This window comes from Sander lucioperca, chromosome 18 (assembly GCF_008315115.2).
Source record: "Sander lucioperca isolate FBNREF2018 chromosome 18, SLUC_FBN_1.2, whole genome shotgun sequence".
Lineage (NCBI taxonomy): Eukaryota > Metazoa > Chordata > Actinopteri > Perciformes > Percidae > Sander > Sander lucioperca.
In genome coordinates, this window is record NC_050190.1 from 24,326,453 (window position 1) to 24,441,882 (window position 115,430).

At 40.7% G+C, this 115,430-nt stretch overlaps 4 protein-coding genes across 9 annotated transcripts; 2 read left to right on the plus strand and 2 right to left on the minus strand.

Annotated features, from left to right (window-relative positions):
- The first annotated feature begins 1,226 nt into the window (after window positions 1-1,226).
- Window positions 1,227-88,102, plus strand: syne1b (spectrin repeat containing, nuclear envelope 1b). 2 transcript variants are annotated; one of them, XM_035994759.1, is made up of 149 exons: window positions 1,227-1,242; window positions 2,570-2,867; window positions 10,659-10,720; window positions 13,342-13,437; window positions 14,535-14,618; window positions 15,549-15,641; window positions 15,961-16,139; window positions 16,310-16,506; window positions 17,192-17,301; window positions 17,700-17,750; window positions 17,918-17,950; window positions 18,204-18,311; window positions 18,422-18,559; window positions 18,993-19,157; window positions 19,298-19,410; window positions 19,620-19,788; window positions 19,888-19,984; window positions 20,107-20,127; window positions 20,453-20,655; window positions 20,814-20,978; window positions 21,096-21,248; window positions 21,351-21,494; window positions 22,078-22,245; window positions 22,435-22,593; window positions 22,683-22,847; window positions 23,096-23,230; window positions 24,030-24,188; window positions 24,679-24,887; window positions 25,787-25,895; window positions 26,087-26,251; window positions 26,559-26,726; window positions 26,881-27,057; window positions 28,388-28,528; window positions 28,635-28,795; window positions 29,167-29,317; window positions 29,678-29,905; window positions 29,992-30,090; window positions 30,262-30,449; window positions 30,634-30,757; window positions 30,887-31,053; window positions 31,557-31,710; window positions 31,852-32,477; window positions 32,691-32,870; window positions 33,344-33,494; window positions 33,635-33,793; window positions 34,258-34,440; window positions 34,599-34,700; window positions 34,871-35,074; window positions 35,303-35,510; window positions 35,927-36,039; window positions 36,232-36,437; window positions 36,521-36,670; window positions 37,193-37,484; window positions 37,638-37,810; window positions 37,944-38,253; window positions 38,507-38,671; window positions 38,912-39,268; window positions 39,400-39,536; window positions 39,708-39,885; window positions 41,418-41,600; window positions 41,728-41,871; window positions 42,401-42,556; window positions 42,899-43,063; window positions 43,161-43,333; window positions 43,551-43,704; window positions 43,896-44,039; window positions 44,439-44,603; window positions 44,686-45,003; window positions 45,246-45,401; window positions 45,707-45,877; window positions 46,092-46,418; window positions 46,517-46,669; window positions 46,842-47,009; window positions 47,166-47,342; window positions 47,481-47,627; window positions 47,724-47,849; window positions 48,293-48,469; window positions 48,772-49,037; window positions 49,393-51,553; window positions 51,789-52,126; window positions 52,748-52,892; window positions 52,988-53,206; window positions 53,297-53,565; window positions 53,761-53,926; window positions 54,068-54,223; window positions 54,345-54,497; window positions 54,637-54,819; window positions 54,973-55,110; window positions 55,408-55,593; window positions 55,748-55,870; window positions 55,992-56,174; window positions 56,481-56,624; window positions 57,204-57,380; window positions 57,636-57,776; window positions 58,127-58,240; window positions 58,352-58,513; window positions 59,687-59,881; window positions 60,024-60,200; window positions 61,164-61,355; window positions 61,815-61,946; window positions 62,277-62,377; window positions 62,510-62,663; window positions 62,749-62,877; window positions 62,986-63,141; window positions 63,418-63,627; window positions 63,770-63,871; window positions 64,069-64,188; window positions 64,272-64,472; window positions 64,628-64,801; window positions 65,158-65,289; window positions 65,567-65,763; window positions 65,999-66,131; window positions 66,635-66,817; window positions 67,004-67,153; window positions 67,505-67,681; window positions 67,853-68,008; window positions 68,127-68,282; window positions 68,441-68,611; window positions 68,836-68,969; window positions 69,096-69,300; window positions 69,646-69,828; window positions 69,948-70,094; window positions 70,188-70,342; window positions 70,604-70,751; window positions 70,836-70,930; window positions 71,094-71,328; window positions 71,903-72,097; window positions 72,350-72,475; window positions 72,700-72,855; window positions 73,648-73,806; window positions 74,025-74,191; window positions 74,357-74,519; window positions 74,965-75,152; window positions 75,256-75,406; window positions 75,510-75,692; window positions 75,903-76,040; window positions 76,513-76,704; window positions 76,852-77,179; window positions 78,238-78,306; window positions 79,132-79,259; window positions 79,619-79,745; window positions 79,921-80,132; window positions 80,578-80,778; window positions 80,910-81,038; window positions 81,914-82,126; window positions 82,420-82,512; window positions 83,469-83,527; window positions 85,386-86,804; window positions 87,362-88,102. In XM_035994759.1, the coding sequence occupies exons 2-148, from the start codon at window positions 2,801-2,803 to the stop codon at window positions 85,627-85,629; spliced, it is 26,418 nt and encodes an 8,805-aa protein (XP_035850652.1). In that variant the 5' UTR covers window positions 1,227-1,242; window positions 2,570-2,800; the 3' UTR covers window positions 85,630-86,804; window positions 87,362-88,102. The 2 variants fall into 2 exon arrangements, with proteins under 2 accessions (XP_035850652.1, XP_035850653.1); XM_035994760.1 differs by lacking the exons at window positions 1,227-1,242; window positions 17,918-17,950; window positions 87,362-88,102 and having other exon boundaries at window positions 2,801-2,867; window positions 85,386-85,629.
- On the minus strand, window positions 86,668-90,625 carry ccdc170 (coiled-coil domain containing 170). Its single transcript, XM_031310200.2, has 8 exons — window positions 90,392-90,625; window positions 90,053-90,226; window positions 89,399-89,701; window positions 88,483-88,683; window positions 88,220-88,393; window positions 87,732-87,971; window positions 87,269-87,472; window positions 86,668-86,972 (listed from the first exon to the last, which is right to left on the minus strand). Exons 1-8 carry the CDS (start codon window positions 90,416-90,418, stop codon window positions 86,694-86,696), a joined length of 1,602 nt encoding a protein of 533 aa, XP_031166060.1. The 5' UTR covers window positions 90,419-90,625; the 3' UTR covers window positions 86,668-86,693.
- A 999-nt stretch (window positions 90,626-91,624) lies between these two features.
- Window positions 91,625-99,107, plus strand: rmnd1 (required for meiotic nuclear division 1 homolog). Of its 4 annotated transcripts, none has more exons than XM_031310215.2 (12): window positions 91,625-91,812; window positions 92,209-92,670; window positions 92,775-92,880; window positions 92,990-93,065; window positions 93,216-93,255; window positions 93,373-93,473; window positions 93,608-93,714; window positions 93,835-93,899; window positions 94,040-94,116; window positions 95,156-95,276; window positions 95,401-95,517; window positions 98,552-99,107. In XM_031310215.2, the coding sequence occupies exons 2-12, from the start codon at window positions 92,236-92,238 to the stop codon at window positions 98,582-98,584; spliced, it is 1,278 nt and encodes a 425-aa protein (XP_031166075.1). In that variant the 5' UTR covers window positions 91,625-91,812; window positions 92,209-92,235; the 3' UTR covers window positions 98,585-99,107. The 4 variants fall into 4 exon arrangements, with proteins under 4 accessions (XP_031166075.1, XP_031166076.1, XP_035850657.1 ...); XM_031310216.2 differs by having other exon boundaries at window positions 91,635-92,025; XM_035994764.1 differs by having other exon boundaries at window positions 91,635-91,812; window positions 92,191-92,670.
- A 1,998-nt stretch (window positions 99,108-101,105) lies between these two features.
- Window positions 101,106-114,481, minus strand: akap12a (A kinase (PRKA) anchor protein 12a). 2 transcript variants are annotated; one of them, XM_035994762.1, is made up of 7 exons: window positions 114,183-114,481; window positions 112,052-112,148; window positions 106,930-110,317; window positions 103,295-104,532; window positions 102,988-103,198; window positions 101,519-102,843; window positions 101,106-101,374 (listed from the first exon to the last, which is right to left on the minus strand). In XM_035994762.1, the coding sequence occupies exons 1-6, from the start codon at window positions 114,288-114,290 to the stop codon at window positions 101,547-101,549; spliced, it is 6,339 nt and encodes a 2,112-aa protein (XP_035850655.1). In that variant the 5' UTR covers window positions 114,291-114,481; the 3' UTR covers window positions 101,106-101,374; window positions 101,519-101,546. The 2 variants fall into 2 exon arrangements, with proteins under 2 accessions (XP_035850655.1, XP_035850654.1); XM_035994761.1 differs by having other exon boundaries at window positions 101,519-103,198.
- Window positions 114,482-115,430: the final 949 nt, after the last annotated feature.

Below are 115,430 nucleotides of genomic sequence, written 5' to 3' on the forward strand. Positions count from 1 at the left end.
AGGTCTGGAATGAGTTCATGCTTCTACTGCTTGCCCTGAATTCCTGCTTTTCCTCAAATATTGCAAATTTTTGTGTTGCTTATATGAAGATTTTCCATCCAGAGTTCTTTGGCAGTTGGAGGGCAGATTTTGTTTTGCTTTGTATCTTTATAATTTTATTATTTTCTAAACACCGACGATCAGGGCCATGCAATGATCAAAAGTATACAAATTAAATAAGAACTATGCAATAAATATCACAATTTTATACCTTTTCTCAGAATCTTCATACTCATAATTACATACATAATTTTAAAATCTTGAATAAATAACATCAAAACTATTTTCTTTTTTGGTAAATGATTGTATTTTGCAATATGGCTCACTAGAAATTTAGAAATTCCTGACCTTTTGCTAAAACATACTAACATTTAGAGTTATAAAAATGACCCTTTATTAATGACTTAACGAATTGAGTGTGGTGCAGATGGTCTGCAGCCCCTATCTCCCCCTATCCCTTTACATTGAAGGGTCCTCCTGATTAATTAAAGAGCTGGATAAAAAGACAAGTGTCATGCTGCAGGAGGATGTCCCACAACCAGACAACCCAAAACCTGTTATAAGACTTGTTAAAAACTGCATGGAACCCTTTTTATGTGGCCCCAATTATCTTCTGGTAACATCGACAGCATCCTTTAATAATTGAATTCATATCACACTGTCTGTTAAGGTCACTATAAACTAACTGTGAACTAAGTGCCATAAACAAACATTGGGAGAGGGAGAGAGGGATACCCGGAATTCCTCTCTGTGTTCACCCAAAGAATGAGCCCTTTTGTCCATAAAAATTAGGAGGACCGGAACTAGACCACACATTCCCGACCCCTCCTCCTCCAGTCGGTGCAGTTTGCTGCCAGCAGCGTGCCGCTCTTTATTCTTGTGGTTACAAACTTCACTTCACGCCACCCTCTTTCATTTTCACCGTTACCATTGGCAACAAGGCAACACACACAGGCACGCACTTCCTCTGTAAAGTTATCATGATCTGCAGTCCTGAAAGCGGTAAGATGACACATGGCAGATGCAATTTAATTGATAGTGTTATTTGTTAGCCTGGTGGTTGTTAGGGTCCTGTTCACCGAAATGTTAGCTACTATTTCACTTGTTAGTTTCAGTTAGTTCTTCTTTGAGTTTGTGGTGTTTTAGTAACTTCCTCTCGTGTTAAAACTGGCGCTAATGACGTACACCATTCAAATAGCTACAGTAAGTTATACATATATATCTACTTTGTTTCATAAGTTCTAATTAAGTGTTAAATAACTTTATGATAACATGATATGTGCAACAACAGGCATGTAATGAAACTGTTGGAGGCAAACGTTTGTGCTGGCTACTTCAAGACTTCTTTGGGCTCATTCAAACATTTTCTCACTCGACAATTTAACTTCCTTTTTTGATTGATGTCCTAAAAGTGCTTGTGGGTTTATAGGTTGGCAGTTTGCAGGCCACGACGAAATATTAACTCTTTATTTTAACATTTCTATACACACTAGTCACTAACCATTTAACTTGTATAAAGTTAAATTATATATATATATATATATATATATATATATATATATATATATATATATATATATATATATATATATATATATAGTCTAATACATGGTTGTCCAATTACTTGCCTGTTAATGATAACTTTGTGGTTTTGTATTGCTTATCTTTGTTATCTTTGTGTAGCTCTTTCTGTATTTAGATTCGTTACTTCCTGAACATTTCTTACTGGCACTTCTTGAGAGCTAATGATAGCCAATTCAATCAAATGCCTTGTGTGTGTCAGAATACTTGCATTTTAGCACCAATTAAGTTTATTATGAATCTCACTTTTCATGTAAGCAATACATTGATTGACAGGTAATAATATCTTAAATATTGTGTTTGAAAACATAATAGGATCAGACATTTGGATAATTTTACAGGCCTTTTTCACAATGGATATATATATATATATATATACTATTAGCATCTGTTTTAAGCCATGACAATGTGACTTTGAGCCAGCATGCACAATACCAGGACCCTGAACCTGAAGAAGTTTTAGCCATCATTGTGTACTGTATATTTTGTGGTACATTGATTAGTTCTTGTGATATCATGTGACAAAACTTACTTAAATACATGGGAAACTCACTGAAAACTGTCTACAGGGATATGCAAACAATATGGAGGGTAACAAAAAGTTGTCGTAAAATAAAAAAACAAAAACAAAATTGCAACCAAGAGGTAAAAACAACAACATTAAAAACAATGAAAACTTGAAAAAAAAGCATGATAGTGGTAATGTTTCAATGATTTATGTAAACTGTGAGACACTTATCACTTCTATGCTACAAAAGTGGAGTTACCTAGGGTGGTCTTAAGGCATTCAACATGAACATGTGCTTAAAAGAAAGTTAAACAGTTTATTTGGTCCCAAAAGGAGGCCTATAAACATTTGATAAGTTTAGAAACGGTAAGCAGTGTAGTAAAATAATTGCTTGACAATAGGTGTGGCCTCAGTTGAAACCCTCTGACTTTTCTTTTGCAGCCATTGAATGGAAGAAGTGCTTCTATTGGACAGTAAACCTACTGTCCCTGCATGAAACCTGAGATTCAATTGGACCTGGTCCTGCAGTGAAATTAGAAAGAGAGAGAGAGAGAGAGAGAGAAGGAGAGCGAGGGAGGGGCAGAGGGGATGTCCCACTCAGGACGGTTGTGAAGGATCTTCTGCCGTCAGCATCAGTGACCCAACTTGTCATTACAGCTGTGGCGAGACGACATGGCATCTCCAAGGCACTTCGGTCGACCGTCTGTGGACATCGCGAATGTGATGCAAAAACTGCAGGGTAAGTGTCATTCTTTTGCTCAGCTGGCTTACGGACAAAACACTCTCCTCCTGCACTGCTGCACAGTAATATTGTGCTGATTCAATGCCTGGGCTGCGTGCCCTTCTGAAGTTTTCCAGCTTCTGCAAGGCAGGATGCTCACATACACACACACACACACACACACACACACACACACACACACACACACACACACACACATACATGCATGCCTCCACACCCACACCACACACTCATTTACTTACATAGGAGCATTTAGGCATAGAGTTAGAAGCATATTTTTTAAAATTAAACTATTTTACCTTATTGCTTACTAAGATTGATTCTCCGTGTACCTCATTTTTCTTGTCTCTCTGAATTCTGCGTGGCTGGTAAAGACATAAACAGTAATGGAATGTGCAAAAATTGCAATATATAGTATCATTTTGAATACTTAAAAGTGATAAGTTACAGTCCTACATTGTGTAACTGGCCTGTTCTCGAGCACTTCTAGCCTTTAAAAAGCATAATAGAATCACACATTTGGGTAAGTTGATTTAAAGTGCACATGGTCTTTTTTGTAACCAGTTTTATGTTTTCCAATAGCACATAATCTTATTTGGAATAATAAGAAAATTCATTCTTGTGATATCTTGTGACCAAACTACAAAAAGACATACTACATTGTTGGCCAACCTAGATCGGGTAATTAAGAACTTATTTAAAGAAAACATGATTTGTTTTATTCTGTTAATATTGTGAAACTCCTGATCTCGACGCAGCTTTTGATCAGTTTGTCTTCACATCTTTAAATCAGATTTTCTGTAGAGATTAGTACGCCAAATGTGTCATATCACATGTGTTAACATCATGTCATTATTCAAGCATCAGCGTGACCTTGTCGCAAGTAAAAAGAACTTAATGCTTTTTGGACACATTCTTTTTTCAAGGAATAAGCTAATCTTTAGTTTGATCCCTTCTGAGAAAGTTTTTATTCAAGACTTACATTAAAAGTTATCTCCTTCATTTAATTCTTTGAGGCAGGCCAGAGATAATCAGAAACATTGAGTCACAACAACTGTGGTTTCATGAATGCACAGACAATGAACTGAACAAGACTAAAACCTGACACCCTTTCTGCCCTTGGTAAGAGAATAGATCGATAGTAGGAGTCTCTTTTTGTTGGTGCCCCCCTTTATTACAGAGCATCAGGCCACTGCCATCACTAAACAAGTCTGGTCGATGCTGGCATCCACCTCCGCTCAGTGTAGATGTATTTCTGGAAGTACAGTTTACCAACAAATTTGACACATTATACCTTGTTACCATAGCGACTGTTATGAAACATTTGTCTGTGGTTGTCCAATGGTGCCCAGTTCCTGCTGTAGAGAGACTTGGTTTCCTGTGTATTGCACAGCTATTTACATACACTTGATATCAGTAGATATTCTAAGCACAATGAGGGTGAAATGTGTCATGACAAAGAGCATCTGCCATTTGGGTGTTATTCAGTTGTTTCACAAATGTTGAGGCCCGTGTACTGACTCAGACATGCCCTGGAATGAAGGGCTAAATAACTTATAAAGCATCTTTAAGTCTCTCTAAGTAGATCTTTTCTCTTGTTAATGCTGTATAGTGTAAGGGATAGACACAAACTACACCTCTTCTTAGCTGCTGCTGAAAAAAAAGAACAGATTTCAAAATGATTTAAAAAAAGAAATAATAGAAACACAGAGAGATGCAATTGCTAAATGTATCTTTCTGACCTATCAAAATCAGAAAAATCAAGTAGCTTTTATACTGAATGGGGGAGAAATTCACCTGAACAGTGCACAAATGGCATAATCTGCAATGCAAAGTGCGTGTGTCATGACAGGAAGTGGAATTTGGTGTCAAGTCACATCTGGAAGACATTATTGTGCCAGTGGTTTAAGGTGCTCTGTAGATGGCAGGCGGCAAGGTAGTCTGGGCTTTTCTGCTGTTAATCAAACGCAGCTTCCTGTCATGGGTGGATCAATTATTGACACCAGCTAATCTGAAGTCTTGTGAATGCATCTTGCTAGTGTTGATTGTATTAGTCCACATTATTTAATAAAACAGATTTGTGAAGAAACCTCCTAAACGTATGAACAACCAATCAACCAAAGCAAAAATACTTGTTGCTGTGCCACCATGCCATCGTAATATTCGTCTGTTTGATTTCAGCACCATTATAAGACCACAGTGTAGCAAAACCTTGCGGCCTTAAATGCCCTCAGGGTACAATTGATGTCTAGTAGTTGCCTGGTGGCGTGTGCGTGACAAGCGGGTTGCTCTCATTATGCCTGGTTTCTGTGGGTTTCACTCTAGTTGAGAGACTGTGTGTCAAACAGGATATGAAGAAACACAGCTAGTATAGGGTTTGCGGTAACATCTCATACATGTAGTGTGGTGAATCACCTACCTGATCACATACTGACAGATAAAAGCCTATTAATGTAGAATATCTCTTTAATGGTTACATTTTTAAATGTTTCTCTCATTTCCATTAAAGGTGCTGTAGGTAGTAGATTATGAAGATCCAGGACTTAGCCAAAAAATGTGAACATCGACAACTTCTCAGTCCCTCCCCTCCTTATAGCAAGAACTTAAGTCAAAGTGTATAGAAAGTTATGGACTGTCAATATACCACACCGCAAAAGCCCAAACGGTCTCCTAAGCCCCTCCCCCCACAAGGGAGAATGAATGCGTGTGCATGAGCAGTGATTGACACGCAGTTAGACCCCCCCCCCCCCCCACCTGGCCCTGATTGGTGCATCTGAACAGGGAGCTGTGGATTTTTACAAATCACACTACAGGCTGTAGGTGGTGTCAGAGGAGCCGGATGTTGCACGTTTAAATATGAAATGTTAAGTAGTTTTTAGCCTCTTTGCTTCCTGCGATAAATAATCAAGTGACACAACATTAAGGGAAAAACATGGGGCTGCAACAAACAATTATATTCTCAATTAATGGATAATTTTGTTTAAGCTAGAGAATGTCAAAAAATAGTGATAAAATGCCCATCACATCTCTTTCGGATCCAAGGTGATATCTTCAAATGTTTTGTTTAGCTTGAGCAACAGTCCAAAACCCAAAAACATTGAGTTTACAATGAGACACAGGGAATCCTCACAAGAAACTGGAGCCAGTAAATGTTTGGCTTTTTTGCTTAAATAATGACTGAAACTATGAATCAATCATCAAAAAAGCTGCCCGTTAATTTTCTGTCTATCAACCAAAATGCCTCCTTACTCTGCACATGCAGCCAGTAACACACGATTACAGCTGTGTTGTAAAAGGTCACAAGCTAAAACATAGTGGTAGAGCACACCCATTGTTAGAAATGCGTTCACTAAGGGGGCGGAGTAGTTACATCATGGTTGGAGTAAAAGCAAGTAAAAGAAAGACAAGCATGAATGGTGTCAGCTGTAAGAGATGCTTCTACTCTACAGTGTCAGCAACAGCTGCCAGGGTCAGACAGCCATCACACTGATATGATCTCATGAACAGAGAGCCTAATTCCCTCTCAACACTGAGCCAAGCTGCCTCATACTGTTCTGAATACTAATTGTTGCAGAAGGATAGTGGTTTCAACATTTATTTTTGTTTTTATTTATTGGATTACAGTATTACAGTCATGTTGTTTTGAAGACCAGGAAACCTTTCATAAGTAAACGCTCAGTGTCAAGCAACACCGGATAGACCGCTACAGAATAGTTTTTTTGTCCTGCCTGATTGTTGTTGGCCTGTCAGAGCTAAAGTAAGGCTGCTCTCAACTAAATGGAACAACAACAGGGTGAGTGGGCTTTTACAGTGCTCCCAGGTGACCAACACAGGCCAATGAAGCCAAGCACATACAGTACAGTATTGCCAAAGCTATCATCTGTCCTAAGATCACCTTAAGTAATCCATTACTCATGTGGATTGCAGATGCTTTAGTGGTTTGATGCTCTATGTGGTTTGTCGCTGGAGCTATCCACTTTTAATTGCCACTTAGCCACTAGTACTACATCAGGCCTAATTAAATCAGTTGACTAAGACATTATGACTCAATGATGGGGAGCTGTTTTACATAAGGATTTCATGCTTGTCAGAGTTAGTATATCCAGGCCTGACCTCCATACGTACACCTTATTACACAAACTCAGACTCTGGACAGCTCCTTAATAGCTGGATGGATTTCAGACTAAGCAGCTGGAATATCAGGACAACTTCAAGTTATCATTTACAAGTTTGTTTTTTTATTTCATGTGTTATTTTTCTTCCTTTTTATTTCCTCAAAAGTGTTTTTAGGGCTGGGATTTGAACCTAACTACTTCAAAACTGTTAAAAAGTTGGCATCTAATATTTTGTCAGATTTGTAATCATGTTTACTTATTTTTAAATCAGATAGATCCCAGCCAAAAAATGTCTAGGTCCAACTCTTGTTTCTGATGCTTTTAACCACTTCTTGTGGCCTTCCTCAGTGGATTGAAATGATCATCTTTGAAAAAAAGAAAGTTGAACCTTGTGTTGTGAATTTGTCAAAACAACTTTTTCCAAGGTTTAAGAATAAACCTTCAAGCTCAAGATTGTACCGATTTTTGACTATTTTATTTAGGCACAGTACAGCTGCTTGTGTTTAGACAACATTCAACATTTGGGAACTTTGGCTTATAAAATAGTTTTGTAGAAAAAAACGGGTTTATATATCAAAAAAAGTAAGGTATCAAAAAACATATTGTTTCAGTATCAGGAGCAAAATGCAGGTTTTGGCACTAGTAATGAAATATTTCAAATGATATGTAGCCCTAGTTGCCTCTGGTGGAAACAAAAACACATGAGTTCCTTTGCAGCAGGATTTTCCTGGGTTGGACCTATGTGGCATGAGGTGTTTAGAATAGCAAAGTAAAAGCTTTAGTTAAAAGGTTATAGGTTAACTCACTATTTACCATCCACTGTTCTGCTTTTGGGACTTCAGCACTCTTTTTAGGACTGTTTTAAAGTGAACATGAACATGTTATAAACGTATCAGTAGAGTAGACTTGACGTAGACGTTATTATTGGTCATTTTCAAAGAAAACACCCTGGCATAAAAATAGTACAGATACAATTCACTGTGGATTATACTACGCCCTAAATATATGTTGTTTCCAGGTGGTTGGGTGTTGAAGGGTTTAAAAATGCTCTAAAAATATGAAAATGGTTTTGATTACAATTAATTACAGGGTTAATCTTTTTTTATTTTAACCTTTTTGGTGTGGGACTTAGCTGCTCATAAATTGCTATGCATTAATTGCAGTGTCTCAACAAACTCATTGTTCTCATTGTACGCAGCTGTCAACATCATTTAAATGGTGCTACTTTTAACCTTGTGCTGTTTTGACGTAAAAGGGAGAGAAAAAAATCCATTTTCACCCAAATAGCTTTTCTGGGACAGTTCCACTAGCAGTCTATAGAGCAGTAATAATAGAATCACAAGCTCAGGCCTATTTTTAGTATATCAGAGAAGCTTTTAGTATGCTGGTGGTCTTGAAAGAAAAAAGGGATTTTTCTGCAGGAGAAGATAAGCTATCAAGTACCATACTTATTCACTGTTGTGTGTTATATTCAAAAGAGTGGAGTAGTAGTGCGGTAGAAAAAGACTTGTGGTCAAAGCTGAAGTGGTTCTGCTGGGTCTTACAGGACAAAAATGTTCATGCTTTAGAGCTTTTACATGATACTGTGTGTGCACTGGGAATCCCGGGGTGGGTGTGTCTGCTTTGTCATCACAATAGCATTGACACGGAGAGAGAGAGAGAGAGCAAGAGAGAGAGCAGGTGGTGGATGTCGTTCACCAGCCTCAGCATTAATTATTAAGATTTGTTGCACCATGGTGAGCTTTGTGCAGCAGTCTTTTAATTTTGTTCTGGTCTATTTAATCAATAGGCCTACAGGGACTTCATCTGATTTTACAGACAAAATAAGAATAAAAAAAGCAAATTTGAAAGGTACATTTTTACAATTCCTTGGACATTGAAATGCTTTTTTTTTAACTGAGTCAATCTCATAGAAGATTAGACAAATCTTATAGGCAAACACAGGGCCATACACACACATACAGACACGCATAAATCAGGATAATGACATCACCGACTCCCACATGCTGATTGGTGGAGCCATGCTTCTAACTGATCTCTCTCCAGCCTCAGACGGTATGATGATACAGCGAGGCAGTGCAGCGGGGGCTGTGCACAGCCACACAGGCATGGCTCCTCTGGATGGGAAAAGCACAGGAAGATGGCAGGATGTGATTGTAAATGACCCGATCCATTAGAGTTTTCTTCTCCATCTGTGCGTGTGTGTGTGTGTGTGTATGTCTGTGTGGGAGAGTGTCAAGGAGGAGGGGACGTTTTCATCACAGCCTACAGCAGCTCTTTTGCTTTCACCAGGGAAACCAGGCAGCCAGATCTGTTTTGCTTCCTGCTGGAAAGAAAAGGGAAAGGACAGGACAGTGTGTTGTGTGCCAGTTTCTCCACAGTGGATCTTATTTTCACACATACATACAGTACATGTACGCTGGAACTCATGAAAGGCAAAAGGAGAGACTTGGAGAGTGGGGTGTAGAATGGCTCACTATAAGGATGTATCTGTCAGAAAGACTTCTTTAAATCTGGTGACCGGATTTTTTCAGTATCTACGTGGTAAGTAGGGCAACAGCACCCTTCACCTCTCATCTGTGTGCACATACGCAGCTAATCTGGGATATAACTGGAGAAATAACAGATGCTAATGGTTTGTAGGTGAATATATGCTACATGAACTAGTTACAGTGTCATGCTGCACAAACAGCTGTATGTGTGTTGCATCTGTGTGTGTTTGTGTGTATCTGTATGTGTGTGCTATGCTTCAGTGGGCATCCCCTGTGCATCAGTGATGAAGCATTAGCCTGTGGGTTAACTCAATGCCTTTGCTCCCTGTATAGTGTTCACATTGCTTCCTTGAACACGTGACCATTGTCTATATCTCTAAGGGTGGATGTTTAAAAATGGCCACTCTGTGCAGTGTGCAGCACTAGCCTACTGCCATGCGTGACAGGGTGTTAGACATCAGTCCTTGACGCAACAACAGCACTTCTATGGCAAAGAAATCAGTCGTTTTGTTATACATGCTGCATAATGCATTAAGCATTGTGACTGAATAAATTAATAGACCACAAAAGAGGCTGGGGGGTGACCAAAACAGTCACACATTTTATTACTGAACACAGGGGGCTTGGGGGATGTGTTGGCAGAAATTTCCTCCCCACTCATTCTCTAATCCCCTTGTATGACCTCTTTTTGAAAGCACTTCACAGGAGCATTGATTATACTAGCACCGGCAAGCTTGTGTTATTCACTTGCACAAATGTGTTTGGTGCAGGGTGCTGTAATGCTACTCCACATCCCAGAAGCAGTGTAAAATGATGTACTATGAGTCTGGATAAAGTCGGATTCTGGCTCGGGGAGTCCTGCAAAGGCTATAACTGACAAAAGTTATACTGTAGTTAGGGGATTTATATTTAATGCATTTTATGATTCTGTGGTAGCTATAAACCCAACCATATCCATATCTAGAATCAATTAGCAGCCACTTCTTTGCAAGAACAAATATGGAATCTCTGATCATAAAGTCCTACTGACTTGAGTGTATTCTCCCCATTTGGTTGTGTATCCTCTACATTACGAATATCCCCAGCTCCTTTAGTCTGATGTATGGGCTTAACAGTCAACCGCCATGAGCATTTGGCGTCTTATCGTGTATTGACATGCCCTCTGTGCCTTTCATTTTCAGACGAGCAGGAGGCAGTGCAGAAGAGAACCTTCACAAAATGGATCAACTCTCATTTAGCAAAGGTAAGTGTGAATTTCCATCCATGCTCGCCGCTGCTTACGCACTACGTGGCTATCATAAATCACTTGACAGGGGCTGGAGATTGAAGGATTTTATAAGCTCATCATGTAAAACAAATTGTCAAATATAGTTTGGAAGTGGTCCTATGACTATTTTAATGAGAGAGGCTTATGATGCTTTATTGCTTGTCGTTATCATGTAGCTTTTCTTTGGCCTGTGGTATTTGAGGCTACTGAGCCATTACGCCTGTGGAGGGAATCGACTGCAAGATGTGCTTTGCCATGCAACAATTATGACATCTATTACCCTGCACAAGATAATTGAATTTATCCAGTTAACTGTAAATAATGACACAGGTTATTTCTTAAACATTTAAGATCAAATCATGTTTATAATGACAGTTTGCTAGATCTAATGATGGGGAGGGAACACCCACTACAGTATAGCTATGATTCTTCTGTTTCCCTGAGAGGAGAACCATTGAAATGGTCATGCAGCGTGTTGCTTTGCTGGAACGATGAAACTTACATACCTGAGCTCAGAGAGGCATCTTCACAGTGCCAAACTGCAGTTCTGCTTTAAAGAAGCCCACAAGGGGCATTTATACTTGAGCTCAAAACTAGTGGAGTGTGTTTATGTGGACATATGGGAAGTATAATGGAATTATTGAGAAACTGGTGTGTGGGGTATGTGTTTGTTGTGTATTAGGTGTTTGTGTGTCCCCGCTGTGTATGATTGTGTAGGTATGTGTGTGGGTGTTTTGTTATTCGTGAGTGTGTGTATTTGTGGACAGGATTGGCTGGGATAGTGATGCAGTGTACAGATGGAGAACAAGAGGCTGAGGACAGTTCCCCGTAGGCAGTCGTCTGCTTCTAAGGTTCATGCGTGTAAATTACAACAATGAAACATGCTGATATGCTGTATCACATCACACTGTGACCCTAAAATAACAAACTGTGTTAGAGTATGCACACTAAAGTTTGGAATTCAGAATTAGTACTGAGTTATTTTTTCGTGTGAGTGTAATCACTGCAGACACAGCAAAGTGTTCAACTAGTCATACACCGCTAACAGGGATTTAAGTCTGAAACCCGGCAAAGAGATTTAGTTTAGAGGGTTTTTTGTTGAGTCTGATCTTCCCACATTAGTTCAAAGCTTGGCTTCTAAAACTTTGAAAGAATCTCAGTTATGTGGTGGGCCAACGCAGAGACGCTTTGTTGGTCTATTCTTCATTATTCATGCACTGCGCTCAAGCTCACTCACTGTGCATACCAATAAGACTAATGTAGCATAAGCTACATCATGAAAAAAGAGCTCTCAAAAAGTCATATTTACACTGCGGACAGCTGCCATACTGGCTTATTTAACTGGAAAGTTTACAGTAATTATGACTTTTCTTGTCAGTGCACGTAAGGTTTCTTGCGATAGTTTTGTGTGTGAATAAATGATGAATATTGGTCTGAATGGAATCTTCTGTTTATGGGTGAAAGTTTGTATTATCTAAGTTTGAACTTTCTCCAGTTGTCACACTTTCCCTTCAGCCTTTGTTTCCATTTCCTCTGATATTGTGTTAGGAAGCATCTTTCCAGTGATTTTCACAGTTTTTCCACTGTTAGGAGGTCTCATGTGACTCTGTTGTTCAGTAAATAATTTTCCAGGGTGGGAATGATTACCAAATGACAGAAGCTATTTTTGCGTGATTGTGCATATTAGCAGTTTAATTGGAGAAAAAAACAGGTTTTAATCTGATTGGTAGGAATAGAGTAGTTAAAGATTCTTATAGTAAAATAGTATATTTAATTGACTCTCTTAATATATAACTGCGTAACTGTGTGTTCAGTCATACAATCATAATGGACCTTTAGCTACAGGGTAATAGAACACTGCATGTTTTAGAACCAGTATTGGTCAGATATATCTCAAACAACTGATTATATTTGAATAGAAATGCGGCACGAACCATGACACCATCTTCTACAGTACTTTGGTGAGTGTACATGTACAGAATAACAGGACAGACGCTTGCCTCTTCACACTGCTATGCCCCAAATAGGCAGCCAACTGCATCCTGTCATGGAATATGTTGAGTTGTGAAATGGCCTGTATATGATGCCAAATAAAGAATACCCATGGTGAGCTATCCTTTTAATTAAAGCTTCACTCTGCTGAATAAATACACATCTGTTTTGTTTACTTATACAGTAATGCTTGTGTAACACAGTAGGTTATAACGCTGCCATTCATACAGCTCTGTAAATGTGTGAATATGATATCAGGAGACAGTCCAATTAGGGTTAAATGAGTACCATCGCCTCAGGACTGGGCACCAAGCCACTGCTGAGGAAAAAGCACCATCTTTTCAGCTGCAGGGAGGCTCTGTGGTTGTTGCTAACAAGCCTGTTTCTCACAAACAGCATTTGGTTTCACTTCATCCCTGCATCCCTGCTAATGGATTAGAATACCAATGTCTTTTCACACTATAGAATTAACAATGCAACATTACTGGTTCTATAAATGCATTGGTTTTCAAGGGTGATTCATTTCTACTACTACTGCTAACACTTTTCATTTGTTGTCATGATTAGTTTTTGTTTTGTTAAAGCTGTGTTTTTTTCTCCTCCAGTATAAACCCCCACTGGAGGTTAACGACCTTTTTGAGGACATCAAAGATGGGGTGAAGCTTCTGGCTCTGTTGGAGGTTCTGTCTGGCCAAAGACTAGTAAGTAGATCTTAAACATGAATTGCATAGACATGTTGGGCCTGACTCTTACCTTACATATGCTTAAATTATTTTTGAGGATTTACACTCTTGATTAAAGTGTGGATTTGTGAGCCACCCTGTATGAGATCCACTTGAATTTATGAATATGTAAATGAAGGCCTTTTTACCTACACAAGTCAACTTGTACATGAATGTGTTGATTCCCTACATTGAAAAAAATGCCTCATGGTCCCATTTATTTCATGATTTAAAACAAAACACACACACACACACACACACACGCACACACACACACACACACACACGCACGCACTGGGGCAAGGAGACTTTTCATTGGTTCTTTCCAAGCGGACCGCAAGGCAGTGATTGGTGCAGCTACAGATGACAGATCTTTTTTAAGAGCCCATAAGTTAAATATTGCTGTCGGGTGTAAAGACCATTTCAACCAACCCTATCAACCCTGCCTTTAACCTTAAAAACAAGTCTTTATGTTCAAACAGCCCTTTGAGGTAGTGTCCTCAAAATGCACAAATGTCTAAAGCGGTTCGAAACTTAAATTGGTCCCTGCAAAGATAGCAACACAAGCCCACACACACATAAACACTGGCTCAGACTCTGATAAGGATTTAGTAATACAACCTGTCTTGAAATAAACTGCCATGTCATCTGTAAATCTGTTACTTGGCAAATGATTCAGTTGCATGTCATGGTGAACTCTGCCTAATGCTTTCAGTTACTGCTTTCTGGAGTGGACCCCTGCTGGTTTATATCAGCCAAGTAATTCACATAGACAGACCTTATTGAAGCTAGTTCTAACTCACACTAGATTATTCTTTTTCTCTTAAAGCAGCTTTGGCTCACTAGTTAATTTATGTAAGAGAAGCCATGCTAATACTCCCGGGCCACTTTCACTATCTCACTCTGCAACTAGTGGCAAACATGACTAACCAATGTGAGTGTTTAAGTAGTAAAGTAGACACAATTAAACCATGTACATTTCATTTATTACCATGTTTCAAAGCATCAAATGGTTGAAGGAAGAAACGGCATTCTCGACTAGCTTGATTTTCACTTCCTGTCCTCTCTGTCTTAAGCCCCGTGAGCAAGGCCGCCAGCTGAAGAGGATCCACTGGGTCTCCAACATTGGCACAGCGCTCAAATTCCTCGAAGGCAGGAAGGTAAGCATTCAGTCATATCAGCAGTTTCATCTTTTGCATGGAAATGTTTTTCTACAACTCTATATCATACTAGAGAAAAACAGTGGCATGTCTTAAAGAAGTCCAGGGTATGATTAAGAACTCACAAGAAAAAGCTGTTGATTAGATACATGTTAGTGCACATAAGGTCTGTATCATGCACTATGTTCAGAAAAGCAGCAGATGGAAATAGGAATTCTTGATTACATAACTCATCTCTAAATCCTTTGGCTCTATGAAGCCTGTGTCCCACTTTCATCCGTGTCCCCTGAGGATGGAGACTTACATTGTTGTGATCTCTCTCCCATCATGAATGCCTTCAGTCTGTGTATCGAGGATCTCCGGTCAGTCGCCATTAAACACCCTGTGTGATCACATACTGTATGCATTCTTTTAATTTGATGCACGATGTGTACTAAGCAGCACTTGGATACAACTATTCTGTTTCAGTACATTTAGTCATTAAGCTTTTCTACTGACATGCATTTTGAATGGAACACTGGTTATTGATGTGTCTGTCTTCAATTCGGAGCTGCTCAAATGTAGAGATGTAAACATGGCAAATTGTGGCAGTGACCAATGCAAGGTTTGCAGTGCTGTGGTACCTCTGCTTTTCCTTTTAATGCCTAGTTGAACACAACTGAATTCTTCTTTTTGTTTCTCCTTCTGGTTCACTTCTCACTGTGGCTGTTTCTGCCTTCCTGGCTTGGCTGTATTACAGTATTTACCTGCATCAAAGACCTGACTTTGATGACTTTGAGCAACAACAACAAAAGCTTTCAATTTTTCTTTGGACAGTATGAACCTTCTCGGGGCTTCTGGGGGTGAAAATGCAAACAAGAAATCTCACTTCCAGCCTGTCTGCATTTGACTTATTTTCCAGACTAATCCTCTGTTTGTTTTTTGTTTCAGATCAAACTTGTTAACATTCATGCCACTGACATCGCAGATGGACGACCATCAATTGTTCTTGGGTTGATATGGACCGTTATCCTCTACTTTCAGGTAATGCTTCATCTGATCCCTAAATCCTGAGAGTTTAATAACTGTACTCACTCCAAGGTGAGTTGATGCCCTAAAAATAAACCCTGCACTTCACAAACTCCTGGACCAAATGTTTTTTGCTCAACATTTTGATCCGATGCTGATCTTTGTCTTGTCAAACCATTTCATAGCATAATGTATGCATAAAACAGCCATCACTGCATAGATTGCCACAAAATGATGATGTTGATTGCCAATAAATACTGCCATTTTTTTTTTCGTGTTGCCATGGTCACAATGCAACCTCTTCTTTTTTCCATTGGTCTTGTTCTTCATTTAGATTGAGGAGTTAACCAGCAACCTGCCAGCCCTCCAGGCCCTGTCCAACAGCAACTCTTCGGTGGAGAGTTTAGCCAGCTCTGAAGCAGGAAGCCCTCCCATGAAGCGAAAGGTGGCTAACAAATTTCAGGGCAATGCCAAGAAGGCCATGCTCAGATGGGTGCAGTGCACAGCAGCCAAGTAAGTCACTTTCAAATGACCTTTTTTTGCCATGTGTTACAATATGTATATAGAAGTATAGATATATTTTCTATATACTATATATACAGTATAAATAAGGTCTAGATAGGGTGTCTGTGTTCTGTCATAGGAATTTGCAAAACAACAATGCTCACGTATGTTTTTTTCAGGTATCATGGAATTGAGGTGAAGGACTTTGGTCCCAGCTGGCGTGATGGCGTTGCATTCCAGTCGGTGGTGCACGCCATCAGGCCAGACCTGGTTGACATGGAGGTGGTGCGGAGCAGGAGCAACAGGGAGAATTTGGAGATAGCCTTTGCACTTGCAGAAAATGAGCTGGGTATTCCCCGCCTGCTGGATCCAGAAGGTGCTGTTGACCTTTCCAACTGCTTGCTTTAAATATTCCAGTGTAGTAGACTATTCAGACAAGGTAGCATTGAATATGGGTGTTAAATAGGTAAGTCTTTTGACACATAAACATAAAAGCAGCAAATATGCAGTATTAATTCAATTATTGAAATGATGTTACTCTGTCAATCAATTCTGCATGAGTGTTTTGCCAACATGCTTGCTGAAAACACCAGTGAAACCCTCCAGAGGATTAAAGTGCTGTGTGTACTTGTGGCTCTGAGTTTTAGTCTGTGGAAGTGAAGCAGTCTGCAGTGGCTCTGCAGTCCTGTCTTCACTAGTAGAGTCGTGATGCTTTAATGCACAAAGAGCTGCACTGAAACTTCTCTGCTTTTACGGGAGCTTAGCCCTGATTTCTAGAAACATCAGGTCAAGGATGAAGATGAAAGTAGACGTGTTTAATTAGCTGTCAGGCCTGCAGAGATATACCCTCTTGAGGATGCAAAATGTTTTGTTTTTTTAATGTCATATTGACTTAATACCAAATGTAATGGCTATGTCATACCTGTCCTGTTTTTGTAGAGCTATGAGGTCATGTTTAAATTGAAATACTGACATGATTTTTGAAGGCCTGAAAAATTTCAATTCTGCATCAGTATAAAGTTTCATCCAGCGCATCTTCTAATGTTTGTCTTGCTCTGTAGATGTGGATGTAGACAAGCCAGATGAGAAATCCATCATGACATATGTGGCTCAGTTCCTCAAGCACTACCCAAACCCGCACCACTCTGAGACTGATGGACAGCAGGACGAGGTACTTAATATGTTTAAAATGTTTGATATACTGTACAGTACATACAAGGCACTGATACAGGGATCAGGGATTATCAGGGGGAAAATATTGTTTTTATAACTAAATACTCTAGAATAGTGTTAATATGTGTTATTGTTTCAATAATGAAGTTGTATATATTGCTTCCATCCATATTTCCCAAAAATGAGTGCATCATTATTCAAAGAGAATGACCACATGCAGAGATCAACAGTATATGCTTAATGAAAACATGCTTTATATATGCTTGATTGTTGTAAGCCTTCTTCATACTTCACACTTCACTCATGAATGAAAAAATGAACACAGATTTAATATAATCATCAACATTTTGTTTTCCATCTCCATCTACTTATTTTTTTTATTTTTTGCACATTAAGCTGCATCTTGGCTCAATTCCAACTTTTGCACTGTCAGTGCCAGTACTTCAGGTGAGAGTTCAGGTCACAGTGCTGCATGCTCTCTGTTTGGAGTGTATTCCCACCTCGCCCTAATCTCATTTTCCATCCACTCTGCTTCTTTTTTTCCTCCTTGCTGTTCTAATGCATTGTGTGGTGTGTTTGCATCTCTTTGTGTACCTTGCTGCTTTCCTGGATAGTTTGGTCCCCAAGATATAGAGCAAATGCTTGAGGTATGTTTCACTAAGTTAACAGACTAAATCAGGTTTGAAGAAGATGCTACTGTTCATACCCCTTTCCTTCTACCATGACTTATAAAACTAATCTGTGCTAAAACGTAGAGGTGGAGAAATAGAGAGGATTTTCTGGAATGTCTGTTTGGTGTGAGTTTCTCTACATATTGGCATGCTCATCTAAAAAAAAAAAAAGGATTAAAATCTGTCTGTTTCTGTGACTCTAAGCTGCATATTCCCTGATTGTGAACAGAGAGAGGAGCGAAAGATGCTGAGAGAGCTGAAGGTGTTTTTAGATCAGCTGGAGAGAGATGTGCTGCGGGCCCAGGGAGCAGAGGGAAATCTCACTGACAAATATCAGGTTAATCAAGCCTGGAAAAACAAAGTGCATTGTTACATAGCATTCTGCTTTGACAAAGACATTTATCAACTCTCACCACGTCTTTCTTATTTTATCCTTTTGTTTTGCAGGCATTTAAGAGCTTCCGTGTACAGTATGAAATGAAGAAAAAGCAGACAGATCCACTGCTGCAGCCAGTCCACAGAGACGGCAAGCTGTCCGTGGACCAAGCTCTGGTCAAACAGGCGTGGGACCGTGTCTCTGCCAGGGTAATTTTACTACACACTTCTCCACAGCATGAATAATTTATAACCAAGCCACAAAGAAAGCTGAATTAATTATGATAATTAATCATACCTAGATTGTCCATTAGTTATTTGTCATTATGCTGTTTTTTGCTTGAAAATCACATTGCCATAGTGAAGGTATCATATGGGGGAAACACAATTTAGGGTGCCTCTGTTCACTGGCTGCCAGTGAAAGTTCAAAGTGTAATGGAACCATTTAAATATGAGTTTGTCCAGAGGAGAGGAGACGGAAACAGAGGAGCCTGCTCCTTTGGACATCCACAGCTCGTCCAGACTGGCATAAAACTCTTTTGTTTTGCTTGTGAACATGTGGAAATGTTTCGATCAGCATAGCCTTCTCTATTGTAGGATCTTGCTTTGGTAAAGTGGGTTTTTTAATGGATTTCAATTTCAGCTGCTGGACTGGCACATCCATCTGGACAAGTCCCTGCCTGGTCCTCTGGGAGTGATTGGAGCCTGGCTTCACAGGGCAGAGATGGCTCTGAGAGAGGACATTCCCATCCAACATGCTCATGAAGAGACAGCCAATGTTCTGCACAGAAAACTAGAGCAGCATAAGGTAACACAGCGCACCTTTAGTTTCAGTGTGTTTGGATACCTACCATACTATTGCCATGGTAGGTATCCAAATCGTTTTATACAGGTGCCGTACACAGGAAGGCCAACGTGGCCATGATTATATGTGATTACATTTTGCAGGAGGTGTTAAAAAACCTGGAATCGCACAGACAAACCTTCCAGCAGATCCACAGGGACAGATCAGTAAATGGGGTACCTGTCCCACCTGAGCAGCTCCAAGATATGGCTGAACGGTAAGACCTTTAGCAGAATAATTACATTTACATATTGTCTTGTCAGTACATTTTATGTACAGTTTCTCCTAAATAAATTTTAAAATTGAACATCAACTTGATGTCTACCAGTTGTTTAAGTAAAACATTTTCTGTGTTTGGTCTTCTGTGCCTCTTGTAAAAATCAAAGTAAAAATGGAATGATTATTGAACATCTGTTTAATTTGCAGGTTCAATTTTGTGTCCACATCATCACACGCTCACTTGATTAAACTGGAATTCTGGGAAATGAAGTATCGGCTGATGGCATTTCTTATGTTGGCTGAGTCAAAGCTAAAGTCCTGGATCATTAAATATGGCAGACGGGACTCTGTTGAACTCCTGTTGCAAACCTACCTTGTAAGTGGAAATTATTGTTTTTATAGTTGCAGTATTTGAATGGCAATATGTCTATCGGACTATTTAATCTGTATTTTCATGTTTGCCTTTCTATTCTAGACTTTTGTAGAAGGCCACCGGTTCTTTGAGCAGTATGAGATAATCTTCACAGGCCTCAGGCAAGCTGCAGAGGTTTATGTAAAGTCTGACAGTTCAAGTAAGACTTCTGTTTTTATTATCAATTTCTTTGTTAAGTATATATATATAAAATATATGTATACATATATAAATTTGCTATGGCTCATGTTAAACAGCCTTATTATTGATTTAATGTTACAGGGTCTAAGACCTGTAACAAAGGTAAGTCTAAATACAGCCTGATAATCTTTAAAACCTTAACTTTGCCTGTTTCCTGAGTCGCTTCTTTCTGTAAATATGAGATTGCACTTTTCTTTTCTAACATATGTTCAATCCCATAGAACAGAAAAATCATAATATTGCATTGTGCATGAATATGTAACAATAATTGCATTAGTTGGATTGCAATTTTAGCATGATCTTTCTGACCTAACAGCCTGTAGCATCAACCAAAATGATCAACATAATCAATGTTTTTATACCTGTACAGTTGATACCCATATTGTGTTTTTAACTAAACTGAACTAGTTCCATATTTTACTTCCAGTTGATGAAGCAGAAGGGGTAAGTAAATTCCTTAGTGATGCCACAGCTCAGTGGAGGAACCTGGCTTTGGAGGTGCGGAGTGTTCGCAGCATGCTGGAGGAGGTGATCTCGAACTGGGAGAAGTACAGTAGCACAGTGGCATCTCTGCAGGCCTGGCTAGAGGACGGAGAGCAGATGCTCAATCAGTCAGAGAATGCCAAACGTGTAAGTACAATCACAGATACTAGTCATGATAAACTAATATTTGTATTATACAGTTTATATATTTTTTCCTGCTAAACTGTAATGAGGAATGCTTTTTTTTTTTAAATGGAGCATTTGAGTCTCTGCAGCTATGGTCTTTCCTTCCTTTTTTCTTTTAGGATTTCTTCAGAAACCTCTCTCATTGGATGCAGCAGCACATGGACATGAACGATGCAGGGAACTTTCTCATTGAGACCTGCGATGACACAGTCTCACGGGATCTGAAGCAGCAGCTTCTCCTTCTGAACGGGAGATGGAGGGAGCTGTTTGTCAAAGTCAAACATGTAAATGCCCTTTGAACAAATGTACCGTGAATAAATACTATAATGATCTTGATCCCTGTTGCATCAGCTTAAGTTTTCAAAAAGATAACTTACTGTCTTCCTTTGTTTCATTGGCAGTATGCAAGAGCAGATGAAGTAGATAAATTGAGACAAGACTACCACGATGGGATTAATACCTTGAAAATATTCATGGATGCAACCAATGAGAAGATGACTGCTCCTGTCCAAGTATCTTTCCTGAACGTCAGAGCCTTTGTTCAAGATGTTGAGGTAAGCAGCTGATTTGCTCATCATTTCCTCTGTATAGACTGATTTTCATCTGTCTGCTGTGCAATGAAAAATCCCTATACTCTATATCCAAATTTACTGCAGGAAGTCAAGCACAAAGTGCCAGCTATGGAAGCCGCCTGTAAGGCAGCGAGCCGTACCGCTCAGCTGTTGACCAAAGACACTCCACAGGAGGAAGTTTCACAGATGATGGCTGTGATGGCTTCGGTCAAAGAGCAGCTGAGCAAGGTGTGTGCATGTCATTATACAGTATGTTATTCACTTGTTTAGCTTTTCTTCTTTCTATTTTTACGTGTGCATGTGTGTGTATTTGTGTGTTTTTTATAGTTAAACTAGTGCCTTTCAAGGTGCCCAGTTTGTTTTGAGGGTGCTTATAACTAGTTTTTTTGCCAGTATTTATTATTTCTTCCTGATTTATTTAGGAATCCAAAACTATTTATACAAACATATTGGACTTCTTTTGGTTTTCTTTTACATAAAAGTAAGCAAAAACATGACCAAACCTTATTCTAACCTTAAACAAAATAATCTACCTGACTATTAACCAAAATAAGTTACCCTTTGTTATCCAAAAATTAACCAAAGCTTGAATAAATAAGGATTGCAGGACATTTTTGGAACTGGGCAAAGATTAAAATGTGCTGTATCATAGCAAAATGTAGGGCTGCTAATTTGCAAATATTATGCAAATGATTGTTTTAAGGATATGTAAAACATAGTTAATTGCTGCCATGGCATTAAAGCCCCGAAAATATTAATTTATTTGCTTTAATTGTAGTTTGCTTTATTTAACATGCTTTTCTCCAATCAGGTAAGGGAGAGATGTTTGCCTCTGCTGAGGGAGTCCCAGTCTCTATTACCTCCACTGGAAGAAATGGAGAAGAACATCACAGGCTTCTACCAGGCTCTGGAGAAGGCCAGTCATATCACCAGCACCGGTGACTCTGAGGGACCAGTAGACTTTAAACAGAAATGCCAGGTAACTAATACAGGAGTTTCAATATGGTACCATATCAGTTGTATTGAATAATGTTTAAATACATAGATAAAGAAATTACGTAACATACCTATAACTAGCATTTTCCATTTGTCATCATGTTAGTCTGAAAAGCACAGCCTCAAGATATTAATAAATGACTAACACTCTGCTTGTCATTGAATACTACAGGAGCTGGCCACCTTCACACATAGCTGTAAGAAGTGTTTGACAGCCATAGAGAGAAACCACCAGACCATCCAGAAAATAATGAACAGTAGTAAAACCCTCCAGTACATGGACATGAGCCTTTTGCAGAAAAGAGTAGCAGACCTGCAGTCCTCCTCACAGGTACAGTAAACATCCAAGGCCTATTTAATTTCTATTCAGCTCTTAGAAGTCTTTCAATATTTAAAGAATTTACTTGTTTGTGTGTTAAGGGCATGATTAAGGAATCTACGGAGTGGCGGAAGCATGTGGAGGCAAACAGCTGCCTCATGAAGAGGTTTGATGAGTCACGGATAGAGCTGGAGAAGGTTCTTAAAACGGCACAGAACTGTCTGACAGAAAGAGGCAACCCAGAGGAGCTGCTCAAGAAACACACGGTAAGAAAAGTGTGCCTTGTGCCAGATTCAGGAAAGTACAGTTTAACATCATACGATGCCATACATAGCTGTGCATACAGTCTATCTTATGTCTATTTAACCACCACAGTCAGTCCTAGCACAGCATGGAACAATGCAACAGAGTAATATATACAGTACAATTAAAACAAAGAATAAAAAGAATGCATGTAATTAAGACATGACTTACAAAGTGTGACACCTGATGGGGTCTTGATTTTGTTTTGCAGGAGTTCTTTGGTCAGCTGGACCAGCGGGTCTTGAATACATTCCTCAAGGCTTGTGATGAGCTGACAGATATTTTGCCAGAGCAGGAGCAGCAGTCGCTACAGGAAACAGTCAGGAAGCTGCACAAACACTGGAAGGTTAGTGCTTGACTAGTGTCATTTTTCAAGTGCAAGGATGCAGCTCCAAGTAGATTGCAAAGACATTATGACATCTTTTTAAGTCCATTTTTAATTATGTCAATTAGATAAATATACATATATTCATTTTAGAAATTTTTTTGCAGCTCCACAATTGTGACATAAGGTGTAAACCAATAGTAATAATTATGAATAATATATAATTCCAATCTCAATGTTTTTCCCTTTTTACTAATACAAATAAACCAACATTTGTATAGCACTTTTCAACGTTAGCCCAAGCGTTGGAAACATTTTTAGACCCTTTTTAGGGGGGCTCAAGCCAGACTCCTGCCTTTGGCTGAGTCTCTATCTAATCTGTCAGAGGGAGAACAGGAGTGTGGCTGTGAAGTTTAACGTTGGTAGTCCCCAGAGAAGAAGTTGGTAATTTCATGGTGCAGATTAGAACCCAAATTGAAACGTAAGCAACTAAAATTTCTGAATGTTAGAAGATTGTGTCAAATTGGTTGTTATTACTGTGACTTATAAAGTGTCAGGTTTAGTTCCATCATAGTGTCAAAAACCGTTTGCTGACGTTGTTGTTCAGTAGCTAGCTCAGAGATTATTGGCTAATGAAATGACTGATTTAGCGGGGGTGGGGGGGGTTAACACTTCTGCAAGGCACTGTATCCGTGTCACATTCTAATTAGGGGCTGTGCCCCCCTAAAGGTCTGATCCTAGAATCGCCCCTGGTTTGAAACAAGCTGCACAAATTGCTTTGAATCTGGCCTTGTAATTGTCGAATTTTCTCATTTCACAGGACACTCAGACAGAGGCCCCCTTTCACCTGCTGCATCTTAAAGTGGAGGTGGAGAGGAGCAAGCTGATGGTGTTGCTGCAGGAGTGTCAGGCGGAGGTGACCAGGGAAAACCGCCACCTGGCTAGCATGGGGAGCGAGAGGCTCATCAAGGAGCACAGGGTGAGCATAGAGTGGCCGGCCAGCTGGCTGAGTTTCATGTATTGATCAACTCAATGTGAAACAATTCAATGCAAATTCACTGCTGTGTAGCAGCGTGGGAAGATTTTGATAAACTTGATCCAAAAGAACTGAGGCCCTTCTAGTGTCACTGCCCAGCAAACACTGTTGCTGATTGAGGCCGCAGCATTTTGTTGTCTTCCATTCACATACATTTTTTTTCACAGTTTTTATTTTAATTTTTTAACAAAATAAAAAACAAACAATGCTCAACATGAAAAACAAACATCACCAAACGTCATCACCGCCCACTCAGCCAAAAATTAAGAAAAGATGACACAGCAACCACAACATTCCAGACCATTCAACAAAATAACAATTCCAGAAAGTCCAGGTGCACACTTGCTTTTTGATTGCAGGAGGACATTTTATCCTGTATTCATGGTGGTCACTTCTAACAGAAGTAAATAATTGTGCTTTTGTTTTACTTTAGGCCTTCTTTAGGGAAAAGGGTCCCCATTCCATCTGTGAGAAAAGGCTGCAGCTGATGGAGGAACTCTGTCAAAAGCTCCCTGAGGGTGACCCTGTCCACCAGACCCTGGACACAGCGAGAAAGGACTTCTCTGAGGTCCGAGAGGAAATTGAGAACACCCATCAGAAGCTAATGCAGCACCCAGATAAATGGAAGGAGTACAATGCGAGGTGCAATAACTACTTATTTTGGTGAAGTTCTCTTTTAATGCTGCCAAAGGGTTGCTGGTTACAATGGTCATACATACAGAATAGGGGCTCAGTTGTTGTCCAGGATAGGATTTAACCTTTCGCTGTCGCAACAATAGAAGAATGTGTTGTTCATTCACCAGGCAGTGCCCTGCATTCATTACATACCAAAAGTAATCTTGTTTAAATTATTTTATTCACTTGAGATGAGGAGAAAGAGGGTGAAGAGAATGTTTGCAATGCATATGGTTTTGATAGATCATTACTGAAAAGGCAAAGATTCTTCATTCTGCTCCATGTTGTCTTCATTGTCAACACACACTGTCCATAAAGAAAACACACAAAGGAGTCTGAACCAGACCCTTTACAGTTCTTGTGGCCACCACATAGACCTCATGTGTAATAGCATCTTGAGGACGTGCACATTAGCAACAGAAAACTCCTTAACCTTCGGATGCAGGTGCCACTGACCTAAACAGAGAAAATATCTCTTCAATCTGTTATTTCTAAGCACTAATATCATTTTTTATGTAAGTGTTATCTAATGCAGACCTGGTAGGCGGATGAGTTTATTTGAGATACAACATTGTGGTCGTGGTTCATAGAATACAAATACTATTTTAATTTGCATTTCTGCGGATTTAGACATTTATTCTTTTTTTTCAAAGGATGTTTTTATTAATTATGATGTGTTAATTATCTCAGGTATTTGAGACATGGGGCTTTAGGTTAAAGATGAGTTGATTCACTTTGTAAATTTGATGCCTGATAAAGGTCCATTAATGAAACAATTGGCCTGTAATAATTGCAGTATTTTCTTTCACAAGCAATTATTCCTGAAATCGTTTAACGTGACATTTTCCCGTTACGGTGTGTAACAGGTACGCTGAACTCTCCTGCTGGCTGATATCTAAAGAAAGCCAACTGAGGCTGCTGAGAAACCGAGCCAATGACCCCAGAAAATATGGCCAGGTGAAGGCTACCATCACGGTGAGTTAGTCCAAACACCCCACAGCCCAACTATTCACTGACAGTCCCTTCTTCGCCTCCTCTGTGATGTGTCACATGTGATGTACTACCGGCTTGTCAGTGTCACTGCTGACAAGATGAGACTGTGACACTTTGTGTCAGATGACTCTTATGACCACATGGGCTGTATCACACTATTTCGTTGTGTGCAGGAGCTGAGGAATGATGCAGAGCTACAGGAGGGGAATCTTGGCTGGCTAAAAGCTCGTATTGCCGTACTTATTGAGATCTGTGCTGACAGCGATGCCCAGAGGCAAGGAAGTGCACTGAGCAAGCTCTCTACTGATTTTAAGGGCCTTCTTGCTTCTCTCTTTGAGGTAGGTGCAGCTTTTTCTTGTTTTATTAGGGTGCCAGACATCATATCCCTTCTGGGAATCTACAGTATGCTACTTGAACATTTTAACATTATTTAAGGGACATACAGATACAGAAATAGTAAAAAATCTATATATATATATATATATATATATATATATATATATATATAATCTAATTTAACATAACATTATGCACATTATTGTGCACATTATTAGGGCATTATCATACCACTTTGATTTATAGGTAAGATCTATTAATTCATCATGTTTGTTCTGATACTGTATATTTCTCTGTTATATCTTCCAGGCTGAGAAGATGGTGCTAGCTGTGGGGGACTGTGTGCAGTTCAGGGAAGAGGTACAAACTACTTTGGATGATCTCGTCCAGGGTCAGAAAGAGGCTCAGGCCGAGGTCACCAAAATACTGGACTGTCCAACTGTGAGAGAAGCGCAGCAACTACTTCTTGTTCACCAGGTACAGTAGGACATTCACAAATTCTTTTTTTTTATATAATTGGGGAAGCAATTACTTGACTTTTTTATTATCATTGTTTTGAAGGCAGAGTTTGCTTATAACTTTTAATTAATTTCAATAGATTAACCCTTTAAGTATGTCTTCCTTCCCATAGCAACTGTTAAAACGTTTAAAGATGAAGAGAAAGGATGTCCAGCAGCTGATCACCAGAGGCCAGCAGCTCCAGGCTGAAGAGGGTTTGGGAGAGACTCTGCAGCAGGACCTGCAGAGTTTAGAGAACACACTCAGCAAAATGGAGCAGAATATGGATTCACAGGAGCAAAGCCTCGAGGTGAGCAATGTCACTTTTTCGGGAAACCTTTGGGACACTTTTTGATTTATTGATTTATTTCTTTATTTGAAAGGGGACAGTGAACATTAATCAACATTAAAACAATGTAAATGTGCCCGAGTTAGCTCAAAAGTGCTAATTTACATTGGTAGTTTTCACAGTGGATTAAATCAGCACTGTTGCTCTTAATAATAACAACAAACTTAGAATGAAGGATGATTTTGCTGCAGTCTGTCTTTGCCAAATTGTAGCAAACTAGCATGAACAGAAAGGGTCTTTAATTTTCTTAACATTGAAGAACTCAGAAGGTCTCTTTTTTTGTTTCTCTGAATAATTACTGTAAAATGAATGTTACAATGTGAACTATAAATGTCAACCTTTGAGCTGAATCCTGACAAATCTCATCTCATCAATATAGATACGTATTTAATGACGTTCTGTAATGGTTTTTACTAGGCTCCCTTTTTATTTATGCTGCATACTCCTACAGTATATGTGTTCTAATTCACTTTTGCCTGCTTTTTGTACTGTGTCTTGTTTCTTTGTAAAGTTTAATATCAAGGACAGAATAAAGCTTGGCTATGTGAAGGAGGAGAGGTATTCCTGTTAATGCAGTCGACCTTGGAGATGTAGCATTTGTGAGACAATTGTCCTGAATGGAGGGTAGAGAGGTCTGATTGATATTTTTTGCCGGAAGGACTTTTCTCCTGAGGCTTTACAGTTCCTTTAGAGGATAATGATGCAGTAAGTCAGTAATCATAATCTTGATGGTGCCTTAATAGAACGTAGACAGGATGGAGACGGGAGTCCTGAAATGGAAATTTTGTTTGGCTTGTGTGTGTTTGGTAGAATGTACTATAGATCTCAGTAAGGTGCACACCAATCTATCTGATGTTTCTGACTCTGCAGCAGAAACCCTGCTGCAGCACCACTGGGGCGAGGTGCTTGCAGACTACCTCTGTCAATATGCTGACTCATCACCCTTGCTAATAAAGCCAAACATGGTGGTGTCATCTGCATATTTAATGATGTCATGTGTTCTTTTGGGGTCGATCTTGATCTTGGATTACTGACATTAGAAAGTAAATATTTTCCTATTTTCCTTATTTTTTTTCCTGATGTAACTTATACTACATTCAAGTGATAGTGATAGTGAGAAGGTCCAGTAGCAGTAATGTCCAAGTTTGCTGCTAAACAGCACTGTATTTGATAAACATCTCATATTATTAGTCTCTTCTATCCATTTTGAATTGGCGATGTTGTGTTTTATAGATAAAGTGCTGTGTGGAGTAGATTTGATATCAATTATTTTGGGCATTGTCATCCCCAGGTCACACTGGCAGCCTGGCAGGAGTTTGACAGCCAGCAGGAGGCAGTGCATGAGTTTGTTAATAAGGCACGCTCATCCATGGAGAGAGACCTGAACTTCAGCAGTCCAGAGAGTCTGGCAGTTGAACTTGACCAGGCCAGAGTAAGTCAAGTTTGTGTTGTGCACCTACTGATGTATTCTGTGATTTATTACTGGAAGTATATTAGCTAAATGAAGAATATTATCAATATTCTTTTTTTGTAAACAGGTGTTGTTGAAGCAGTGTGAAGCAAAGGCCTCACATATGAACATGTTGCTTAAGAGAGCAAAAGAAATCCAGCTTGGTCCAAAGAACAAGACTCTGCTTTTACAACAAGCTCGTTCCATCAGTGAGCAAGTGGACAAAGTCGAGGCTGGGCTCAAGAAAGAGTAAGATGATGAATTTCATTCTTGTTGCGTTTTCTAGATAATGTTTTAGTTGTCTTCAAATAGTGTTTCCAAAAACGTTATGGTTTTCAAATACATTATGGGTTTAGCCTAATATGATATTGTACCAGATGTACTGTACTATACCAAAGGGCAATACAACACAATTTAAAATGTACATAGTAACACAGGTGTATCTGAAAGTCAATTGAGAATGTATTTGTGTGATGAATTACCTGACACAATCTCAAGGACAAGAGTAAACCCAAATATCTGGTGCTCTGTATATGACATGATTGCCAATATTTATTGTTTAATTGTAGTTATTAATTAATTAATACTGCCAATTTATAGTTAATACTCTTGTGTTCCAGTGTCAAGACTCTGGAAGAAATGAAAACTCAGTGGGATCAGTTTGGAGCTAGGTTTGAAACCTTTTCCTTGTGGATATCTGACAAGGAAAAGCAGCTGGATGTACTGAAATCTTCTACTTTGCCTCTTGTGCAACAGATCAACACAGTAAAGGTACAGTATTGTGTATATAAATCTACAACCGTGCCCTAACAGTAATCTTAGCCGATCAGTAAGGCTGTTTTAAAGTGCCATTGGTGTTAGAAAGCAACATCACAGGCCTTCTTTGCCCAAGCCCTGACACACTGTCTCTGTTTTTGACACCTGCATTAGCCCTCTGCCATTTAAAAAGCAACTGTTTGGGGAGGTTTAATGGGCCACAGTAGCCAAAGCTATTATAGGCACCAACCTAAGTACTGTTAATATTACCACACTGAATGCCGCCCCCGAAATACTGTACCCAACTAAATTCCATAGTTTCACCTCCACCTGACAGTTATAAAGAACGTTTTCTATCCATCCCTGCATGTCCAGGCTGTTGGTGCAGAGCTTCAGGAGCGAGCTGAGGTTCCTTGTCAGCTGGAGGCAGATTCCCAGGCACTAGCCCAGTTTGTATCTTCAGGGGAGGCAGCTCGCATCAAGGCCCGTCTGACCCAAATCGGCAGGTACTGGGAGGAGCTGAAGGAGAGCGTACAGCAGCTTGATGGACAGCTGGAGGAAAGCTCCTCTCACCAGCTGAAGTTCAGAATTAGCCTTGAGGAGGTGAATAGGCATATTGATACTTTTTTTGTTTTAATACATATCATGAAAGACAGTTACAGTTAGTTCTGATCTTGTTTTTCTCCTAGGTGCAAGCATCTCTCAGTGAGCTACACACAAAACTGGAACATCCTATCAAATCCTGCACCTCCTCATCAGAGACCTACAAAGCTCTTCAAAACCACATGGTGTTTAGTTGTTTATACGTTTATCTTTTATTTTTAAATATTTCTATACATTTGTTTTCCATGTACTTTGCTCCTGTAATGTAAAGGAAATGCAAAGCTTAATACAGTGCTCTGTCTTCCAGCTCACAGATAATGCTGTGTGGGTCACTGTCTTGTGCTTTTGTCCTTCAGGATGTCTGTCAGCATCAGGAGAAGCTGAAGGGAACCTTGCTGTCTCTGTCAGCTGGTGCCCGAAGACTCAGTGACAAAGAGCAAGCAGAGAGAACTGTGACAGAACTCAACAGCAGCTATGACCAAAACGTACAGAAGGCAAAGGACAAACAGAGCACTTTGGAAAACCTGCTTTCTCTTTGGCAAAAGTATGAGCTATTTAACATATGTGGGATTTTTTACATCGTGAATAAAAACAATATTAATAGATAAATTGGAAAACTGGCTTATCCAGTTGATGCTAATAAACACTCCACTTGCAGTAAAGTGCAGCCAACAGTGTAAACTGAAAAATAAATCTAAGACACCAGTTTTTCTATTGATGCGTTTCAGGTATGAGAAACAGCATTCAAACTTTGTTTCCTGCTTGGAGAGAAGTGAATCTGCATCCAAACCGGAGAGTCAGTATCTGGCAGCTGATAAAGCCAAGCTCCAAACAGAGCTACAAGATTTGCAGGTACACTACATACACATGTGAACAGACTTTTGCTCCCACAACATGATGAATAAATAACACACACGTAAAAAAGAGAAAATATTTTGAGTGAAAGTTTTTTTTTTTAAGAAAAGTTTGTTTCTCTTGCAGGCCTTGCACTCTGAGGTCCAGTCTCTCGCGCCTGCCTATGCTGAACTGGTATCTGTGGGGACATCTTTGTGTCCTACTGCACCAGAAGACAGAGTGAGGCAGCTTAAAGACGAGCTGGAGACCCTGCAGCAGAGATTGCATGCTCAAAATGAAGTCCTCCCTCAAAGGTAAGGAAATCTAAAACAATCAAAATCATATTTTTTCTTTATTGTTATTTTCTTTACAGGTCACACATACACTATTAATAATATTTATATTAATAGTCATTTTTTTTTCTGTGGTGTATGTTTTATATTGGTGTGAGTAAGTGTTTAAATGATACAAAGTCATGTTAAAGTATTTCAGCAGCCACAAATGCAGTTAATTTGATGCTTTTCTAAAATATCAGTGGCAAATGCTTATGTCTGCTCAATCAAAGAGTCTGGCTATGTTTTGTCTATGTTTTGGATTTTCTTAGACACCATATTCAATATAATACATATTTATTACAAATATTCAGTATGTACAATACACCATAGATCAATCATATACAGTTACATTTAGTGTGGCAATGATGGAATATCAGAGTGTGAAATATTTGAGTGACTTAAAAGTATACAGTACAAGTGCTGATTAAAGCAGGTCTTGTCTTTATTCATTTGACTCACTACGTTGCTGTTTTGTCCCCCAGAATCAAAGAGCTTCAGAGCCACCTCTCGCTGGTGGAGCAGTTTGACCAGGCCCTGCTCAAATTCTCCCAGTGGAGTGAGAACATGCTCTCAAATCTGCACTCAGCTTCTCAAATCAACATCAGCAACCTGCAGTCTGCCACTACACAAGTAAAGGTAATAACCACACAGATTCATTGTTCATCCCTTTGTGCACGCAGGATGCTACTCCTTCCAGGGCCACTTATAGTCAGGTGGCCGACAAATAGCATCTTGCTTAATAGCAACAACTGATCCTCTATCAATTGCCTTTTACAGGAGACCCAGGCGGCGTTACAGAAGCAGTCCAGTGTGAGACCGAGCTTAGAACAGCAGACCGAGAAGCTCTGTAAGTTCTGTGAGCCTAGTGATGTACAGCTCCTCCGCAGCAGAGCAGACAGCTGTCTGCAGCCCTACCTGGAGGCCCAGCACATAGCTGAGCTCCAGTTAGAGTGCCTTGAAAGGCTTGAGGCTTTTCTGCAGACCCACGGTGTGGCTGCAGGGGTGTTGCGGGGTCTGAGGCAGACTGTGGAGAGTGCTGGGAGCTGGGACCGCGGAAGAGTAGAGGAGCTGCAGCAGGAGCTGGCCACTATTGTCCCAGACATTAGCCAGCTCGAGACTCTAGCTGTCAATCTGGACAGCAGCCTCTGCAAAAGCCATCTCCACATCGGTGCTGATGATGGTTCTCGTAAGTCATGCCGCATGCTGGCTGATTCACTCAGTGCTGAGCTGGATGCAGTGAGGAACTTGCTTGGTACTAAGCAGAGTGAAGCAGAGGCCCTGGGGGCTCTCTGGACGTCATTTAGACAGCGTAAAGAACAGCTGCTCAAAGCTGTGGAGGACATTGAAGAAAAAGCTGACAACCAGAGCTTTAAAGAGCCCAGCCAGCATGCGCTACAACAGAGGTAAAGCATTATAAGAGTGTTATCAGATTAATATGTGTATTGGTTCAATACTATAATTTTATAAGTATTTTTCGGAGCATTGAGCTGTTGCGGACTTTACCTTCTTTCTACATTTACTTTTTTGGTCTGCACCAGCAACTACATGGATGTGCACTACATCGTCTTTTTATGAGAACATGTGCAACAGCAACGTATTGTCCTTCTGTTTGTCAGGCTAAGGTTCTTTAATCAGCTGGAGGATGAGCTACAGTCACACCAACATGAGGAGCAGTGGCTGAGGGACAAGGGCAACCAGCTGGCCCAGAGAGATGCAGAGTTGGCTGGGGAGGTACTGAGGGAAATCAGCCTGCTGGAGACCACATGGGAGGACACCAAGAAGCTCATCACAGAGAGGTACTGAGGGAGTGGAAGAGGGTTTTTCATGGGTCAGGAAATATTGCATTATCAGAAAGTGCAGGGTAAAAGAGAAGAAACATTACTCAAAACAAAAGCTAATCAATACTGAGAAAGAACAAAAAACACATCTTACTGGAAGAAATTTGCCACAAAAATCAATTTTTAGAGATTTGAACTCTCTGGTGTAGTACTTTTTCTCACATACACTAACTAAAGGACTAAATTATGAAACACACACTTTTTGGGCAGAAAAACATTGTGACACTGACTTATATGGTTGATTGTTTAAAGTTTATTGTACTTACTACATTACATTACTTCTGGGATGTGAAATGTTCAAGCAATAAAAACGTTCCAACACTCCAAGAGTTTGTTGGCATTTATTGTATGTTTATTGCATGTTATACTGTATTTACAGTTATTGTACATACTCTTGTATGGGTAATACACTTTCTCTCTCTCTTTGACAGACAGGAGCAGTGCAATGTCCTTGTGGAGCTTATGCGAGAATACCAAATCCTGAAAACCTCCATCAGCAGCATTATTGAGAGCACTGAACCTCTGGTTGACATAAGCTCTGTTTTAAAGGACCATGAGGAAACCAGGAGATCACTAACCAAGGTCAGTTCAAATGATATCATCTCACTTTCTTGTAATTAAACTGTTCAAATCCAGAAAAAAAGTATCTTAGTTCTTGGTTTTGTCTTTATGATTGGTAATCCGAATGCTGTAAATGTTTGCTGTTTTTACTCCATCTGTAGCACGAGGCAGTGAAGGTAGAGATGGCTAGCAAGCAACATGAACTGGACCAGTTTTCCAGTAAAGGAAAACAACTGGTGATTGAACTGAAGAAGATCCCCGAGTGTAACACTCAAATGATGAAAAAGGACATGGAGACACTTGTTGATCAATGGCTGGATGTAAGTCTGATGTGTTGATTTTATATATATATATATATATATATATATATATATATATATATATATATATATCCTTTAACAACTAACAGTTAAAACTTTAACCAACATGGTTTTTGCTACATCGCCTCACACCAAATTTGATAAGGCATTGGGTGTCCTCACAAATACAAAAGACCACTCGTCTGTTTACCCCACATAATGTTGTCCTTTGTGGTCAGAAGTGCAAAAGACCTGAAAGTTTTTGCTCTTTCACATCTCACAGAATCAGAATACACTGAATTGCCAAGTGCAATTTATATACATGAGTTTGTCTAGAAAACAATAATAAACAAAACATAATTGAAATGTAGAGCTTTGTGATCTGTAATTTGTTGCATTAACAGTGCAACCTAATACAAAACATAAAAGCTCCGTGCCAGACACACTACAGAGAGTAAACGTTTGTGACTTAATCCACTTCTCAGGTGTCTGAGAAGATAGATGATAACATTGATCGCCTGAACCAGAGTTTGATACTGTGGGAGGATGTGCGTAAAATCAGCGAGGACACTGACAGCTGGACAAGCAGCTGTGTGATTGAACTAAATGAGAGCTTGAACAACCTCAATGACAGTCAGAAGGTGTCGGCAAGGCTTTCCATGTTACAGGTAAGACTTTTGATATAGTAAAACCAGGTATAAATTAGTTCTATCTACTTTGGTGCCTGATAAGTATGGTATAGTGTCTCGCAGATTACCAAAGAAAGCCAAGAAAAGCAACTCAGAGGGGGTGTAATACATATTTTTCTTATTTCATACATCCACAGGCAGAAATGGGCGAAAAGGAGCAGAAACTTGACACCCTGCAGAGAAGAATATCAGAGCTGAAGAAGTGCAGTCAAAATCAAGAGACCCCTGCTAAATTACAGGTACTAAATATTTTTTATAATCTAATTTTTTGATTTTCTGGTTGGACTGTATTTCACAAGTGATACTACATTTGCGCTAATTGACCAACAGATATTAACCCCTGACCCTGCAGGTCCTCCCCTTTACATGCATGTGTGTCACCCACAAATCTTTATTCTACTTTCATCAGGTGCTGGAAAATGACCTTCGTAAAAAGATCAGCACAGTTCAGAAGCTACATGAGCAGGCCAGGGGAAACCTCATGGACTTCACTTCTCAAAGGAGACAGCTGGAAGACTACATCTCACAGATGTCTGCATGGCTAAAAAGTATGGAGGATTCCCTTGTTTCTTCTCCCACCGGATCGGATCCTGAGGACATCTGCAGAGTGAAGGTGCATCCTAAATAACATTGACATTGTAAAGTACAACTCTTGAAGCTTGGTTCAATATGTATGCAATGTACTTTTGTAAACATGAGAAAAGGGGATTTCAATATAAGTGTTTGGGATACAAAGTGATCTTGACACTGTCACTGGTTTGTGAGTTGTTTGTTCTACAGTACAGACATGAGAAGGTAAGGGAGCTTATAAACTAAACTCTGTTTTTAACATGTTTTAAAGGACCTTCAGAAAGAGTTGCATAATCAGCAGGGGAGTATTGACTCCACGAGGGAGAGCCTCAACACCCTGTGTAGAAAATATCCCTCTGAGGAGCTGGCTGGTTTGGGTTCCGCTCTCACTGACCTCATCAAGACTTATGAGTCTGTGAACCAGATTTCTGCCAGAACGCTGGCATCACTGCAGAACTGTCTTCAGCAGCAGTTTAATGGTAAGAAATCAGAAGAACTAATCTGAACAAAGTGTGTAGCTCACCTGGTGCAAAGTTTGACTCTGACCCATAGCCCTTTGCTGTATGTTGTCCTCTCTCCCCCCCCCCATTCATGTCAATCAGCTTTACTAAAGAAAGGCAAAAAAGCCCCAAAAAGAAAAATGTGTAGTGTTACTCAGTGGTCACTTGATGTGGTAGCTTACATGCCACACTGTCGTAATACTAATGTTCTAAACAATACAATACAGCACAATACATTAAACTATTGCACTACCTCCTGTTTCTGTGACCAGGTAATTTACTTTACTGTTTGTAGCCCCTATTAATTTCTTGCTTTTTAATGAGACACTCTGCTTCCTATAGTGGTCATGGAGTGCAAAACACTATTAATTATCTTTCTCCCCCTGCCTCCTCAGATCTCGTTCAGGAGTTCCATCGTTGGCTTTCAGAACAGAGGGAGATAGTAAAAGAGTGCTCTGACAGATCTGGAGACACTCAAATTGTGGAACGTAAACTACAGAAACTAAAGGTAAAACTGATACTTCACTGAAATAGCTGTTCACTAAATTATAGTCTTTGATGATGATGAGAGTAGAATTTTGAATGTGCTCTTATTTACAACTGGTGAAATGAAAGAATAACCAAAATCCTTTATTCAAAAACATCCTATGTGTCGGGAGTTACAAATACAAAGCTAAAAGTGATGTGGGTTGTCTGTCAGGGCGCCATGGATCGTGTGGAGGAGGGTGAAGTACGTCTTACTCAGGTCTGTGAGGAAGGAGAGAAGCTCCTACTCCATCTTCCCAAAGCTAGCGCTGGTCAAGTCCAGCAGCACCTTTCCTCCATCCAGCAGGACTGGGACAGTTTTGTGGAGCAGTGCAGACAGAACCAACAGATCCTGGAAGACAGTGCATCACTCATGAAGGGGTAGGAGAGTCACACAAACCAGTTATGTAAAGCACTTTGTAAGCCAACCATTTATTTAACATTGTATTGTAAATTCCTTGTAGGTTTGAGGGTCGCCTTAAGAAGCTCAGGTGGTGGTTGGAGCACATGGAAAAGAGGATGACCACAGATCTGCTTGAAGCCAAGCAGCGTGGTCCTGAAAAGGCTGCACTCGAGCAGGTGGAGGAATATCAGCAGGAAGTGCTCAAAGAAAGGTGCTGAATCTGCTTCAAGTCTGTTTTTACTAAGAAAAGAAAATTGACTATTCATTTTTTTATTGTCTCTGAATGTCTCCAAAAGGATCCCTAATACTTGTCCCCAATCAAACATCGAAGTACTCTTTAGGGCTGTGCAATTAATCGAAATTTAATCGTGATTATGATTTCGGCTTCCAATGATCACAAAAACAGAATAATCGAGAAAAACAATTATTTAGCTCATTACGTTTTGCAAGTAAACTCTTATTTTCCCTTGTGTTCTGAATGAAAAAATAAAGTTTAAATAGGAAAAGTATTCTGGCAAATTTCACAGTTGTATGTGTTTTTTTTACAGGTGATTTAACTTTTTCCACTATTTTTTAAGTTCAATAATTGCAACATCTTTCCAGAAGTCAACGAGTAATCGTGTTAAATTATCGTGATTTCAATATTGACCGAAATAATCGTGAATTTTTTTCCATAATCGAGCATCCCTAGTACTCTTTATAGCTTAATTACGTTTGAATCCTTTCCATGCAGGGATTCATTTGAGCGCCTGTGTCAAGAGGGCCAAGCACTGAATGAAGGCGGGCGAGGCGATGGTAGTGAGACAAGAGTGTCAGCTCAGCTGCAGTCACAGCACCAGGCCTTACTGAGGCGTGGGAGGGAGAGGCTGCGCAGCTGCCAGCTCACTTTACAGGAGCAACAGGCCTTTGAAGAGACATTGCAGACTACCTGGGTCTGGCTTAACGGAGCCCAGGAGCGCCTGGCGTCTCTAAACAGCACATTTGGCAATAAAGAGACTCTGGAAAAAAGACTAGGTCTTGTACAGGTCAGTGAATAATGTCCTGAACCATAAATATTGTTCTTTATTTTCTGGACAAATTTTGAAACACAGAAATTGTCTTGTAGTAATTTCCCCTTGCAGGATTAATAAAGTATGTCTTAGTTTGCCCATAGCTCTTTCTTGCTTTTATACATGCAGGATATCCTGCTAATGAAGGGTGAAGGTGAGGTGAAGCTCAACATGACCGTAGGAAAAGGAGAACAGGTCCTGAAGCACAACAGAATGGAGGGGCAGGAGGCCATTTGTTCACAGCTACAGAGCCTGAAGGATGCCTGGGCCAATATGTTGATGACTTCCATGAGTTGCCACAGGTAGGCAATGTGTCATCTTCTGCAACCCAGGAGAACAGTCAGGCAGAGTGCTGATAACGCCCACTGACATAGTTCATAATTGAGGGTAAATGCACTGCTTAATTTTCTTATAAAATGTTATTATTGTCCATAGTCGTCTGGAGTGGACAGTAGCCCAGTGGACCAGCTATCAGGACAGTAAAAGCCAACTGGAGCAGTGGATGGAGTCGGTGGAGCAGGAGGTGGGGATGACTCTGCCTCAGCAGCCAGGCCTCAAAGAGAAGTCAGCTTTGTTGGAGCGCCTCAGGGCCATCCAGGCTGATGTGGACGCTCATGCGGCAGCACTGTCACGCCTAACGGACAAAGCAGTGGAGATGCACGAAAAAACTGCTGACCAGACATTTGGACCAGAGTCGAGGGCAGAGCTCAACGCACATTTTGCTGATATCTCAGCTGTTGTCAAGGTGATCTAAATACAGGCACAAACTTTTGTTGCAAGGTGGTCTAAGTGGCCACATCATTGCCAAAATTGAGAGACTGGTTACATTAAGCAATATGAGGTAGAATGTGGCAACCCACTTTCCCTGCCACGGAATTAGTCTAAAACATACATTCAAATATTTGCAAATGCTATTTCTATTTCACACATTCATGTTGCGACAGTGCCTCATTCATATCTGGTATTTAATCTTTACATTGTCTTTTTCTTCCACAAAGGGTAAAGTGCAGTCCATGCAAAGCATTGTGTCTGAGCATGAGCAGTATCTTGATGCTGTGAGAGACTTCAATGACTGGCTGATTTCAGCAAAAGAGGAACTCCAGCGCTGGTCAGACCTGTCAGGAGACTCAGTCTCCATTAAAAGAAAGCTCTCCAAGGTGCAGGTGAGAAAGAATCTGGTCACATCCAGCTGAGAGATGTTTTGTCCTCCAAAGCGTTTTATATTTAACACCCAGGGTCTTCTCCCAATCGATTGTTACCTGAGTACCTCCACCAGGCGGCACCTGGGATGCAACTTTACCAGCTGTTCAAACCAGTTCAACTGGCTCTTAGGAGTTACTTTACTCATAACTATTTTTTTATTTGACAGAGATGACAATTGTGATCCCTTTTGGCCTTTCCAGGAGTTGCTTGACTCTAAGCAGCGAGGCAGAGAGAGACTGAACCGGGTTCAAAGATGTGGGGCAGTGTCAAGAGATCATACTGGCTCAGGGGGCTATGAGGCTATGGAGCGAGAGGAAGCAGCCCTCTTTTCGTCATGGGACCAGTGGGAACGGGGTGCACTGCAGACACGGGCTAGTCTGGAGACTGCCCTCTCCCAGATAGCCAGCTCTGAACAAGAGTTCAGCAGCCTGTCAGCACAGCTGGAGCAGGACCTGCACGACTTCAGCCGTCAGCTTAAGGACTGGCGTCTGCAGTTGGCTCAAGCAGAGAAAAAAAATGAAGGAGAGGAGGCTGTTAAAGGCTGGCAGATAGCAAAGGTAGGTCTCGGCTTAGTTTAGTTCCAATAATAAACTGCCAATAATTGGAAACAAGCACTGATGGCAGTAGATGACTAATTTATATGAAATACTAATGTTGATCAGTGGATGGTTGTTTGTTTTCTACCCAGGACACTTTGGAGGAGCTTGTCAAAGCTGAGCCCGTGTCTGATAGTCTGAAGACTCAACTCAATGATCTGTGCCGATTCTCCAGGGAAATGGGCACACAATCTGAGAGAGTGTCTGCTCTCATTAAGGAATACAACAGGTGAGAAAAGTGTAAATATGATTTACACAGGATCACAGGTCACACTGTTAGATTAAATGCCTCAACAACCTATAGTCAAACCAACAAGAACCAACAAGCCTGAGACCAAAGAATTTACAAAAATGTTTGGATCTCTAAATTGATAAACAATGATACATGACTTGTTTCTAGTCTCAGTCTCCAAGCATCCAGGGAGTGCCAGAGCAAAGAGAAGCTGCTGGAACAAGGGTACCGCTCAGTCTTCAGAGAGTTCCAGCAATGGTTGGTCAATGCCAAGATCAACACGGCCAAGTGCTTTGACGTACCTCAAAATCTCAATGAAGCCTCATCTAGCTTGCAGAAGATTCAGGTACAGCACTCAAAGTCAAATGCCATGGAACATTCAGTCACTATTGCACTGCCATAATTAAAAGTTTGATTACCAATGAGGGAACCATCAGGCGGATTTTAATTTGCAACAATTTGTTGGTGTGTTTTCATTACATGATATAAATAGGGCTGTCAAACGATTATTTTTTTTTAATCGTGATTAATCGCTGAATTGCTATAGTTAATCGCGATTAATCGCATGTTTTATCACATGTTTAAAATTCTATTATTTTGCATTTCAGAACTGTTTTTAAGTACATATTAACAATGGAAAACAATTCTTACCAGTGGATCTTGATTGGGAATCAAATGAATGCAAAGAAAGTGACTTTATGAACTTGATTTTAAGATTTGTATTTGTACAAAAGAAAAATATGTGAATCTAGTCACACATTTGAATCTAGAGTCAATACAATAACTTATTTCACTAGTAAATAGCTGTTGAACGACAAAAACAACCACCAGATGGGAAATGGACATTTAACAATAACTTTGAATGCACCACAAGGCTGTAGGTTACCAGTTTCATTGAACGCACCATCTGTGTTTTTCCGACAACGGCAGCTGCAGATTGTTACATCCCGGTGTTGGAATCCTCTACAGTGAAATACAGTCACCCTTTACACCGTTTAGCGTTAGCTGTCAGCATTGTAACCGTGTTTAATCCAGCTACTAGCTAGCGGTAGGCTAACATTAGCTGCTGTCGAATGTAGTGTTAACTAGCGTCACGTGCAGCGATGTTTCTGTTGCCTGTAACGTCTGTTTCAGAGCATCAGAGAGAAGCACAGGCATATCAGTGGCACCGAAATGAGGCACCGGAATCCGCGGTAGTATTCCTGCAGCAGCAGGATGTGTTACGAGGAAGTATGGCAGCTTGATGATAAGTAAAGGTGCGGCAAAGGGTCAAAATAGTAGCCTGTTAGGCACGACGCAAAGCAGAGTGAAGTGTAAAATAAATTAATAAATGGCGGCATGCGATTAATGCGATTAAAAAAATTCAACGCGTTATGGTCGGCCCTTAATCGCATCACGATATAACTGTAACTAAATAACTTCCTGCCTCAGGCAGGCAGGCACACGCACAGTGACACAGGGATTCATAGCCACATGTTCCATACTGTCACATATATCCACGACCTATCTCTTACAATCGGTGGTCCATATAAACATTTGGTGCTTATTCAGTCTGAATACAATAACACTGATATCTGCATCCTCACTGCTACATTGCTGCCTATTCAATGTAACTTCTCCACCTCCCCAGTCTTTTCCCGTATTAGCATTTAGTCTTCCATGGATTTTGAATGTTTTTTACATGTGTTCATGTTCAATAAATGTGTATCTCTACAATTATTTTTTCCAGAGCATCACATGAGCAGAGCCATACTGCCACATTACAATGCATTCTGTTACAATGAAAGATTACCTTTACATTTGTGTCCTGAATGAACTGAAGGTGAAGAGTGTCACTGCATGCTTGAGTTGTCATCTCCTCTCTGCTTCTCTCCTCAGGAGTTTCTAAGTGACAGGGATCAAGGTCAGTCAAAGCTCAATGCTGTGGTTGTGAACGGGGAGCTCGTCTGTAGTACCGCAGCTAAGGACAAAGTGGACGCAGTTCGGGCTAAAATGAACACTGCCAGAGAGGACTGGAAAAACATGATGACCAACCTGCACAACAGAGAGACAAGTCTACAAGTAAGCACCAAAAATGTACCTTCTCACCAATAGGGGGCTGTTATAAAAAAAAAAAAAAGGTATCTTAATACATTTTAAGTCAAGGAAACATCAAAATAGTCTCTTTATATTGTCTTGTGTGTTTCAGAACGTTTTGTCTCAGATGAAAGATTTTGAGGCAAGTGCCGAGCCTCTTCAGGAGTGCCTGAACGCCACAGAGCTGGCTGTACACCAGAGCTGCACAAGGCTCCATGATCTCACAGCCAAGAAGCAAGAGCTTCACAAGCTACAGGTACTAATGTCCGCTGAGTTTGGAACGCCCCTCGTGTTCAGGACCACTCATGTTCAAGTGCAGCAACAACCATCTGTGGTTGAGACTATTCTGGTCATTTACAGAAACTCACCATTCCAGCTATTTAACTGTGTTTTAGCATTGCTATTATTCTTTTAGGAAGCACTGCCAACACATTACACTAACTGCCAGTTGCTTACTTTTTGAATGACTGCCATCTTTCTGCTTTGCTACTCTCATATGTCCTTTTAACAGTGTCTAGCATATAAATTAATACTCTAATGCTTCATCTATAAAATAATTGCTTTTAGATTGTATAATTGTTTATGACTGTCTACCAGCAATTTAAGATGCCTTGATTGTACGTCATGACCACCGAGAGCTTTACCAACATTAACATTTGCCAAATGTCTCATCCTCTTTTCTTTTTGCCATGTTGCCATCTCTAACCCCTCAGTCTGTGTCTGATTTTCTTATATCTGCGTGTCAGCCTGCATGCCTCTTAAATAACCTGCTTGTGCTCTTCCAGTCTGTGCTTGAGGAGTTAGCCTCTCACAAGATTCAGCTGAACAAGCTGAAAGAGAAGGCCCAGCTGCTGTGGGATGAACACGCGGCCGGCAAGGGTTTTGTGCACCGTGTCTCGCAGCTCTCTGCTCAGTACCTAGCTTTAACCAACCTGACCAAGGTACAGTAATGCCTTCCACTCTGCTTGTGCACTGGGGCTTTTCTGGGGGTAGAGTTCGAGAGGAGACAGAGGCACTAGACTGGATCGAGCTCTGACTTAACATTATTTTACAGTGATAAACAGTAAATGTCCTAAATCACCACGACTAAATACTAATTTCTTTCTTTTTTTGGGTTACTGTAAGGCTTATATAGATAATAGAATATACATTCTAATTTCCTTTATGTATTTTGGTCATCTGACTGTGCATGTGCAATTATCAGGTTGAGCCTGCTGTGGATTCGGATGCTAAATCCTATAGGGGATAATTTTCTGGTTGTGTGCTGTTATGTGGATCTGTAGGAGAAGACATCAAGGATTGACCGAATAGCCACTGAGCACCAGCTTTTCTCCCAAGGGTTGAAGGAGCTGCAGAACTGGGTGGCTGACACCAGCCACATGCTGCAGACTTACTGCGCCCCCACTTCTGACAAAAATGTTCTCGATAGCAGGATGATCAAGCTGGAGGTAAAAAAAGTCACAGGTAGTAGTAGAATTTGGAGTTAATACTGTGAAAAGCCATTATAGGGGTGTGTTTAATGCCCATGTGTCATTGTTGCACCAGGCCCTGCTGACTGCTCGTCAGGAGAAGGAGATCCAGCTGAAGATGCTGATCACAAAAGGAGAGTCGGTTCAGAGAAACACCTCAGCTGAGGGAGTGCCTGTACTCCAAAAACAAATACAGGACCTAAAAGATTCCTGGGATGCCCTGCTCTCTGCCTCAATCCAATGCAAAAGGTTAATTCTCTACCACAAGCAATACTTAATAATGTGTTTCAAACTGCCTTTTTGTAGCTTCACTGCAACAGTAGTGTCTGCAAAAGGTTTTTCCTAAACTTGTAACTATAAAAATGCTGCTGCTACTATTTTTTGCCAAGTCTTGTATTGCTGCTATTACTACAACTACAACTACTGCACAATTGTCTGACTTTGTTGTACTCTTAAAAATCGGCAGTCAGCTGGAGGGTTCCCTGTCCCAGTGGACCAGTTACCAGGAGGATGTACGGCAGTTTGTGGCATGGGTGGAGCGTGTGGAGGAGAGTCTTTACCCCACTGATAAACAGTGCCCAGAGATGAGAGACAAAACTGCTAATCTGAGCAAAGCCAAGGTACTGCAATCTTCTCAGTCATGCTGTATACTATAAAAGCATAAATATGATTTAGTTAAGTTCATATAGACTTAGAAATGCAGAATACTTTGGAATTTTAAACCTTAGTCGTGAAAATGAGTGAATGATAAACACACTAAAACACACTAAAACACGCACAGTTGATTGATAGTATACCCCTGTTTTTTCAGTTGTTGCATGAGGAAGTGCTCAGCCACAGCACCCTGCTGGACACCATCACTGCAAAGAGTGCCAGTATCGCTGAGAACTATGTCACACAACTGGAGCTCCAAGATCTGCAAGAGCGCTATAACACTATCAAAGAGAATGCCGTGGTAATGAAAGCAGAACGTGCACAGTGCCAAACAGTGAATCTTAGTTGAAATATATTTTAGCTTTAGATACAGTTGATTTTTGGGTAGCTGTATTAAAAGTGATGTCCAACCGAGATTTACAAAATAAAATACAATCTCTACAAGATTGTATTTAATTGCTTCTTATAATTATCTATTGTAATTTTGCTAAGTTGTATTGCTATTTTTAAACACAAATTGACATAAGGGACGTGAGACTCAAATCCAAGGAAAAGAGCATCACACTCCTGAAAACAGTTTGAGTGTAAAGTGTAAACAATTCAAAGCAATGGCTGCCTATCAACAAACATGTTGTCAAAGTAAGTAACCAATTAGCTCTCACATTATGACTCTGAATCCTTACCTTCATTGTGTCCTCAGAGGGCAGTAGGCAGTGCAGAGGAGCTGGTGAAAGCCCACCAGGAGTATCAGCGGGGCCTCCAACTATTTGAGGATTGGCTGGAGCAAGAACAAGAGAAGCTTGGCTGCTACACCCAACTGGAGGGTGATGTTGATATGCTGGAGGAGACTCTGCAAAAGCTACAGGTCTGACAATTTCTACTCAGTTAATATATTGTCTAAAAGTTTAGAGAGCTAAAGATGCTCAACCACATCTATGTAACTACAGGAACTGCAACTGCACTGTACAGAGGGCCAGGCTTTGCTAAACACCCTGCTGGTCAGTCGAGAGCTGGTCATTTCCTGGGGCCTGCCTCAGATTGAAGACCGAGCGCTGGAGACTCTGCAGCAGGAGTGGAAGTTGTACCAGGGGCGGCTGGCCGATACCCGGGCTCAGCTCAACAGTGCTCTGGCCAAACTCCGGCAGATGGAGCAGAAGTTTCAGCGTCTTGACAGCTGGCTAAAGGGCATGGAGACCAAAGCACAACTGCGTAGCCACCGCCGGTCTGACTGTGCCACCAAAGACGCTCAACTCCAGCTAATAAAGGTTAGTGTTACATGCACAGAAGCTATGCACAATGACATGTTTGCACTGTTGTACACATCTGCATAATTATGCATAGTGTTCAATGCTGTTTTAGTCGCTCTGACAATAACACATTTTAAATCAGGGCAGGTAATTTCCGTCACATGAGAATCAAAAGAAGAATCTTGCAACAAGTTAAAAAATGAATTGGAAGCAACATTTAAGTATGGTTCAGACATCTTTAATGGTCCTTTTTTGGTCAGAGCTGGCAGGAGGAAGTGCTGGTTTATCAAGAGGAGATGGAGGGCCTCAGTCTCTTGGCTCAGCAGGTTCTGGATGAGACCCATATAAGCAGCCGGATCAGTTCCAGAGCCACCCAGATTACAGCCCGCTACCACGTCCTGCTTCTGCATTTACTGGTAACATCTTTTTGAACACAGCACATAGTATCACAGTAATACATAGTTGTGAATATTATATATACCTATATAGAATAAGTATATATATTGTTATACCTATTCTATATATTATTGTTAATGGTTATGCCTTGGTTGCTAGAGACCTTTGAAATTGTGTCTTTAACCAGTAGACCACCCACAATTCAGTTTAAAATCTTTGTTGTAAATCTGTAATTTGACAGATAATTGGAAAGACGTCATCAGTTTAGCTACCCTTGGCATTCTTCTCTCATCATTTTTCCCCCCCTCCTTCCTTTATATTGCAGGAGACAATCAAACAGCTCCAGGAGGAGGTGTCTTGCATTGAAGAGGCCCAGTGTGTGTTCAACACCTTCTCAGATTGGCTCAGCACAGCTCAGAAAAACTTCAGCACTGTGGCTATCAGTGTTGATGTAGTAGACCGCTTTGCTATGGACAGAAAGATGAAAAAACTAGAGGTAGACTCTTTAACATAGACCTTCTGTATTTTATTGACTGCTATGTAAAGACCATTCACAACATGTGACTCCAACATAAGTGTACATAACTACTCTAGCCTGACCAAACTGTTGCTGATTTTTTAAGACATATGTTATCAGTGGAAATTACTATCAGCCTCAGAAATGTGATATCTGTTAAGAACTTAACAACACTATCCCATGTACCTTCCAGGCTCTTCAGGCAGACATGGAGCAGGGTCACTGTTACCTGAAGACAATGAGGGAGAAGACAGAGCGATCCATGGCATTCTTGGAGGAGCCTGAAGCAGAGCAGCTGAAGGAGGAGGTGGACAGCCGCCTCCTCCAACTAAAGGAGTTGATGGAAGCTCTGCGAACAGAGCATAGCTCCCTCGAGAAATGTATCTCACTCTCTAAAGACTTTATGGATAAATACAAGTCCCAGGCCCAGTGGGTGATTGAGACCAAGAACCTTTTAGCATCAAGTGTAGAGCCTAAAGCTGAACTCTACCAGAAGAAGGCTCAGCTAGCAAAGTACAAGGTAACTTAACACTGTTTAATCGTTTCTCTTGGAAATACAGTGAAAGTAAACTTAATGATTTTTATCTACAATATTTTGCTCTCTTTTAATATATGCAGACCATCCAGCAGACAGTGCAGTCTCATGAATCAGCTGTGAAATCTGTCTTTGAGAAAGGAGAGGCCCTGCTCGACACAGTCCACGACCCCACTATAAGTGACAACATGAAAAAGCTGCAGGCTGATTACCAATATCTCTGCTTAGCAGCTAAGGTATGAGCACTATTACTGTATGCTGTTTCTGCTAGGGTGTAATTTTGGGAGGCAGCATTGGATGGCGGCTCACACGAGAAATCTGTCAAGAACAATTTTATTTTTTAATTTTAACAATAACATGTCATACATCTACATGAATTTCTGAGATTGGCTGTGTGTTGCGTTTCAGACACAGGTCCAGAACCTTGTGGAGTGGGTGAAGGAGCACGAGGATTACAACAGTGAATTGCAAGAGGTTGAGAAGTGGCTCTTACAGATGTCCAACAGACTGGTCACCTCAGACTCCATGCAGACCAGCGGTATGGAGATGGCCACTCAGCATCTGGCCCGGCACAAGGTAACCTTGACCATACTGTCCTACAGTTTTTCTTTTACTGTAACATTAGGTGTTCAGTTTACATCATTACATGACTTCAAAATACTGTTGGTTTACAATTACATGGATTATTTTTGGTAACATGTATTTTGAAATACCTAACCGTTCTTTTTTAAGGCAATAATGGAGGAGATTGCCAGTTTTGAGGAGCGTCTCACCAGCTTAAAGCAGAAAGGAGAAGGTCTCATAGCCAGCTGTACAGACCAAGTTCAAGCTAAGATCAGTCAACAAGTCCAGGCTCACCAACAGGGAACCAGAGATAGCTACTCTGCCATTTGCAGCACTGCCCAACGTGTGAGTAAACACTGCAACTATAGATATTTTATCTTCTTAATTTTCTTCTAACTAGGAAACCTCTCCATTTGATAATTTTCAGATTATTTTTTTTATGATATACAGTTAGTTAAGGTCTTACCTCACCTTGTTCAACAGGTGTACCAGAGTCTGGACCGGGAGCTGCAGAAACACGTGAATCATCAGGACACTCTCCAGCAGAGCCAAACCTGGCTCTCCACAGTGCAGGAGGAGCTTCAGCTCAACGATCAGGGACCGTCTGGTCTGCAGGAAGCACTGAAGCAGGTAACTGACACAGTGCAATTGTGCCTACTCTTGAAAAGCAATGGTGGCGATAAGTTATTTTACTGTAATTTATTTTAATCAATTACTTTTGCTCAGGTGAAGCACTACCGGGCCCTTCAGGAGCAGGCCAGCACGTACCTGGACCTAGTGTGTTCTGTGTGCGACCTGTCTGATGATGCTGTGAGAGTGACAGCTGCTCAGGTCCAGCAGGTCAAACTCACGGTCAGTATTTGTTACTTCCTTGTCAATTGTACTGCATAAAAGACATATTTTATGAATGTGGGATGATGCATGCAGCATAAAAATGACTCATAAACACTGGCTGTAAAAACATTAAAATAAAAGTTCTTGGTGCTATGTCAACACATTACAAAGTTTCATGAAATACTGTATGCTGGCACACAGTCCAATGCATGCTAGATATAAGCCATGCTATGGCGAGTATATATTATATTGATATATACTATATTTTCTTATATTAATACATTATGTGTGTGTGTGTGTGTGTGTGTGTGTGTGTGTGTGTGTGTGTGTGTGTGTACACACTGTATATATATATATATATAATGTAAAGATATATCATGAGTGGTATAGAATGTGGGCTTTTTCACAATATACAATTCGGCAAATATTGACTGTAGGAAGGTGTAAATGTGTTTTTGCAGATAGAGGAAAGAATGTCCAGTGCCCAGGAGCTCTCAGAGGGCTGGAGGGAGATTAAGGAACAGAAGCAAGATCTGAGCAGCTTGTTCCAGGATATGGAGCAGCAGCTCCTCAGCCTCTCAAGAAGGCCTGCGGAGTTGGAGACCAAGATAGCTCAAAACATGCTGTCTCAAGCCAAGGTAGGGAACAGTATCATAGCCATTTATTCCTTGACAAGGCACACAAAGGGGAACTCTTCCTTAATCATCCTCATCAAATTTCTTTTGCATGATTATTAAAATGAAGATATACTGTTTGTCTACACATGTTAGTTTTTTACCTCAACTATACAGTACAGTGACTCTAAACGTGATTCTGTTGGTGATTTTGTTATTGTTATCTAATCTAACATTTTGGCTTGGGTTGTGTAGGGATTAAAGAGAGGACTGCTTACCATTGGATGTATTAAGGGTTACCTACCACTATATTGCTTGTCACACAGGAATGCAGCCAGCAACTGCAGTCTAAACAGAGTATCCTGACCATGATGACAGAGACTGTGAGCAGATTGACTGGTGGCCAGGACTCTCCAGAACATGCAGAGCTTGACCATCTGGGCCATTCCTGGCTTGAGCTCTGTCACCAGGCCAACAAGCTGCAGAGCCAGAGAGAGAAGGACCTGCAGAGGTCTAAAGAATACCATGACTGTATCACTGCAGTGGAGGCGCTGTTTGAACAGGTGTCCAAAGAGTGGGACAATCTGGCCAGGTGTGTTTGTACATCAAGGATACATTAAAATTAGTCAACACATACTGCTGTGCTTTGATTCTATTAATCTCCTGACAGGACCAAAGCCGATACATTTTGTTTTAGGCTGCAAGAAAATGCCAGTTGTGCGATTGTCGATTTCTTTGTCATGGCTCTTTATACAAAATTCAGGGATCAGGAACCATTACGCAAGTCTGAGCTCAAAGCCATCATTGTGATCACCTTGGGAATTCATTTTAAACATTATTCACAGACTTCGTATTTCAGTTCTCTAGATCAAAACATATACTGTTTACATTGTCATATCCTCCACATAACACTTGTGTAATTCTTTTTTTTTTTTTTTGTGTTACAGAACGGATGCTGAAAGTTCATCTCAGCATTTGGAGGCATTACGGAAGCTTGCAGTAACTCTGGAAGAACAAAAAGCCACAATTGAGGACCTTAAGGAACAGAAACAAAAAGTCATCCAACATTTGAACTTGGATGACAAGGAGCTGGTAAAAGAGCAGATCAGCCACTTTGAGCAGCGATGGTCTCAGATGCAAAACCTAATTGAGAGGAAAATCCAGGACTCAGTGGTGACCCTGGAAGATATGGGCCAAGTGGAGGCCCGTCTGAAAGAGGCTCGGGACTGGGCAGAGGAGCAGCAGCCTGCCCTGTCTGAGGCCATGAAAATGAGTCCTCCTCCAGAGCTGGCTCAGAGCTTCCTGTTTGACCACCTGAGCATCTGCAGTGAGTTGGAAGCCAAGCAGCTTCTGCTGGCACAGGCCATGGGCGATTCTGACCGGGTGCTGGCCCGGCTGGGCCTCAGTGAACGGCAACGTCTCCAACAGCTGATTGTCGACACTCAAAATGAGGTGGAATCTCTGAGTGTGAAGGTTGTGCAGCGCAGAAAACACCTCAGCAAGGCTTTCACAGAGAGAACACAGTTCCTGATGGCTGTGAGTCAGTCCATTTCCTGGGTCCAACAGAATGAGAAGAAGGCCCAGGCAGAGGAGTACATTGCCTTGTTACCTGATGACCTGGCCAAGCAGGTCAGAACATGCAGGAACATCCAAAGCAGCCTGAAAGCCTATCAGAGTGAACTGACCTCCTTGTGGTCTCAGGGGAGGGACCTGATGAGGGATGCCAGCGATGAAGAAAGGAATGAGATTCTCACAAAGTTGCAGGAGTTACAAAACATCTTTGATAAAACATTACATAGGTGTGGCCAGAAACTTCAGGAGCTGGAAAAAGTACTGGTTTCCAGAAAGTATTTCAAGACTGATTTAGAGAAAATATGCCTGTGGATAAAACAAGCTGATATAGTTACGTTCCCAGAAATCAATCTGATGGTTGGAGATGCTGAATTGGAAGCACAGCTACAAAAGTATCAACAGATAGTGGAGCAGGCCATTGAATATGAGAATCTTCTCCTAATTGTACAAAGAGCTGGCCAGGAAATATTGCCCAGTCTGAATGAAGTAGACCACTGCTATTTGGATGAAAAACTCAACACGCTCCCCCAGCAATATAATAGCATATTAGCACTAGCCAAAGAAAAACAGGAGAAAATCCAGCAGGCCATTCTCACGAGGAATGAGTACACCTCTTTCATAGACGTCACTCATAAAGCCCTGAAAGAGCTTGAGGAACAGTTCAATAGTCTGGGCACACAGCCTGTAGGGCTGCAAACAGAAGAGGTCGTCAGTTTGCAGAGTGATTACAAAGCGATCCAGGCAGACCTGAGCAACCTCGGTGTAGCTGTGAGTGAACTGAACCAGAAGAAGGAGGGATTTCGTAGCACAGGTCAACCATGGCGCCCAGAGGAAATGACCCTGCTCGTGAGCCTGTACAACGGCCTAAAGAGGTTGGTTGAACAGAAAGTAGAGCATCTGGATGAAACCTTGGAATCCTTTGAGGACCACAAGGCAATGGCTATGCAGGTTGACTCTGAGTTAAAGGCTACAAAAGAGCAGCTGGTAAAAGTGAATGCAGAGACACAGTCAGCTGAGGAGAGGCTGAAGAACTACCACACTCTGGCAGGGAGTCTCCAGAGTGCCAACTCTCACTTGTCAAGGCTCATGGAGCAGATGGACACTCTTGCACCCCGCGTGGATCAAGCAGCCCATGATGCCTCCAAGGAGCAAGTGGTTCTGTGGCAAGACGAGCTGCGATCTCTGCAGGCTGCAGTAGGGGATCTGATTGAAGAGTGTGAGACCAGGTTTGTCCAAAGTAAAGACTTTGAGACAGAGATGAAAAGGACCCTGGACTGGCTGCAGCAGGTCAGGGATGACCTGGGCTGTGCTGTGATTGTTGATGTGAGGGTGGAGAAGGTGCAGGAGGAGATCAGAAAGCAGCAAATCATGCAGGAGGAAGTGCAGTCGAAACTGAGAATAGTGGCCGCTCTTAGTAGCAGGGAGAAACAGGAGTATATCAGCGCAAATGAGCTTGTCCCAGCCCACGTAGACACGAGCCTAGAAGAAATGGCCAAGCTGCAGGCAGACGTTCAGAAAGCACTGAGCTCAAAACAGGTGGGACAATATTACATTCAGTATTCTATAAAACATGGTAATCATGCATTCATTTTAGTGAAATGCTTTATCTGTAATGCTGTTTGTTATAGTTACCTTAATGCCCATATACAGTATTTGATTTGTCATTTGTTGTGAAGCATCATCAAAATAAGTGCATTCATGGCAGAATCTGTATTTTTATACCTAAATATTAAAAAGATGATTCTTTTTTTTTCATTGCTTTTGCGTAAAGATTACTCTGGAGGACGCCCTGGGGTTGTGCCAGAAGTACCACTTCAGGATGCAGTCAGCCTGTGAATGGCTGGAGGACGCCGTGTCCTTCCTGCAGCAAGCTAGCCTGGGCGTTGACGTGGAGAACTATGAGGAGTGTCTCCGGCAGCAGGGAGACATCATGGCCACAGAGCAGGAGTTCCTTATCCACTTGGAGGAGCTGCAGGCCCTACTGCCTCAGCTGGAGAACCTGGTCAACCCCATAGCTAAAGAGCAGCTCTGTGTGAGCGTGGAGTCGGCCAAGCAGAGAGGCGTGGAGGTCCGAGATCAGCTCCAGTGTCACCAGAATGTCCTTCAAAGGTAGTGAGAATGAGAAAATGATGGTGCATGTCAGGGTTGGGGCAAAATAGCGATACGGCAATATGTCGTTGTCCTTCTTTGTGCGATACGAGAATCGATACGCTGGTGCCAAATATTGATATTTTAGTTAATAAAATAATGAGCTTGTGTCCAGATCGACACATTCTAAAATGTATGAGCATAAAATGTATACAGGTTTTACATACACAGGTTGGTTTTGCACTAAATTTGCATTTTTATGCGCCTTTTTATAAAGAAATGTTTTTTTTAATCAAATCATCAGTGAAAAACTGAAAAAAGAATTGTGCTGTTTTCTAACAGTTTGGACTTGCAGTGATTTAAAGTGAGAAAACCTGCACTTAACATTTTCATGGGCATTTGGTATTCATAGTTAGACCGATATCGTGATGTATCATTATAGGATTGTCTAGTAATATATTGATTATGGCAGCATTGCTGTATCGTGATATTATCGGTACCGTGAGCCATGTATCGTGTATCGTATCATGAGGTACTGAACCCAGGGATTCCCACCCCTAGTGCAAATGTAATATACCATGACGATATAGAACGTTTGGTAATAATGGCATTTTATCCTCTGATATATTTTGTTTTTCTCAGCTGTGTGACTCAGTGGAAGTCATACCAGGAGGCAAGGCAGACTGTCATCGAGCTTATGAATGAGGCTGAAAAGAAGCTGACTGAATTTTCCACTGCAAAGGCAGCCACAAGCCAAGAGGCTGAAGATAAGCTATGCAGTCATCGGGTATGAGAGGCCAAAACAAAGGCATTTTCCATACAAACAAAATGGGTGGTGCTTCTATGAATGCTTAGTTTACTAATTGTCTCTTAAATTTCCAGTCCCTTGTCTCACTGGTGAATGGCTTCCAAGAGAAGCTGAGTGGTTTAGAGGAGCAAGCTGCCCAGCTGGAGCTGGTGGGAAGTGATGTAAGCAAGGCCACCATCAGTCGCTCCATGACCACCGTGTGGCAGCGATGGACACGACTACGAAGCGTGGCCCGGGGACGAGAGAGAGTACTCGAGGACACAGCACAGGATTGGAGGACTTTTAGAGAGAAGGTACACGGACCACAGGAAAAATGTTTACTTCATAATAAAAAGTATAGTTTTTTTTACTAGCAGCTGAACTTTCACAATCCTTTTGTACAGATGGTGAAGGTAAGAGCAGTCTCTGATGAGCTCCAAAGTCGTTTCCCTGACACTGCCGTGGAGAAGGCTTCTAAAGCCACCCTGCAGTCTCTGTTGGACCAGCATGACTTGCTGAGCCAAGACTTGGAGAGAGAGCTCTCCTCCCTCACACTGCTGCGCCAGTATGCTCTCAGCCTGCTGCACGATGTGGAAGTACCTTCACCAACAACTGAACAGGATGAGCTGCCCAGTCTGAAGGAGATCAGAGCTGTTCAAGACCAAATGGAAAGGTAGCGACAAGATAAACCTACAAACGGTTGCATTTAACAAGAACATCTGTATTAAAATGTGTCTAACCAGTGGTATTGTTTTAATGGAGATGTTTTTTGTTTTTTTTAAACATTCTCTACTATTTAGTTAAATTAGGTTACCTTTATTCTGCTATTCAGAATTTCAGTAGAGTTATTTTTGTCTTTGCTCTCCAGCCTCCTGACACAGTCTAGGACAAAGCGGGCACAAACAGCTCAGGAACTAAGGGACAGAGAGGAAGTGGAGAAGGAACTTAGTGTTGTAAAAGCCTGGATTCAGGAGACCAGGGAGCTTCTTCTCAATCCCACACCAGACATTGATTCTCTGCTGCAGGAGCTTGAGGTATATCTTACATCTAAAAACAGAAACGGCGTCTTTCTTCTTCCATCTTCTTTCATCTTCCAGTCGGCCTTAGAACATTTCTATTTGAATATTATTAATTCTAATAAAAGTTACATGGGTACTCCATTTGTTGCGTTACAGGTTGTACATGGAGAAGTGATCACTTATCGTCAGCATGTGGATAAATTAGCAGAGCAGCAACAGAGCAAGTACCTGGACCTCTACACTATACTGCCCTCTGAAATCTCTATGCAGTTGGCTGAGGTCTCACTTGCATTGGGTGCTATTGAAGATCAGGTACGGTATCATTTGAAAAGCTTTCAATGTAAATAAAACCTTAATGGGACTCTTTAAATGTTGTATCATCTAAATTGTGATGCGTGTTAAGTAGTCATGTATATTTCTTAATGTGTTCTAGGTTCTTTCGAAAGAGAGAGAAATTCAGAAAATCAGAGAAATAAAAGAGGACTTCAGCTCTAGAATCCATGACATCTCTGAGAAGCTCAAAGCAATCTCAGCTAAATTCAAAGAAAAATCTCCTGATGTTGATCATGCCAAAGAAGAAGTCAAGGTGGGTTAACTTATTTCAGCTTGGTCTAACTGTGAATGTGTAGTTGACTACAGCTGGTTTATAAATACTATCCTTCAAGACTTTTAGATACAAAATAATCAGGATGATAAAATGATGTATGTTGCATTCCTTTTCTCAGAGCATGGCTGAGGACTTGGACAGTTGCGGTCGCACCCTCTCAGAACTGGATGCTGCTGTACAAGAGTTTGGCCGCAGAAACCCCCTGCTGGCCAAACAGCTTAGTGACGCCATCAGCAAACTATCAGAGATGCATCATCACACAACACGGCTAGCAGACTGTAGGAACAACTGGCTCAAAAAGGTTGGCTTTTCAGTTCCCCTTTACAAATGCAAATGTGATTTTATTGTATGCTACAACATTCAGAAATTGTGACACAGGTAGACTGGTAAGCATACTTTATTTGTTTGTGTTGTGCTTTAACCATGCGACTTCTCTCTTATCTTGGTTCCTCAGGCTGTCTGCTATTTAGATGAGTATAATGAGATGCTAGACTTCATTGTGAGGTGGTCGGAGAAAGCCAAAAGCCTGGTGAGGGCGAACATCATCTGGAACTCCTCTGTTCACCTGCAGGAGCAGATACGAATGTACCAGGTGAGTTGGGGGTGGAGAGCCATCCTCATAGGTTCTATGGTGATATTTAACAGACAGACATTTTACCTTTTTACGAAGTGTTATTGGGCCCTCTACCCTCCATATTATTTATAAAAGGAAAGATAAAAGGATGGACATGGTTTGAGCTTGACTCATGCTTATTCACACACAGTTCACAGACACGTCAGGATTTTTACCTTTGCACACCTTTCACAAAAGGCACGGGTTGCAGAAATCCCAACAGGAGGCTATACCACAAGTGTCTTTTATTCACTGTCTTGTTGCCATGTGCTTTAGGCTGTCCTTCGTGAGTCTCGGGAGCTCCATGGAGACCTGGAATCAATGGCAGAGAAAGTGGAGCTTCTGTCTGAGGTGCTGCAGGTCGAGTCTATGAGCCAGCAGGTTTGTGAACTTAGTCGACACACTGAGGAGCTTCAGCAATGCATCAAGACACGACTGCAGAGCTTGGAGGATGCAGATAAGGTAAAAAAAATGTCTTATCTATCACTTGTTTGTAACGTTTATGAATTGCCTTCTCTTCCTATCTTATTATATTTGACAAGAAGTATTAATACTTGTAGCTCATACCTTGTGATTAGTATACTTTATAATTGACTCATGTATGATATGTCCTCAGAGCATGGAAGCCCTGGAGTATGAAGTTAAGGCCCTACATGTTGCTTTGGAGCAGGTCCAAGCTACATTGACCTCACCAGAGTTGGCACGCCAGAGCCTCAAAGAACAGCTGGCTCAGAGACAGGTAACCACACCACATTAAAATAATCCAAGATGTGTCCTGTCAGTTGTCAGAAAGCACCTCGGATGCTTACTTTGCACATTATAGCAGTTTCACACAATGTAAACTTTCCCTGTTTTTGCAGCGTCTGTTGGCAGATATGGAGAGCTTCAAGCAGCAGGTGCAGGCAGTGCAGCTGTGTCAGAGTGCTCTGCGGGTCCCAGAGGAGGTGATGCCCAACCTTGCCATATGTCGCACAGCTCTGCGTCTGCAGCAAGAGGCCAGTCAGTTGCAGCACGTGGCCATTCAGCAATGCAACATCCTACAGGTACAGTAGGGGGCATTATTGCTGCAGCACGGTAACTTCATATTGTAGTAACGTCTTATTGTCCTGCATTCTGGCACAATATGCAATGCATAGTGTCTGTAGAAGGGCACGGCTAGCAACTTAAGTCACAGTGCTGCCAAGTAAACAAGCTTGATGATTTAAGAAGGTTTCGCATGAACTGAAAGATTCATATAGTTCTCTGCATATTTTGAGAGGTTTACTCTTTTAAAAGAACCAAAACATTTTGGAGGTTTTTACTTTTCATCTAACCTTACCAAAGCAATATCATTTTTTTTTTTTATCTAGGAAGCAGTGGTGCAGTACGAGCAATATGAACAGGAAGTGAGAGACCTACAGGGACTGATAGAGGAAGCACACTGCGTCATTCAGGACCGTCCGATCCCCACAAACAACATCCAGGAGCTGCAGGCCCAGATCCTTCACCATGAAGTACAATACATTAATTCACTCACTTAACCCGCCTTTCCTGAGCAGGAAGAATGCAATTGAAGGGAAGGAACCCTGGACAAGTCATCAGTGTAATACAGGCATAACAAATAAAGTATGACATGCTTGCATGTCTTTATAAATTTGTAGGTAGGTGATGGCGCAGTGGATATGACACATGCCTTTGGTGTGGGAATCCCACTGCGATACATCAACCAATGTGTCCTTGAGCAAGACACTTAACCCCTAGTTGCTCCAGAGGTGTGCGACCTCTGAAATATATAGCAATTGTAAGTCACTTTGGATAAAAGCGTCAGCTAAATTACATGCAATGTAATGTAGGTAACACACATAAACAAGAACTTAAAATGTGAATTGAACACGGAAAGGGACATCGATTTGATGCCTAACATCAATTTGATGCATCTTTTGCAATCTAGCAGCAGTACTAAATGCCGATCAGCTGTGCTGCAACATCTTTATCTATTCAGCTAATAAACTGCAGTCCTCTGTACTGTGGCGTTATAGGTGAAATTTCCTCATAGCCCTATAATAAGTTGCACATTTTGTATTTTTGAATAGGAGCTGGCCCAGAAGATCAAAGGTTACCAAGAGCAGATCGCCTCACTAAACTCAAAATGCAAGATGCTGGCAGTGAAGGCCAAGCATGCCACCATGCTGCTGACAGTGAGTGATGTGGAGGGACTGCCTGAGGAGGATGGGGAGAAATCCAAAAAATCTTCAGCACAAGCCGTCATGGTTAGAGAACATAATAAACCACATAACATAGTGGTGCTGACAAATCTGTTTGCATTGTTGGTGATGGCGTTGTCTACTTAAAAAAACTAATTCTGCTATTTCTCAAGGGTTTTATTGATTTAATTTGACTGATATGTGTTTTTGAAAAGTGCATTGTGCCACTTTTATCAAAAAAACACATTGCATATGATTAATCTTTCCCAATCCACCTTGCATGTCTGCTCTTCTGTTAATGTTTCTTGCATGGCGTGTCAGATGATGGCTGGCCGCTGTCACACCCTCCTGTCTCCTGTAACTGAGGAGTCTGGGGAGGAGGGAACTAACAGTGAGGTTTCTTCTCCTCCTGTCTGTCGCTCTCCTTCTCCCATCACTTACACTGAAGCCTCTATAACCAAGGTATCTGCCTTCCCTCTTCTTCTTTATAGCTTTTTTTTATCAGTCATTCTGGTCTATCAGCAAAATTGCATATACTTTTTTTCTTTCAAATAATCTTTCTCTAATATCTCCTGTTTACTCAACTAGGCACTCTCAATTGATAAATGCAATTAATGACGAAGTAAAAATTGAACCAAGGGAAGTAATAGAATAGAATAGATATGGATATATCTATTCTCTGTCTGCACCTGCAAGCTCATCCTGACTAACATTGAATTAAGGGCTTTATAGGCATATTTCTATGTAGTTGCCATCTGTTTCATTACTAATTTATCTTAACTGTTAATGGCACTGTTTGAATGTGTTTTTAGATGGGAAGAGGAACTCTCACAAGAGCTCCAATCCAAGAATTATATGACCCGACGTTTGAGTCTGTGGCCAACTTAGATGACTTGCAGCGCTCATGGGAGACATTAAAGAATGTGGTATGTAAATAATACAACACGTCAGGTAGTGGTAGTTTGTTGGTTCACAATGATTGTTATCGTGTTTTCAGGATTAACACTTTTACATTGTTTTAATCGGTCTTCCAACAGATCAGCGAGAAGCAGAGGTCTCTTTACGAAGCGCTGGAAAAGCAACAGTATTACCAGGGTTCACTCCAGTCAATCTCCTCTAAAATGGAGGCTCTGGAGGCCAAACTGAGTGAGCCTCTGGAGGCAGATAAAAGCCCAGATAACCACATTAAGGCACAGGAGGTGAGTTGCTACAGTACAATAAAGGTTTTGAAAAATTTTGATGGAAAGAGAGCTTTCACATTGACAGGGTAGGGAGTTGTCAGACTTCTAAAGTCATGTAAGAACTCATGATAATGCAAAGTATACTTTTCGAACTGGCAAACATAAAAAATGATATTTTGCTAATGATGCATGTTTGTAGAAAACACATTTTGAGCCACTCTTGTTACCTTGTTTTGCATTTATAATATCACAGTTTATAGTAAATCATTTTTTGTCTCAACATCACATTGCTGTTTCCACTAAATGGAATGAAAAGGGAATTACTGCTCCTATATCCAAATTTCAAATTTGTGATATTTATTGTATGGTAACAGTCACAGTATCTACGAACATCAAAAAGATAATACTTCCCTTAAAGTGCCCATATTATGAAAAAAACACTTCTTCTGGGATTTGGGGTGTTATTTTGTGTCTCTGGTGCTTCCACACACATACAAACTTTGAAAAAAATCCATCCATGCTGTTTAGAGTGAGATACAGTTTCTGAATGTGTCCTGCCTTCAGTCTCTGGGTGAGCTGTTCAAAATCGGCAGGGCTTGTGACGTCACAAGCCGAAACGAGCAGGCTAACCACAACCATTAGCTCGTTAGCATGCTAACGCTAATGCTAACGCTAGCATGCTACCTCGTTCTCAATAGCAAAGCACTGCTACAACACACACAAGTTCACCATAATCTACAAAAGGAACTACTTACATGTGCGCCCTCATTTAGAAGTCTCCCAGCTAATCCTGCCTTGTAACTGACCGAAGTTGTAGAAACAGCCTGTCTTTTACTGTCTATGGAGCTAGCTAGCTGACATGATCTACATCTGAGCTACTGCACATGTGCAGTGCAATCAAAGATAGTACAGAAGAAGAAGAAGAAGAAAAGAGGTCTCACTCTGTAGCTAAAACAGAGACCAGGTGAAAAGAGGATCTGCAGCAGTGAGAGAGAGCACTGCAGTACAACAAAAATATGGTGTTTTTTGAAAATTAAACCATGTAAACCTATTCTGGTACAACCTTAAAATACAATTATGAACCTGAAAATGAGCATAATATGGCTGCTTTAAACAAACACATTTATTTAACAAAAATAAAGTCAGTCAATATACAACATGCAACACCTATAACAATGTTGTTCACTCCAGGGTCTAATAGAAGAGATTCAGAGTGTGCAGGAGGAAATCGACAGGCTGCAGACAAGCTTCACAGAGGATTTGGCCTCTGATGCTGTGGACTCAGACATGGCTGACCAGCTGGCCATGCACTCCTCTCTCGCTGTGTTAGCTGAGAGGATGGCCACCATCCACATGAAGGCCTCAGGGAAACAGCAGCTATTGGAGGTACTCTTTGTGAAGATTGCGAAAGTATTTTACTACTAATAGTAGCTAATAGTTGTGCTTAATTGATACATTCAATTTAATTTCTATATTCCTAAAATAATAGATTGATGTAATGAGTAAAATGTGATGTGCTCTGCCCCAGGAGCGCATTAGTGACCGTCTGGAGGGTCAACAGCAGGAAGAGGCCATACAGCTCTATCACATCCAGGCAGATGAACTGGACCTGTGGTTGACCAGAATGCGCAGTGCTGTAACCTTCATCCTTGAACCTAGACCTCTAGAGGAGACGGATATGGAGGATCAGCTTGCTGAATGTCAGGTAAGAGCTCCCCCTGCTGTTCATTAAGAGCAATGGATGCATACATGTTAATAGGAATTATTATGTGAATGAATTAATGAATATGCATATGAGGTTGCTTAATATGTCATAGCAAATTGTCGGGAATGGCAGTACGGTGTACTGGAGTATTGTTTTCTAGGTGTTGTCTTTGGTCAGCACACTAATGCAAATGTGCCTGTGGATTATTTAGATCTGTCTTATACTTCAATATTTTGTTTCCTGGATCATCCCAGGGGGACAGGAACCTTTCAGTGGGTAAACAAGAGCATTAGAGGCGTTTAAAGGGGCATTCAGATGGCTAGTGCTCCTAAGCGTGTAAAACTAGTCTTAAGCAGATTATGCAGATGTCTCTGTTTGACAAGTCTGTTAGCTGCATAGGGCGGAATACTCAGGGGTTGTGGCTTTCAGACGATTAATAGATCCTGCTGCCGTGATTGGTGTTGGTGTTAAAGCTGCTAGAATATCCAAGTAGGTGAATCCTAGTGAATGGGGAGGGTAAGGCAGTATGTAGAGTTACTCTCTGCCTTTGAAAGACCGTCTGGAGCTATCGATAGCTGAGTAGTGGCAATGGTGTTTAAAAACAAATGTATCTTCAAACTTTGGAACAGCATTCATTGATTGGCATCGTTAGTTTGTCTGGACTTAGAATGGTGTTCTGCACACGAGAGTTACTTTTGAATTTGTGCGTGACCATGTATCCTGTAGAGCATGGACTGTGAAGGATTAGTGGTAATATGTTGCACAGGAGGCGAGGCTGGAGAGGTGGGCCAAGGATGATAGCAGAGGGAGAGCTCTCCTTGTCCTGTAGCTGGGGAAAGCTTGTGGTGTAGGGGGTTCAGCCAGACCCTGGCCCCCTGTTTGTCTGGAGCGTCTGTTGGGCTGCTGTAGGTGGTGAGACGTGAGACCATGTTTGAGCTGGCTTCTCTCCTCCTGCTGCTGCAGAACATGCTGCTAGAGATTGAAGAGAAGGTGCTGGCCCTGTCAGAGCTGTCCATGCACAGTGAGAGCCTGCTGCTGGAGGGCCGGACAGAGACCAAAGAGGAAGCCGAGCAGTTGGCCGGGAAGATACGCACGTTGAAGGGCAGCCTATTGGAGCTGCAGAGGATGCTTCAGGACAGGCGGATCGACATCGAGGTGAGGTGGCTTCATGCTTTCAATGTTGCCATGTGATGCTGAACTTTCACAATACCACATTAGGCTCAGTCCCTACTGTGGGTACCTTGCTCACAATGTTGATTAAAACATTTTCCAACATCACAGTGTGACGTTTTCTGTCTAACTGCACCATTAAGAACATCTTTATACTCTGACTTGAACCACCATATTTATTAGAGCATCATAATACAATAGGCTGACCTAAGTGTCTAGTCCATTTGTTAGCATAACAAGCAAAACAGAAAATGACAAACCAGCTAAGGGAATATTACATGTTTGTCCTCAATATCTCTTCTGTGACATCTCTTTGTTTCAGTATTTCTTTACACCCTATGACAAATTTGCAAAACTTGTGAATCAAAATTTAGTTACTGCATTTGATAGTCCTGCTTCTTCCTTGCTGATGTGTGTTTCCTAAATATTTTATTTTTATTTTAGGACTCGCTGCAGGAACAGGAGGACAGTGAATCAGACTCCAGCCTCTCTCAAAGTCCCAGTGTGCAGGACTGGCTGGCCCAGGCCCGGACCACACGTTCCCAGCAACACCAGGACAGTCTGCAGAGACAGAGGGTACATTTTCAAATTTTTTTTTTTGTTTCCTTATTATAGTACTCAGTCTTCATAGCAAAAAAGGCAGCCCCATGCTACTGATACTAAAATTGAAATCTCCTTTCTCAAATGATTTGTTTATTTTTTGAACTTATGGCCACTATCACACAGCACACTTGCATTGAAAAGATATATTGTTACTATTATACTGTTGAAGAATACAATAATAATCCCATCTTTATAAAATACAATAAAAAATACTCTGACATCATTGTAACACCACACAGTGTGTCAGAAGCAAATTAATTATATCATACAAACTCCAATTACAGTAAACGGTTTGCTTTTTAGGAACTGGAGGAGCAGCTCGCAGAACAGAAAAAGTTGCTTCAGTCAGTGGCGAGCAGAGGAGAGGAGATCCTTATCCAGCAGGCCTCGCCCAGCAGTGCCAGGTATTTTACAAACTATTATACCATACATTTAACTCAAATCAATTAGTAAAATGTTAAGTTAACATTTGTAATGATTCCTGTAGCAGATTATAAATTGAGCATTTATTAATTCATGTTTCTGTCACCGTGCAGTACAACAGAGCCATTTTCACCAGCAGCTTTGGTTGAGAGGGAATCTCAGGCTGCTCGAGAGCAGATGAGGCAGAAATGGGAGAGCCTCAGACTGGAGCTCAAAACTAAGCTGCAGCTCCTGCAGAAAACCCTGGAGCAGGACCACAAACAGCCGGTACAAACCTCGTTGTGTTGTTATTGTTGGTATTAAGCAGCAGTGGAAGTAAAGTGCATTGACCCGTTCCGTTGTTTTTCTGCAGGTATACTCCAGAGCTTCTCGTGTGACCACAGCTGGAGCACTGTTTAAAGGAGAAACACAAGCTGACAAATCTTCCCTGAATAATCTGTACGATAGCTTCAGACAAACAATAGAGGACATGACCACTCAGGTATTTCTATAACATTCTTGTACATTATAATGCCGTTCTATTGCAACGTTGAAATAGGTAGTTCAACATGTGTCAACGGAAATTTGCAACACTCTTGTGTGTACATAGCCCAGTGGTGGTGAGGCACAGGTGGCGCAGATGGAACAGCAGCTCTACACAGCTGTGTCATCCACCTCCTCTTGGCTGGATGGTGTGGAGAACAACGTCTTCTCAGGCTCAGTGCTGCTGGCTGAAAACGCAGAGACCCAGCTACAAAAGCAGGAGGTACATTCAGGCATATTTGTGCAGCTTCTATCATAAATAAATGATAAATCAGGTTTTATAGCAAATCATATGAGCCTGTCAATATCCATTAAAAGTTCCCTAAAGTTCAGTTGACACTAAATTAGATCTCTGTAGGAAATTGATTACTGATACAGTAGTAGTAGTAGTAGTAGTAGTAGTAGTAGTAGTAGTAGAAGTATAATCTTCATAATCTTTGTCATTTTGCAGTTGAGTATTTTTTAAATCTTCCTGAACTGTTTCTGATCTTTCCTGCAGACCTTAGAGAATGATGTGAGGAATGTCACAGAGGAGGTAAAGCTCAGCCAGGCTCTGTTAGCTGGGTCTTCAGTGTTGAGACAAGAGGACCAATCGCTGCTTGAGGACAACCTTGACTGCCTGAAAGAGAGATTAGGAGCTCTGGGTTGTGCTCTGGGGACACGCTGTGACCACATGAGGACCAGAGCACATGAGCTCACAGCCCACCAGGTTTGCCTAATATTTTGCATTTGTTGCTTTTCAAGAATGTTTTATTTTTTCTTGAAGAATGCTCACTATAAAACCAAAACATTTGCAGAACTAATAACTGAAATGTTGATTCTGATAAATGTTCTATAAATTGTCTTGAAAGACGGAGTTGCAGCTTCTCCAAACTGCTTTAATTGAGACCAAGTGCCAGATCCTACAGGCCTTAGCTGGAGCCATGGATAGACCAGCCTCAAAACAACTAGAGGTGATGAAAGCTTTAGCATCACATGCACGCACACACACACACACACACACACACACACACACACACACACACACACACTCACACACTCACACACACACACACACACACACACACACACACACACACACACACACACACCCTGCTTTTCTCTCAACTTACAGAGAACAAAAAATGATTGTGAATGTCGTGTCTCTTAGGTTATTGCCTGTGCAGAGGAGAGCCTGAAAGACTTTGAACAGAGGATTACGGAGCTCAAAACCAGAGGAGCAACACTACAGGCGGATCAGATATCAGCAAACAAAATACTAAAACTCCAGGTAATGTACATCACTGAAAACCATGCAGTAAAAGCTGCTCAGTATAGGTTTTACCTATTTATGTTCTTTGTGTGTGTGTTCAGGATTCCTATGAGGAGCTGGTGATGACGGTGGGTTCCCGGCGCAGCGGGCTGAACCATAGCATGGCTCTAAAGGAGCAGTACGAGCGTGCGCTGCAGGATCTGACGGACCTGGTAGACACAGCTAAAGACAAGATGGCTGCTGATCAAAGGATCGTTGTCAGCTCTGTCGAGGAAGTCCAGAATCACCTGGACAAACATAAGGTTTGGTCATCTTGGAGCTCTGTTAAAGTAGAAAGGCTTAAGTAATATTTCTAATCAAACATTGAACACAGCCACAGCCAATGCTGCAGACACGCTACTGAGAGAAAAACAACTGCTCATTGGTGTGTTTATCTGTGTCTGATTGTGTTTTCTAGGAGTTCTTCCAGGGTCTGGAGTCCCATATGATTCTAACAGAAACATACTTCAGAAAAATCAGTGTTCTGATGCTTCCCAAAGAGAGTCAGGCCCTGGAGGAGACACTGGCTGAGGCTCAGAGCGTCCTCAAAGAGGCACACAGTAAAGGAGTTGAGCTGGAGTGTATCCTGGAGGTGAGAGATAAAATACTAAGTGTGTTAACCATTATTTTTCCTTTGAAAGCATACTGTGAAAATGTTTTCTTGTTCCAAAAGGTTTTTTAAATGCTACTTAACTGTGTTGTTAATATATGTTTCTAACTGAAAAGGAATAGATATTTTTAAATTGCGGAAAAACCTCTCAAGTTACCTCTGCTTGAAAACTAAAGCTGAAAAAGCTTAGTTTACAGAGAATTTATTGGAAAGCCTTTCTTTTTTTCCTCCATAATAGGATAGCACAGCAGTTGCTAAAGTGTTATGGTGGTCTTCATCTAAGGTTTACTTGTTAGCTTTTTCAATTTGAAATATTCAATGTATTTTTTTTTTTTTAGACTTGGTGCCGCTTGATGCAGGATTACCAAAGTCTGAACTGCCAATTGGAGGCAGTTGAAGGAAACATCCCGACCGTTGGCCTGGTGGAAGAGACTGAAGAAAGGCTAATGGACAGGATTTCATTGTATCAGGTACAAAGTGACATCATTGCAAATTTTAGAATATGGCATGATGGAGGACCAAAGGAAATTTAAGAAGCCAGCACACATGATATGCATTTGTTTTCCTCTCTGAGCTTCTTGGTATATATTTGTTTTACTCTGGGAAGATTTGCTTTACTTTTATTTAATTCACTCACTCTCACTCTCAGTTTTTTCACCCAACTCTTCTCAGCTGGTGTCGCTCCAGCTACAATGTCACTTTTTAAAGATTTTGTTGTCTACCTGCCCCTTTCCATTTTCTGTAAAGGGTCTAAAGGGCAGACTGACAGAGTACCAGCACAAGCTATACCAGGTACTGGATGAAGGCAAACATCTCTTGCTGTCAGTGTGCTGTCCCGCACTGGAGAACCAACTTGCTCTGCTGGGGGAACACTGGCTCAACAACACCACCAAGGTCAACAAGGAACTACAGCGCCTGGAGGCCATCCTCAAACACTGGACCAGGTCAGAAACAGAATCGTTTAGGCATCAAATATAAATGATATCCCATAGAGACCCTGAAAAACATTATCTTTAGAAGGGTCTGTAAGATGGGCAGCTTAGCAATAGTTATTAAATTCACAGATCTGAGTGCACAAAACAACATTTTTAGTCTTAAGCAGATATACTGTACAAGTGATTTCTGAACCCAGTATCAGAAATCAATTTGTTCTATGATTACATTTTGGTTTTCCTCTAGGTATCAGAGGGAGTGTGCAGAGCTTAGCGAATGGCTGCAGTCTGCTCTGGAGCGTCTGGAGTTTTGGAATACGCAGGCAGTGTTAGTCCCACAGGAGCTGGAAACTGTCAGAGACCATCTCTCTGCTTTTCTTGTAAGGCTACAGTTTTTATTAGTTTTCTTTTGCATTTTGTATCTGTATTGATCCGGAGATTCAGGCACTTCTCAAGGAACAGTGCTACAACTAGTAAACATATATACAGATTTATACAGGTCCTTGTCGTTTGAGTCAGTGGTGCTTACAACTGAGCCACCATACTACATATAGAGCCATATATATATATATATATATATATATATATATATATATATATATATATATACGCACACAATTTACATAATATAATATGCACTGTATTTACATTGTTACAGCATAGCTGGTATAAGACTGTAAAATAATGGCTTTTTTAAGTGTAATTATTAGTGTAAGTTGTATTTCCTATAATTGTAATAGTGTTGGTAGTAGTACTTGGATATAGTAGTAGTAACAATCTTGCTGTGCCATCTGTAAAAAGGTCAGTATATAATATCATCATAAAATATATTTTATGATTTGATTGCATACTAGCTGTTGATTGCTGTCACCGTCTGTCTCAGGAGTTTTCAAAGGAAGTTGAAGGCAAGTCCAGCCTGAAGAGCTCAGTGGTAACCGAGGGCAACCAGCTGCTGCGTCTGAAGAAAGTGGACACGGTGGTGCTGCGGTCTGACCTGGCACGCATTGACACTCAATGGACTGAGCTGCTCACACGCATCCCAGTGGTCCAGGAGAAGCTGCATCAGGTATGGTCACAGTCAGCCAGACTGAACAGGCTTAGCTGCTCCACAGCAAATAGGATTACCCTTTCTGCTGCTTCACTCATATACAGATGTTTTCACACAAGGTTGCCCTCAGACTGGCAGCATGTGGGTTTTTGTCTTCCTGGATGTCTAATCTGGTGGTCCAACGGGTTTAATTTTTTTTCTCAGATCCAAATGGAGAAGTTGGCCTCCCGTCATGCCATATCTGAGCTGTTTAACTGGATATCATTGATGGAGAATGTCATTGAGGAGAATGAAGAAAACCTCAAGAGTGCAGTGGGGTCAAATGTGATTCAGGACTACTTGCAAAAATACAAGGTAGTAGACTTCATACAGATTTATAGATTCATGGCACTTTTGAGTTTGTTTACAAAGTGTTTGATGTGAATTTTTTGATAGGACAATATGTGACAGCTACATACTGTACATTTGTAGTATTTCATGCATTTCAAGGAAGTGAAAGGTTTGTTTTTATTTTTTAGGGGTTTTTTTTCAGCTACAAATCAAATCATATAAGACCATATGTGTGCGTCCAAAATTTAGATTTGTTCAAAAATGTTCTCTATTGTATCTTTGAGTATTTCTTGTACATACACTGACTAACCTGATTAATAAGGATGATGTAATGCAATTTTAATTGTGAATCTACTGTTCTTTCCTCCAACTCAGGGCTTCAGAGTAGATCTAAGCTGTAAGCAGCTGACTGTGGACTTTGTCAACCAGTCAGTGCTGCAGATCAGCGGTCAGGACGTGGAGAGCAAGCGCAGTGATAAGACTGACTTTGCTGAGCGACTGGGAGCAATGAACCGACGCTGGCAGATCCTACAAGGCCGCATCAATGAGAGGGTGAGGCCATAGGCACTGATACTGGTTAATACAGGACTAGATAGATAGATAGATAGATAGATAGATAGAATACTTTATTCATCCCCATAGGGAAATTCAGAATAACAGCCATTGTCATTTATTAGTGCAAAATGAGGATGTTACAATTTCATTTGTATGAAATTCTTGCAGATCCAGTTTCTTGAGAGCCTTCTGGATATGTGGTTGGAGTATGAGAGCAGCGTTCAGTCCCTGAAGTCCTGGATGGCAACTCAGGAAGAAAGGTTAAAGAGGAAACACCGGATAGAGGATTTAACATCTGTGCAGAATGCTCTCAAAGACTGCCAGGTATGCAGCTATAAACACTGATTTATCAATACATGTTATACCCGTACATGCTGTCATTATTACGATCACACCCTTTTTAGTCCATGTGTTTTATCATGTGAAAACTATTAACTTTTAGGAAATGGAAGAGTTGGTGAAGGAAAAAGAGAAAGAACTGGAGAGGGTGGAGGAGCAGGGCTGTGCCCTTGTCCAGAACAAGACCGATGAGGCCTGTGCTATTGTCATGGAGACACTCCAGGGTGTCAATCACACCTGGGCTAACCTGGACCACTTGGTAAGCTCCCCTGTTCTCTTTCCACTCTATGTTTATTGTGGTACATCAGTTGCACCAATCTATCTGCGCTACTCTGCTCTTTCTTGTTCTGTTCTGGCCTGCTCTTAACAATTTACTCAATGTCATTCACTGTGTGCTTTTTATTACACCTTTAACAGATAGGACAACTAAAAATCAGCCTGAAGTCAGTGCTGGATCAGTGGAGTCTATACAAGCGGGCTTCAGAAGAGATCAATGGCTACCTGATGGAAGGAAGGTACTCTGTATCTCGTTTCCGCCTCCTCACGGGCTCCCTGGAGGCTGTTCAGCTGCAGGTGCAAAGTCTGCAGGTATGTTAGGATGAAGAGGTGTTTGATTTATTATACCTGTCAGCTGGCCTGTAGTCACCTAGAGAAATTAGTTTACATTGATTGCATTAGTATTTGTTTCTGAAATCTCGTTGCGATGAAGATGACATTTACTGTATTTTTCATTAGGGGAATGGTTCTAAATTTTGTCTTACACAAAATTTATCATTGCTGTTGAATAAAGCACTGTGTTGTCATCTTTTAAGGATTTGCGAGAGGAACTGGAGAAACAGGAGAGCAGTCTGAGAAAGTTTGGTGCTGTGACCCACCAACTGCTGAGGGAGTGTCACCCATCAGTGTCAGATTCTCTCAACAACGCCCTTAAGGATGTCAATGCAAGGTGATCTTAAAATAGAGAAAATGAAAATCGTAGGGATTTTAGCTGTCAAGTCTAATTTGACAGCTAAGCCAATTTTGTATTGTTTTTATTATCCCTTACATTGATCCATGTCATATTTGCACCCAGATGGACTAGCTTACTGGAGGAGATTGCAGAGCGTCTGAGAAGCAGCAAAGCCCTGCTTCAGCTGTGGCAGCGCTACAAGGAGCTTTATGAGCAGAGCTTCAGCAGCATCCAGCTGCAGGAGGAAAAGGCAGACCAGCTCCTCAAGCTCGCTTGCAGCAAGGACATCGCTGACGAGGAAGTGTCCGACTGGATCCAAGAATGCAGCGTGAGTGAGGCCACAGCTGTGCCACTGTTGACTCATTTTCCATCTAAACACCTGTTCAGTATTATGTCTGTATTTTTTAAGGCCTTATTAAGAAAGCCAGTATGCCACATGTAGGGAAATTATGTTTCTTTGTTGCTGCAACACGATTGCTTTCAAGCGTTTAGCAGATTTTTGTTTATTTTCCTCAAGTGAAAGTTTAAATAATGTTGAAAATGTCCCTGTGTGCATAACAATTGATGCATATACTTTTTTACATGTAGGATTTTATTTTGTTTTAGTTTTGAATGAAAAGATACTCTACTCTACTACTACTCTACTCTAAATTGTATGTGTGCTTTGTCACAGGAGGTGCTCCGGTCCCAAGCTCCGGTGCAGGCCTCCCTGCAGGTTCTCCAACAACTGGGAGATCAGCTGAAACAGCAGGTGGACACATCAGCAGCCTCTGCAATCCAGTCAGATCACCTCTCTCTCACCCAACGGTTGGCTACTGTGGAACAGGCTCTTACCAGACAGCTCACCACACTGCAGGTACAGAAAAGGATTTACAACAAATAGCTTTGACTCCCAGTTTAGTTAAGTAGCCAGTCATCCAGTTAGAATCCTGAATTTTACACTTATGGGCTGCTGACATTTCTCTTCCACACCAGACTGGAGTTCAAGACTATGAAACCTTTAACAATCAGCTGGATTCACTGGGGTGCTGGATAGTTGAAGCTGAGGAGGCTCTGAAGGTGCACGATCCCAACGGCTCCACCGACCCGACAGTCCTCCTAGACCGCATGCAGGAGCTCAAGGTTGTTGTTTTTTAACTTTTGTCCATTAGTTGAACTAATCAACTGATTAACCTGTAATTAAGAAATGTAACATTTCTCTCTTGTCCTCTACAGAGGCTCATGCTGAAATTCAGCAGTATGGCTCCTGAACTGGAGCGTCTCAATGAGCTTGGTTACCGGCTCCCTCTCAACGATTCAGAGATCAAGCGCATGCAGAATCTCAACAGGAGCTGGTCAACAACCTCAGCACAGGCCACAGAGAGATTCAGGTATAACACATAAAAGATCTGGTAAATATAAAAATAAAAAGGTGGTTAAAATGCTGTATATCCATTCTGAAAATAAATGTTTAAATACATGTGACCATCCCAGCACAGTTTCATGACAATCATGACAGATTGATTTAATTGAAGGACTTGCGCAAATAACCTCACAGCCCCAGTGATGTTCAGTAAAGGCCAATGTTCTACATGACTGAGATGATGGAATTGGTGGACATCAAAATGATGTATTTTGTTTGCTCTTTGCAGCAAACTCCAGTCCTTCTTGCTGCAGCAGCAGACCTTCCTGGAGAAGTGTGAAACCTGGATGGAGTTCCTGGTCCAAACGGAAGAGAATCTGACGGTGGAAATTTCTGGGAACTACCAGAGTTTGATGGAGCAGCAAAAAGCTCACGAGGTAAGAGTCCCTTTGAAGTAAAGGACCCTGAAACAGCTGTTGTTTTATTTGTTTATCATTAATCATCAATATGTTGCCTTCCAGTTATTCCAAACTGAGATGTTCAGTCGGCAGCAGATCCTCCACTCTATTATCAGTGATGGACAGAGGATGTTAGAGCAGGGTCAGGTGGATGACAGGTAAAGAGCACAAAATCACATTGTTTCTCATCTGTTAGTTTCAAATTTTATACAATATTACTCTGAATAGCAGATTGCAAGACTTAATAAATCCATTGCATTTTGTTTACCACAAAAAAAAACTGTCTTCCTTTGACAATCCTATTACTTCCCCCTCCTGCAGAGATGAATTCAACCTGAAGTTGGCTCTCCTGAGTAACCAGTGGCAGGGCGTAGTGCGGCGTGCTCAACAGAGGCGGGGGATCATTGACGGTCTGATCCGCCAGTGGCAGCGCTACAGAGAAATGGTGGAGAAGCTACGCAAATGGCTGGTGGAGGTCTCCCACCCTGCAGAAGCCCTTCAGGCAGGGACTACAGTGCCTCTGCAACAAGCCCGCTCAATGCTGGATGCTGTCCAGGTACATTGTGTAAAAGCTTACAGAGTACACATCTCAGATTTATCTAGATGGTGCTGGACAAAAAGACATACATTTAATGTTTAGTCTACCACTAATCTCTTCAAAATAGACATATATCTTTGTCAGGGTGACTAAGAAGTATTATGGTGGGGTGCCCAGATAGCTCAGTTGGTAGAGCGGGTGCCCATATATAGAGGTTTACTCCTCAATGCAGTGGTCCCGGGTTCGACTCTGGCCTGCGGCCCTTTGCTGCATGTCATTCCCCCCCTCTCTCCCCTTTCATGTTTTCTGCTGTCCTGTCAAAATAAAGGCTGAAAATGCCTAAAAAAAATAATCTTTAAAAAAAAAAAAAAAAAAAAAAGAAGTATTAAGGTGGATCCTGGCAAAAGAGCTAAATCTTGATCAATGAAGAGAGAATAAACCTACATGGAAAAAATCAATAGCGTCTCATTTTTCTTGATGTGATAAGCCCCAACTATATGATACTCCAAAAGAGGAAACAGTAAGAACTATTTACGAATGTTGTTTGGGCAGGATATTGACAGGTCTGTGTGACTGTGCTTTTCTGGTTCAGCTGAGGGAAAAGGTGCTTCAGCGTCAGCAGGGCAGCTACATCCTAACAGTGGAGGCTGGCAAACAACTGCTCCTGTCGGCTGATAGCCGGGCGGAGGTGGCCCTGCAGGCAGAGCTTACTGATATTCAGGAGCGATGGAAACATGCAAGCACCTGCCTGGATGAACAGAAGAAAGAGCTTGCCACTTTATTAAAGGTAAACCAGACAAATTGCCAGCAGTGTGTGGAGTACAGGCTACCTCAGGGAACATTGAAGGGATACTATAAATGTTTTTTGTAAGTGCAAGTTTGCATGCTTTTCCTTTGTTGTTTCAAAACCCCCACCAAGAGGCACAACCAGCTTTTATGTGTTGTTTAAATGAACCAAATTCCCCAAAATGATTTTGCTGTTAAACTCTAAGTTATATAGTACTGATGCAGTTGCAACCATTGTTTGTGTCATGTGCAGGATTGGGAGAGGTGTGAGAGAGGTATTGGTGGATCACTGGAAAAACTTCGAGCCTTCAAACGGCAGCTCTCTCAGCCTCTTCCTGATCACCAAGAGGATCTGCAGGCTGAGCAGATGCGCTGCAAGGTAACAACCTCAAAGCATTTACAAAACTCACAAAACAAAACTTTACATACCAATAACTTAAGGCTGGAATTCAACTTTGCTTTGGGGACCTTGACCTAAAAAGTGTACAATCACAATCAGTGTAGAGTTCTTTAAATAAGTTGCATCATCAGTTGAGCTGCCTTTGAAATACATTAAATTGAATGTTGAATGTTTTAATAATATTACTTTTGTTTCAATACGAGGACCTGGAGAACACATTTGATGGCTGGACTGGGGATCTGGCCCATCTGACTGTACTGCGTGAGTCCCTGTCTTGCTACATCAGTGCTGAGGACCTGTCTGTCCTGCAGGAGCGAATTGAGCTGCTGCATCGACAATGGGACGAAATCTGCCACCAGGTACAGTACACCACACAGTACCAGTGCATAGATGATTTTGTGAATATACTGTATACTGCTTATTTGATCAGCTACTGGAGCATTATTTGAATAAAACTATAGACAATAACATCATAGCTACGCCCTGTATCACAGAGTATTAACCACTTGTAGGTGTCACTATGTGATACACTGGTCTTGTCTCTGCAGTTCCTTGAGATGCCAAACGGTGGTGCTGGTGTCAAACACAAACTGTTATACTTTGGTTTTGATGGTGTCAGTTAGCCAACATCGAATACAGCTTACTATCATATGCATAAAAGACATATTTTATTATATATTTATGTCTAATTGGTTTTAGAAATGCAACTGAATCTTATTGATAGAGAATGTTCACACACATACTTTCAATTCATAGTATAACAAGAAGATAAGAAAAGACATTACTTAAATGTTACTGAAAATGGCATTTCACTTTAATTTTACAGTTTTTGAAAAGGAACTTTGCTGTGTAGAGCAGTTGCTTTGGCGTGCACAGTTAAACCTCAAGGTTCAGAGTTGTTCTGAGGTTTCCAGAGTTGCATCCTGTGTAGAGTAGCTAAAATACACCCACAGGAAACACACAGAAGCACACACTCTGCTCCGCGATGCAAATGAATCAGTTATGGTGCAGTGATCTCTAACGCTACTTCCGTTTGAGCCTTTTTGACATGAATGCACTTTTGTTAAAATTTAACATGCATTGATTGATTGTTCTTATGCACTTTGCATAGAGATGCACTTAACTGAATATACTTTGCTGTGCCTCTGCAGCTGTCACTGCGCAGGCAGCAGGTCAGTGAGAAGCTGAATGAGTGGACTGTATTCAACGAAAAGTACAAGGAGATCTGCGAGTGGCTCACCAACATGGAAAGCAAGGTCTCCCAAAATGGAGACATCAGCATTGAGGAGATGATCGAGAAGCTCCGCAAGGTAAACAGAAATATACTGTTCATTGTTTTAAAAAATGCTGATATGGCATCACGCTGCCAATCACAAAGTGCTTCACAAGAGAATAAAAAAACAACAAGACCCAATAAAAAGAAATAAAGTAACAATGGAAATTAAATATCACCATGTTGATATCTGCGTTTTCCTTTAAATATTTTTAAATTGCCTTTACACTCTGGTTGGGTTGCATTGTGTCTCAGGACTACCAGGAGGAGATCACTGTGGCTGATGAGAACAAGCTGCAGCTGCACCAGCTGGGACAGCGCCTGGCTAGAGCCAGTCACAAGAGCAAAGCGGCTGAAATCGGTCAAAAACTCAACAAAGTCAGTGACCGCTGGCAACACCTCGTGGATCTTATCGGAGCCAGGTGAAAAGACACACACTCACACCTGAGTAGCTTAAAAGGGCCTGTAATTTGTCCCAGTACATGCAGAGAAGGACACAAAGCAATATTTCTTCACTGTTTTTCAACATTTTCTGGAAAGTATTGCATTGGATTGTACTGACAAAGTTGAATGGATTATGGTAATAGAGTGAAGAAACTGAGAGAAACTCTGGTGGCCGTGCAGCAGCTGGATAAGAATATGAGCAGCCTTCGATCCTGGCTGGCCCACATCGAGACCGAGCTGTCCAAACCCATCGCCTACGACTCCTGTGACTTCCAGGAGATTCAGAGGAAGCTTGATCTGCAGCAGGTAACAAAAAGCACAGTACAGTGCATAACGTATGTACAATACTATAAGTTAAATTCTATAGTATTGTATCAATTCTGTTCTACTATTAACATGCTACCTTAAACTAGCACTGATCACTTTCAGGAGTTGTTGTTCACAAGGAGGTATTGAATTCTGCTTTTTACATGGATCTAAGTTTCCTTCTTTTTCCTCAAATTGAGACGCACTCATTTAATGTGACAGCTAAATCAAGAACTGTTTTTTAAATTAATATATTTTGTGGTTCTTTAATGTCAAATTATTACAGCTATTAGTCAGTATTGGAAACTCTTTTTCATTAAATCAACTAATCAAAAGTCATTGTTATTATATTACGTTATAATTTACCTCTTTTTCTCCCTCTCTCCCTGTGCATCACTTATTATTACAAACTCATACTCTCTCTTTCTTCTTTCTCACCACTCAGGAGCTTCAGCGGGACATCGAGAAGCACAGTACAGGAGTGGCGTCCGTACTGAATCTGTGTGAGGTGCTTCTGCACGACTGTGACGCCTGCGCCACCGATGCAGAGTGCGACTCCATCCAGCAGGCGACTCGTAGCCTTGATCGCCGCTGGAGGAGCATCTGTGCCTTGTCTATGGAGAGGAGACTCAAGTAAGATGTCAGATGTTTGATGAAAACAAAAAGAGTGGCTAGTATGGATGGGAAACAGGTCATTGTTATTATTGTATATCATTTTACATTTTCTCTCTGTTAGGATTGAGGAGACATGGCGTTTATGGCAGAAATTCCTAGATGACTTTGCACGATTTGAGGAGTGGCTGGCCACTTCAGAAAAGACTGCTGCTCTGCCCAACTCCTCTGGTGTACTGTACACTGTAGCCAAGGAGGAGCTTAAGAAATTTGAGGTATTGCAAATGTGTTCTGTGTAAATTGTTAAAAACCTAAACTGAGACAGGTCACAGGTGCTGTTGCTTAGTACCATATTAATAAAATTGTATGTTTCTGTAGGCCTTCCAGAGGCAAGTCCACGAGAGCCTAACCCAGCTGGAGTTAATCAATAAGCAATATCGCCGCCTGGCCAGAGAAAACCGCACTGACTCTTCCTGTCGTCTGAGGGAGATGGCTCACGATGCCAATCAGCGATGGGACAACCTGCAGAAGAGGGTGGCATCCATCCTCCGCAGGCTTAAGGTACTTGCATTATTAAATTCATGATTTCTTTATTCAAATCTAATTTCATTCTCACATTTTTTTCTCACTTATATGTTAGATCATGGTAGCATACATGTGTTCTGTGAAATCAATGACTAATGAAGCTTAATTTATACTACATACATTATACTTGCACCATGTACAAGTGTAGATCATTCTAACAGCAGCATCTCTATTTCAAATGTGCAGCACTTTATTAGTCAGAGAGAGGAGTTTGAGACAGCCAGAGACGGCATCTTGGTGTGGCTGACAGAGATGGACCTGCAGCTGACCAACATCGAACACTTCTCCGAGTGTGACATTCAGGCCAAGATCAAACAACTCAGGGTGGGTTTGTCACAATGGTCCAGGCCTACATGGTCTGAAAAGTATTTGGAAAGCATACTTTCTTTCATTTATATTGACTATATGTGTGTGTGTGTGTGTGTGTGTGTGTGTGTGTGTGTGTGTGTGTGTGTGTGTGTGTATAGTTTTAGATTTAGGTTTTAGGTGTTGACACTTGACATTGTCTTGCACACTTTAGATTTTATTTCTGTAGCAGACTGAGAAAGCCAGCTACAAACTGGTTCAATTTTGACCCATTTCAAAAGTGACAACTCATATATTCTGATATTTGCCATTGTGAGGGCAGACTAACTGATATTGCAAGATTACTTTTTCACAAGTCATACTGAACATTGAAATTATTAAATCAAAGTAACATCTGTGAAAGGGCGTGCATTTTGAAATTAAGAGAACCTTATGTCTAGTATGAAAACAGAATTTGTTCATCTCTTCTTTCCCCCCTCCGGTCCCACAGTCGTTCCAACAGGAGATCTCCCTCACTACAGCCAAGATCGAACACATCTTCCACCAGGGAGAAGCGCTGATAGAGAAGAACGAGCCTCTGGATGCTGCTGTCATAGAGGAGGAGCTGGAAGAGCTGCACCACTACTGCCAGGAAGTCTTTGGCCGTGTGGAGCGCTACTACAAAAAGCTCATTCGGCTTCCTGTAAGACCAGAGATTGAGAGCATAGAAAAGATTTCACAATCTAGTGTGGCTTGATTTCAGGCACCAAATAAGGGTCTAAATGTCATCTTTTACACAACTCAAGTCATCAGCTCAAACTGTTGTTATGTATATGTTTTTTTTCTTCAGCTTGCAGATGATGATACCGAAGTGTCATTCTCGGATCGCGAGCTGGAGCTGGACGAGCCTGGTGATTTGTCCAGCCTACCATGGGGCGAGCGTTTGGGGGATGGCTTCCTGTCACCTCTGCCCTCCTCCGGCCGCTCAGCCTCCCTGGCAGCCCAGTTCCGGACTGAGCGCTCGGGCAGGGACACCCCAGCCAGTGTGGACTCCATTCCCCTGGAGTGGGACCATGACTACGACCTGAGCCGCGGGCTGGAGAGTGCCAGCAGGGCTCTGAGAGAGCAGCAGAGTGAGGAGGGAGACTTCCTCCAGCGGCCTGCCTCAGCCTTGTCAGGTTAGTTTCCAAACACAGACAGCATTGCACAGCATTCTTAAAGTTAAAGAGACAACTGAGATCTTGTAATTTTTGGTGTATGAGCTATGGTGGCTATTTTTGAAATGTAGAAAACAGAGAATGTTTTAAGTAAGAAGGGAGAGCATCCTTTAATCCAGTGGTTCCCAACCTTTTGTGAACCTTTTGTGATCCCTGAAGCAAGGCGCAGTGGATATGACACATGCCTTTGGTGTGGGAGATCTGGGTTCAATTCCCACTGTGATACATCAACCAATGTGTCCCTGAGCAAGACACTTAACCCATAGTTGCTCCAGAGGCATGCAGCCTTTGACACATATAGCAATTGTAAGTCGCTTTGGATAAAAGCGTCAGCTAAGCTACATGTAATGTAAAAGTTTCTAGTTGCCACACCTTGTCACAGGTTGCACAAGTCTTTGGGTTGTGATCAGTTCCACCAGGTTGATTTCCCTTGAATAATTTCACTTGGATAATTGTTAATAGTGTGGATAATTCAGGCTGGAATAATTAAAACTATTCAGTATTTCACAAAAAGCAAAGATCTGATAAAAGTTAGGAAAAAATAATTCAAATATGTGTAGCGGAAAAATATTTTTCTTCCTCATTGTCCAGTTCATCATCTTAGAATTTCTTGCATCAGTCCAGCTGAAGTGTACTTGTGCAAGACACTAAATGCCAAACATACTAAGGTGCAGTTCAATGGCCTCCCTTGTTCTATGCTCTCCATGAGGAGGCGGAAAATAAGAGTCTGTCTACAGGTACTAAATGTTAGCAGCTCACGATTTGGATTTTAGCAATGGACCAAGACGTATTTGCTAATACTTGACATGGTTTATTTTAGCTGCTGGATGGGTAAGGTTTCTCACACATCAGTTTGTCAATACAGTGTATTTTCCTGTGACTGAAAACTGGCAAACTCCATCTATCTCGTGGTGCATCAAACAAGGTTAAAAACAGCAGATGAATACCAGGTTAAATTAGTTAATGAGGTCAGTGTAATGCCACTGCTGAATTTGTGTACTGTTTAATGTTTCTTCCAGATGTAGTGATCCCAGAGAGCACAGAGGCCTATGTTAAAGTTACAGAACAAACACTGAGGTCCTCCACTGGTAGGCAACAGCAGACCTCAGCATGCCAAGTGTTTGGGGGCTAGAAATAACAGCTGCACACTGAGTGATACCACACTCATAGCCTATTCACTGGCTTGGACTTTGATTTGTGTTGATTTCCTCTCTTACACAGACTTTGGGCACACACTTTAATCAATGGCAACACTTTCTAACACTGGAGGATAGGGTCAATTCCATTTTTATTTCGTCAATTCACTGGTTCTGCTTTGGTTTCTAATTCAGCAGAACTGAAATGGAATTCAGCCTAGCCCTTCTTTCTAACTGGCTTTCTTACTTTTGTTTGACTTTTGTGTGCCGTGTATCTAACCTCTTCAGATTTTTTTGATGTGCTATTTGTGTTTCAGAAAAGCATGTTGTTTTATTGTCACAATGAACAAGTCTGAACTCCTTGCTGAAGGGATTGCAGATTTGTTTAAAATAAACTTTTAAAAGGCTCCGTTCACACAGAGGCACATTAATGCTTTTGAACTCTGTATTTCAAATGAAGGATGCATTGCAAGCAGGACAGGATAGCCATGCAATGAGGTTGAGTGTGTGAGGTGGAAAAAAATTACACTTTTCAGGAAATGCAGCAACGATCACTTGTCAAACTGCAACTGGCATCATGAGTGACAAGTGTTCGGGAAACCAATCTGCATTTCTATCTACTTCTTTCAACTCATTCTTTGCTCGCCACGTCTTGTGTTTCTCTGTCTGAACGGGACCTTATCTTTTTTCGGGTTGTAGAGAGTATTTCAGTTAACCGTTACGATACCATATTTGATCATAATCTGCAAAAATAACCAGTTGATGTTGTATCTACAGGAGAGGCTGCCTCTACGGACTCACATATTCACTCTCTGGATGCCAGCCGTTTCCACCTGCAACAAACGGACAGCAGCCGCAGTCGCACACCCACAAGCACAGAACTGGATGCGTCGTATATGGGATATGTATGTTACTCTTAGAGCTAAATGAGGCAAAAAAAAAAACATCATTAAACCTTGTTTATTGCACTTACCTGTACATAAAGTGATCATTAATTTGGTTTTGTCTATAGATATGCAGACCTAAAAAACTAATGTTTATTTATGTTTTTAAATAATGTCCAGTCATATTTTGTTAGCTTATCACCAGCCAGTAATATTACTTTCACCTTTAGAGACTTACTTGATATACCAGTTTAAAATTATTTGTCATAAGGTTGAATTGTATGTCTTATCCTGAAATATGTAATATCATCTTCTTACATGGATTGCACTATACAAAATAGTATGTGTAACCTGTAACCTAACACACATTCATTCTGTAGATGCGGCTGCTGGGTGAGTGTCGGGGCAGTATTGACACGGTGAAGAGGATGGGCTCTGAGCTGAAGGAGGAGGAAGATGTGGTGTCTGGACTGGCAGATCCCAGTAGCTCAGAGTCTCAGACATCAGGTAATACTGCACCCCAACCTATCCTGCATGCATATATCCTACATTATCATACATTTAAATTCATGTATATGAAAAGTAACAATGCAAAATGTTGCTCAGCTTTTATCCAGTGGGATACAGTGGGTGAACTCAGCTTACATAGTATATCATTTTTTTCTTACACCCTGCAATCTAGGAGTGATTGAGCGCTGGGAGCTCCTGCAGGCTCAGGACCTCAGCAAAGAGATGCGCACAAAGCAGAACCAGCAGCAGTGGCAGCAGCTGAACTCTGACCTGAACAAAGTTTGGACTTGGCTGGGAGAGACGGAGGAAGAGCTGGAGCAGCAGCGGAGGCTGGACCTCTGCACGGATATCCAGACAATAGAGCAGTGCATCAAAAAGCTCAAGGTATTATTGTTTTTGTTTTGGTAATACATTTGCATGGCATGTTTCCTTTTAAATATGTAACATCTTCCTTTCTCTTTGTCTGTTAAAGCAAAATATATTTAAAAAAATGTTGAGAATGCTGACATTATGCATTGTAAACAATCAGAATCTAGTCTTTTGCAATAAAGTGTACAACGTGACATGGGCGTAGTCCTCAGAAATTGATTGACAAGCCAGCTCCATAGACTTAGCACTTATTATTTCCAACATGTTGGTTTAGTTGGAATCAAAAGGGTTTTTTAAAATCATTTGCCATCTCCTAATTCTATGTTGACAATTCCTGCTACTCAATTGGCTATCTGATTGCAACTTGATGCCTGTGGTCAGCTTTGTTGGTTTACACGCTTGTGTTACCTTTGTACATTGCTGTGGATGACTGCATTCATTAACTGTAAAATGTCTACAGGAACTGCAGAAGGCGTTTGACAAACGCAAGGCTATTGTGATGTCCATCAACCTATGCAGTGCTGAGTTCATGCAGTCAGATACAGAGGAGTCCCGAGAGCTGCAAGCCAAACTGAAAGACATGAACATCCACTGGGACAAACTGGGGAGCTCACTGGACGAGTGGAGGTCTTCGTTACAGGAAGCTCTCATGCAATGTCAAGTAAGTGCCAGTCATCATGATTAGACCCTCAAAATTAGGAGAGTTGTTCTGAATGTTAATGTTAGATTGTTTCATAGAGCTGTAACCATGCAGCTGAATCTCTACTTTCCTGATCCACATCTGACTAACAGGACTTCCACGAGATGAGCCATGGGCTGCTGCTCTGGTTGGAAAACATTGACCGCAGGAGGAATGAGGTGGTTCCCATTGACCCCATCCAGGACAGTGACACTCTCCACGAGCATCATAAAACACTTACGGTACAGAACTATAATCTTTACAGTGCCTAAATATTATCAATATGAATATAAGAATCATTCGTGAGAGTTTGGGTCATATTTTAACACCCACATAAAAACGTTACTGTCTTCTCAGTTACCCTCTATTAGATTAGATTAGATTCAACTTTATTGTCATTGTGCAGAGTACAAGTACAAAGACAACGAAATTCAGTTTGCATCTAACCAGAAGTGCAAAAAAGCAGAAAAGTGCAATGTGATATACAAAGTATAGACAGGTGGTGCATAGGCAGGACAAGGCTTAGTAGGTTAATTGTCATTGTTGGTTGTTGGTTGTTGGTTGTTACAGAGGGAGGTATTGATGCCCAGTTCACTGAGTTTGGTGATCAGTTTGGATGGGATGATGGTGTTGAATGCTGAACTAAAGTCAATGAACAGCATTCTCACATAGGTGTTGCTATTGTCAAGGTGGGACAGGGCAGAGTGAAGTGCCGTAGAGATGGCATCCTCTGTGCTCCTGTTCTGACGGTAGGCAAATTAGAATTGCTATTGGACAGCAATTGATAATATCTTAATCATCTTAATTGATGATATCTTTGTGTAAATTACAAATCATTGCCTTCAAAGCTGTAAAATAAATACACCAAAATAGGGGTTACTTTTTTTTAAATCATTCATTGGATTCATGAATAAAAACAGTGTGTTTTGACCAAACACTTAATTTAAGATAGTTTAGGACACTAACAGTGAGCCAAGGCAAACATAGGCATACATCCTGATTAAACTCTATGGATCAAAGTACCGTAACACCTATTCCAAATACAAGAGGAATGTATAAATAATTCTAGTTCTCCTGCTGTTTTAAAGTTCATGTCTCAAATTAACAATCCCCACAGCAAATCCGCCAGGAGCTGCTGGACTCCCAGCTCAAAGTTGCCTTGCTACAAGACATGTCCCTCCAGTTGCTGGTCAACTCTCAGGGCAGCGACTGCCTGGAGGCCAAGGAGAAGGTTCATGTTATTGGGAACCGCCTCAAACTGCTGCTAAAGGAAGTAACCCGAGACCTCAGAGAGCTGGCCAAGATTCTGGACATCACAAGCAGTCAACAGGTAGTCTTCACTTACTATATACCTGTGTGGTGTTACCTGTACCTGTACAGCCCTGATACTTTTTTTTTTTAAACAGGTTTTGTATTTACTTTGTTTTCTAAAGTAGATTCATGAAAAGTCATATAAAGGTTTTGATATTGAATAAAACTGAAGCTTTCGTCTGGGGGGGGGGCAGATATTTTTGTTGAAGGTCCAGATTTGGTCCACAGGCTGCTACTTGCCTACCACTGTCTGATATTTCATGTGTCTCTCTCTTGCTTTCTCTCTCTTTGTGTAAATGTTACCTTTGTCAGGATCTGTCATCTTGGTCATCTGCTGATGAGCTGGACACGTCCGGTTCCCTCAGTCCTCTATCAGGAAGGAGTACACCAAGTCGACGACGATCGGTAACGTATACGTCTACCTGTACATGCTGCTCTATGAGAAGCCAGGTGTTCAGTTACCCCTCTGAGACAGTGCATACAGCACCTTGTGCCCCAAATGCCCCATTGAAGGCCATATTCACCACTGCCATCCCGATATCTCTCCTCTCCTCCACACCTTTCTACACCTCCACAACCTGCTCTACACTCCCTCCCTCTGAATTCTGAACTTTTTCCAGCCTGTTACTCTTTTTGCACGTCCCAGAGCAAATTCCTGCAAGAGAGCTGGGTAATTCTTTCTTTCTAACTTTTTATTTCCTCTTTCTTTTTCTTGGATGACTTTTTCAGTTCTGCCCTAGCTGTCACTTACTCTCTTTCAGTTTTTCCACACTAAAACAACTTCTGTCCTACAAAACTTTTTTTCCCCCAATAGACTTTCCTCTAACTTCTACTCACTCTAGTTTTCGGGTGATCCCTGTAGTGTTATTCTTAGGAATACTGGCTATCATGAAACTGCTAAATGTACAAAAGGAGCATAGAAACTGTGGTTTTATGATGTAGAAAGCATGACATCATATTTGTTTAATATTGTAGGCTACAGGAATGAGAAAGCAATATTTTTTGTATCAGTATTGATTCATTATGTATCTAAATATCATTCCAAATAAGCATGTTGCTGCTTATATTATGTGTATGTTACTAAATGTCACTGTTATCAAGAAGTCCATGCATCATATTGCATAATTTGTAGCTTCCTATTTGCAATCAGTTTGTTGCATCACTTCAAAGTAGTCCTGCACTTTGAAAAGCCAGATTCCTTGTTATCATGGGTTACAAAATCTACTTTCACATATGATTTTGTTGCTGCTCTTCTTTCATTTTGGGATTTCTTTTCATCGGTAGCTTTGTCTTGATTTGCCTGGACTGAAACATACTTTCTTTCTTTTACCCACCGCCCCTCCCCTGTTCATTGCAAACAGCAACGGGGCAAATGTAGTCTGTCACAGCCTGGACCCTCTGTGAGCAGTCCCCACCACAGGTACCTTTCTGTCGGTTTCTAGCACAACCAGAAGATAATGGAACTCATCAGCCCATGATGCACTTGGAGGCCACTTCATGCTTTCTAATCCTCCCCAACAACAGCTGTGTTTTTAAAGAATAAAAAAAATCCCAATTTCAGTTTTTGATTAGCAGCTCATGATAGTGAATTCCATCATCTTCTGTAAGTCTAGATGCTCTGTGTAGGCTCTGTGATGAGGTGCAATGCAGCCCACACATCCTTGATAAAAGAGTTTCACAAGGGATGGTGCAAGGCCTCTTTTCCACCAATGTCCTTGGCTGCTTAATATCGCTAACCAGAGGGCATTTCTTACGTATAACACAAATATTTCTCTATATCTAACACTCCCTCACTGTTACTGAGCTCACACACACACGCACCCTTTTTCTCAAATGGCGGAGCCAGTAATTGTCTGCAATGAACAATGCAAAGGCTGCAGTTTCACTTTCTTTCTTTCTCTCTCTCTCTCTCTCTCTCTCTCTCTCTCTCTCTCTCGTATGTGTGACATTTCTTCTGCTGCTGCTATCTCACCAACTATCCACCATCCCCCCCCCCCCCCCTCCGTCTGTCATCTGTGAGTCTCAGGTTTCCATTTGTAAAGTGGTAAGGGGCACTTTTGGTAACAACGTAGGACAACCTGAGTGTAAATCATATATCGTTAATGTCCATGCATTGCTGGAGTCAGGGATCACTTTAATGAAATACATTTAGAGAGTACAGCAGGCCTTTTTTCCTCCTAGTTTAAGGAAATAAATCAATTGTTTTTTCACAGTAGGTAGGTGTGAGTAAGCTTCTTTACAATAATTACCTTTAACTGACCGTGGCTTCTAAACTTTGAGGCTGAAAGAAGACAGTTTGATGGAAAGAAGAGGATGATGGTGACTGTAAATAATTAAATTAAATAACAATTAAACAGTATGACATATTGGGAAATATGCTTATTTGTTTTCTGGCTGGGAGCTGTCTCTGTTAGAGCTGGCTAGCTGTTTCTCCCTGCCTCCAGACCTATGCTAAGCTAGGCTAACCGTCTCCTGGCTCTAGCTTCCTATTTAACACACAGATCAATCGTCTCATCCAACTCTCAGCAAGAAAGCAAATTAATGTATTTCCCAAACTGTTCCTTTTAAAAAAGCTTAGCTAAACTACCTTGTCAAAGATGCTGTTTCTAATCGCTATGCTCTTCTTGCCTCGGCATGCTTTGCACTTTTCAACAGGACTTTCAAAAAGTCCTTTAAAAAAAATTCTGATTATTCAGCTGATACTTGCAGCATGCCTTTTGTCTTTTGTCCTAACATCCTTCGCAAAGGAATGCAAGCTCACATATAAAATGTATTTGTTTGGGCTAGGATTGTTCAGTATGTATGCTTTTGTGACTGTCTTTGCACCTGTGTTTATCCACCCAGTCTCAGTCAGCATGTAGATCACAGTGTGAAACATTGTCCCAACATTGCTTTGAACTGTGTTGGCGATGTCTCTTGAACACAGCATGGTGCTTATAAGCACTGTCACACAGTTCCCCCGGTCGCTGAACTGAGATCTTATTTGGATTGAAAATTGGTATACAACACCTAAACAATGAAGCCGTGTGTAGAGAAGGATATTAGATTGCAGAGATGTTCAAGTGAAGTTTGTTTTTTGAATTAGACTAATTTCAATTAGAATTTATTTTCATGAATAGAAAAGGAAAACACATTTTAGGTGGCTATTATAATGAGATTACACAGGTCTGAAATGAGGGATTCAGATAACCAAACAGATTTTGTATTTTTTTATTGATTGATGTGAGTAACTAAACGTCAGTCTGTGCTGTGTTGTGAATGCGTGTGTGTGTGAGCAGGTCTCGCAGCGACGCTGGATCCGTTTCCTTCCCTTTTGATCCGGAGACATCGTCGGCTCGTAGGTCCTCGTTTCTGTGGCGCGTCCTCTGGGTCGCACTGCCTCTCCAGCTCTTCCTGCTCCTGTTAGTGATCTTCGCCTTCCTGCTGCCAATGACTGAGGAGGACTACTGTTCTCAATCCAACAACTTTGCTCATTCCTTCTACCCGATGCTCAGCTACACTAACGGACCACCTCCTGTGTAGGCTGGCTGTAAGAGCGTTCCATTTCAGTATTCTTGCATCAGTATGACTAGAATTGGAATCTCGTTGATATCCTTTAAAAGGTCGATCATGTTCGGAGCAAAAAACTGATCTTGGTCATCCATTTATTCTGCAGAAAAGCAGCTGCCATCTACAGTTAATATCTTTGTGTGTAGCACATAGGATCAAGCATACCACTATGTTACTCTGTGTAATGCTGTGTCGATTAAGGAGCATCTTTGGTGTAACTAAACTGAAGACACTGTTTTTGCTCACGGGGGACACTGCTGGATGAATGAACTGAAGATCAACTCAGTGGCATATACGTACATGTTGTATTTCTCTAAAGAGATCTGTCAGTGGACAGCACCAAAGTTTAATGCTGACATAATAGCCTGTGAATTTGCTTGTAACTGGAACATTTGTAAACAAAAAACAAAAAAACATTTAATATATCTTACATTGCAATTATTTTTTTACCTTTATTTTGGCATGCAGTTCTGATCTTTGCTTTTATTTACTTATAGCTTTCAGTTTGTCCATTTTAACTTGAATTGATTCATGTAATGTTCATTTAAGCCAAGTCATGTGTTTTAATATCAAAGCCAGACACATTTCAAGAGTTTAATCTTCAACATCAGTCACCCATGGTCTTTATACATTTTGCTGTTTTATTTTTTAAACAAAATATAAAATATAACTTTACGATTGAGAATTATGACATATAGAGCTATTGTATATTTTGTATGACCGTCAGTTCAGTATCAAATGTATAACAGTCCAGGATTATTTAACGTGTACATAAAAAAAAAAAAAAGAATATGAAAAATGTATGTATATGTGACCATCAAAAACAATGAATGCCAAATCTTCATGTTGATATTTGTCTTTGATTTGATTTGATGTGATTTTACATGTCTATTATTTGTTCAGTGAATCATTGGTGAATCATAATAGGAAAACATGGTGTTTGCTACATTATTGGATTCTGTATTTAAAATACTTTTTAAACCACTATAATACATTAACATTTTAAGTGCAGTTTGGCTTAAGTGTAATGTATAAATCTAGGCTTCATGAAGGGGAAGTGCATCCCCTGGATAAGCAGACCTGGAGGTAGAAAGATCCAAGGAGGAGCTGTCAGGAAGGTTCTGGATTTGGGGGAAATGAGGCCTCTGGTGAGTAGGACAGTGCCAGGGCATATTAACATGATGATGAAGGTGGTGATGGTGATGATGAGCGTGAAGAAGGTTTTCCAGTAATTTGATGATTTCATAATTTGGAAGAGCTAGGGATGTGGCATCCAGACCCAACATCTGGGAAACAACCATCCGGAAATCCACCAACTGAGAAAATGGAGAAAAAAAAACATGTTGAGTTTGATTTTAAGAGCATAATATCAGTACAGAAAAATACTTCGCACATCTACAACGTGAGACAGGAGCGTCGGAGGGAGACAAGCAGGTTAAAAGTTGCAGAAGAAAACTCCCGCACACTGTCTAACTTGCAAAAAATATATAAAGTTTAATAATAGGCAACGTTTCGGTACTAGACCATCTTCAGGTAAGGGCATAATATCCCCATTTGAATCTCTTTCTTTGTTCAGGTGAAAAACTTTTTATACTCGTCATCATTCCCTCACCTCTCTCTCCCTCCCAGACAGCTGGGTCAGGCTCTGTCTGAGGGTGTTGAGTTGTTGCTGGTCCTCTCTGGTCTTCATCTCTTGGTTCTGCAGGTCTGAGCTCACTGTGTTCAGCTTCTTCTCCACCTTGGCCTTCCCGTCCACCAGCTGATCCAGCCTCTTTTTCTGCTCCTGCATTGTCTGACTCTGTTCCATGACTTTCAACTTGGCACGTCAGACAGAGGTGTTCAGTGAAGCAACTGTTATTCAATGGCTGTATTGCTCTTGAATACTTTGATACTTCAAAAATATACATTGTTTTTTAGAACCAACCTGCTTTACTTCTAATATGTGCACAGTTCCAAAGTATTACCTCCTCCTTTCACCCACACATACACAGATATAAACATAAATACATGATATATTATGAGGTGAAAATGCCTCTGGAGTTACTTTTTTGGGCCTGAACCCCTCTCCCCTCTACCTTGAGCTCATTGGTGTGGGACAGCTGGGCCTTGAGCTCAGTGTTGGACAGCTTGGTAGCCTTCAGCTCTCCTTGGAGACGCTCCAGTTTTTTCTGCAGCCTCCTGGCCTCCAGATGAGCATCATCTCTCACAGCCAACGCTGATCGACTCCTCTTCTCCTCCTCCAGCTCGGACACCTTCTTCCTCAGGAACTGGATGTGGAGTCCTTTGCTCTCTAATTGGTCTTTCTGTGACTTAAACTGTTGGGAACAGGAATACTATTACAGGTGTATTTGCCAGTCATGCCAACAAAACAACTATTTTGCATTTGTGCATTTGGAGAGGACATTTTCATCACTACTGAAATAAAAGACAGGTATCTCACTCTGCACACTTTTAGAAGCTAGCAATTGGTTATTTAAAGCCCTTTGTAATATCTAAAGAGAAATACAGTAATGACAATAATTTAGCTCCAGTAATAACAGCACTACCTATTTGTGTAGCCTACCTTTCGCTGTAGACTGTAGGTCAGACTTTTGCTCTCCACCAAAGCACTTGTCTCTTGTTTAAGAAGCTGCTCTGCACGTGACAGGATGAGTTTTAGCCTCATGTCGAAGCCTAGATCCACAGCAATACTGTCAACCTTCATTGTCTCTGACAGCTGTTCAAGGAACTCTTCATACTGTTAAAAACAAAAAAAAAGTTAAATCGATATATGTCATAGGACTAAAGACCTGTTACTGTAACTTCATTTCTCCTGACTTTACTCACATGCTGCTTGCTGTGTCTCAGCCCGTCACGATGCATATCTGCTGCCAGCAGCTCAGTCTCCAGACCTTGCAGCCTCTCCCTCAGGTCCTGGACTTGCTGCTCTGCAAGCTGAGCCCTCTGCAGTGCACTGTGCCGGAGCTCCATCTGCTCGCTCAGCTCCTCAGAGACATGGCCCAGCCTGGCCTCCATCTCTGACAAAGACTACCTCCAAAAAATGTAGTAAGGATGCTAGTATTTATCTTAGAGTGCCTCTTTAAGACAGAAACCTAAGATGTATTGTAAAGGTTAATGTGGAGACCAGTGTTGTAAAGTAACTAAATACATTTACTCCAGTGCTGTACTTAAGTAAATTTTTTCTGTACTTGTACTTTACTTGAGTATTTTAATTTCATGCTACTTTATACTTTGTACCTGACTGCATTTTTTTGACAAATGTAGTTACTAGTTACTTTGGAGATCAATATTTAAATCTATAATTAACATATAAAATACATGTTTTCCGTAAATTAAACGACCCAACAGTATATAAAATGAGTAAAATTGGCTCTACCACAGCCAGCTACAATATTAAAATGCTGCTTACATGTTATTGCACCAGAAATAATAGCAATAGTCATTGAAAATATTACCCATTTAAAGAAGTGAGAGTATGTTCAAAAGCCGTACATACAGCTATGACATGTTTCAGTTCATCGCCTCATAGGGCCAAAACTTGTAATAAAAAAATAACTTTATTGTGAAATCAACGCGTTTCGACTTAGGGACTACATTGGCTTAGGAACCTGATGAGGGCCACAGGTTGGTCTCACAATAAAGTTGTTCATAAGTTGTATTGACCTTTTAAGACCTATTTCCTTTCTCCGTGAACCTGGAAGTAGGTGAAGTTGTGTCAGAAATCCCTACTCTGATCCCTCACCTTATTGCAGAGGTTATCCAGTTGGTGTAAAACATCTTCCTCTGTGGGCAGGATGACATTCTCAGACTTCCGCTGCAGCAGGCCTGCCACCTTTTTCAGGAACATCTGTAGTTTCTCCTCAGCTGCCTGGGTCTCTCCTTGGCTGTAATGTAGCTTATTTTCAAGCTCCTCCACTTGTTTCTCCAAACAGTGGGACTCTCGCCTAGCTGCCTCTATGACTCTCTTGCTGGCGTCAAGCCTCTCCATTAGGGTTCCCTTCTCCATCTCAACACTCTTCCTTCCCACCACCAGACCGTCTAACTCCTAAAAGAGGTCAAAACACCACAAAGAGTCACACCACACAATGTTGGGATGTATATATTACACAGTTAAAAACGTACACATGGAGGGTATTTTACAGGCTAATTTCAGTATTTATATGCTCAATTTGACTATGATTAAACCAACAAAATAAATCAATAAAATATTGACTATATTTACCCACCATAATGTATTCCATCATGTGTGGAAAAGGCTAAAACCTTTATTTAAATATCACTGGAACAGTTGGAAAAAGTTGGTGTCAGGACATAATTTGTAATTTGTTAATAATGTGTACTGTCAACTACTTGTACTGTAAACTTAGTTAGGAGAGTTTAAAAGCTGTGTAAGTACCTCTTTGAGTGAATCGAGTGCTGCTGCACTGCCGGCAGCCTTCCTCCTCTCTCGGTCCAGCTCTGCCACCAGCCTCAGCACCGTCTCTCTGCTGGCTTTACACTCCACCTCACAGGACTTCACACTCTCCTCTAAAACAGCAATCCTCATCTTCAGCCTCTCCCTCTCATGGGACTGGTCCACATAACAATTAAAAGAACATTAAAAAGTTACTATAAATTGTAGGACTTTTTTACGTTTATAAATTAAAACTTGCCAACATTAGGTGCAATGCCCAATAACACATATGTACAATAAAAGAGATGTCAAATTAATTTCTGTCGTGTTGGCATAGCCTACCTCATCAGAGTTTTCCATAACTTCCATAACTAAAAGGTCTTGCAGGGGAAGTGAATACAGCAGAGACTTGTCTCTGTTTTAAGAAGTCTCCTGGCAACACCAAACACATGCTTTACCAGGCTCCACCAGAGGGGGTGCTGTAGCTGAGAACGTCTGCTATCTGGAGACTTATCAATTACACACAAAAATCGAAATGCAATTTATAGCTTATCAGGTATTTAACAGGCCAATGAAACGCATGACATAAGATCAAACAGTAAAAGCTCAAAAGCAAGAAGCTGATGGAGATGCAAGGTGTTAAGTTTAGACTTTCAGGTAGCTCTTCCAACTCACCATTGCATTGTCTGAAGTTGTTTACGCCTTCACTATGAATAGTTACATGTAGATTGTATGGCATGTTACTGTCTGTCGTCTACCAGGCATGATGGTAGTTGACACTTGGTCAGTTTGTTACTTTCTGCATTGCATTGCGGAATAATAATTAAAGTAGACCATAAAGGATACAGTCAGTCTCATTTAAGAATTGAGGAAACACTTAACAATACACAATACACAATACACAATAAATTACACAATAAATAGTGGACTTTAAACTGAACCCCTAAAATGAGAAGTATGACGATGTCTATACTTGACCCCTTCTCAGTGTGGACATGAGTGTTTTTAAGGAAAGATGAAAATATCCACTATTTCAAAAGAAAAAAAAGCAAATAAATAAAGAAAAGTCAGAAAAAAATTAACAATTTTGTTAACTACAAGTGGTCTCTCTACCTGCAGGTTGGACACTGCTGGCCAAGTCAATATTTCAAATATAAATAAAATAAATATACATATATATTTTAGGGGGGCATGTTTTGTCTTTTTTGGACAGCGACAAGTCAGGAGCCACACCCCTAGTAAATTATATTTGATATAGCTCAAATAACCTAAACCTAAATATGGCCATGTGATTTTAGGGGTACACAACTGGACTTGACTTATGTTATAAAAAAAAATTAATAATTAAAAAAAATATTATTATATTATTATTATTATTATTATTATTATTATTATTATTATTATTATTATTATTATTATTATTATTATTTATATATAAAAAAGCTCCTCCTGGCTACAACCATAACAGTCTATGGCTACTACCCTGTGAAATGTGGAGTAGGCTAAACAACGTCCCATCCTGCCAGTCACTATTCTGGGCAAACAACATAGGCAAACAACGCTGTGACGTTGCCTCAAAACAGGAAATAAGCAGTAAAAAACTTTATTAGCAAATACAAACACGCCTCCTTGGTCTGTCATTCCATTAGCTATGTTAAAGTCCACAGTTATATTTTAACATGCTCAGTATAACTGCCGCTTTCTGACACGTTGAATCATTGTTAAAGTCAACTCGTGTTAAGTCGCTTCATTTTCATTTACCGGTAAGCTAACCAACGGCTATCGGCCACATTTCAGCGAATTTGTAACGTTAGTAGCACGTTAACCACCTCTGTTGGCTTGTACTTAAACTAGCTCGAGATATAGAACCGTAATTGTTTTTCGTGTATTATTCACAAAGTGTATTTAATATGGACAAATCGTGACACGGCTAACGTTACTAGTGAGGCTGTTCATAGCTAGCTAAAGTAGTCAAGGTCAGTTTAGCTTGTTTTGGCTCCTGTTTCTATATTAACATTAGATATAAGATGTCTCAAATTACATTTAAGTGTATATACAGTTTCTAATAGATCCAGTTTTTTACAGAGTTCTAATGCATGCAATGTTAAATTAGAGCACAACATATGGTGCATCACTGCCAGCTGTTAACTGTGTTGCAGCCCACCTGTACAGCTGTCTATGGGAAGATGCTTCTCCGGACGTTGTGGTCCAGACTGGGAGCTCAGCTGCATGTAGAGAGGAAACCAGTCTCCAGCTGGGCCTCGGCCCATCTCTCCCAGTCTATCCAAACACACCAGTATGAATCCAAAACCAGGACTTACTCAAACTGGTCTGGCCCAAGGATCTGTCACTTTAACACTCTTCACCAACAGCAGACGCATACAAGACATGTTCTGCCTGCTTTAGTTGGATTTAAAAGTCTTTGCAGCAATTTGTTGCGTGACCCTGGGATGCTGACTAAATATGGAAGTGGACAGAAGCGTTTTTATTCACCCGATCTTGTGAAGTCAGTGTTAAAACCAAGTTTAAAACCAGCAGCGGTGCCTGGAAAAAGGGTTCCCAAAGGACCGAGAACAAAACAACCTTCTAGAGCCAATCAACCTTCCCTGAATGTGGACGAGGTGATTCAGCCATCGTCAAATGCATGACTGATCTTTTTAAGTGTTGGTCTATACATGTCTTGTTTTTGTTTTAATGATTATTTCATCCTTGTGTTTCTCTGTAGGATATGATGCAATGTATTGCCTTTGCAACAGCAGATCAGTATCATTTGCCAACACTTTGCCACGACTTGGTAAGCCACGGCTTCCATGAGATGGATTTACCAAGAGGTATTATTAAAAAAATGATTCATAGATTACAACTTTCCAGGGAATTAGATGTGATATATGCTGCTTGGAACAGATAACGCATTTTACGACAATCATGTTTTAATTTCAGATGCCTCAAATGTGCTGGTGATAAGCACAGACATGGCTGCAAAACCAGACGACGATGCTCTAATGGTCTTCTTCAGGTAGAAATAAAGTAATCTGTTTTCAAATTACTGCATGTATGTATGTATGTATTGGCATTAGTGTTTAAAAAATGTAAAAGATACCCAACCGTAACTTTACAGTGGTTTTGTAACTATTTTATTTTTTAATTTCTCTATCTAAAATTTAAGGGAAGGCTCTGTCGTTTTCTGGAATGTTGAAGAGAAAACGGTAACCAAACTATATATATTTTATTAAGTATACTATTTCAGTAATTGTAATTCTTGTTTATTTCTCAACTATAGCATATGAATTCGATAAAGGATTTTTTTTCTTCTGTCTTTACAGTTGAAAAGGGTGATGAGAATATTGGAACATCATGAAATCCAGCCCTATGAAGTAGCATTAGTCCACTGGGAAAATGAGGAGATTAACTACACTGTTGGAGAGTATGTTGATCTTCACTCACTCACTCACTCACTCACTCACTCACTCACTCACTCACTCACACTTGTTTTTGTTTATTTATACTTTCAGACTCTCTTTAGTTTTTATTAAATGAATGAAGGACTTTCTTCTTCAGGGGAAACACAAAGCTTGAGCGCGGCAACTTTATTCTGAGTGACAAGATGGATCAACATGAAGCTGTTCTGGAGAAATTTGCATTTTCAAATGCACTATGTTTGTCAGGTGAGAACTTGCACTTGAACGATAAATCACAAGGATTTGTATTGTTATGTCACATAACAATACAAGTAGTAGCACTGTACTGAGCCTCTCTGAGGTGTAACCTTGTCCTTTCTTTTCCAGTGAAGCTGGCGATATGGGAAGTGTTTTTAGACAACTTTGTAGAGTCAATTCAAACAATTCCAGAGGTACAGTGGACACTTAACAGCAATCACAAATACATTCTGAATAATTGATTATATGTAATGGTTGTTTGTTTGTGCGTAAGGTAGATCATGCATCAGTGCTCCCATTAATGCTAATGTCCTGATCTATTTTATTTCCTCAGACGCTTAAGTCTGGCAAAAGAGTTAAGTTGTCCTCTGCAGAGGTTATGAAGAAGATAGGCGAGCTTTTCACATTAAGGTAAATTCAGTTTTTTCTAAATTAGCAGTTAATCCAGAAGGAATTGCAACCTTTTTATTTTAGTTTTTTTTACAGCAAGATAACACTTTCCAGTTGTTTCAGCTTTGAACCTCAGATTCGTATTTGTTTTTGTCAATTCAGTTTGTCTCTGCCAGGTTATCAGTAACAGAAATGTTTTGACATACTTGTATATTGTTGTAATTGCCACTCATTGTTATGTCAGTTTCTACACTCAAAATACTTTGGCAAACAACTCAAGCTTTAAAGGTGCTGACACACCAACCCGATTATCGGCCGTCGGACAGTCTGGCGAGGTCAGTGACTCGAGTAAGTTCGGTGTGTTCCGTGCCGTAGTCAGTCGGAGGAGCCGTCGGCGTTCATTTGGGCCGATTTGACTTGTTGAATCGGCCAGTGGGCAGTTGGACTCAATGACCAATCTGATTGGTGGAGTGCTAACCGGGAAATGACGAGTGGGATGAGTGTGACGAACGCCTCTCAAAATCTGACGAAAATCTTTCAAACTGACCTTTGTCGATCTGAAATGAAGACAGATTCAGCAACTGTACGGCCTATTTCTTGCTTAAAATGTTTTCATAAACACCTTTCGGTGAACTATTTTCGTAAAATACGAGATCCTATTCCGAACGAGCCGCCATTATGGTCGGTTTTGAAATTTGGGAGAAGCCAGACCCACGTGACGCGTTCGTCCAATCAGCTGCTGGTTTTAATTTTTTGGCCGACAATACAGATTAGCGCCGCCTTCTGTTATGGAGACGTATTATGTCTCGCGCACGCGCAGAACGTACGCTCAAGTCGCCGGCGCTTCGGTGTGTTCGGCACTTTTTTGACCAACTCGGGGAGGCAGTCAGTCCGACTGCCTTTTTTGCCGGTCGGCTGTCGGGTTGGTGTGTCAGAGCCTTAAGAAATTCTACCAAGTATTTGCAATTGCAAAAGCTATTGTAGGTGTACTGTTGTATTTCCATACTCCAGGATGACAGACTCTGTTTAAAGCCTTTGTGTTTACGTCCTCCTCTGACAGACACTGTATAAACCTGAGATCTGACCTGCTCCTCACACCTGATTTCTACTGGGACCGAGAAAACCTGGAAAAACTTTACGATAAGACCTGCCAGTTCCTCAGCATCAACCGCAGAGTCAATGTAAATAAAGCTGCTCCAGAAAAATAATGTTGCACCCTAGTTGTAATAATAATTGTAAGAGAGTCATACTTGGTAAGAGGCACATGCTTTGTTTCTGATCTAGACACATTTTCTGTGTTTTTAGGTTGTGAACGAGAAGCTGGAACATTGTACACAGTTGACAGATCTGATGAGGAGCCACCTCAGTGAGAAGCACAGCTTGAGGTTGGAGTGGATGATAATCATCCTCATTGCTATTGAGGTAAGGAAATATAAGAGTGTGCCCTTGTGCCCTTTGTTTTTAACATTAATTCATCACACAAACCTAGCATCTATACCTTGCAAACAATCTTCCACTGTTGGACATTGGCTAGTCTACTTGAGTTATTTATTTAACTGATGCTGATAATTAAAACGTGCCTCTTTGAAGCGGTTTGCTTGGCCTCCAGTATTACTGCTTGTAGCTTTCTCCAGAACCATTGTACCCTAAAAGAACTTACAGAAGTAACCCAAAGCAACCCAATTGTATACTACTCACCTATGGTGTACTTCAACTTCAGAGGAAAACATTGTACTATTACATTTACCTGACAGAGAAATGTTACTGGTTACCTTGCAGATTCAGATTTTACTCACAAAATACCACTAATAAAATATGATGCATTATTATTCATTAAACTATTCATCATTATATTAGAGTTGAAAGCTCCTGCTTAACAGATGTTAAGTCAATTTAAATACATTGTGCTGATGATGCCTCTTTTTGACTCTTCACTTGAAGTAAACATTTGAATGCAAGACTTGTGCTGTCCGGTATTAATAGTTTTAGCCTACTGTTAATAGTTTTTACTAGTATAGTAGTTTTACTTCTACCACTGCCAATACCAACATCAACAACTCATTACGTTTTTTAGTGCGGTTTTTACGGTGGCCGACAGGGGCAGACGCCCTGCAACTTAAGAAAACACACGCAAATAGACAAAACACAAGCAAATTAAGAAAACAACTTCATTAATTTGACAACACATGTGCAGCATTCAGCAAACGCACTGCAAATACACACAACACAACTAAATAGATAAACGCACTGCAAATATGAAACAATGCAAAAAGAAAAGCACACAAACCCAGAAAACAAATGCAACAAAAAAAACGCTGCATCCAGATTACACAACGGAAGTTCTCCAGGCGTCTAGAGGGAGCAGCTAAGTGGAACAGCTGGATTTTCGACCGTTATTAACCAATATTAAATTCATATTATTATTATTATTATTATTATTATTATTATTATTATTATTATTATTATTATTAATAATAACATAATATATTGTTAATATACAGTCAATGCTCCCGTCTCATGCCCTCCCGGCTGGTGGTGTCCCCGAGCTTCGGCTTTTCAAAATAAAAGCTCGCGTCTGGTCAGCTATGTGTTTGTACTTTGGTGTTTTGGATGTTTGTGAACTAAACAGTACGGCAATCATGCTAATAAATACAATAACTTTTTCAGCAGATGTCTTACTTACAACACGTTGGAGTTAGCAAAGCAGTTTTGTGTTTATATGTGCGGGCGGGATTTATTCAGTTTGATAAATCCCACGGTAAATTGGCTGGTTTACTAAACAGGAAGGGACTAGAAATCCTGTCTGTTTTTTGTATTTCAAGAGCGAATTACTCCACAATATGAATACAGATTGATCACTTATTTTGTTGGTAACCGTTGTTGTATAATCACAATATTACACTTGAGGAGGCCTATACTTCAGTAATTTCGGACCTCGAAATTAAACCCTCTTATGTGGCTTAAACAAACGTCAACGTTAAACACTGATGCAGTTTTAAATGTTTTATCACCACGAGTTTACAGACGTCTCTGCTGATTGAGTATCACCTGTGACCTGAGCCGAGACACACCCACCAAACGAGAGAAAACATATCTCAAACATAGATTTAATTTTTACAGTCTATGCAGTCTCTCTCTCTCTCTCTCCCTCCCTCCCTCCCTCCCTCTCTCCCTGTGAGGTCGAAAATCCAGCTGTTCCACTTAGCTGCTCCCTCTAGAGGCCTGGAGAACTTCCGTTGTGTAATCTGGATGCAGCGTTTTTTTGTTGCATTTGTTTTCTGGGTTTGTGTGCTTTTCTTTTTGCATCGTTTCATATTTGCAGTGCGTTTATGTATTTGGTTGTGTTGTGTGCATTTGCAGTGCGTTTGCTGAATGCTGCGCATGTGTTGTCAAATTAATTAAGTTGTTTTTCTTTTTGCATCGCTTCTTTTTTCGGGGTTTGCGTGCTTTTCTTTTTGCATCGTTTTTTATTTGCAGGGCGTTTATCTATTTGGTTGTGTTGTGGTATTTGCAGTGCGTTTGCTGAATGCTGCACATGTGTTGTCAAATTAATGAAGTTGTTTTCTTAATTTCCTTGTGTTTTGTCTATTTGCTTGTGTTTTCTTAAGTTGCAGGGCGTCTGCCCCTGTCGGCCACCGTAGGTTTTAGTCGATGAAAAGTCATTACTTTTAGTAAAAAGAAAAATTCTCCCTGAATTTTGCCAGCTCTTTTTTAAGGTCTTTTAGGTTTATTCCTGGGTCAAATATCCTATCAGATTATATTTAACATTTCAGTTTTCTAGTCTCGCCAAAACCAATCATTTTTTTTATCATTTAGTCAAACTGTTTTCACATAAGATTTTATCTGATATACCTTATGAAAAACACAGGTGAATACCAACACTTCACCTGTTCAACTGACTTTAGCAGTAGATAACTGACACTGAACTCTCCTATTGTAATAACAGACATGTAAACTAACCACACACAGGGTAGAAACGGAAGCAATGAAGCTAGCGTTGTGCGCTGCTGTTGTCACCATGGACGTAATATAAGAAGTTGTCGCTATGGGAGTTAATAAAAGTTTGTGGGCGGGGCGCCTGGATGGCTCACCTGGTCGAGCGTGCACCCCATGTCCTAAGGCACAGTCCTTGGCGCGGCGGCCGCGGGTTTGGTTCCGACCTGCGGCCCTTTGCTGCATGTCATTTCCCCCCCTCTCTCTCCCCTTTCACACATTCAGCTGTCCTGTATAATAAAGGCCTAAAATGCCCAAAAAATGATCTTAGAAAAAAAAGAGTGTGTGGGCCATTTTGGTTCATGCTGGTTGAGATTACAGAGCCTTTACTACAGTAGTTTGCATGCATTAGCTCAGAGGGCTAACTTGGCTTGTTTACTTTATTAGACTGTTTGTTCAGTTAAAATGCTTACATCCTTTTTAAATTGGATAACATTACAGTTATTACTTGTTTTTCTTGTAGGTTATGTTTGAACTTGCAAAAATGATCTTCTAATCTGCTGCTCCAACAATGCACACATCTTTAAAGGACACTTGGAGCTGTGAAGGAAGAATGCTGCACTATGCAAAGGTACTATGTCAGTGATATGTTACAATGTTTTCTGGAAGCAACTGAAATCGTGAAGCGGACGTGAATATTATATGAATATATTTTCTACCATTTCTTTACTGTTTTGCTGAATATCATGGCTTACGGATCAGCTGGACTTCATGCTTTTTGGGATCACCTGAGCACACAGAAATATTTTGTTTGCTGAATTTATGTGTTTAACAAGGTTCATTTAATTTTATTAATTATTTGCAAATGTCAATGAATTGTTTTCAGTATGAAAGATACTGGTGTTTAGAGGAACGCAGAGACTCACTTCAACATGTGGGATTCTTGTGACTGAAACACTAGCGGTAGAAAAAAGACAAGACAACAGTATGCAATATTATACTGTATTCAAATTCATCAAGTTCAAGAACTCCAACTGTGAGTTCTGTGTTAAAAGATGCAATAAAGTGTTTTAAATGTTTGTCAGTTATGTTTCAGTGTTTGCATGTAAAATATCAACTTGAGTAATTCTTAGTTCAGTGGAATGTCTAAAACTAACTTATGGTTACCAGAAATTTAAATATACAAGAAGAATGTCCAATACAAGAAGTACTTGAAATATACAGGTATGAATTTATTCAAATAAAATAATATTTTATTCGTAAAACACTGGTAAGTATATAAACATATAACTCAGGTTCATCATATGTATTTTGTTATTAGTTAACATCACAAATCAGCAAGAATTTTCCATAAAAGTAAATATATGTGGAGGGGGGGGGGTGACAAACAGCTGACACAACATCCTGTCATCACCTTTAAGATCACTGAGGCTTACACACAAACTGCTGCTGGGAACTAAAACAGGATGGGTTAAGCTGTCATTATTTAAGGCTCTGCGGAGTATAGTTGATATTAATGATAAATATATATGTGAAGATTAATTTAACTTCAAATAACATATTGTGTAAATTAATACTTTTTTAAAAAAAAAAAAACAAAGATGTGCCATGCTCTCATGCTCTTAAAACTTGTCACAGTAGAAATTATTGTAGATTAAAAATAATTTCTGCCTGTATAAGCATTAAAACAGTCATTATGTACAAGATAATATGCAGTAATACTAGTATGTTCATGTCTACCCATTGGTTTTACCTGCATACATCCCATGGGAACATAACTGAAATGATTAAACAAATGAATGACATAACACTTTATGAACAAAGATGATACGTAGTAAAGGCTGTGAAATAGCTACATATACTACTAGTAGCATCCTTGTGTGTCAAGATAAATGAACATTTGTCCTGTGCCTGGGTCACATACATTATGAACTAATTTTTTTTTTTAATACTTACACAAATGAATTTGAAGCACAAAACCGTTAACAAAACTGGTATTAATCTCTTCGACATATACATTCATCTCTTAAATCTTTTTTTTTTAAGATCAATTTTTTATTGGTTTTATATTTTTGAACAGACAAACACAATTGAACAAGAACTACAACCCTCTCCCACCCTCTGCAGTCTCGAGGAAAACAAAAACAAACAAACAAATAAACGAAAATAAAAACAGAAATCACACCTTGCCTAGTCACTTTCCTCTAATTCTTGTGATGCTGAGGTCATTAGGACTGATACTTGTGCTGCTGCGTTTTTCCATAGGTCTATAGTCGATGATTTGGCTTTGTTAATCCTTGCTGTAGAGAGCTCAAGCAGAACTATGTCTAGGAAATACGCCAACCACTGTTTTATACAAAGCAAGTGGGGAGGGGGAGCCAGTGCTGAGCTATCATTTTCTTGGTCGCGGTTGATCCGGCTAGCCAAATTTTCTTCTGTCTCCCAAGCAGGTGTAATTTAGAGTCATCATTAAGTAACAAAACAATTGGGTCAGTAGGGATTAGATATCCTATCACATCAGATATTATTGATGTTGTTTTACGTATATCTCTTAAATCTTTGAAAAAAGATTTATAATTGAAAAGATCTGACATGATTAGTAATGCGAAATTGCACTACGTAGCAAACAACTCATTAGATTTGTTGAAAGAGACCATTGCAAAATGGATGTAGTTAACTGTCAAACCTCTAGAATCACACCGCATGTCTCCTGAGCCAAGCCTAGCACTTTTCTAGTTGATACTTGCCAGACCTCTCATTAATCACACACTTTGTAATAATTATAATACTACTACTGATAATAAAATAAGCTTACAAATCAAGTAGGGCTGCAACTAACGATTATATTCATTGTGGATTAATCTGTGGGTTACTTTCTCAAATAATCGATTAGTTGTTTGGTTTATAAAATGTCAGAAAATGGTGAAAAATGTCGATCCGTGTTTTTCAAAGTCTAAGATGACGTCCTCAAATGTCTTGTTTTGTCCACAACTCAAAGATATTCACTTTACTGTCATAGAGGAGTGAAGAAACTAAAAAACATTCACATTTAAGAAGCTGGAATCAGAAAATCTTTCCTTTTTTGTTATTAAAAAAGACTTGATTTATCAATTATCAAAATAGTTGGCAATTAATTTAATAGTTGGCAACTAATTGATTAATCTTTGCAGCTCTAAAATCAAGACAAGTTTCAACAGTAAATATTGGTATATCTCTTGTTGAACATAATGTCAAATAAAAGCAGCAAATGCTGTTTCCTGTGTTCTTCTACCACTGTCAGTGCTACTCTTTAATGGCTTTTTGAAAACTTCTTACAAACTTGAGGCTTCCTTTTTGATTGTCCAACCTTGAAATGAAAAAAAATGTAGCATGATATTAATGAATTTGGATGTTCCAGTTAATGTGCATGATTTCAGTGTAAGATCAAGTCGATTACTGGGCCAAATATTGTAAACATTACACTAAAACAAGAGCAAAGGGAGAATCTCACCGGTTAGTGACACTGAAGTTGAGTGAAATTAATTCCGCTCCATCGTAGTGATGCTTGCAGTTTGAGTTTCAGAATGCTCAAGTGCAACAGCAAAATCTTCATCATCACTCTCAATTTCACATTTTCCATCTGCTTTGTGCATTTCCTGTTGACTTTCTTCTTCCTCAGTTTTGGAATTAGGAACCATTTCAACCTCATCTTCAAGTCCTGCCTTTTCTACTTGCTCGCTTTCTGTCGGAAGTTCAACAGATTCCTCCACCTCATGAAGAGACACCTCTGTTTTCTCTTGAGTGGAAATGTCTTCCTCTGCATCCATCCACACATCCTGGTCATTTTCCTCCTCTTTTTGTTGAACAGGCGTTTCTGCTTTTGTTTCTTGTTCACAAGCTTCAGAGAGTACTGGCTGACTCAGGAACACGTCTCCTTTCTCTACTTGTATTACTGGTTTTATTGTTTCTGTTGCCTGGACACTGGAGGTTACTCTCTCTGTTGATTCGATTTGTTCTACGGGTTCAACTGTTTTCATTGCTTGGATGCCAATATCCAGCAGTACAGGCTGAGTCGTGATCACAGCTCTTTCTGTTGAATCTAAGTTTGCCACTGGTTCTGTTGCCTGAACAGCGACCTCCTTTAGCTCTGTCTGTTTCTGGCTCTCAGCTCTTTGTGTTGGATTTATTGGCTTTACGGGTTCTACTACCTCTACTGCCTGAACTCTGACCTCAGACACTTCTGTCTTTTTCACGGGTTCATTTCTCTCTGTTGTAGATGATAGGGAAGCTGCTTTTGCTTGTCCAAACTGTATATTAAGTTTGAATTCAAAAGAAAGACTTGAAGGGGACTCCACATTAGCTATTGAGGAGATTATTCCAGTATTTTGGGGGGCTACTAAGTTAGTGTTACTAAGTGTTACAATTGGACTTTGAGCAATGTGTGTAATTTGGGCTTCTTCATTAATTGTTTTCACATCTAATTCCTCTGATGATGATTTGACCTCTTTTGCTGTAACACCTGCTTCTGATTTTTCCTGTTTAGCTTTAGTTTCCTCCAAATCCTCTTTGTGATCATGGATAGAGACATCTAAACTTCCTGGAATATCAGGTGTTTGCATGAGATCCTTAGACACTTGCTGTTCAGTTGCAGAGACATCACTAATGACAGCAGGCGCTTCATCTTGTCTTTCTCTGATTGTTGCAATATTATCCTCCATCACTTTTTGATCCTCCACTTCATTTGTGTCACTTTCAACCATCTCGCTCACTTCTGTCACAGCATCTGGCTGTTTTATAACTTCTTGTTCCAAGTTATCAACCACTGATTCAGGTACTATTTCAGGTACGTTCTCCTTTACATGTTGAATAACTTCTTGAATGGTCACCTTGTTTTCCTCATTCATTAATTCCTTATTAATCTCTGGAGTTGCGGAGAGATTGTGTACCTTTTTAAGCGTTTCCTGACAAAAATATATGACTTCTTTGGCCTCTGTTACCCCTACCTCTTGCACTGTGTCCACAATTGTCTCAGCTGATTTTATATTGACATCGACCACCTGCACTTGAACTCTGTGTTTGTCTTCGAACTCTACTGATGGCACATGCATCATCACAACCATACTGCCTTCCTCTGCTGTCTCAACCACATCATCTTTCACTAATGGCGTGGCAGTCTCGACTTCCTCCTTGAACACTAGCTCACTTGTCCCTCTATCTATCAAGGGTTCAGTAACAGCTGATGTTTTCTCTATCAAATCATCAGGTGTTGAAGCTGAGACATCTTTGAGATTACATGTGACTACTTGCGCCACTACAGCATGCTCAACTTCAGCAGTCTTTATCTCTCTTTCTTTTTCTACCTCTACACTGACTTGCACTGTACTGATATGCACTTCATGTTTGAGTTTATTTGTAACTGCAGCATTGTCTACACAAGGTGCTGGGGTTTCTTCAGTAAATGCAGTCTTTTCTAGGACCAGAACATTATTTTCTTCCTCGTTAACAAAGGATACACAAACTGCTGTTAATGTTTGTAACTCATCTTCAGGGATGCATTCTTCCTGCTCAACACCAAGATCTTGTGTTATACTCACTATTTTCTGATCTTCTGTTATCTCTAAAGAGTGGTCCAGTTGTGCCACAACTTCACTCTCAATTTCATCTATACTGACATTGACATTGTCTGGTTTGGGATCGTCTTTCACCAATATTTGCTTTTCAAGTTCCTTAGCACTATCTCTCTCAATACATTCTGTGACTACATCCACATACACTGATGTCCCTTCCTCAGTTTTGCTTTCAGTTACAATTTCTTTGACATTAGATAGTAATACATTGGGTTCTTTAACATGTTCAGTTTTGGCAGCTTCCATTGGTAGTTTTTCTTTTGGCTCAGCCCTCACGTCAGTTTCCTGTTTGGGTTCATTTGTAACAGTTTCCACTGCTGGGATATCCTCTGATATTACTTCCTTTTTAAGTAATAGAAGGCTATCCACCCCTGAAGCGCATGTGACTGTTTGTATAGCTTGTATTACCTCTGGTTCTTGAACATGTTCTGCTTTGGAAACATCCACTGGCTCAAGGTTCTCTTCAGTGAGAGGTATTGTTTCCCCTTTAAGTTCGCCTGTAACTGTTGCATCTGGAACATCCTCTGATATTAACACTTTTTCAAGTGATTGAACACTGCTCTCCTCAGAATCTAATGTGGGTGCTTGAACAGCTTCTAATACTTCTCCTGGTTCTTGAACATGTTCAGTTTGGGAAGCCTCTACTGGCTCAAACTTGACTTCAGTGAGAAGTATTATTTCCTCTATAGGTTCATCTGTAATTGTTGCTGCTTCTGGAACATCCTTTGATATGACCTCTTCTTCAAGTGATTGACCACTGACCCCTTCTAGTTCTTGAACATGTTCAGTTTTGGTAGCTTCCATTGGTAGTTTTTCTTCTGGCTCAGCCCTCATTTCTTTTTCCTCTTTAGGTTCACCTGTAACTTTTGCTGCTTCTGGAACATCCTCTGATATTAACACTTTTTCAAGTGATAGACAGCTACCCACCTCTGAATTTATTATGGCTCCTTGTACAGCTTGAAATAACTCTGGTTCTTGAACACGTTCAGTTTTGGAAGCATCCACTGGCTCAAATTTGACTTCAGTGAGAAATATTGTTTCCTCTTTAGGTTCACCTGTAACTGTTGCTGCTTCTGGAACGTCCTCTGATATGACCTCTTTTTCAAGTGATTGACCACTGACCCCGTCTGGTTCTTGAACATGTTCAGTTTTGGTAGCTTCCATTGGTAGTTTTTCTTCTGGATCAGCCCTCACTTCTTTTTCCTCTTTAGGTTCACCTATAACTTTTGCTGCTTCTGGAACATCCTCTGATATTAACACTTTTTCAAGTGATTGAACACTGCTCTCCTCAGAATCTAATGGGGGTGCTTGAACAGCCTCTAATACTTCTCCTGGTTCTTGAACATGTTCAGTTTGGGAAGCCTCTACTGGCTCAAACTTGACTTCAGTGAGAAGTATTATTTCCCCTTTCGGTTCATCTGTAACTGTTGCTGTTTCTGGAACGTCCTCTGATTTGACCTCTTCTTCAAGTGATTGACCACTGACCTCTTCTGGTTCTTGAACATGTTGAGTTTTCGCAGCTTCCATTGGTAGTTTTTGTTCTGGCTCAACCTTCACTTCTGTTTCCTGTTTGGGTTCATCTGTAACTGTTTCCACTGCTGGGATTTCCTCTGATATTACTTTCTTTTCAAGTGATAAACAGCTACCCACCTCTGAATTTATTATGGCTCCTTGTACAGCTTGAAATAACTCTGGTTCTTGAACATGTTCAGTTTTGGAAGCCTCCACAGGCTCAAGTTTTTCTTCAGTGAGAGGTATTGGTTCCTCTCTAGGTTTACCTGTATCTTTTGCTGCTTCTGGAACATCCTCCGATATTAACATTTTGTCAAGTGATTGAACACTGCTCTCCTCAGAATCTAATGGGGGTGCTTGAACAGCTTCTAATACTTCTCCTGGTTCTTGAACATGTTCAGTTTGGGAAGCCTCTACTGGTTCAAACTTGACTTCAGTGAGAAGTGTTATTTCCTCTATAGGTTCATCTGTAATTGTTTTTGCTTCTGGAACATCCTCTGATTTGACCTCTTCTTCAAGTGATTGACCACTGACCCCTTCTGGTTCTTGAACGTGTTGAGTTTTGGCAGCTTCCATTGGTAGTTTTTCTTCTGGCTCAGCCCTCACTTCTTTTACCTGTTTGGGTTCATCTGTAACTGTTTCCACTGCTGGGATTTCCTCTGATATTACTTTCTTTTCAAGTGATAGACAGCTACCCACCTCTGAATTTAATGTGGCTGCTTCCACAGCTTGTAATAACTCTGGTTCTTGAACATGTTCAGTTTTAGCAGCATCCACTGGCTCAAGGTTCTCTTCAGTGAGAAGTATTGTTTCCCCTTTAAGTTCACCTGTAACTGTTGCTTCTGGAACATCCTCTGATATTAACACTTTTTCAAGTGATTGAACACTGCTCTCCTCAGATTCTAATGGGGGTGCTTGAACAGCTTCTAATACTTCTCCTGGTTCTTGAACATGTTCAGTTTGGGAAGCCTCTACTGGCTCAAACTTGACTTCAGTGAGAAGTATTGTTTCCTCTTTCGGTTCATCTGTAATTGTTGCTGCTTCTGGAATGTCCTCTGATATGACCTCTTCTTCAAGTGATTGACCACTGACCTCTTCTGGTTCTTGAACATTTTCAGTTTTCGCAGCTTCCATTGGTAGTTTTTGTTCTGGCTCAACCTTCACTTCTGTTTCCTGTTTGGGTTCATCTGTAACTGTTTCCACTGCTGGGATTTCCTCTGATATTACTTTCTTTTCAAGTGATAAATAGCTACCCGCCTCTGAATTTAGTATGGCTCCTTGTACAGCTTGAAATAATTCTGGTTCTTGAACAAGTTCAGGTTTGGACGCATCCACTGGCTCAAATTTGTCTTCAGTGAGAAGTATTGTTTCCTCTTTAGGTTCATCTGTAACTGTTGCTGCTTCTGGAACGTCCTCTGATTTGACCTCTTCTTCAAGTGATTGACCACTGACCCCTTCTGGTTCTTGAACATGTTGAGTTTTCACAGCTTCCATTGGTAGTTTTTCTTCAGTGAGAGGTATTGGTTCCTCTTTAGGTTCGCCTGTAACTTTTGCTGCTTCTAGAACATCCTCCGATATTAACACTTTTTCAAGTGATTGAACACTGCTCTCCTCAGAATCTAATGTGGGTGCTTGAACAGCTTTTAATACTTCTCCTGATTCTTGAGCATGTTCAGTTTGGGAAGCCTCCACAGGCTCAAATTTTTCTTCAGTGAGAGGTATTGGTTCCTCTTTAGGTTCATCTGTAACTGTTTCTGCTTCTGGAACATCCTCTGATATGACGTCTTTTTCAAGTGATTGAACACTGCTCTCCTCTGAAGCTAATGTGTGTACTTGAACAGCTTCTGATTCTTGAATATGTTCACTTTTGACAGCATTTGCTTTTAGTTCTTTGTTTTCTGGCTCAACATTGACTTGAGTGAGATGCTCCTCTGTCTGTTTGGGTTTTTCTGTAACTGTTTCTATTGTTGGAATGTCCTCTGATTTTACTTCCTCCTCTTGTGATTGAACACTACCTTCCCCTAAATCTAATGTGGAGGCTTGCACAGTGTCAAATGCTTCTGGTACTTTACCATTTCCAGTTTTGGCATCTGTTACTATTTCATCTTCCTTTTCTGGCTCCATGTTGACTTCAGTTAGAGGCACTGTTTCTTCTTTGAGTTCATATGTAACTGTTTTGGCTGCTGTGATGTCCTCCAATATTATTTCCTGATCTTTATCCTTAACTTGAATTTGATCTGTGATATTATGCGTGATCTGATCTTCCTTTTCTGTCACAGTTTGGACTTCCTGCTCCATAGCCCCATCCTTAGTTTCATCTGCTACTATAGCAGCTGAATCTGCTTCTTGAGCGTCAATTTTTGGGGGCTCCGTTTTAGCTTGATGTGCCTTAACTAGAGAACCTTCATCTGGGACAATTTTGTCACCTTCAGGTAATATATCTTTAGACACAGCTGCATTTATCTCAGATGGGCATTCGACCAGATGATGGCTCTCATCGATACTTTCTAATTCTTTTAAGCTGTCTTCTTGATGTGTAATGTTGACCTCATGCACTTCATCTACAGCAATTTCAGCAGTGTGAAACTCTTCAGTAGGAACTTCAGATACAAACTCTGTGGAATAAGAGTCATTGACTTCAAATATGCTCTCTGTTTCAGTGGTAGCTGCAAGTTCATTAATTGTGTCCAGTTCTTCAACATTTAGACCCGTGTTAATGGCAGTTGCATCTAATCTTCGGTGTATTTCCAGAATTGTTGGCTCTTCTTTTACAAATGTTTCAAGTATTTGATGCGAAACAGACACCATTCTTTCAGATCTTAGCTCATTTGAGCAAACTGGAACTGTGTTTGGGCTTATGGAAATTGTTTCAACAACCTGATGCAGGAGCACATCTGTTTCCATGAAGTCATATTCTGCTGGTACTGGTGTTGTATTGCCAGATGTTTTTGAAGACTCTGAAGATAACTGGGAAACTGCAGAGATCATCTCAGTTTCATCTGCCAGGGTAATATCTAATGGTTCTGGTGCAGTAATGGCCTCAGATGTGATCTCTATCAGGTCCTCTGCTATAGTGTCATCTCTAGCTGCCTCCTCAGTGGCTGAAGCTGGAGTGGCCTCCTCTGGGATGTCACTGAGTTGTTGTTTACTGATTGATTCTGTAAAATCACCAGGTTCTTCATTTGTAGCTGGGGGTTTAGACGCCTGATTTTCTAAAGCAACAACATTGTCTTGGACTTCCTTTACTTCAGTTTGCAGGTTGTCACAAGGTATGACTGGTTCAACCATCTGATCTAGAAGATCTTGCTGGAGTTCATGGTCTCCTTCCTTGGGTATGTGACTTTCTACGTCTGCCTGTGTTTGTATGTGAACCTCAGTCTCAACTGTATCAAACTCAGACAATGGAACCACAGCTGGTGTCTCAGAGTCTTCATCACCTGAAGCTACGTCCTTATCAGCTTCATCTGAAGATACTTGGTCTTGCCTTTCGGCAGACTTCCTCTTTTTTCGTCCTGGTAGGAGTTTCTTTATTGAAAAGGAGGACTCATCTTGAGTAACTTCACTATCAGATTGTACATGATCTTTGCTTTCATCCTCATCCTTGGCTTTCTTTTTCGGGGTGACAAGTCTTTTCAATGATTTCCATGTTGACCCTCCATCACCCTCTGAAGAACTTCCTGCTTCTTTGGGGGAATAGGCTAACATTTCATCAACCTCATTAGAACTTTCTAGGGCCAATTCTGTACCATGTTTAGATCCATCATCTTGCTTATCAATTTGAAGTATTTCGTCCTCAGAGTCTGAAGTTTTTCGGCTTCTTCTCCTGCCAGATCCACACAAAACAGATTCCCATGAAACAGATGAGTCTTTTCGTTTTTTGCCTTCCTCTGTGCTGAGATCCGATATTTGCCCTCCTTCACTTGGTTTTGGTTCTTCTACTGAACCTGGGATTTGTGTCTCTTCATTACTTAAGGAGGATCTCTTTATGCGCTTTTTTGGAGTCACAAGTTTTTTGAAGGAAGCCCATGCACCATCCTCCTCTCCTACTGCCTCTGCAGAGTGTTGTGCACAACCTTCTTCTTTCTGATTCTCAGCTGACCCAGTAGATGATAGGAGCTGATCTGAAACATGTTCTCCAGAGTCAGACAGCTTTGCATCACTTGATTTCCTGCCTCTTTGCTTTTTGGATAGTTTCTTTAAACTAGACCCTGACAGCAGCCTTTTAAGAGGACTTGCTTGAACCTTGTCCTTCTCTTGAGAATTCAGAATGTCAGGCTCAGTGACAATGATGGTTGATGGATCTATGGCAGATGCATCCATCACCTGAGCTGATACTGCAGACAGGATCTCCCCTTTAAGTATATTTTCTTTATGTTCTGTCTCAATTGCAGCTGCGTCAACACCTAGACTAATCTCCTCTATATCCTGTTGTTTGTCTTGTACAGTTTGTTCTCTCGTCTCTTCGACCTCCTTTCCTCCCTTGTCTTCCGGTTCTTTGTCAGTTGTCTCATCTTCTGCAGGCTTCTTTTTCTTCCGTAGTCCAGAAAAGATTCCAGTTGTAAAAAATCTTTTAATTGGAGACACAACCACTTCTTCTTCAGGGCTACATGGAGATGTGGAATGTGACTCTTCTTCAGGTGTGGCATCCTGTTGTGCATGTTCTCCTACAGGTGAAGTCATTGCTGCATCTACATTATCAGATTCAACTTCCTCTTTGGTTTCTTCTGTTTTCTCCTCTGCATTTTCTAGAATGTCCGATGTAACGTCTGTCAGGGTAGGACATGTTGTTGAATCATTATCATAAGTCTCCTGTGTAATGTTCACATCAGCATTCTGTTCAGCATTCTCACTTGTGGTTTCTTTTGTGGTATCCTCGACGTCTTCTGCTCTGTTTGGTTCTACCTTGTTGGTCTCATCAGGCACATCTGTTGCTATTTCACCTGAGCCCCTCTTCACTGTCAAATTCAAACCAATGTTTCTGAAAAATTTCCTAAAACTTTCATTGATGTCATTTTGCTTTGCATCCATTTCAGTAATTTCCAGGGGTACATCTTCATTAGCATCAGCTTCATTGGGTGATTCCTTTTCATTAATTTCAACATTTAATGGTGTTTCTTCTTCTTTAAGCGGCTTTTCTGTTTCTGAAACATCTTCGTCTGATGAAAGGATAGCTAAACCAGGAAATAAATGAAATATTAAAACTTGGATTGCAAGAACTGTAAAAGATGGAGATGACACTCTATCAGCTGAAATCTAACAAGTTACGGGTCAGCTCACAAGTCTCTGAGCTAGAGGTCAAGTCTTAAGTTTTTGAGCTAGAGTTCAAGTCAAGTCTCAAGTCTCTTGTGGTTATTAAGAGTGTTGTATGACCTGCTGTGTTTCATTCCAGGCTGCTTAGGGCTGAACTAGGGCTGCACAATATATCGTTTTTTATCCTCATCGCAATATCAACTGACGCAATATACACATTGCGAAAGGCTGCGACATATTGCGATAGACACTAGATTTTTTGTGTTAGTTGAAAGAAAATATCAGTAGAAAATTACACTTTAAAAAGAAACTGTCATTCTTTTTTTAGTGGTGCCTTTTATATTCAATGCAATGCTTAATTTGTTTAGCAGAATACTGAAAGCAGCAGAAATGCAGAAGTGAGTAAACTTTAATATCTGTTGATTTATCACAAGTAATATCGTTATCGCGATATTCAACAAGGTTATCACATATTTTCCTCATCCTGCAGCCCTACTTAGAACACTGCATAGCTATATATATAGGGAATTCAAAGCATTGCTGCCAGCGGGATGTAAATTATTACATGTATCTATTACCATAAGTTTGGCAAATAAACAAATGCTCATTCATCTTTTCATAACATCTAATAAACGACAGTCGGAGTTATCCTCCTGTAGGTTGTGGCTAAAGCAATAAGCAAGCTCACATTAGATGGCCAATGCTGAGCTAAACATGATTGCTAACCTATGCAGGTGCGTTTTCAGGTGCCTGATAAAATGTTATGTTGTTGAGCCGGAATCCTTTGTCCTGATACCAAAGATTTAGCATTCAGCGCTTCTTTTGTTGGGGCTTGTTGTATGCAGTTTTTTTTAAAGCCAAAGCTTATGATCAATGGCACAGCAGCTGCCGGTGTGGTCGACATGTTTGTTGTCCTCTCTCTCGGTGGCCACGCACAGCAGATATGTTACGTATTACTTGTTACGTCTTTTGAGGAGGAGTCTCAAGTCAAGTCTGAAGTCACTGTGTGTGCGACTTAAAGGTGCTCTAAGTGATGTGACGCGTTTTTTAGGCTACAACATTTTTTGTCACATACAGCAAACATCTCCTCACTATCTGCTAGCTGACTGTCCCCTGAACCCACTGTAAAAAAACGTGGTCTCTGTAGACAGCCCAGGCTTCACAAACGCCAACAAAAACAAACTGCGCCAACCTGCCCAACGAACCATAACAAACAGTGTTCCAGCCAATAACCGACAAGGAGGAGTTGGTTGAGTCATGAACGTGCATTGTGGAAGTAGCCTACTGGCTAATGCTGCTGCAGTGATGGTTCAACCAGCTCCTTCTCCTCAGTTATTGGCTGGAACACTGTTTATGTTTGGTGGTGCAGGTTGGCGCAGTTTGTTTTTGTTGGCGTTTGTGGAGACTGGGCTGTCTACAGAGACTGCGGTTTTTTTTACAGTGTGTTCAGGGGACAGTCAGCTCGCGGATAGTGAGGAGATGTTTGCTGTATGTGACAAAAAATGTTGTAGCCTAAAAAACTCGTCACATCACTTAGAGCACCTTTAAGTGCGACTTGAGTCCGAGTCTGAAACTCAAGTCCCCATCTCTGTGCGTCTGTTGAAATTAGGCTGACATTGTCTGTCAATAAGCAGTAATAGTAATAGAGTACCCACCCTCTGCATCGATCTCATCCTCACAGTGACCAACTTCTGCTATAGAGCCGTCTGCTTTTCCATTGATCTCAGAGATCTGCCCATTGTTTTTGAGAGGCTGAAACAAAGCACAAAACATAAAATGTACAATGTACCTTTGCTCCTGAGGCAAATATTAGATTGTATGGAAGCTAGAAAATCTATTGCCCATCTTTTAGCAGTCAATTTTAAACATGTTCTAGTTTGTAATAGTAATTTCACTAGCTCACTAGCTTTCAGTTAAAAGAAATATATAGCAACAACCATTTTCTCGTATGCTTTTAGCTGGAGAAAAATCTAAATAAATCCAACAGAATTTGTACTTCCATGAAACAAACAATTTCAATCTTTGATTAAATGGGGCTCCAAAGTCCTATTTTGTATACAACAGTCAAGTCACTGTTGTGTGGGTGTGATGGTAGTCTTACAGTTAGACAACCCTAATTATCCAAATCTCAAATCCGTAAACCAGATTAGTCTAGAAAGTCTGAGCTGGTGAAAGTTTTCAACTACTGTGGAGAAACAACATAATTAAACAGCTGTTAGGGTCGTTTGGCACCTGCCTATACCTGCTAAGACTTGTTGGACATTGATAGAGTAGATTCATTTCCAGACAGTTTTTACATGTTTTGCCACAGCATGATACACATAGTGTAGTGATGCACACTTTTTGTGTGTAATCTTTTTTGATGAATCAGGTATAGGTGTTATTTTGGTGGCTTATAGCGGCCTTTGACGTTAACATTTTTTCTTTTTTAAATATGTTAGCTATAATGTAGCCTATAGGTTACATTTTCTGAAACACAAGAACCAGCTCCCCTCTCTAAATGTAGAGATAAAAACCCAACACTCTATATTTAAATTAAACATGATTATGCCAAAAATCAAAGACCATAAGTTGATTATGGATCGCTGTGAGCTGATTTTCCAGTCTAATGTTCACCATTGTACATGCACACACCTAGGTTAGGTGCTGTGTTTGTAACACAACATGTGAACTTGTTGCTGTGTTTTCTGTCACACTGAACCAAAATGATTGACTGCCCTTAAATGGACTTTACTAAGTATAAAGCAGTTGAAATACAACCAAACTTTGGGGTTTTGCAAAAAAGAGTGCCAATAATGTGTGTGACAAAGAATACAGCATTACGCTAAAGGTGACTAACATTGAGAAACTATTTCTTCATTTTTTTTTTACTTACTTACTTGAAAACTTCAGTCTTTAGACTTTATTCAAAATGAAATGATCGCTTGTAACAGTGGCATACTTAGCATTCCATCCTAATAATGTAATCACCCAAGTCACAAAGGTTAAAGTTGTCATTAAAACAACAGTCTCATGATTATAGCTCACAAGACATTAATAGCTACATTATTTTCATTCTCACAGTACAGTGCTGTTTAATTTACATCCTGCTCTGCATGAACCAGTGATCATGTTGTACACAAGTAATCGATGTTGCCTTCTGCTGAGTGTAGCAAAGGGGAAATTCCATCTCTCCCCTGGGCTTCACTCAGGTTCCTCTAAGAATGAAAGGTCATTATTCCTCCACACTGTTTCCTTTCATCTACCGTAAATGCAAACCTTTGCTGCTTCAGTAAAACAGTAAAAACAGGGTCTTCAGAAAGGCACCAACAGCTCAGACTATGTTAGCCTCACACTACCAAAGCAAAAGTTAATCACCAAGGGGGCATTCACGATTCCTAAACTTTGACAAAATAAGAAGTAAGTAGCACAAATGTTCAACAACTTCTATGTTTTACTAGGAATTAATTAGTAATGGCTTTATTCTGCACCTGAATAAAGTAAGCTTGATGTGCTCAATGGCATTCATTAATATGGGACAATTACTCTCTTTTTTTTCTTGGGGATAATGGATGTGTTGGCAAGCAGCACCTGCACTGACAACAACAAATTCCAGCCTCAGCATTTTTGTAACACACAGTTTGGGAAATATAAGAGGCTTTATACCAAGTAATGTGTTACTGAAAATCCTCAATGCATAGATAAGAGGATGGGAAATCATTATAGATAAGTTTTTTCTGTAAACATGGTAGTTATCTGCAGTAAGCCTATGTCAGCAATCTGGATCTGTGGGAAATAAGATGATACCTCGTCTTCAATATTCTGCTCAGTCTGAGCATCATCCACTTTTCCGCTGTCCCCCTCAGCCGCTGCATCCTCCTTGCCCTCCCGATGCGCAGACTGAGCGTCTCCCATTATCGGAACTGCAGCGCGTCACTCTCCGGAATGAGCCGCTCAAGTGATGGGAATGTCCCAAATGTGCACTGAATAAAGCAATCCGGTAGCTCCGTGAGAGAGACGGGTTAGCTCTCAAATGCTGCAGCCTGGATGTTGAGAAAGTCTTTTAGCCAAACACCTCCCAGCAGGATCACATGAGCCTGTGAGCCTGGATCGGCCCGGACCGGCCCAGAACGCCTCCCGCTGCATCAAAAAAAAAAAAAAAAAAAAACCTGCAGAGAAAACTCAGCGCGTCCTCAGATGAAGCAAATGTCCCAGCAACACGCGCGGACCTGCACCGGCGTGCACGTTCACGTCAGTGCACAGCTACGGTTGAAGTTACAGCACTTTGAAATACTAAGTAGCCTATGATAAATATTTAAAGATATATTTTCATTGGAAATATAATGCAGCTGCACCAGATGAGTTGTTTCTAAGGTTGATGCAAAAAAAAGGGCTAGGCTGCCATATTATGTATAGCTTTTATTATTTTGACCATTTCTTTTTAAAAGAGACTTAGTCATTTCCCATAAAACGAGGAAAACTGTCAAAGCAGTTGTGCTGTTACATTAACATGGACTGAATTGTTGCCTGACTGGGTAATTGCATTCAGGATTCAGTTTATGTGATGAAAAGTCCTAAAACAAAGTGCATACTGAAAAAAACATGAAGTAAATCATCTTGATCATAAATAAAGTGAACCTCTTAATCTCAATTTGTTTCATTCATGCACATATTGTGTATTCATCAGTATCTAAAACCTCTCGTGTGAAGCTTGAACTTGATCTTTTTGAGCAGAAGTTGGAGCTTCACGTCTGACAAATAAACAAGTAAATTCCAATAATCGCTCTGTCATGTCTCCTCATTAAAAGGGGAACTTGTTGTTGATAATGCTGCCGGATTTTGGTCGGTCTCATGGATTAATGTGTTAATCTGCTGTTGTCCTCGCTGAGAACAAGGTACAATTGTCCAGTTTTTGGCCAGTGAGGCCTGATCTTTGTCACACCATAACAGAAGAAGAATGAAGTGATTTTTGTTGTTTAAGGGTGCCTTATTAGAATACGGTGCTATATATCAAGTCAGGGAACTGTTAAACTGTGAGCTATTATACATATAAGT

Bases quoted from the DNA above. Each gene is read 5' to 3' on its own strand.
- syne1b (XM_035994759.1), top strand. From the start codon at position 2,801: ATGGCATCTCCAAGGCACTTCGGTCGACCGTCTGTGGACATCGCGAAT. The intron at 59,882-60,023 runs GTACTCTTTGTG...GCTCTGCCCCAG, and splicing joins GGAAACAGCAGCTATTGGAG to GAGCGCATTAGTGACCGTCT. The intron at 81,039-81,913 runs GTACAGAACTAT...CAATCCCCACAG, and splicing joins AGCATCATAAAACACTTACG to CAAATCCGCCAGGAGCTGCT.
- ccdc170 (XM_031310200.2), bottom strand. From the start codon at position 90,418: ATGGAAGTTATGGAAAACTCTGATGAG. The intron at 88,684-89,398 runs GTGAGGGATCAG...TTTTGGAGGTAG, and splicing joins TGGATAACCTCTGCAATAAG to TCTTTGTCAGAGATGGAGGC. The intron at 87,473-87,731 runs GTAGAGGGGAGA...TGACGTGCCAAG, and splicing joins CCCACACCAATGAGCTCAAG to TTGAAAGTCATGGAACAGAG.
- rmnd1 (XM_031310214.2), top strand. From the start codon at position 92,173: ATGGTGCATCACTGCCAGCTGTTAACTGTGTTGCAGCCCACCTGTACA. The intron at 92,671-92,774 runs GTGATTCAGCCA...GTTTCTCTGTAG, and splicing joins CTTCCCTGAATGTGGACGAG to GATATGATGCAATGTATTGC. The intron at 93,066-93,215 runs GTAGAAATAAAG...CTAAAATTTAAG, and splicing joins GCTCTAATGGTCTTCTTCAG to GGAAGGCTCTGTCGTTTTCT.
- akap12a (XM_035994761.1), bottom strand. From the start codon at position 114,290: ATGGGAGACGCTCAGTCTGCGCATCGGGAGGGCAAGGAGGATGCAGCG. The intron at 104,533-106,929 runs CGTCATATCAGA...ACTTGAAAAAGT, and splicing joins GTTCAATCACTTGAAAAAGA to GTTAATATCAGAGGATGTTC. The intron at 103,199-103,294 runs TCAAAGATGTCT...GTGAGCTAGTGT, and splicing joins GCAAGTAGTCACATGTAATC to TCAAGGAGGAAGTCGAGACT.